The 144179-nt window shown below is 43.7% G+C and overlaps 4 protein-coding genes across 4 annotated transcripts in view; 3 read left to right on the top strand and 1 right to left on the bottom strand.

Annotated features, from left to right (window-relative positions):
• The window catches only part of LOC109896303 (metallophosphoesterase domain-containing protein 1), a 38656-nt gene extending 10151 nt beyond the window's left edge, over window positions 1–28505 (top strand). Inside the window, exons 4-7 of the mRNA XM_031831851.1 lie at window positions 8426–8651; window positions 22829–22944; window positions 24138–24251; window positions 24982–28505. Of these exons, the coding sequence (XP_031687711.1) occupies window positions 8426–8651; window positions 22829–22944; window positions 24138–24251; window positions 24982–25103 (578 nt within the window). The 3' untranslated portion in view covers window positions 25104–28505. The remainder of the gene's footprint in view (window positions 1–8425; window positions 8652–22828; window positions 22945–24137; window positions 24252–24981) is intronic.
• Window positions 28506–63422: 34917 nt separating this feature from the next.
• On the bottom strand, window positions 63423–88253 carry LOC109896731 (sulfotransferase 4A1). Its single transcript, XM_031831850.1, has 7 exons — window positions 87621–88253; window positions 77419–77549; window positions 76038–76118; window positions 75835–75961; window positions 75526–75620; window positions 69958–70096; window positions 63423–64856 (listed from the first exon to the last, which is right to left on the bottom strand). Exons 1-7 carry the CDS (start codon window positions 87787–87789, stop codon window positions 64744–64746), a joined length of 855 nt encoding a protein of 284 aa, XP_031687710.1. The 5' UTR covers window positions 87790–88253; the 3' UTR covers window positions 63423–64743.
• A 6597-nt stretch (window positions 88254–94850) lies between these two features.
• LOC109896728 (patatin-like phospholipase domain-containing protein 2) lies at window positions 94851–116824 on the top strand. The gene is made up of 9 exons (XM_031831849.1): window positions 94851–95268; window positions 100210–100442; window positions 100752–100817; window positions 103869–104078; window positions 111567–111627; window positions 112251–112433; window positions 114205–114337; window positions 116034–116153; window positions 116284–116824. The coding sequence occupies exons 1-9, from the start codon at window positions 95082–95084 to the stop codon at window positions 116510–116512; spliced, it is 1422 nt and encodes a 473-aa protein (XP_031687709.1). The 5' UTR covers window positions 94851–95081; the 3' UTR covers window positions 116513–116824.
• A 14842-nt stretch (window positions 116825–131666) lies between these two features.
• Window positions 131667–143713, top strand: LOC109896730 (patatin-like phospholipase domain-containing protein 2). The gene is made up of 9 exons (XM_020491049.2): window positions 131667–132084; window positions 135288–135520; window positions 135818–135883; window positions 139047–139256; window positions 140599–140659; window positions 141237–141425; window positions 141624–141756; window positions 142206–142325; window positions 142448–143713. Exons 1-9 carry the CDS (start codon window positions 131898–131900, stop codon window positions 142677–142679), a joined length of 1431 nt encoding a protein of 476 aa, XP_020346638.2. The 5' UTR covers window positions 131667–131897; the 3' UTR covers window positions 142680–143713.
• Window positions 143714–144179: the final 466 nt, after the last annotated feature.

Genomic DNA, 144179 nt, shown 5'->3' with positions numbered 1-144179 from the left:
CCCCTCCAGAAGGCATATTTTTTTTCTGTTGAAGCCATTCTGTTGTTGATTTACTTCTGTGTTTTGGGTCGTTGTCATGTTGCATCAACCAACGTTTGTTGAGCTTCAATTGGTGGACAGATAGCCTTCTCCTGCAAAAGTCTTGATAAACTTGGGTATTAATTTTTCCGGCCATGATAGCAAGCTGTCCAGGCCGTGAGGCAGCAAAGCAAAGCATGATGCTTCCTCCACCATACTTTACAGTTGTGATGAGGTTTTGATGTTGGTGTGCTGAACCTTTTTTTCTCCAAACACACATAGTCTTGTGTGTTCCTTCCAAACAACTCAACTGTAGTTTCATCTGTCCACAGAATATTTTGCCAGTAGCGCTGTGGAACTTCCAGGTGCTCTTTTGCGAACTTCAGATGTGCAGCAATGTTTTTTTTAGACAGCAGTGGCTTCTTCCGTGGTGTCCTCCAATGAACACCATTCTTGTTTAGTGTTTTATGTATCGTAGACTCGTCAACGGAGATAGCATGTTCCAGAGATTCCTGTAAGTCTTTAGCTAACACTCTAGGATTATTCTTAAACTCATTGAGCATTCAGTGCTGTGCTCTTGCAGTCATCTTTGCAGGGCGGCCACTTCTAGGGAGAGTATCAACAGTGCTGAACTTTCTCCATTTATAGACTATTTGTCTTACCATGGACTGATGAACATCAAGGCTTTTAGAGATACTTTTGTAACCCTTTCCAGCTTAATCTTAGGTCTTCTGAGATCTCTTTTGTTCGAGGCATGGTTCACATCTGGTAATGCTTCGTGTGAATAGCAAACTCTAATTTTGTGAGTGACAAGAAATAGACAAGAAAAATACAATAATTTGTGTGTTATTACCATCATATCGGTGCATCACTGGTGCCAACTGTAAAGTTTGGTGGGGGAAGGATAATGGTCTGGGGCTGTTTTTCATGGTTCATGCTAGGCCCCTTAGTTCCAGTGAAGGGAAATCTTGATGCTACAGCATACACTGACATTCTAGACAATTCTTTGCTTCCAACTTTGTGGCAACAGTTTGGGGAAGGACCTTTTCTGTTTCAGCATGACAATGCCCTCGTGCACAAAGCCAGGTCCATACAGAAATGGTTTGTCGAGAGCGGTGTGTAAGAACTTGACTGACCTGCACAGAGCCCTGACCTCAACCACATCGAGCACATTTGGGATTAATTGGAACACCGACTGCGAGCCAGGCCTAATCGCCAAATATCAGTGCCCGACCTCACTAATGTTCTTGTGGCTGAACGGAAGCAAGTCCCCGCAGCAATGTTCCAACATCGAGTGCAAAGCCTTCCCAGAAGAGTGGAGGCTGTTATAGCAGCAAAGGATGACCAACTCCATATTAATGCCCATGATTTTGGAATGAGATGTTCAATGAGCAGGTGTCCACATACTTTTGGTCATGTAGTGTAGCTAGTTGGGGTAACCACATATCAAAGTCATAGTAAGTTTTCTATGGGGTTGAGATCTGGAGACTGGCTAGGTCACTCCAGGACCTTGAAATGCTTCTTATGAAGCCACTCCTTCGTTGCCCGGGCGGTGTGTTTGGGATCATTGTCATGCTGAAAGACCCAGCCACGTTTCATCTTCAATGCCCTTGCTGATGGAAGGAGGTTTTCACTCAAAATCTCACGATACATGGCCCCATTCATTCTTTCCTTTACACTGATCAGTTGTCCTGGTCCCTTTGCAGAAAAACAGCCCCAAAGCATGATGTTTCCACCCCCATGCTTTACAGTAGGTATGGCGTTCTTTGGATGCAACTCAGCATTCTTTGTCCTCCAAACACGACGAGTTGAGTTTTTACCAAAAAGTTATATTTTGGTTTCATCTGACCATATGACATTCTCCCAATCTTCTTCTGGATCACGGACATGTACTGGCTTAAGCAGGGGGACACGTCTGGCACTGCAGGATTTGAGTCCCTGGCGGCGTAGTGTGTTACTGATGGTAGGCTTTGTTACTTTGGTCCCAACTCTCTGCAGGTCATTCACTAGGTCCCCCCGTGTGGTTCTGGGATTTTTGCTCACCGTTCTTGTGATCATTTTGACCCCAAAATGAGTGAGATCTTGCGTGGAGCCCCAGATTGAGGGAGATTATCAGTGGTCTTGTATGTCTTCCATTTCCTAATAATTGCTCCCGCAGTTGATTTCAGGTCTCTCTCATCTTTTTAAGTGGGAGAACTTGCACAATTGGTGGCTGACTAAATACTTTTTTGCCCCACTGTACATAATGTCCCACTGGTCACAGACGTCATTACAACGTCTATTCCACGTTGGTTCAACGTAATGCATGTCCAGTAACTCTGTCTCTGGCGGTATTCTGACTCATCAACCTTTTCAGTGGTTGACTATTGATGTGACATTGTGACGAGGAACAGTACAGGCTGCTCTTTTGATGCTTTGTCTTCTGTATGTGCTAGGCTTGATATGGAAGTGGAACAGCAAGAGAGAAAGGGACTGAAACGAGAGATAGATAAAGAGAGAGAGTGAAACGAGAGATAGACAAAGAGAGAGAGTGAAACGAGAGATAGATAAAGAGAGAGAGTGAAACGAGAGATAGATAAAGTGAGAGAGTGAGAGGAAAGGCAGAGACCTCCTACTAGGCCGGAGATGGTGCGGTATTACCGTCTGTTGGATTTGCGTTTAGGTTGTGAGTGCAAAGGAAATGTGTGTGTGTGATTACAGGAATGTACTGTGTGAGGGCAGAGTGTGTGTTTTGGATGCGTTGCTTGCTTAGTCGCTTGTGTTTTTGTGTGCGTGTTTTTGTCGATTGTGTATGTGACACGGGTGTGTGGGTGGTGTTTAAACAGGAAATTAGGAGCGTGTGTCTGCTTCATGGCTTCATGTTCAGGTGGGAGGGATTAGACACACACACACACACACACACACACACACTGAATGGGCATTGTAATGCTAATCCAAGTTTAGTCTCAACATGTCTTTTTTCTTATCAACAGAAGTTATTGCTTCTGTAGACAGACCAATGTTACTAGGCTGTTATGGCATAGAATGACTTGATTGAATGTATAGGAGACATTATAGTAAGTACTGGTAGATACACACTCTGTTATGTCCATGGGCAGCTAGAACAAGTTGGGCTTGCAGACAAACACATGTACACACACACAGACACACAGAGACACACACACAAAGGGCAGTAATCCCCCTCGACATGCCATGGATTTGGGCAAAACAGGGATTTTCTTCTTCAAAGGGCAAGGACCACCCATCGGAACACCGGAACAATGGTGGCGGGAGCGCCGGAAGCTTCACACACAGACACACAGACTAACCGCCCTCCTCGGCTTCTAGGATATTGAGGATTTGGGGGTTATTGTAAAGGCCAGTATAGAGCACATTCCACTGTATCTAGTCAAGCACAGGTCCCTTCAGACAGCAGATCACTCCCCTTAACTAACCCTGTTAGCACTGGGTCTGTAAAAACCACACACACACACACACTGGACAGTGAGGGAGGAAATGAGAGGGATAAAGGGAGGCTGAGGGATGGAGAGGGAGGGAGGGAGGGATGGAGAGGGAGGGATGGAGAGAGCCTCTGCAGTGTCTTTTGGGAGGAGAATGTAGTGCAGGGCTGCTTAGACAAGCTTTAGACTTATAAGTGTTGTGCATGTTTTCGGGTGTGTTTTACTGTGTGTGTGTGTACATGTGTTTTTATTTGATTACTTCTTTTGAACTGAAACACAGAGAAGGCTTGCTGCTTTGTGCGGGTGATTCACAGGGAAATTTAAACTATTTGTTGCTTGAAAGCGGCTTTTGAAATCTAAGACAAAAGCTGGGAAGAGATGGTTGCTAACAACAGCAGACAGTGCTCCGCTGCCTGCATATTTGGATTAGTCTCTCTGCCTCTTTCTTTCTCTCTCTCACTCTCTCTCGTCTCTCTCTCACCTTCCTTTCTCTTTTCCAAAAGCATCGCGTTCGTCTTTCTCCATCTACTTTTGTGTTTGAGTGAATTATTGTGTCCAACGTGTGTGCTTTGGGTATGTGGGAGAAAGACTGTATTGTGGAATGGTGATTTGAGCGTTGCTACGTTGATCCACTGTGCCTTTATGTAGATTATGTTTGATAAAGAGAGACACGCACGGCCTGCTTTGACTCATTGGAAGAACACAATGTTTTGATCACTGGTGGTGTTCATAAAGTACATAGGACCAGGAGCTTTTCCTGGTAAGGTCATGTAGTCAGGAAACGCTCCTGGCCATAATCCTAGTCATACAATATGCAGATTCAGTCTTTCACAGAACATGATTTAAAATGTCACCCATAAAACTTGAATTAATGGAGGTGGATGCGGGAGCGTGTTTATTGAACGAGGTATGTTTCAGTCCAGTCAACCTAACTCCACTCCTAACTGAGAGCCAGTGAACGTATTTGATGGATTTTATCCAGTCACATCCTATCTAGGGTAACAGGGGTGCAATTAAATGGTTTGGCCACTGCAGTGAATCGCCAACGTCTTTAACTTAGGCTTTTTGACAGCCTCTATCTGATCATCTGCAAATGGGACATCAGGCTTGTAGTGTTCTGTGAGTTCCAACTTCTGCTGTTGTCCTTTCTCCAGGGGTATCTGCAGGCTTATCGTCTTTAAAAGGACATTTCAAAATTGTTCATCTTCATATTCATTATCTCCAGCACCACGCCAACATCAACATATGTGAAAATTGCACGTTTTCTGGTAAAAGGGGAAGATAAGTGTTTCCAATGACAACATCAACAAATTAGTAGGCAATTAGTAGGCAATGCCTACTCATAATTGGTTAAAATCACACGATGCAGACCGAAGAGGTAATTGGAAATCTTCCTCTTATCTTTTTTTCCACAAAACATAGAAACACGCCATTTTCACATATGTTGATGTTGGGGTGGTGCTGCTGATGATGAAAATTAATTATCCTTTTAAGTCATCAGATGAACTGAAGCTCCTAACATTGTCCACTGGCTGCAGGTCTTGGCGTCTCAAAGCAACCAGAAGTTCTTCTTTAAAGGAAAGTCATTGAGTACACTTCCTTCTGATCTCTTCCCTCACTACTTTTACAAAACTGAGCCGGCGTTCCGTGCCAAACTACCATGTTGGAATCTGAACAAGAAGACCCTGCTCCTCTGATAGGCATCTACATCATTCCTTAATGGAGCTGACGATTTGTCTATATCTGTGAGATGGAGCCAACCATGCCGTCGTGTAGATCTGTGAGATGGTTCATCCCCGCTGCAAAATGCCACATGTCCCTGAACACCTTTTTCAGGGTCAGCTGGATGATGCAGAGGGTTGATTTCTCAGGCTGGACTTCAATCTTTTTGAAGGATGCCACTTCTCTCTTGAGTGGAACTGTGAATACCGGCCAATCCACGTTGGTGTTTGGGAACCCCATGTTGGTGTTTGGGAACTCTGGGGCCTTGGTTGGCTTCTGAAATTTGCTCTGTTATGAAGAGTTCAGGATTTTGTTTTTATTGGCTAGAAATAGCACTTGGGTTGTCTGTCAGTAAAGGATGAAGATAGATACAGTGGCTTGCAAAAGTATTCACCCCCTTGCCATTTTTTCTATTTTGTTGCCTTACAACCTGGAATTAAAATTAATTTTTTGGGGGGGGTTGTATCATTTCATTTACACAACATGCCTACCACTTTGAAGATGCTAAATATTTTGTCTTGTGAAACAAACAAGAAATAAGACCAAAAGAAACTTGAGCGTGCATAACTATTCAACCACCCAAAGTCAATACTTTGTAGAGGCACCTTTTGCAGCAATTACAGCTGCAAGTCTTTTGGGGTATGTCTCTATAAGCTTGGCACATCTAGGCACTGGGATTTGTGCCCATTCTTCAAGGCAAAATTGCTCCAGCTCCTTCAAGTTGGATGGGTTCTGCTGGTGTACAGCAATATTTAAGTCATACCACAGGTTCTCAATTGGATTGAGGTCTGGGCTTTGACTAGGCCATTCTAAAACATTTAAATGTTTCCTCTTATACCACTCGAGTGTTGTTTTAGCAGTATGCTTAGGGTCATTGTCCTGCTGGAAGGTGAACCTCTGTCCCAGTCTCAAATCTCTGGAAGACTGAGACAGGTTTCCCTCAAGAATTTCCCTGTATTTAACGCCATCTATCATTCCCTCAATTCTGACCAGTTTCCCTGTCCCTGCCGATGAAAAACATGGTGTTCTCGGGGTGATGAGTGGTGTTGGGTTTGCGCCAGACATAGTGTTTTCCTTGACGGTCAAAAAGCTAAATATTAGTCTTATCTGACAAGAGTATCTTCTTCCATATGTTTCGGGAGTCTCCCACATGCCTTTTGGCAAACACCAAAAACAATTCTTGAACAATGGCTTTTTTCTGGCCACGCTATGTGGAGTGTACGGCTTAAAGTGGTCCTATGGACAGATACTCCAATCTTTGCTGTGGAGCTTTGCAGCTCCTTAATGGGTATCTTTGGTCTATTTGTTGCCTCTCTGATTAGTTTTGGTGGGCGGCCCTCTCTTGGCAGGTTTGTTGTGGTGCCATATTCTTTCCATGTTTTAATAATGGATTTAATGGTACTCCGTGGGATGTTCAAAGTTTCAGATATTTTTTTACAACCCAACCCTGATCTGTACTTCTCCACAACTTTGTCCCTGACCTGTTTGGAGAGCTCCTTGGTCTTCATGGTGCCCCTTGCTTGGTGGTGTTGGAGACTCTGGGGCCATTCAGAACAGGTGTATATATACTGAGATCATGTGACAGATCTTGTGACACTTAGACTGCACACAGATGGACTTTATTTAACTCATTATGTGACTTCTGAAGGTAATTGGTTGCACCAGATCTTATTTAGGGGCTTAATAGCAAAGGGGGTGAAAACATATGCACACACCACTATTCCGTTGTTTGTTTGTTTCATTTCACTTCACTTCACCAATTTGGACTGTTTTGTTTATGTCCATTACATGAAATCCAAATAAAAATCCATTTAAATGACAGGTTGTAATGCAACAAAATAGGAAAAACGTCAAGGGGCATGAACACCTTTGCAGGCACTGTACTAAAGGCATTGCTCTATTGATCTGTTCCTGAACACATTCCACTATTTCTATGGCTACACATTGTGAACATTTATTGTAACCATAGAACAATTGTAATTGTAATTATATGATTGTTACAAGTGGGTTATGACCCTTCTTTGTGAGGTGTACATTAGGCCACACATTTCTTTGCTGTTAAATCATGCCAGTATGTAAACTTGCCTTTGTTTTCAGGTGCAAAAATCGTTGTAAGATCATTCTTATGGTTTAGGTTATTTTGATGTTTCCATAAGTAAGAAAAACTCAAATCAAGGTCCATAAAGTTTATTTCCATTGTGTCTATCTGTACAATAACCCTATAAAAAAGTGTTACATCCAGCCTAGCTAGTTCTTCCTCTTTTCCACTCAAGGATTTTCGGGTTCCTCCATTTCTCCTACCCCCTTCCCCCCGGCCCCTTCTGTCTTTCTGGATGCTGTCACTGTTCTCTGACTGGCTGTTGTGACAGAGCCGTCTCTTGATTTGTCAGCCTCTGCTAAAGCTGAGTTTAATTACTCCTTTTCAGCAGCACGACACACACACACACACACACACACACACACACAGCATGCCACATCGTTCTCGCAGTAATTGTCAAAAAATGCACAGTGATTGAAGTCTCCATCAACCGTGCTACCTGACAAACGGCGAAGCATCTCACGTCTCGTAGACAAAGAAGGCCCCCAGATTTGTCATGGTTTTTCACAAGTTTTTTTTCATCAACCCTTTGAAAACATTAGGGGATATGTAGATGTGTGTGTTGGCTTGCCAGTGTTTGACAGGCAGCACGGATCGAATAGCCAATTAAAGAGGAGGAGTTACAGTACACGATTATTGACTGAGTTTGGATGAAGGGTCCATTCTATGACAAAGATGCTCAAGCAATGGCTCATGTAGAAAATAGTTATTCAGATAGAATATGTTTGTTATTTACTATAGACCTAAAATCATTTTATTTATAATATTCCTAAAATCAAAACAATTACTATATTCCTAAAATGCTAAATAAGGAAATAACTCTATTGAAAGTTGCGATAAATATTTCCTTTCCTATTCCTTTGTTACCTGTGATTAATGGAACTGTGACTGTCAGATAAGAGATGTCTTTGTGAGAACGAACAAAGCAAATTTGATTGTTGACACTATTGCAACTAAGATGGATCGGAGCTAGTAAGACCTATGACCTATGACAGATGAGACACAAAGAAAGAAATTCCGTTTCAATTCAATTCTCTTTTTCCATTGGAGTTTGGTACTCTGTTGCACCTGTAGAAGTTTGTTGAATGGGTATGGACTACTTTTGAACTGATGGTCCATTTTCTCCTTTCTCTCCTCTCCCTCCCAGGCACCTTGCCCTATGACATAAAGATAGTGATTGCGGGGAACCATGAGTTGACCTTTGACCAGGAGTTCATGGCTGACCTGATCAAGCAGGACTTCTACTACTTCCCGTCGGCCTCCAAGCTGAAACCAGAGAACTACGAGAACGTCCAGTCCCTGCTCACCAACTGTATCTACCTGCAGGACTCAGAGGTCACTGTACGAGGCTTCCGTATCTACGGCTCCCCCTGGTGGGTGACTCTGTAACTGCAGTATACCTGATAGTTGACAACACTCCTACTACTTGATCTATATCTATCTATCAATCTTCTCTCACAACCATTTTGTCCTTCCTCTCCACTTACTTTCCTGTCAGTCATTCACTCACCCTCCCCTCCACACACTTCCTCTCATGCTCTTTTTTTCATTGGCTACCTCTCTAGCTATGGTTCCTTCTTCTCTTTCTCAATGCCTCCCTCCCTCTCTCCTCTCCTCTCTCTCCCTGGTCAGCGCCTGTGTGTGTGGTGCTGGTTTACCAATGCCCCATAATGCAGTATGTGTGTTTGGTGAGGGGCCCCAGAGGCAGTGTGTAGGCACTGGGATGGTTGTGGGGACCCCTGTGCTAGGTAATTGGTTTGCTGAGATAGTGGGGTCCCTTGAGTTAGAGGAATAGCCACTATGGAGAGATGCCTCAGGTGTGTTGAGAAGGCGGAGAGAGAGGAAGGAGGGATGGGGGGAGAGAGGGAGAGAACTGAAGACAGAGGGGGTGAGAGGAAGAATGGTGCACACAGCTTCAATTCAGTAACATCGGCCGGGCTTGGCTGGTGCAGTAGGCTTGCTACAGAAGGTAGATTAAATAATGTGTGTGTGTGTGTGTGTGTGTGTGTGTGTGTGTTGCAGCAGCCCGAGGCTCTGTTCCTCCAGCACAGAGGGACTCCAGCTGGAGGCGCCGTGTGTTTCCCTCTCCACACTGTCTGCTCCCTCTATCTCTCTACCTCTCCTCATCCCTCTCTCTCTCCCTCAATCCACCTGTCTGTCTGTGCGCTCCACATGTCGCTGGCTCGGCAGTGGGAGCACGGGGAACACGGGGGAACGAGGATGTCTCTGTCTCTCTCTAATCTCTGTCAGGAGCAGTGGGACAGCGCCTGCTTTACCCGCTCCAGTCCCGTCTCCATGGCGATGCCAGACTGGGACTGATTTATGGCCCGTGACCGGCCTGTACTGTAGCCTTGGGGTGGTGAGGGGAAAGAAGCCTCTCTGCCTGTCTGTCTGTGTCTCCTGCCCTGATGAGTCATCTGCCCTGAATGAACTGTAACCGCACAGTCGTTCTCCCCTCTGCTCCAGTCATTCTCCCCTCTGCTCCAGTCGTTCTCCCCTCTGCTCCAGTCGTTCTCCCCTCTGCTCCAGCCATTCTCCCCTCTGCTCCTGTCGTTCTCCCCTCTGCTCCTGTCGTTCTCTGCTTCTGTCGTTCTCCCCTCTGCTCCTGTCGTTCTACCCTCTGCTCCTGTCTGATTGCATGTGGCTCGCAGCATGGTGCTTTCTTGTCCGTCCCATGTCTCTGTCACAGACACACACACACACACACAGCTCCACAATCCCTATCCCTACGCCCCAGTCTCCAGCCAAAATTAGATCCAAACATAGCATGCTGCATCCTACCCAAATCCTAACAATTTGCCATTCTCTGAAATGTGGAATCAAAAGGACAGCATGGGGGAGCAGTTGTGTGTGTGTGTGTGTGTGTGTGTGTGTGTGTGTGTGTGTGTGTGTGTGTGTGTGTGTGTGTGTGTGTGTGTGTGTGTGTGCCTCTGTTCCTGTTCTGACGGTAATGCAAGTTTATAAGTCATTTGTCATGGGCGTATCGCAAAGCCACCCCGCGTCTCGGAGCTAAAGGGACATGGAGGCAGAATGGAAGGTGTGTGTGTGTGTGTGTGTGTCTGTGATGGAGGTAGAACAGAAGAGCCCGAACCATAGTCTAACAGTAGTGTGGGAGGCATGGGAATTAGCCACAGTGGTCGTCTTTTCAAAGCCCAAACGAGGCAGAGCCGCTACACACAACACAAGCACAGAAACACAGCGGAACGATGGAGAAGGAGGAGAAACTGGAACGAGTGAGGGGAGTTTTAATGTAGACCTGCTCAACTGTGTTTGGGATTTTATTCATTTCTTTTTTTGAGTGTGTCTGAGAGGGCAGAGGTGGCAGCATTAGTGTAGTCTACAGCTGTGTGTGCGTGTGTGTGTCAGAATGTATGAGGTCTCGGGAACACATGTTTTGCTTTACACGGGGGAGAGAGAGCTCCTCGCTTCACTGCAGACTTCCAATGTAGCTAATCACATGGCTAATTAAGGAGATCACAACACTGTGGTGCGTGTGTGAATGTGTGTGTGTGCGTGTGTGTGTGCCCTGCTGGTATAGCCAAGAAGTGAACTATAAATGATGTAGCCTATTTAAATGATTAGCATAGACTGCGTGGGCCTGATTAATTTCATCGTAAACCAGTCCCTTAAACGATGAATTGAATTGTGATTCAGTGGTAATCTCCACACCGATGATTCAATTCATCGTAAACCAGTCCCTTAAATGATGAATTGAATTGTGATTCAGTGGTAATCTCCACGCCGATGATTCAATTCATCGTAAACCAGTCCCTTAAACGATGAATTGAATTGTGATTCAGTGGTAATCTCCACACCGATGATTCAATTCAACACAACTGTGTCGCCCTCACCTTGATCATGGACTGACCAATGAATGACCGGCCTTGTAGTTAAACATGTCATTTTAAACATGTTCTTTCTACAGCTTTAGTTCCACGTAGATCCTCCAAGTATTTCACTCTCTCTTCACTGGTTTTCTCAAAGAAGCTTTGCGCTTCTTTTGGACTCGGCAGGGAGGTTGGAACACCAATGAGAGAGAGATATAGCAGGGAGATAGGAATGTTATTATAGAGAGGAGATAGTAAACGGGAGAGGGTGTAGAAAGAAGGTAAGAGAATGGTGTAAAGAAAGAGATGTAGAGATTTAGAGGTAGGAATGGTGAAAGGAGCGCGGGAAAGGGGGAGAGGTGGAGAAGAGGGGGGTGGAGAGAGTAACAGAGGCCTTATAGCGGCCCTCTCTGTGGAGTTAACTCTAAGTGTTCATAATGACCGTCTCTGAGGACGACAGACACACACACACACATCTGAAGAGCGACGGGAGAGAGAGAGGGGGAGGACAGAGGAGAGAAATCAGGAGCTGTTTCTTGATGGGGGAGTGGTGGGATGAGGAGAGGAGAGACTTAAAAAAAGAAAAATATTAAACGGGAGAAATGTATCGCTCCCCACTGCTCTCTGAACGGAATAATTAAGCATGGAGATGCAAAAGACTCCTTAATTAGATTTTTTAATTATTTAGGAATTCACTTTTTTCTATAGTGGCCCAATTAAGAAAGCTCATCAGAAAAACTAAAGAGATGAAGAGAGTCTTCTCCTCTTCCTCCCCCTCTGCTTTCTTTGATTCATGGTGAGGGACAGAATACATGCTCCCCCTGTTTTGAAAACTTCTCTGATGAAGGAGGGATGGCAAGAAGGAGAGATCTCTTTGCGCTCTGTTTTTAATGAACAGGTGTTGTGATGTAGACTGAGAGGAGGGGTGGAGAGTGGCGGGGCGAGAAAGAGGGAGAGAGGGACAGAATACTCAGAGGGGTTGTTAATAGCAGGACTCTAATGATCATGTAGAAATGATGAAGGTAATTTGACCTCTTTGGAAATAGTATATGAGTTCTAGCTGTTACTGCTGAACAGCTCTTACAGGATATAACGAGAGAGAGCGGGGGAGAGAGAGCAGGGGAGACTTGTCGTCCTTCCCTGTGGGAACCAGCTATCTAGCTACAGTAGTGTCTCGTGGTGGGTGTTAATTTTCTAGGACTGCTCACCAGAGGCCTTGCTAAATTAACATCTGATGTGCTCAGAGACTGTCCCAAAAACCCTGGAGCCCTGTGCTCTACCCATCCTTCTCTCTCCCCTCCTCTTTTCTTCTTTCTCTCTTGTTCGTCCACATCGCCTGTTTCCAGTGGTTGAGGTGTATTCCCCAATTGGGACAGTGAGGTAGCCTATGATGAACACTGAGTAGTAATAAACGGCCACTTAAGGTTTGGAGGGGAAAAGCGAGAGAAAAACTACCTTCTTCAGCACTTGTAGATTCTCTTTGTTATTTAATCTCTTTCGTCTATTCTCGTTCGCTTTCTCTAAGTGCTGTCAGTCTCTGTCCCTGCCGGTGAGTAAACACACTTATGGTGAGGCGTTAAGAAGGGAGGGAGAGAGAGAATGAACGAGGGAGGAGAGGAGGAGAAGGCGTTTAGTGTGTCTTTTTCCTGTAGGGATTTCTCTTCAAATTACCTGTTAAAAGGCCTCAAGAGGAAGGCATGTGTTTGTGTGTGTGTCTGTCTGTGTGTGTCTGTGTGTGTGGTGCTGTAGGCCATCCTCTTTGGTTACACACAAATGCTTCCCCTCCAAGGCATGCGAGCTTCATAATAAATTTGAATTAAAGTGATTCTGTCTGTATGTTCTCCCTCTTCTCCTCTCTGTTTCTTGCACACACACACAGATATAGTGTTGTTCTCAGCGTATAGTTTCTCCCTTGCGGTCTCAGTCGGGTCAGGCAGTGAGCAGTCACTGGTCAGTGTCCTTGTTGACCACAATTAGACCACATAGTCAGAACCAGTCTAGAGGACCAGGAATGCTTGTCCAAAAAGGCATCAGGGGTGTGAGTGGGCTTGTATGATGCTGTGAGTGTTTGTGTGTGTGGGGTGATTTCTTCCCCCTTAGGGTGTCTCTGTCCTCTATATCAGACCCTTCTGCTGTGCTGGCACGCGTGCTGCCATGATGCCCAGCACTGGTTCAGAACAGGGGTCCCTCTTCACCCCCACCTGCCATATTTTCACCCCACCCTCCACCATTCCATCAACCTCCATCTTTGGCAAATCAGTGTGTTTTCTTATGCACAGGAGACTGGTGGATGGGAGGGAGGGAGCAACAGTAGAAGGCTCTCCTTTTTCTTTTCCTTTCTTTCCTGTTCTTCTCTCTCCCTCTGTCCAACGGAGAACTTTGAAATAATTTGTGTCTCGTGGGTTTTTACACATTCTAATTTCCAACTAAATGGGACATCTGTTTGAGAAAGGGAAGATTTGCCACGGTTGCCAAGGCAACTATCACTCTGAAGGAGTTGGAAAAAAGAAGTCCAACAGCTTTTCTGGACAGAATTAGACTGTAGTGGATGTAGCTAACGCACATTATCCCTCCAAGACAAACACAGCTTAGACACATGCTAGTTCCTCTGTCTTTCGCTCTCTGTCACTCGCCCTCTTTCTCTCTCGCTCTTTACCTCCTCCTCTCACTTTTTGCCTCATTTTTCTCTCCCTATCTCTTCTCCCCGCTCCCTCCCTATCCCCCCCCCTGCAGAATCATAAGAATAAAAAGATACGCGTCACATTGAGATCTGCCACCAATTAAAAAGGAAAGCCCCTCCCCCATCTCTCCACTCTTTCCCCCGTCTCCCCCACTGCCGTCTCAACTGTCTCTCCTCCTCTGTGAAGCCACCTCTTCCTCCATGGTAATTGGTCATTATTTAGAACAGGAAGGGACAAATGTGCTTCCCTAGCACTTCTAAATGCTATTTAAATGGGAATTCATTATGTTCTACGCTAACAGGGTTAGCGCCTAGCGCCACGGCTGTTATTAGGGAAATGTGGAAATGAGACAAGCAGGCAGGCGGCAGTGTAGGCTCAACCATGGGAATCAAAATACGACAAAGACCTGTTGTGACACTCTACAGAGGTGTGTTTGGAATGGAGTCAGACTAAACCGTGGATGATGGGTGTATGGGCAGGTATGGACACAGGAGAACGTCTAGGAGGGCTAGTGTCAGGTATAAGAGGCTAGAGATGTCCGATCTTTTACTCAACCTGCAGCTTACTTCAAAGTGGTTAGTGTGCATTGGACCTTATGACCATGTTGACCCATATCAGTGTTAACCAAATGGGAGGTCAACTCATGGCTTTAACATCATGAGTGCCGGCTTGAAACAAGATCCCTACTTTAAGCATTAGGTGGGTCAACGCACAGACAAATCTTTAAGGGGAACCTTGCTGGCATATTTGGGTGTATTCTGTTCCTCACTCTCCCCCCTCCCCTCTTTCTTTCTTGGCCCTCCTCTGTCCTCCCCCCCATCCCCCCAAAGCCTGCAGGGTTTGGACCCCTCTCTCCATTGCCGCTCCAGGCACCTCCATATGACACAGCTCTCACCCACCTGCTCTCATCACACACACACACACACACACACACACACACACACACACACACACACACACACACACACACTGGGCTGCTGCAGCTTTCCTCCACCTGCTGCAACAAGGGAGGTTTACACGATGTTGGAAGCAGGCGCTGCCTACACCCCTACCTCTCCACACACACATGCTGCTGACATACACACACACATTGAACACACACACACACACATGTACTTCCACAGAGAGACTCACTTCCTCATCCCCTTAGTCTTTCTTTGTCTTCCAATCTTCCTGTCTCTCTGTTTGTCCGTTGGCCTCTCATTTCTCCCCCCATGCTTCTCTTCTTCTCTCATTCTCTCCTTCCTTTCTCTCTTTCACACTTTTCTGTCAAGTGTATCCACTTTGCGAGAAGACGTAGGTGGCGGCATGTGGACATCCACATGAATCCCCCCCCACCCTAGCTGCAACGTTAGTGCAACGTTAGTGTAACGTGTCTCTGTGCATCCTGTGAGATCAGCATCCGACGGGAGCTCATTATCGCTGGGCATGAAGTCGTCTGTCAGGACCCAGCAGATTTGTCATCTCTCAGTACCTCGCACTACCCATCCAGGGATAGGGGGAGGAGAGGGAGAGGGAGAGGGGAGGGGGGTCTTTGTTCAGGGTAGTTGGCTACAGAATCTGGACAAACTCACAGAGCATTTCATGACCGTCGCAGGGTAACTATTCCTGACAGTGCATGTCATAGGGATCCATGACAGATGTGTCATAGTGTGACTACGCGTCTGAATATTGGAACCTTGTGAGGACAAGGTGACATAATTGTGTTTACAGCATATTGCTTGAGATTGTATCGGCAACTGTGTTGTAACTTATAAATTCATGGTAAAAATACTTATTTGAAAAAGGGCAGTAAATTGCTGAAACATTGTCAATAGAAGCGTTCTTTCCTCCTCGTTCTCTCGGGTTAATACGGTAAGAAATGCTTTTAGCCTGATTTAGTTTCAGAGCTTCACTTTCTGTTTTATGGTGCGATGTAAAACACCAGAAATATTGGTGATAATACGATAGTGAACGACCCAGATGTCATATTCTGCCGTGTAGCCCGAAGTTCCTGCAAAGTCCTGTGTCTGTTTAACTACAAGTAGTCTTTCCTAAGTCCCACTTTATTGCATGTCACTGATGTAGATTTGATGTGTGGGTAGATGTACAATTATGAAGCGTAAGCTATAGCACAGGTATAGGAGAGACGTGTGTGAGAGGCTCAGTCCCTGATCAAACACGGTTTCCTCTGAGATTCGGAGATTCTGACTGGGCTAGTTTCTGCTGATCTGTACTTTTCTGTTTAAAAAAAAAAAAAAAAAAAATCGAAAGGGAGAGGGAGAGGGGGGAGAGGCACGGAGGAGAGGGGGGAGAGGCACGGAGGAGAGGGAGAGAGGCACGGCGGAGAGGGGGGGAGAGGCACGGAGGAGAGGCACGGCAGAGAGGGGGGGAGAGGCACGGAGGAGGGGGGGGAGAGGCACGGAGGAGAGGGAAGCGAGGATGGACAGGGATGCGTTTGTCTTTTCTGACATCCAACTTGATTACAGAGGAAGAGCAGCAAGCAGGAGGGAGAGGAAGAGTGACAGAGGAAGAGAGGAGAGCAGGAACAAGAGACACATCTATTCATCTGTCACTAACCTTACGCATCAGTCCCTCTGTTGCCCTCTCTCTCTCTCTCTCTCTCTCTCTCTCTCTCTCTCTCTCTCTGTGTCTGTCTCTCATTTCTCTTTCTTTAGCTATCTGGTGGTATGTCTGTATCACTCTTTTTTTCCCATTTCTAATTCTTCCTTCTCTTTTTTGTCTTTGTCTATCCGTCTCTCCTTCTCCCTACAGTATATCATATATTTATTTTCCCCCTATTTTCTCCTCTCCTAATTCCCTCCACCCCTCATCGTTCCCCTTTAGAGGAAGTCTGCCTGCGTTTTATTAAATGTGGGAATCATCAGTCTATAGGGAGACTGAGACCTGCCAGGTGTGTGTGTGTGTGTGTGTGTGTGTGTGTGTGTGTGTGTGTGTGTGTGTGTGTGTGTGTGTGTGTGTGTGTGTGTGTGTGTGTGTGTGTGTGTGTGTGTGTGTGTGTGTGTGTGTGTGTGCATGCGTGCATGTGAGTGGGCGAGAGTGTTTGTGCATGCGAGTGTGTGAAAGCGTGTTTGTGCATGCTAGTGTGTGAGATTGTGTGTGCATGTGAGTATGTGATCGACACGGGGCAGTGGGAACAATGTTTCAGCATTTCACCAAACAAGCAGAATTAATGACACAGTGGAGGAGTAGATATGAGAGAGAGAGAGGTGGGAGCTCTGGGATTTATGGGGGGGGGGGGGTAGTGGTTGGTTTAGACAGCAGCTGCGCTTCATTGATGGGGCTCGCTGTGGGAATGGATGAAACCAGCTTGATTTGACAAAGAAATGTAGATTTTCGAGAGGAAATGTACAGGCAGCTTCACATCTGTATAATATTGTTGTGTGCTGCTGCTAGTTTAATAAAGATGAGTTTTTTATTGACAGAATATATGCTCTCCTTTGAGAAAACCCTATAAGAACACACGTCTGGCTTTAAACCTAACATTGAAGCTGGTGGGGGTTCTTGGGTTGTGTGCTGCTGCTGCTGATGAGTGTGAAGCTGTAAATGAGCACAGCTGTGAGGCTGACTGCTACTGGTCCAGAGCACCAGGCCTTTCAGACTTCACACAAGACAAGTGTCTCTGTACCCATCACTGTTTTGTTGATGAGGCTTGGTGTGTGTGTGTGTGTGTGGGGGGGGGTCTCCCTGCACTCTGTCACAGATGGGCTCTGCGACGCCACGTACGTCTGCTCCAGTTTCACCAGAATGGTTGGACACTCTGAGACTACTGCTGTACAGGGGTGTGTCTGTGTATAACAAAATGTGTATATCAGCTCAGAGGGGGTTGTGCAGGTGTGTGTCAGTGTGTGTGTGTGTGTGTGTGTCAGCCCCGGGGCTAGACATTCACTGGTGTAGCTCAGTGACTGTACTGTGTTTAGTGGATGAGAGCTCTGTGGTAGTCCGTCACCTAATCCTCCACCCACCCAGTGCTGGACCCCCTACTGCGCTCACCGCTCGCCTGCAATTAAGCCATTACAGAGACACACACAACAGGCACTGAGAGGGGGAAAGATGGGAGGAGAGACTGACTACAAAACAGCATTGCTTGATTTCCCGTGTGTCAACATTTACTGATAAAGTTTCCCTGTTTCGGTGTCTTGTGTGTGTGTTCATATTTCTTTCTAAATGTTTTGCGTGTGTGTGTCAGCGTGTCAGCCCGCTTCCTCCTGACCCTGCTGGGTGTTACATAAGTCATGCTGAGGGCCAATATGTCCCCAATCTGCCTCCACAGAGAGAGGGGAAGTGGGGATGGGGGCAGGTAGAGGTAAAGAGGTGGAGAGGTGAGATTAGACAGGAAGAGAGGGAGGGAGAGAGTGGGTGCTCACTAGAAGACAGAAATATAGAAGGAGGAATAGATGGATTGAGTTATGGTACACGGATAGATACAATGAAGATGGAGAATGACAGATTAAGTAAGGACATGGGGAAATGAAGAAAGATGGTGACGGGAAGAACAGGAGGGTACGGTGGTGTTGAAGTAAGGACTGTTCTGTAGCTCACACAGGGAAAGGGTGGATACCTAGTCAGTTGTACAACCGAATGCATTCAACCGAAATGTGTCTTCCGCATTTAACCCAACCCCTCTGAATCAGAGAGGTGCGGGAGTCTGCCTTAATCGACATCATCGGTGCCCGGGGAGCAGTTGTTGGGGGTTAACTGCCTTGCTCAAGGCCAGAACGGCTGATTCGAACCAGCGACCTTTCGGTTACTGCAGGCTGGGCCCTGTCACATTTCTTATCCTCCTGACTGTCAGAGTCAGATATACAGTACTCTGCCTTTCAGCCTTCTCTCTCTCTCCTTCCCCATCTCTTATTTTCCCTCTATCCCACTCCCTTTCTTTCCCTCTCTCTCTGCATCAGTGTCGGTGTCCGTCCCTTTCCCCATCCCTCTCCTTCCCCTTTTCTCTCCCTCCGTCTCAGTAGTCCTGCTGTGAGGATCAATCTTGCCGGGTGGACTGGCTTGTGTGTGTGTGTGTGTGGTAGTCGTGATTAAACATCAAAGTCTGTACATTAACCATTGTGTGTGGGAGGGAGAATAGTGTGTGCTGAGAAAGGTTTAGTGTTGGGATTAATAATGGAAAAGAGAAAGAAACATATTTCTCTGTAACATGAAATAGCGTCTTCTTGGAGTCAAACTCTCGCCTGCTTCTCCCATGTACCAGCGCGGGCTATGTGTCTGTAAATTAACTTAGAACTGTCCTATTGAAAGATTTGAATCATATTGTGTGTGATAGAGAGAATGGGACAGAAGCAGTGTTGATGCTACTTCTTCAACTGACTCATTTTAAAATGGCTCCTCATTGGCTCATGGAGTAGACTTAAACAAAGAGGACAATGGGAGATATCAGACAGTCAGTGGACATAGAGTACCTAGCAGTATTTACTAGTATCTAATACTGACAGAGAGAAGTTCCCTCAGAGTAGAATGTATTGTTTGTGTGTAATTACCCAGTAATAGGAAGCAGTGTTAACAGTCAGTAGCCTGTGTTTGAACTAGCCCACCTAGCCTCCGGGCTAGTGAATGAGTAAATGAGAACAGGAAGGCTGCTAAAAGCATCTCTAAGCAGCTCTGTTGACCTCTATCTGAGCAGTGGCGTCCCAACGGACCTCTCCCACCCCGGAACACTTTTAATTGAAACAGGCTCTTAACGAGGTTAGGATGGGGGGGGTACGGAGACACACGTCAAGTGGTGCGGGGAGGCAGGGGGTTTAATAAGAAAAACTCAGCTCTTAGGAGTGACAAGTGACAGCAACCCCCTTTAGTATTACCCAGATGTGAGCATACACACATGCACACACATACAGTACACGCAGATACACACAGTCTAATAAGAGCACACAAGCAGAGAGTGTGTGTGTGTGTGCGTGTGTTTTCCTCCCCTTCCTTCCAGGCTGTTATTAGGGTCGTTAAGTCGACAGTAGCTCTTAATTAACTCAAGCTGAGGTGATGATGGTGGGGTGTGACTGCATGCACTCTGATTCTCTGAGAAATAACAAACTTGAAATGAACACACACACACTCCTATAGCATACACACATTCATTAGCTGTCTCTCTGGTTGCGCCTCCCTCATCTATTCCATCTTCCTATTCTGCTTCTCTTCATACTGTCTATCAAAAGATATATAGAGAGAACCCAGACTTGTTCTATACTGTATAGATAACACTCTCTTCTGTGTTTTCTCTCTGTTTTTCTTCACCTCCCTTTCTCTATCTCTTTTCCCATCTCACAACATCACTAAAGCAAGCTCCCTCATTCTCTCTTTCGTCTTTTGTCTCTCTTTCTCTATTTCTCACCAAGCCTGTTCCTCTCTAGACCTCAGGATAAGTCTGGAATTGATTTAGATTTAAAATTCCTCTTCTGGCGTGCTGTTTTTCTTCCTAACGACTGTGAAGTTAACCAAAGTGTGTGTGTGTGGTTAACGCCTCGCGCCCCTCAGCACTGCCTGATTCGTTAATCATTCATGGGCTTTCTCCAATGATATCATTAAGCTTCTGAATGGAGAAACACACACACACACACATACACACACTGAAATAGTTACACGCACACATTACTGAGAGCTAGACTGATCTCTTATTTGTTTTCAAACCTTCTATAATATTACCCTGTTAAGTAAAGTGGTGTTTTGGGTTAACCTGACTCAACCTCTCTCTCTCTCTCTCTCTCTCTCTCTCTCTCTGCCAGTCTCTCTCTCTCTCTCTCTCTCTCTCTCTGTCAGTCTCTCTCGCTCTCTCTCTCGCTCTCTCTCTCTCTCTGTCAGTCTCTCTCGCTCTCTCTCTCTCTCTCGCTTTAGAAAAGGGGGAAAAGAATCACATCAAATGAAAGTGATTTTTACGCCGTTGTTTTTTCCCAGCGTGCTTTGCTTTGCCCCTAGACGACGCCTAGGGATCCAGCGCTCTAACTCAAACATCTGTTTCCTTCTTTTTCATATCCGTAACAAATAACAAACCTATCTTTAATATGCTGAGCACGTCCCCAATTCTCCTCCCTAACTGCACCAAAAAACGCTAGTTTATTTCTAATCCCTTTCCTGGTCAAATCCTATTCATATCGTGGAGATGTTATCCATAGCATTATGTTCTTTTAGTTTTCGTGTTTAGACTGCAATCAGAAGAATCAGGGTTTTTCCTGGAGTGAAGTTGCACTCTCACAGTTAAATCAGTGTATCTTCCTTTTGCTACTGGGATAAGGATGTGACATGTAACACGGTTGAGATGTGACATTTTATATGGTCCATGTGCTTATAAAATAATACAGTCAGGTGCACCTTCAGAGTCAGATGAACTCGTGGATACCATTTTTATGTCTCTGCATCCAGTATGAAGGAAGTTGGTGGTAGTATCATGATCCAATGCTAACTAGCGTTAGCGCAACGCCTGGAAGTCTATAGGTATCTGCTAGCCGGCTAGATACTTTATAGCATGTGATTTTGACCCTAGTGGTAGAAAATCCCAGACTTTTAACTTGAGATGAGCTGGAAGTGGGAACAGAAAGAAGAAATGCAAGTATTTACATAATGTACAAACTCACTATTTTCTCTCTCATTCCCTTCATCTCTATCTCATTCCATCTCCATGTCTCTCTCAATAGCCCCTTAATTCTTTCTCATCTCCCCTTTTCCTTTTCTACCCCCCTTCTCTATCTCTCTGTCTCTCTCTCTTTCTCTTTTTATCGAACCCTCTTAGGGAAATTACAGTCCAATTGCGATTACCAGAGAAAAGTGTTTTTCCTCTTCATCTCTCCATTCAGATATGAAGAGGGGATGGATGGGTTGTGTCTCAAATGCCACTCTATTCTCAATATAGCTCTGGTCAAAAGTAGTGCACTAGGGAATATGGTGCCATTTGGAACGCAGATGAGACTGGCAGCTCATCTCATTTTAATTGAGACATCCATGTTAAGACGGACATGAATATTTAACCGGCCCAATTAATATGCTCAGGCCAATTTAAACCTTTTAAAATTCACTGTGTAAATGATTGAAATTGCGTTCACTGGGAACTTCAGATGTTTCATAAAGTGTTTAGGCTCTGATGTCCCGAAGTGATGGAATTTTAATGGAGTAGATTCAAGCTGAAATGGGACACCGTTTCCCATGATGCATCTCTCACTCTGTCTCCTTAACCTCTCAGGCAGTGACCCCAGGGTTGGGACCATCACCAAATGTATCCTGCTGTATTATACCACTAGGTCTCTTTAATCAAGTGTGTGTGTACATGTGTGTGTGTGTGCCCCCCCACACACACACTCTCGCTTGCATACGGACACAAACGGCAGGAAATGAGAAAACAGCCTCCATCTGACGTTCCACTGAAGCGCCAAGCGACGGACGGCGTGGCGCCGATAAAAGTTGGCTTTTCCAGTGACTGCTCTCTGCAAATTAACAAAAGCCGGTGGTAAGAGAGCTAACGGCGGCGTCATCGTGGTTACACACGCGTGGCTCGCCTTACGGTACAGAGGAAGATGGATCTGAGGACTCATTGTTAGTGACATGTTAATTTCTCCACCGTCACTCACCCACCAGAGGCGTCCTCTATCAAAGTGAAGGGACACGGACCCAGCCGCCAAGTCCCTCTTTTCCTCTCTCCTCTTTTCCTCTCTTCTCTTTTCCCCTCCCGTCCTGGAAGGCTCCAATGCCGAGTGTTGAATCAAGTGGACGTTAATGTTTAATGTTGGGGTTTTATATCCTAGCGCTTTCTGCCTGCTCATCTACGGTTCTGTCTAATTTACACTATTGCACTTTGTACGTGGCAGCAGTGGTGTTTGATTAAAGTTTGGAGGGAGTTGATTTGATTTGTCAGAGCAGATGATTGAGGTTCAGAGATTAAGTGCCATTTTGGCTATCACACTTAATCGGTCCCCCCGCAGGGTTCTCCCCCCGCAGGGCTCTCCCTTATTAGAGATGATGATCTGATGGGGGATTTTGTTGACAGTGATATGATATACTGTATTAATCTCTCTCTCGTTCTCTCTCTTTCTCTCTCTTTCTCTGAGCCAGGCAGCCATGGTACTATGGCTGGGGTTTCAACCTGCCAAGAGGTCAGGCTCTGCTGGACAAGTGGAACCAGATCCCCGACTCCACCGACATACTGGTCACACACTGCCCCCCACTGGGTGAGGGAGACATTACACCTGGGGGACACAATCATGAGACATCATCGCACACACGTTACAAACACACGCACATTCACACACGCACATGTGCGCACACTCAGTGCTTTGATAGACTGTCAAATCAGTAATACTTTATGAATAATCTGTCATTTATTCCTGTTATCATCCTCGAGTAAATATCTACCCACACTTACATACCCATTTGCATAACACACGCACACTTTCACAGCTCATCTCCTGCTGCAGCTGGGAGATGCTCAGACGAGTGTGTGTGATTGATTTCTGTGGCTGCTGCATGGCGTCTCGCCTCTAAACACAGGGAGTTATTTTCCGTTCAGTTTAGCCAAGTGTCTCCAGCTCCCCTCTCCTCATAAGCCACCGGCATATGGAGCAGCTACAGCGGGCCACTAATGCCTATTAGAGGGAGAGACAAAGAGAGGGATAGAGAGGAGGGGGAGAGAGAGGGAGAAAGAGGTGGGGAAGAAGGAGAGACAGGTGGAGAGACATGAGGCTGGGGAGGAGAAGGAGAGAGAGGGAGGTGGGGAAGAGAAAGATAGAGAGACAGAGGGAAAGAATGGACAGAGAACTACAGAGAGACCGTTGGTCTAGAGAAAGTGGAAGAGAAGGATACAACAGAAAGCGAGGGGCTAGACGTAAAGTGACCGAGTAAAAAGAGTGAGAGGCGCGGTTCGTTCGCACTGCGGCAAAACCCGTCGTCTTTTATGGGGCGCGATAAAGCGATGGAACGGAGATGGAGGAAACGAGGAATATGGCCTTTTTTTATCTAACGATGAGGAGGAAGATACATAGGAGGAACAAATCTGTATGAAAGCTGTTTACTCACCAGCTGCCTTAAAACAAGCAGAGAATTAGTCGAGTGTCCAGAAATGGAGACAGAGCCATTACTCTTCACATCACAAAAGTCTCCACGGACTTGTAAAGTAGCCCAAAGTGATTTGAGTTTTTTTTGTTGCTGAATTACATTTACTTATTTCGAGCTTTTCACTAGATTTTAAGCACTTTGTGTCACCCCACCCACCACCAATGTGTGCATGGCACGAGAAAGACTAGTCCTGATAGTGTTTCTATAGACTCAGCGGTATGCTTCCTATAGAAGTGACACTAAATCAGTCTCTCTCTCTTTCTCTCTCTCCCTCTCTCTCTCTCTCTCACCCGTGTCACACTGTGTGTAGGGTTCCTTGACTGGGTTCCTAAGAAGATGCAGCGGGTGGGCTGTATGGAGCTGCTCAACACTGTCCAGAGGAGAGTACAGCCCAAGCTGCACGTGTTCGGACACATCCACGAAGGTACACACACACACACACACACACACACACACACACATACACACTTTCATTCTGTATGAATGAGGTTTCTCATACTGCTACACAAGCCTACATATTTAAATCAGATTATCGATCTTGTAGCACAAGGTCTTTGGAGTGCGTCATTATGACTCGTTTATGGATTCTTGCCACGAGGCTGTATTTGATTCTATTAAAGGCATACATTATGCCTGGAAGTGGTACTGCAGCGTCTCATCCAGGCCAGGGGGGACTGGGAGGCCTTCTCTCCAGGCTGAGTGATTATTTTTTGGGGGTTAGCAGGTCAGCGTGGGTCCCCCGGAGCACCATGGCCCCTTCGGAGAGGACCAGATTAGTAACTAGATCAGATTCACACAGGGAGGAACAGGCCGTATTTAGCCCTGCGTGTGGATCTGTGCGACTGAGATAGATTGGGAGCAAGGAAGAAGGGAGAGAAAAGGAATTGTAGCTTTTGTCATTTGCCACACGTTCTTTATATCAGACCGGTTCATTTGAGTGATTGAAAAAGGCCAAAAAATATCTCACCTGTAAATCATTTCCTACATGTCAGATGAGATGCAGTTGTCAGTGTTAGATGTGGATAGTTCTGTCAATAAAGGGAAATGTAGAGAGTGTAAAGAAGTCAATGAACAAATGAGTGTTACTGTCACAGTCTGTCTTTCTCTCCCTCTCTAACAGTCGTCTCCCTTCCTCTCTCCTCTACCTCCTCCAGGTTATGGTATGATGACAGACGGCACCACCACGTTCGTCAACGCCTCGGCCTGCACCGTCAACTTCCAGCCCATGAACCCGCCCATCGTCTTCGACCTGCCCAATCCCACCAGGACCACATGACTAGAGAAGCCCCGCTCTGCTGAGCCCCCCTCCAATCAGGAGACAAGTGGTGGGAAGGCAGATAGGTGAGGGTGGTGGGCAGGTGTGGTGGAGTACTGTATATAGTCAAGGCTCTAACGGATGCTGTGTGTGTGCGTGTGGGTGTGTGTGGGGCACAACACACACAAGCCCAAGTCTCTTACAGACGATGTGTGTATCTAAAGAGACAGGCGCTGTTGCCAATCCTCACTTGGCAAATCCATCGATGTTCTTTAATATACTGTCATTCCTTTATTTCAACAAAAGCTCTTACAAACTCGAAAGTAAGGCAAAAGACAGACCCCAGATGCCTAATTTCTCATATGGACATGTCAGCATTAGTCTGTGAATCTTCTGTTGCACTTCTACTGCACTGACAAACTGACCTGGCTGTCAGATAGAGAAGAGGACAGGGGGAACAGTGTCTCCTGTGTCACTGTTTGAACTCACAGTCTTTCTCTCAGAAGAAGACACTGGATAACTCTCATTCTCTCTTGTTCCTCATAGAGGACTCTGTTAAGCCACCAGTGGAAGTTGCTCAGTGGCGACATTTTGACATTGTGACAGTGTGGTCCACCCTTCATTTGAGACCTTCCCTGAGGAGTGATTGAACACTTACCAGTAGGGTTTCAGAACATGAACCCAATGTCCATGTTCGACTTTGTGGAGCTGTTTGCCAGCACAGAAAGGATACCCCTGCCAGTACTCTGATATCACATTTCCTGCACTGCAGATTAAAACACTGCTTTCCCCTCATCCCTTTTTCTCTTGATCCCTCTTTTCCTCTACCCCTCTAGTTTCACTCTCTTTCTTTCTCTCTCTCTTTCTCTCTCTCTCTCTCTCTCTCTCTCTCTCAGGCCTTGGGCATGGTGGTTTGTGCGTGTGTATGTGTCTGTGTGTGAGAGAGATCAAAGTGTGTGTGTGAGGGCAGTGGGAGGTCTCTGCCATGGGCTGTGTGTGAGTATAAGTGTCAAACGTGTTGACACCACTCCCCTGGGTCTCATTACAACTCTCAGTAAGCCTCTTAACCAGGGGAGAGGGATCTCTTCTCTTCCTCTTTTCCCTTGTTTTTCCCCCTCTCTCCTTCTCCCCCCTCCCTCCCTCGTTGCATGTGTAATCAGCTCACCATCTCATCCCTGGCTCATGTGCCGTGATCCTGACAAGTTTATTCCGAGGTCACCGGCTGGGAAGTCTGCACGATTTTGATTCCTGGTACGGATGACTGGAAATACGTAATAGCCAACGGAGCGGATTGGCAAATGTGTTTGCTCCCGACCCTGTACAGAAGCAGCGGTGTCTGGAATGTTCTCGCTGCTCCATGGTGCCCTTTCTGGGAGAGATGTATCATGGGAATGAACTTTGAACTCTTAGTGGACCAATGGATGACGATGAGGTGTAGGCCTAATGTACCGTAACTGGTCAAGAAGTCAGGAACTGTACATCTACATCACCTGTCATTGTAAAAACATGTTAGCAATCAAGGATTACTTCAAATGTTGTTAAATATGTGTGTGTGTTGTTTAAAAAAAGAGCCAGTGCAGAAACAATGTTTACATTTTATTCTAAGTTCAGTTCTTTCTTGAATAGGCTAATAAATGCTTGTTAATGTATAATAATAGCTGCACTATGTTACACTCAAAAAAATGCTGGGTTGTTTGGTTGACTCAACTCACGAGTTGTTTTCTTTAAAAACTTCAGGGTTATTGATGCTGGGTTATTGAGTTATGTCCCAGCGGGTCAGATCAGAAGACAGGAGGCGTAGTTTAGTAGGGGCGTGGTTTTCACATAGTTATTTTTAACCACCCATGAAAGTAAATGTCATTCCTATTCATCTGTTCGGTTGCATAGTTATCACATATTATGGTCGAACATTTAACATTTTGTAGCTTCAATGACGCTTACAGAAGTGTATATGTAAATCCCATTGTTGGGATACAATAAGGTGGTATACCTTATTAGGCAATAAGATGGTATACCTTATAATAAGTAATAAGAATGTTAATATTACAGACGAATGTGTGAAAAGCGTGTTATTGACATTTTAATTTGCAGTATGTACATTTAAGATGATGAACAGGAGTGACATTTAGTCTCACGGGTGGCCAATAAGATCTTGCTTAAAGCCACTCCCCTAATAAACCACGCCTCCTGAAAATAACCTAAGGATTACGTTAAATAAGACCCAGCTTCTAGGTCAACCCAGCATGAGAGTAAAAAATACCCAACTGATGGTTACATTAACCCATGTTTGGGTAATCCCAACTACCCAACATGTTGGGTCATTCATGCAACCCAACAGGCTGGGTCAAAATAACCCAGCATGCGTTCTGTCCACTATTTAACCAACACTAAATTGGGTTGTTTTTAGCCTATCATGTTTTAGAGTGCACGGGGTTACCCACACCTTGTGTAGCTATTATTAACGCGTTCATGTTGTCAAGCAGTTGTCTGCGTAAAAAAGGGTAAAAAATTTCTTTCGAAAGCACTTGTGAATGAGCGTCCTTCCTCTGCTCGTCTGGAAGCCTTTGGTTGGCTAGCTGAGCTCAAAGTGTGGTTAGCATAACATGACAACATCCCTGTTTGTTCTGTCTCTGCTCTCATTAGACATTATATATCAACATCCCCTCTGGCTACATTTTATTCCCAGGGTCACTGGGCTTTTACTGCTGTTCTGCACACTGTGCTAGCTGGGCTATGTCTTAATGGGGCAGATTAGTGGGCTGTTGTAGGAATAAGTTAGAGTGTTTACAGATAAGTGTGTGTGAATACTGTATGTGGGTGTATACCTGTGTGCGATTGTGTGCATGTGGATAGAGCCAGGGGGTAAGCATCCTGGGAACATGCTTAACCGGGACGGGGGGACGGGGACGGGGGGGGGGGGGATCAATGTCTGTATCATCGTACTTTCTTTTAAAGATTTCTGAGGGGGAAATGTCTGTTTGTTTTTCGCCATTTCTTACTATTCTCTTTCAACCATAACTTTGAAATGTCTCACTTTTTATGCACTGTGCCTCAATAGCTGTATTCTGTATTTCCTGTTTTCTTTGAAAACTCAACATGTTTGCCGTTGTATTTCTCATTCGTTCCTTGGGGCATGCTGTTCTGAATCTAATAACTTTTGATGACAATCTGCTTGTATTGTATATCATTGTTACCATTGTTTGGGATATACTAACTATTGTTTTTTAAAATTGCTTTAATGATGTACAATATTTTTTCATGTGAAAAGAGAAAAAAGTCCAACCATTTTAGAATGGTATTGTATAATGTGTTGCCCCTGGAGACAACTCTGTAAATGTAAAATACCTTTCTTAAAACTACCTGCTTCTGGTTTTCTGAGAGATTATCTACACAAATTTAATTAAACCTTATCTGTGACCAATGGATCATCTGTCCTTTTCTTCCCCAAACTCTTTCTTTATGTAAGTTTTCCTTTTTCCTGGTGATTATTATATATTTTTTTCAACTTGGCTCTTTTGCACCAATCAAACGTATCTTTGTCTCATATCAATTATGTGAGCCGGGACCAGAGGTAATTTCCAGTGTCTCAACCTGGGTTCTTCATGTCTCATTTGATAGCTTGGTTCTTACACACCTCTGCACATTCTAATGAGAACCCTTGTTCAAATAATTACAGCAGTAATCCCGGAGGAGATGGGGTAATTTATTTGCGGATGGTTTTTCACTTTACACCATTAATACAGTACCTTTCATATGGACTCCCATCTCCTCTCTCTCTTTATTTTCCTTCTATCCATCCCTCCCTCTCTCTCTTTGTCTATCTTTCCATGGTCTTACACTCCATCTCCATTGCCCCCTTCCGTTTCTCGCTCTCTCCATCTTTCTGTAGATTTTTTTAATAATGATATCTCTCTCTCTCTCTCTCTCTCTCTCTCTCTCTCTCTCTCTCTCTCTGGGTTCTGTCTTGCAACGGTGATGCCGTCGATCTCATGAATGACAAATGCCCTCTCCTTCTCCTTGTCATCCATTTCGTTTCCCGTTAGATGAGAACAAAGACAGTCCCCTGCGTGTAGCAGCATCCGTACATCATCCAAAAGCACTTTATTTGGTTGGGTTTGGTTTGGAAAGCAATCAGTATCATAAAGTCATACAGCAGAGATAAATCTGTATGCTAGAGGGAGAAAAAGCTGTAGATATGCCAGGGGAAGATTTTGGGAGAAAACCCTCAACAATATATATTTTTGATAATACATCACTTTATATGTTTTAATTTATATGACATGATTTTGTAATAATTCTGTGTATCCCTCCTTCACTCAGTGGTGCAGTAACATTATAGCGATCAATATGGACGGATTTATCAGTGATCACTAGCTAAACCTTCACAGGAGCCTACAGTAGGGCCATAGTTAGATGGCAGAGGTTAGAGGTCAGTGTAGGAAGCCCCGTAGGAAGTCATTGTAGGAGAACTTCCCGGTAGTGTTTTTGTCAAAGAAAGAGGTGAGGTGGAAGAATTCCTCCTCGGATAGGTTCACTCTGAACTGCCTTAGCACCTGTAGAAATACACAATCAGGATTATCTGCTGTGTGTGTGTCTGTGATTGTGTGACATGTTATTAGTCAACAGCTTTTTAAATAACAGTAGATTGTTGGACTATACCTTTCTGAATTCCCTCATGGAGATTTTGCCACTGCGGGTGTGCTCGAAGGTAACAAAGTTTTGCCAGAACTGCTGGACCGGGTCATAGAGCCTCAGCATGTCCTCCAAACACTGTCTACAGAAAACACCCACACTCATCTGGACCGCAAGGGAAACACAACCAGACCGCATCAGGACCACACAGGAGCAGAGTTAACAAACACCCAAAGACCATTGCATGGATGTAATCATTCCAATCATATCGCTATTTTGTACACATTAGATTATGAGTTTAACTCAGCAAAGTAGCAGTCTTTATGAACTTGTTCTGAAGGACCGTTCCAGCATTAAGTACACAAGGGGTCTCTGGTTGCCTGGCTACCCAGACTCCTTGCTCTGGCCAAACACTACGCCACGCCCACGGACGTTAGTTTCCTCCAAATCTGAGTCTGGATCTGAGTCCCTCCCCGACTCTTCACCGAATGCAAACACATTCTGGGCTCTCTGATTGGAACAAACGTGGGTACAGTTTGATTGGTTAGAGAAGATCCTCGTCGCCACAAACGACTTGAATGATGGCAGTCTCAGACTAAAGTATGTGGCGGACGACAGAGCAGCAGCAGAATCATTTAGTGTGAGTCGTCAGGCTAGGTCTCTGATTTATCACACAGATGGTTGGTTTGGTTAGTAGATAATGAGGGTTATAATTGTGAACCAAAGCCAGTACGAGAGGGGGTTTGGATGGTTTGCAGCTCGCAGGTTGCCAGACAAGCTCTCACCCACTCACTCTGGTGAGGCTTGGGGCCCTGCTTAATGCTAATGTTTAGTAGCCCATTGGGCGGGGATCTTCTCCAACCTGGCCACCCGCGTGTCATTTTTATAAGCTTTTATTAACATACCTCATTGTGCCAAAAGCACACAAATCACCAAACTTGACAAATATGGTTGTCAAGGAGACAGCAGAGAGCCCGAGGGTGGGAGAGGTCCCCACTGAGCGTACACAATCTGGAAACCCACCACCACCGCCCCCTCGTTTTACTTTACATAGCCACTCCCCGGACACCGTCCCCAGAAAAAGTGACAGTTAATGAGCCAACAACGGACCAGAGAGAGAGAAAAGAGTAGTAAGACAAAAGAGGTATATAAAATATCTGTTTTCTCTCTCTCCCCAAATACTAATTTACCACAGTTCCTGCAGTAAAAACATTTATGTTCATACAGCACTCTGTCCCATATTGACAGTAAGTTAAACAGGGGTAAACAATACCGGTGTAGTAGGGATAGGTAGTTAAACTGGGGTGTACAATATCGGTGTAGTAGGGATAGGTAGTTAAACTGGGGTGTACAATATCGGTGTAGTGGGGAGAGGTAGTTAAACAGGGGTAAACAATACAGGTGTAGTAGGGAGAGGTAGTTAAACAGGGGTAAACAATACCGGTGTAGTAGGGAGAGGTAGCTAAACAGGGATAAACAGTACCGGTGTAGTAGGGAGAGGTAGTTAAACAGGGGTGTACAGTACCTGTGTAGTAGGGAGAGGTAGTTAAACAGGGGTAAACAATACCGGTGTAGTAGGATTAGGTAGTTAAACAGGGATAAACAGTATCGGTGTAGTAGGGAGAGGTAGTTAAACTGGGGTGTACAGTACCGGTGTAGTGGGGAGAGGTAGTTAAACAGGGGTGTACAGTACCGGTGTAGTGGGGAGAGGTAGTTAAACAGGGGTAAACAATACCGGTGTAGTAGGGATAGGTAGTTAAACTGGGGTGTACAATATCGGTGTAGTAGGGATAGGTAGTTAAACAGGGGTAAACAATACCGGTGTAGTAGGGATAGGTAGTTAAACAGGGGTAAACAATACCGGTGTAGTGGGGAGAGGTAGTTAAACAGGGGTGTACAGTACCGGTGTAGTGGGGAGAGGTAGTTAAACAGGGGTGTACAGTACCGGTGTAGTAGGGAGAGGTAGTTAAACAGGGGTGTACAGTACCGGTGTAGTAGGGAGAGGTAGTTAAACAGGGGTAAACAGTACTGGTGTAGTAGGGAGAGGTAGTTAAACAGGGGTGTACAGTACCGGTGTAGTGGGGAGAGGTAGTTAAACAGGGGTGTACAGTACCGGTGTAGTAGGGAGAGGTAGTTAAACAGGCATAAACAGTACCGGTGTAGTAGGGAGAGGTAGTTAAACAGGGGTAAACAGTACTGGTGTAGGGAGAGGTAGTTAAACAGGGGTGTACAATACCGGTGTAGTAGGGAGAGGTAGTTAAACAGGGGTGGACAGCACCGGTGTAGTGGGGAGAGGTAGTTAAACGGATAAACAGTACCGGTGTAGTAGGGAGAGGTAGTTAAACAGGGGTAAACAGTACCGGTGTAGTGGGGAGAGGTAGTTAAACAGGGGTAAACAGTACCGGTGTAGTAGGGAGAGGTAGTTAAACAGGGGTAAACAGTACCGGTGTAGTAGGGAGAGGTAGTTAAACAGGGGTGTACAGTACCGGTGTAGTAGGGAGAGGTAGTTAAACAGGGGTGTACAGTACCGGTGTAGTAGGGAGAGGTAGTTAAACAGGGGTGTACAGTACCGGTGTAGTAGGGAGAGGTAGTTAAACAGGGGTGTACAGTACCGGTGTAGTGGGGAGAGGTAGTTAAACAGGGGTGTACAGTACCGGTGTAGTGGGGAGAGGTAGTTAAACAGGGGTGTACAGTACCGGTGTAGTAGGGAGAGGTAGTTAAACAGGGATAAACAGTACCGGTGTAGTAGGGAGAGGTAGTTAAACAGGGGTGTACAGTACCGGTGTAGTGGGGAGAGGTAGTTAAACAGGGGTGTACAGTACCGGTGTAGTAGGGAGAGGTAGTTAAACAGGGGTGTACAGTACCGGTGTATTAGGGAGAGGTAGTTAAACAGGGGTGTACAGTACCGGTTTAGTAGCGAGAGGTAGTTAAACAGGGGTGTACAGTACCGGTTTAGTAGGGAGAGGTAGTTAAACAGGGTAAACAGTACTGGTGTAGTAGGGAGAGGTAGTTAAACAGGGATGTGCAGTACCGGTATAGTATGGAGAGGTAGTTAAACAGGGATAAACAGTACCGGTATAGTAGGGAGAGGTAGTTAAACAGGGGTAAACAGTACTGGTGTAGGGAGAGGTAGTTAAACAGGGGTGTACAATACCGGTGTAGTAGGGAGAGGTAGTTAAACAGGGGTGTACAGTACCGGTGTAGTAGGGAGAGGTAGTTAAACAGGGGTGTACAGTACCGGTGTAGTAGGGAGAGGTAGTTAAACGGGTGTATTGTACCGGTGTAGTGGGGAGAGGTAGTTAAACAGGGGTGTACAGTACCGGTGTAGTGGGGAGAGGTAGTTAAACAGGGGTGTACAGTACCGGTGTAGTAGGGAGAGGTAGTTAAACAGGGATAAACAGTACCGGTGTAGTAGGGAGAGGTAGTTAAACAGGGGTGTACAGTACCGGTGTAGTAGGGAGAGGTAGTTAAACAGGGGTGTACAGTACCGGTGTAGTGGGGATTGGTAGTTAAACAGGGGTGTACAGTACCGGTGTAGTGGGGAGAGGTAGTTAAACAGGGGTGTACAGTACCGGTGTAGTAGGGAGAGGTAGTTAAACGGGGGTGTACAGTACCGGTGTAGTAGGGAGAGGTTGTTAAACAGGGATAAACAGTACCGGTGTAGTAGGGAGAGGTAGTTAAACAGGGGTAAACAGTACCAGTGTAGTAGGGATTGGTAGTTTGGGCCGCTCAAAAGGCTGTCTGACCGCTGGCGGTTCGAGGTTGAGGAGGAAGTGACGTAGGAAGTCAGGATATGACATGCGCCTACTGTCCCTCATGTCGAACTTTATGGCCAGCCGATCTAGCTCCTTCTGGGTCACACTGACGTTGAGGCCTTGGAGGATATATGTGACACGCACACATACACACACTCAGCCAGGTACAGTCCAACAATCATATTGTTTTGAGGTGGATTGTGAATTGAAGTTACATAAAATAATTATTGACTGGGGATAGCGAATCAGGCACTGGGCTGTACGTATATCACTCTGTGATTGGTTGTTTACCCAGGAAGCAGTTTGTGCTGATCTCTCTGTCTCTGTCTTCTTCCCTGCACCTCTGGATGTCCCTCCAGCAGTGCTGTACCTCCCCCTTCACCCTCCTCTCCACCTCCCCACAGTCCACCAGGGGCTTTCCCTCTCTTACCCCGCCGTGGACAGACGCCTGGCCCTGCTGGACACACCCACCTCCGACTGGGGAGAGGGGGACAAGGATAGGGGGATTGGTAATGTGTGTGTCACTTTTAGTCCTAGATTAGAAGAGATAAGGTATGTGTATTATGATTTGGATGCCATCCTAGGTTTGAGTATCACTTCTGGTCATTCCCAGAAGCATACAGAACTAACCCTAACTAGGATGGCTTCTATAAAGCACCTTTTTTAATTGTTTTATTTAACCTTTATTTAACAAGGCAAGTCAGTTAAGAACAAATTTACAATGATGGCCGAGGAACATTGTGTTAACTGCCTCGTTCAGGGGCAGAACGAGAGATTTTGACCTTGTCAGCTCAGGCATTTGATCTAGCAACCTTTCGGTTACTGGCCCAACGCTCTAACCACTAGGCTACCTGCCTAGTGGACTATCAAATACAAAGATGGAGATCGATATGTAAACTGATAAGCATCATGTATAGAGAGATACCTTTGAGCGTTGGAGGTTGAGGCCTGTAGTCTTTGGCCTCTGTAGAGCTGGTGGGGAAGATGACATATCTATGGGGCCAGGGGATGGTGGTGATGGTGACATCATATCTATGAGCCCAGGGGATGATGGTGATGCGGATTTCAGGGGACAGATGTCCTCTGGGTCTGTGGTCTTGTCCCTTATCGCAACAGTTCCCCTGGCTTGCTTCAGGAACTCCCTGTACTCCAGATCCCCCAGCACATTCACTGGCAGCTTCTCCCACACCCTCTCGAACTGAGGAGAGAGAGGAATTACACGTTTAGTACACACACACATCATAGCCCACATTTTCAAACTGATATTCACACATACACACACCCTGTCATTTACACACAAGCTTAATGAACTTCACGGATGGCTAACGTTCTCAATAAGTAGTCAATAATTATCAACACATACAAATTTGTTTTGGATTGCAATAATTAAAAACTAAGGAGAACTTGGCAAATGCATCAAAAGTGTAAAAAGCTAATTTACACACGCACGTATGCCTATTCCTGTTGTTTCTGCATGACAACCCATTGATAGAGTAGAATTTAATTGTGCCAAGTAATTTTTTTGTAAGAGCTTAAATAAATAAAAAATGTAAGAAGCTATACTGTATGAGCCTACTGAGACCGAACCCTGTCAGTTTACCTGGTCACAGGTGAGCCTCATGAAATGGCGGTCACACATCATTCTGAAGTCCTCTTTGGAGATGGTGTCGTGACCAGCTCCTTGGTGATGGTGCACAGGCGGGCGGAGACAACTTTCTCACTGACCCACTCTGTCTAACCAATCCTCAGGGGTCTGCACACACACACACACACACACACACACACACACACACACACACACACACACACACACACACACACACACACACACACACATAAAAACAGATGCATAATGCACATGCTAAGGCCTACGTATAAACAGAGTACGGACCCCCCTCACACACATACGCAGACCCAAACACACACGTTCAGGTTGCATAGGTTGAACTGGTTGAGGAAGTCTCTCCAGTACACCGTGTGGTTCTCCCAGTTCAGCTTCATTCTGTCGAGCAGGAATCTGAACTGGGGGTCCGAGAGGCGGGTACAGAAATGGCCCAGCACCCGACAGAACCCCAAAGGGGTGACCGCCCCGTTCCCACTCCTGTCTAAGGCAGAGAAGGCCTGAGAGACCAGACGGAGAGACAAGTAAGTAGGAGTAGGTGTGGCTGACCAGACGAGAGCATGTCTGAGCTTACGCAAGTAGAAAGGACCTTCCTCAGTCTTAATACATATTAAAAAGCACAGTTAATTTGTTACAATTGAAATAGTTTATTACTATAAGTAGCTAAAACAAATTGACGTTAACTGTGTATGTTGTTGATGTTTTACAGTGTAAGAGGCCTTCACAATGAGAGCCAGGGAAGAAGAGGGATAGAGTGTCGGGAGAGGCCTAACCTTGTGGAGTATATCCATCGTATCCTGTATCCCGCATCCTACCAGCAGCTCTCCCAGGACAGAGCCACTCCAGACTCTCGGCTGGATCAGGGGATCCACAGGGCCTAGGGGGGTGCTCACACCCTTTCCCTGTCCCGTGGTCAAATGCCTTCAGGAAGTTCACATAATGCAACTTCCTGTCCTCACTGTCCATTGGAACCTCGAATCTAAAATATAGAGGAGGCAGAAGTGTCTAAGTATTCAGCAGATACTAATATCAGTTCAGCATCATTTCAACAGTACTCAACATCAGTTCAACAGTACTCAACATCAGTTGAACAATACTCAACATCAGTTCAACATCAGTTCAACAGTACTCAACATCAATTCAACATCAGTTCAACAGATCTCAACATCAGTTCAAAAGTTCTCAACATCAGTTGAACAGTACTCAATATTAATTCAACATCAGTTCAACAGTACTCAACACAAGTTCAACATCAATTCAACATCAGCTCAACATCAGTTCAACAGTACTCAACCAGTTCAACTCCAGTTCAACAGTACTCAACATCGGTTCAACATCAGTTCAACAGTACTCAACTCCAGTTCAACATTAAGTCAACATCAGTTCAACATCAGTTCAACAGTACTCAACATCAGTTCAACTCCAGTTCAACAGTACTCAACACAAGTTCAACATCAATTCAACATCAGCTCAACATCAGTTCAACAGTACTCAACCAGTTCAACTCCAGTTCAACAGTACTCAACATCGGTTCAACATCAGTTCAACAGTACTCAACTCCAGTTCAACATTAAGTCAACATCAGTTCAACATCAGTTCAACAGTACTCAACATCAGTTCAACTCCAGTTCAACAGTACTCAACATCAGTTCAACATCAGTTCAACAGTACTCAACATCAGTTCAACATCAGTTCAACAGTACTCAACATCAGTTCAACATCAGTTCAACAGTACTCAACATCAGTTCAACATCAGTTCAACAGTACTCAACATCAGTTCAACATCAGTTCAACAGTACTCAACTCCAGTTCAACATTAATTCAACATCAGTTCAACAGTACTCAACATCAGTTCAACAGTTCTCAACATCAGTTCAACATCAGTTCAACAGTACTCAACTCCAGTTCAACATTAATTCAACATCAGTTCAACAGTACTCAACATCAGTTCAACAGTTCTCAACATCAGTTCAACATCCGTTCAACAGTACTCAACATCAGTTGAACAATACTCAACATCAGTTCAACATCAGTTCAACAGTACTCAACATCAATTCAACATCAGTTCAACAGATCTCAACATCAGTTCAAAAGTTCTCAACATCAGTTGAACAGTACTCAATATTAATTCAACATCAGTTCAACAGTACTCAACACAAGTTCAACATCAATTCAACATCAGCTCAACAGTACTCAACATCAGTTGAACAATACTCAACATCAGTTCAACATCAGTTCAACAGTACTCAACATCAATTCAACATCAGTTCAACAGATCTCAACATCAGTTCAAAAGTTCTCAACATCAGTTGAACAGTACTCAATATTAATTCAACATCAGTTCAACAGTACTCAACACAAGTTCAACATCAATTCAACATCAGCTCAACATCAGTTCAACAGTACTCAACCAGTTCAACTCCAGTTCAACAGTACTCAACATCGGTTCAACATCAGTTCAACAGTACTCAACTCCAGTTCAACATTAAGTCAACATCAGTTCAACATCAGTTCAACAGTACTCAACATCAGTTCAACTCCAGTTCAACAGTACTCAACACAAGTTCAACATCAATTCAACATCAGCTCAACATCAGTTCAACAGTACTCAACCAGTTCAACTCCAGTTCAACAGTACTCAACATCGGTTCAACATCAGTTCAACAGTACTCAACTCCAGTTCAACATTAAGTCAACATCAGTTCAACATCAGTTCAACAGTACTCAACATCAGTTCAACTCCAGTTCAACAGTACTCAACATCAGTTCAACATCAGTTCAACAGTACTCAACATCAGTTCAACATCAGTTCAACAGTACTCAACATCAGTTCAACATCAGTTCAACAGTACTCAACATCAGTTCAACATCAGTTCAACAGTACTCAACATCAGTTCAACATCAGTTCAACAGTACTCAACTCCAGTTCAACATTAATTCAACATCAGTTCAACAGTACTCAACATCAGTTCAACAGTTCTCAACATCAGTTCAACATCAGTTCAACAGTACTCAACTCCAGTTCAACATTAATTCAACATCAGTTCAACAGTACTCAACATCAGTTCAACAGTTCTCAACATCAGTTCAACATCCGTTCAACAGTACTCAACATCAGTTTAGCAGTACTTAACCTCAGTTCAACAGTACACAACATCAGTTCAACATCAGTCCAACAATACTCAAAATAAGTTCAACATCTCTTCAACAGTATTCAACATCAATAAATGTGTCTGCTTCCTGGAAAAAACTAAACTTTTCAGGGAATGAAAAAGGGTTTATTTTCAGATCTACAGTGGCAAGAAAAAGTATGTGAACCCTCTGGTTACCTGGATTTCTGCATAAATTGGTCATAACATTTGATCCGATCTTCATCTAAGTCACAACAATAGACAGACACAGTCTGCTTATACTAATAACACACAAACAGTTATATGTTTTCATGTCTTTATTGAACACACCGCTTAAACATTCACACTGTAGGGTGGGACAAGTATGTGAACCCTTTTTAATAACAGGTTGACACTCCTTTGGCAGCAATAACCTCAACCAAATGTTTTCTGTAGTTGCAGATCAGACCTGCACAACGGTCAGGAGGAATTTTCGACCATTCATCTTTACAAAACTGTTTCAGTTCAACAATATTCTTAAGATGTCTGGTGTGAACCGCTCTCAAGGTCATGCCACAGCATTTTAAATCGGTTTGAGGACTCTGACTGGGCCCCTCCAGAAGGCGTATTTTCTTCTTTTGAAGCCATTCTGTTGTTGATTTACTTCTGTGTTTTGGGTCGTTGTCATGTTGCATCACCCATCTTCTGTTGAGCTTCAATTGGCGGACAGATAGCCTTACATTCTCCTGCAAAATGTCTTGATGAACTTGGGAATTCATTTTCCTGTCAATGATAGCAAGCTGTCCAGGCTGTGAGGCAGCAAAGCAGCCCCAAACCACGATGCTCCTCCACCATACTTTACAGTTGGGATGAGGCTTTGATGTTGGTGTGCTGTGCCATTTTTTCTCCACACATAGTGTTTTGTGTTCCTTCCAAATAACTCAACTTTAGTTTAATCTGTCCGCAGAATTTTTGCCAGAAGCGCTGTGGAACATCCAGGTGCTCTTTTGCGAACTTCAGATGTGCAGCAATGTTTTATTTGGACAGCAGTGGCTTCTTCCGTGACGTCCTCCCATGAACACCATTCTTGTTTAGTGTTTAAAGTTTTGTAGACTCGCCAACATGTTCCAGAGATTTCTGTAAGTCATTAGCTGACACTCTAGGATTCTTCTTAGCCACATTGAGCATTCTGCACTGTGCTCTTACAGTCATCTTTGCAGGACGGCCACTCCTAGGGAGTCCTGAACTTTCTCCATTTATAGACAATTTGTCTTACTGTGTACTGATGAACATCAAGGTTTTTAGATATACTTTTGTAACCCTTTCCAGCTTTATGCAAGTCAACAATCTTAATCTTAGGTCTTCTGAGATCTCTTTTGTTCGAGGCATGGTTCACATCAGGCAATGCTTCTTGTGAATAATTAACTAAAATTTTGTGAGTGTTTTTAAATGGGCAAGGCAGCTCTATCCAACATCTCCAATCTTGTCTCATTGATTGGACTCCAGGTTAGCTGACTCCTGACTCCAATTAGCTTTTGGAAAAGTCATTAGCCTTGGGGTTCACATACTTTTTTCCAACTTACACTGGGAATGTTTAAATTATGTATTCAATATAGACAAGAAAAATACAATAATTTGTGTGTTATTAGTTTAAGCACTAAGAGGAAGATCAGACTAAGATGAAGATCAGATCAAATTTTCTGACAAATTTATGCAGAAATCCAGGTAATTCCAAAGGGTTCACATACTTTTTCTTGCCACTGTAGTTCACAAGTGTCACGTCCTGACCTTAGTTATTTTTTATGTCTCTATTTTGGTTTGGTCAGGGCGTGAGTTGGGGTGGGCATTCTATGTTTTTCATTCTATGTTTTGTTCTGTGTGTGTATTTCTATGTGTTTGGCCTGGTATGCTTCCCAATCAGAGGCAGCTGTTAATCGTTGTCTCTGATTGAGAACCATACTTAGGTAGCCTGTTCCCACCTGTGTTTGTGGGTAGTTGTTTTCTGTCTTTGTATTCTGTACCAGACATAACTGTTTCGTTCATGCTCTTTTGTTGTTTTTTTTGTCATTCAGTGTTCAGTTTATTTAATTAAGATGAACACGTACCACGCTGCACCTTGGTCCTCACCTTCTTCCACCAATGGCCGTTACAGAACTACCCACCACCAAAGGACCAAGCAGCGTGGAGAAGAGGACTGGACATGGGAACAGGCAGAGGCAGCAGGAGAAGGGAACCGGAGATACACGGGAACCGGAGATACGGAACACGGCTGGCAAGGAAGCCCGAGAGGCAGCCCCAAAAAATTGTTGGGGGGGCACAGAGTCATGGCAGAGTCAGGTTGGAGACCTGAGTCCATTCCCCCTGCTTACGGTGGCGATCATGGGACTGGTCAGGCCCCGGGCTATGGGGTGAAATTGGAGGTGAGTGAAGGAAGCGAAGCCGAGACTGTGAAGGTGTTGATGGGGAGATTGGAGGAGAGAGCAATGAGAGAGCTGCTGTGTTGGTACATGAGGCACGACATCCGCTCGACGGAGCGTGTCGGCAATTTTACGTCACCTGGGTCAACTCTCCATACTCGTCCTGAGGTGCGTGCTAGCCGTCTGGTGAAGACTGTGCCAGCCCCACGCACCAGGCCTCCTGTGCACCTCCCTAGCCCTGCACGTCCTGTGCCAGCTCGGCGCTACAGCTCTCCAATACATGATCTGAGCCCGGTGCGCTACATTCCAGCTCCCCGTATCGGCCGGGCTAGAGTGGGCATCGAGCCAGGAAGGATGATGCCGGCTCAGTGCATCTGGTCTCCAGTGCGTCTCCTCAGCCCGGGTTATACGGCACGTTACGCACGGTGTCCCCGGTTCGCCAGCACAGCCCAGCATTCTATGTTTTTCATTCTGTTTTGTTCCGTGTGTTGTATTTCTATGTGTTTGGCCTGGTATGGTTCCCAATCAGAGGCAGCTGTCAATCGTTGATTGAGAACCATACTTAGGTAGCCTGTTCCCACCTGTGTTTGTGGGTGGTTGTTTTCTGTCTTTGTATTCTGTACCAGACAGAACTGTTTCGGTTTCATTCATTCTCTTTTGTTGTTTTTTTGTCGTTCAGTTTATTTAATTAAGATGAACACGTACCACGCTGCACCTTGGTCATCACCTTCTTCAACCCACGACAGCCGTTACAACAAGACATTACTTTTATTAGTCCTAGAGTCATGAAACATTCACATAACAAATTGTGTGCTATTATTTTGTTAAAATAACATTGGCAAAAAAATAGATTCAAGATTTTTCCAGGACGACGACGAAGATAGATTTATTATAACCCAGTCTGATCATTGTTAAGGTGTGTTAGCTATATGAAGGAAGGTCTTTACAATGAGTGAGTTATGTATGTAGGTGGTGGGTGAGCTGGTGTCTGTGTAGGGCACAGTTGTATCTCTGGAGCAGACTCTGTAGGTCCTCCACCCTGACTAGGCCCTCTCTCTTCTTATCCAGATGGTTCAGAGCACTGCTCAACCCCTCACAGTTACCCTGCCCCACATGCCTGGATGGTCAAATAAACAGCACACACATAGAGTTATTATTGATCAGTTCTTTGGCCAAAGCTCAGACGGATGCTTAACTCTAGAACCGTATTCCATTGAATTAAATTTGTATTTGCACTAATAAATTTAGTTAATCACTCTCCACTCACTCAACGTAGCCCCTGCAGGGAGACCATGTATGGGGGTGGTGTCTGCATCCTTCCTCACATGTCACACCTCCTTTGGATCCACGCCCAGCTCTCTAGGAACGCAGCACAGGCGAGGTAGCCACGCCCTTTTCCATCATACCTGTCAGTGGAACAGTGTTTGGACAAATCACAGCTCCGCATTGATATTGTTGAATGATTTACTGGCCCACAGTTCCTCTAACTCATCAGGACTGATGGGGAGGTCGTAGGTAAAGAAGAGACTCCTGAGGTCCTTCTTGAAGACCAGACCCTGACCATCTTCATCAAAGCGACAAATCACCCGGAGGAGGTAAGATCATCTATAATGGGGTTCCTCTCACATGTTGACATACACATTATCCTCTTTGAGACTTGAGCTTCAGGGTAGAGGTACGAGTTAAACCAGACTGACCTTTGACATAGCAGTCCATCTGTGGTGCGCGTTGGACACCAGGTGGTCATGCAGTTGGTCTGGCCTGTTTGAACCGCATCAAGAACACACAGGAACATCTCCGCTACATTTACATATGAATCCCGACTAACCTCACACACACACTTCCCACAAGACCCTACTCACCCATTGGCTGGCTTGAAATTCTGCCTGCGGATCTTGCCGTTGGATTAAACGAGGGTGAAGAACTCTGGGTAGTTGAGGTTGGCTCCAGGCTGCAGGCCCAGCAGCTGCAGCAGGCGCTGGTACTCCTCGGTGACCAGGCCCAGACTGTCATACAGCTCTCTGAAGTCATGCCTGTCCACCACGCTGTCACAGTTCTGATCCATCACACGGAACGCTGACAGGATGTCCTAATTGGACAGAGAAGATGATGATGGCATGGTGATTGGTTGTGTATATTGAGTACACTTAAAACTCACTTTTCAACCGCTCCACAAATTTCTTGTTAACAAACTATAGTTTTGGCAAGTCGGTAAATCTACTTTGTGCATGACACAAGTAATTTTTCCAACAATTGTTTACAGACAGATTATTTCACGTATAATTCACTGCATCACAATTCCAGGGGGTCAGAAGTTTACATACACTAAGATGACTATGCTTTTAAACAGCTTGGGAAATTCCAGGAAATTATGTCATGGCTTTAGAAGCTTCTGATAGGCTAATTGACATGATCTGAGTCAAATGTAGGTGTACCTGTGGATGTATTTCAAGGCCTACCTTCAAACTCAGTGCCTCTTTGCTTGACATCATGGGAAAATCTAAATAAATAATCCAAGACCTCCGAAAAACAATTGTAGACCTCCACAAATCTGGTTCATCCTTGGGAGCAATTTCCAAAGGCCTGAAGGTATCACGTTCATCTGTACAAACAATAGTACGCAAGTATAAACACCATGGGACCACGCAACCGTCATACTGCTCAGGAAGGAGATGCATTCTGTCTCCTAGAGAAGAACGTACTTTGGTGCGAAAGGTGCAAATCAATCCCGGAACAACAGCAAAGGACCTTGTGAAGATGCTGGAGGAAACAGGTACAAAAGTATCTATATCCACAGTAAAACGAGTCCTATATCGACATCACCTGAAAGGCCGCTCAGCAAGGAAGAAGCCACTGCTCAAAAACTGCCATAAAAAGGCCAGACTACGGTTTGCAACTGCACATGGGGACAAAGATCTTACTTTTTGGAGAAATGTCCTCTAGTCTGATGAAACAAAAATAGAACTGTTTGGCCATAATGACCATCGTTATGTTTGGAGGAAAAAGTGGGAAGAACACCATCCAAACCGTGAAGCACGGGGGTGGCAGCATCATGTTTTGGGGGTGCTTTGCTGCAGGAGGGACTGGTGCAAGTCACAAAATAGATGGCTTCATGAGGTAGGAAAATTATCTGGATATATTGAAGCAACATCTCAAGATATCTGTCAGGAAGTTAAAGCTTGGACGCAAATGGGTCTTCCAAATGGACAATGACCCCAAGCATACTTCCAAAGTTGTGGCAAAAATAGCTTAAGGACAACAAAGTCAAGGTATTGGAGTGGCCATCACAAAGCCCTAACCTCAATCCTATAGAAAATTTGTGGGCAGAACTGAAAAAGCGTGTGCTAGCAAGGCCTACAAACCTGACTCAGTTACACCAGCTCTGTCAGGAGGAATGGGCCAAAATTCACCCAACTTATTGTGGGAAGCTTGTGGAAGGCTGAAAAGTTTGACCCAAGTTAAACAATTTAAAGGCAATGCTACCAAATACTAATTGAGGGTATGTAAACTTCTGACCCACTAGGAATGTGATGAAAGAAAATAAAAGCTGAAAGAAATAATTCTCTCTACTATTATTCTGACATTTCACATTCTTAAAATAAGTTGGTGATCCTAACTGACCTAAGAGAGGGAATTTTTACTAGGTTTAAATGTCAGGAATTGTGAAAAACTGAGCTAAAATGTATTTGGCTGAGGTGTATGTAAACTTCTGACTTCAAATGTAGGTATGGAACATGTATATTATTTTGCTAAACATTTTCTTCTTTGGCATTGTATTATGCATTCTTCTTCAACTGACTTTGCAGCGCTGCAGATATAACATAGAAAGGAAAATCATCTGTGAGGGTTAGTAGCCCAACCCCTCGTCATCTTATCCTGTCAGTACTAGGTGTTTGTGTGTGCAGTATAGAATGTGTATATTGATCAAAACAATTGATCCCAGAGGTAATGGAGTGTGGAGTTGTGTAGTGGGCGTGGACGGTTCCTCTCTCTCACCCCGTGGATGTTCTCGATCCTCTTTTTGATCACACTGAGGCAGTCCTGCGCTGTCAGGAGGCGTGGCTTAGCCTGCAGGTTACCACGATTACCCCCCCCCCCCCACACACATTTTTTTTTTTTATAAACAGTGTAAGGGCCTGTTTTGGTAAGATGGAGTTTTGGCCAGCCTAGTAAATTAGTTAATAGGCCAATTAGAAAGATAGTTTTCAGGTTTCCCCTCCCCACTCCCAGACAAATCATAGCAAAGTTTTTGCTTGAGAAATTGCTATTTGCTAAGAAACTGCACTGAAAAAAGTATAAAGGCAGCATGCAACAATTTCAAAGGTTTTACTGAGTTACAGTTTAATACAAGGAAATCTGTCAATTTAAATCAATTCATTAGTGTCACGTGTGCTCACTCTCCGGCCTCGAGTTCACCAGGCTGCTCGTTATAACGCACACCTGTCACCATCGTTACGTGCACCTGAGCGTCGTCAGACTCACCTGGACTCCATCACTTCCCTGATTACCTTCCCTATATATGTCACTCCCTTTGGTTCTTTCCCCAGGTGTCATTGTTTCTGTTTCATGTCTGTGCATTGTTCGAGGTTCTTGTTTTGTATTATGGTCTGTTTATTTGATTAAAACACTCACTCCAGGCACTTGCTTCCCGACTCTCAGCGCACATTGTTACATTTAGGCCCTAATCTATGGATTTCAGACACCTTTAAAAAATAAAAAGTAGCAGTGTGGATCAGAAAACCAGTCAGTATCTGGTGTGACCACCATGTGTTTCATGCAGCGCGACACATCTCCTTTGCATAGAGTTGATTAGGCTGTTGATTGTGGCCTGTGGAATGCTGTCCCACTCCTCTTCAATGGCTGTGCAACGTTGCTGGATTTTGGCGGGTCCTGGAACATGCTGTCGCGTCGATCCAGAGCATCCCAAACATGATCAATCATTGATATGTTTGGTGAGCATGCTGGCCAATCCATTTTCAGCTTCCAGGAATTGTGTACAGATCCTTGCGACATGGGGCATTATCATGCGGCGGATGAATGGCACGACAATGGGCCTCATGATCTCCTCACGGTATCTCTGTGCATTCAAATTGCCATTGATAAAATGCATTTCAGTTTGTTGTCTGTAACTTATGCCTGTCCATACCATAACCCCACCGCCATCATGGGGCACTCTGTTCACAATGTTGACATTAGCAAACCTCTCGCCCGCATGATGCCATCTGCCCGGTACAGTTTAAACTCTTCATCCTTGAAGAGTACACTTCTCCAGCGTGTCAGTGGCCATCAAAGGTGAGCAATTTGCCCACTGAATTTGGTTACTGCAGTCAGGTCAAGACCCTGGTGAGGATGACAAGCATGCAGATGAGCTTCCCTGACATGGTTTGTGTAGTTTGTGCATAAATCCTTCGGTTGTGAAAACCCACAGTTTCATCAGCTGTCCGGGTGGCTGGTCTCAGATTATCCTGCAGGTGAAGAAGCCGAATGTGGAGGTCCTGGGCTGGCATGGTCACACGTGGTCTGCGGTTGTGAGGCCAGTTGAATATACTGCCAGATTCTCTCAAATCTACACAATATATTTTATGAAATATTAAGTTTGGCCTTTACTACTATACCCCATTAAAAACACAATAAATAACATATTCATAAATGGAAGAAAAAAAACTGTCAAATAAGAAATAATAAGAAATAAGGTTTTGAAGTGTCGGTCATATATCTTCGAGATATAAGAAAGCTCAGGACATTTTTGGACACATATTTAACCTCTTATTTTTGTTGGCACAAAACGACTTCCATACTTCTAAGCGTTTGTATGGGTTACCTTCAGACAAGTCAAAACGGAGAACTCCTTCGTGTTCGTGAGAGTCTTCCCTTTCTGTAAAGTTGTCATAATAGATTTTTGGGATGTCTCATGGTCTGACAAACACCTCTGGAGCTTGGCCACCTTCCACCGTAGATGCGGAAGGCTGACATAGGAGGCTGCGGTGGATCGAGATCCAGCCCATGCAAAGAACCTGATATCTCTAGCTTAAATTTACGGATATTGATTGGGATTTTTTTTTTTAAATATTGTGTTACTTATATTAACGCACCCTTGAGTGTAATAAGTAAAATTCTTCAAGAATCAAGGGGTACATATCATTCATTTATAGGTCGGAAAAATGGATGCATCAACAGTAGGTTGCCCCTTTAATGTCGTCCCTATCGTTATTTTATTGACTTCCAAGAATTCAACTTGGCATGTCAAATGTTAATGTTCCCAGTTGCAAAAGGAAAACAGGAAGAATGTCAGGCACAAAATTAATAACGGAGGCTATCCTCATATTTTTATTGATAAGGTTAAAGGATTAATTTCAGTTTTGTTGGTTTTTTGTGTAAAATATGCAATTGCATGTTATTTACTGGTTGTTGTAATGCAATCTCAGTGTCTGAAATTACATCAACAAATTAGAATTTTGTTATAGTTTCCACTCAGATAAGGCATTTGTGTTTTTTTCACACAGAAAAAGAACCCCTCACAACTGCCGACGTTGGTAGTCCTTTAACTGCCTGACCCATTTTACATCTAAATAGGATCTGGGTACTTTTTTCTCTCCAAATCCTTTAAAACACAAATGTTGCACTTTGTAAACATGGCTAAGTTTAGGTCCTGATTCTGTTTAATGTAAAAAAAATATATATATATATATATATTAAATCAAATTAGAGTGGTGCCCTGCTGCTTCCATTCTGCTTCCAAAGCTCATAATTACCCCAAACAGTCAGCAATAAGAGGGATTCTGCTTCTCTCTCCTCTCCTCTGTACTACTGAGAGATGGAGAGCTTCTCTAAAACTCTATTTATAATCCCAATGAGCTCTCCAATGATTCATGTGCTAACAGAGGCATCATTCTACAGGAGGCAGGGGGGGTAGCCTTTGATCGCCGTGGGTGGGGTGCTGGTTGGGGAGGGGCTGAGGATTTCTGAGGGGTTTTCAAGTGGAATGACCCTCTCTTTAAATCCCCTTGCTAGGACACTAATTTAGAGAACAGTCTGAGTCTCTTGACCATGGCAGGTTAAGAGTCACACTCGACTCGTACCACCATACTTAGCCAGGAAAGCCGAACAGGACATTTTTCCATCTTTGAAACCAAGCGATAGGTTGAGCTTGCTTACTGTCACGACTTCCGTCGAAGTCGGTTCCTCTCCTTGTTCGGGCGGCGTTCGGCCGTCGACGTCACCGGTCGTCTAGCCATCGCCGATCCACCTTTCATTTTCCATTTGTTTTGTCTTGTTTTCCCACACACCTGGTTTACATTCCCTCATTACCTGATATGTATATAACCCTCTGTTCCCCCCATGTCTGTGTGTGGAATTGTTTGTTGTAAAGTGTATGTGCACTTCAGACTGGTTTGCGACGGGTTATTTCAACCCGTATGTTGTTGTTCTGGGTGCAGTTGGTTTTGCCTCATTAAACTGCTCCGGTTATTACCCAGTTCTGCTCTCCTGCGCCTGACTTCCCTGCAAACAGTTACACACCTCTTACAACTACATTTGGTCAAGGTGCATGTCTTGTACAAAGGTGTCGGAAAATATACTGTACAATGACTGTATGGTGATATAATCTTCATAAAAATAAACTGTGGCTCACATAAAGGACCACTAAGGTCAAGGCCCTGAGAGCTTGACAGTTTTCTACTTCTTATTTAGTTCCAAGCAGAGCTCAAGTACAGCAGGGTTCAAGTAGAGGTCCAGTATACACGACTGTCTTGACCTTCTGACCTTCTTTTGATCTCTCAACGACAGCATTCCGTCTGAGCTACTGGCCGTTGCCCGGATATGGTCGTCGAGGGTAACGTGTCTGTGGTCCAGCCTCTCTGAGCGTCCTGAACATAATGTTCTCCACCGTGCGAACCCTTGGACCCCCCCACAGTGGTGCTGGGGGAACGCACTGGCCTGTTGTTCACCAAGGCATTCTGGGATTGGGAGTTCAGTCTGTTGGTGGCAGAAATGTAGTACATTTTGCGTTGGAACAAAAAACACTTCCTCTCTAACGCCTCTATTACTTAACTTTACCATTTGTTATTATGGACCCCCTGTTTCTGTCTGATCACCTTTCTCCCCCTCTCTTTCTCTCCATCTGTCACTTTCTCCCTTCTATATCTCTCTGCCTCTGTTCTCCGTACCTGTCAGAGCCCTTGCGGGGGTAGTGTATAGTGCCTGTCTGTGTCTCTCCTGTGGGCAGGCCCAGGGCCCTGAGGAACTGTCTGTACTTGACCCTGCATGACCCTGGGTCTAAACCGGCCTCACACAGCCAGGAGTACACAGAACACCAACACAACATATCACCTCTAGAGCCGGCTCTGAAAGAATAACAAGGTCATGAATTGTGTTAACATTTTTAAAGGGATGTTTAGATTTTTAATGTCATCTTCAAAATGTATGGAATTTCAATTTTATATATATATTTTTAAATAAACCGATAGAGTTGTCGATCCATCAGTTCAAATTGTAATCAGTAGTTTTGATGTTTTTATCATTTTTGGAGGACGTAAAGTCCTGTTGAAGTGTGTGTGTGTGTGTGTGTGTGTGTGTGTGTGTGTGTGTGTGTGTGTGTGTGTGAGAGGGGCAGGCCATAACATTGTATGATCCTTCTCAGGTCTTCATGGCGAACAGAGCCTGTCGAGGGTCACAGTCCCCTAAAACCTCCAGCATGGATCACTCAGCTTATCAGGCAGCAAGCCCTTCACCTGCAGACACACACACCTCAATACACACCCCAATACATGCCCCAATACACACCTCAACACCCCCCCCCCCCAATATACACCATAATACACACCACACAACACACCTCAACACACACCCCAATACACACCATAATACACACCTCAACACACACCCCAATACACCCCACAATATACACCTCAATACACACAACACAACAGAGAGGAACTGTATATGTCTATGTTTCATTACTCAATATACTAAAATGTGTGAAAACAGAAGAAAAACAATTCTGTGCTATGTTGTGTTTTGCAGTTTTTTTTTACAGTAGTCCATGTGTCTGCTGCCGTGGAAGCATTTTCAATCCACTGTGGATACTGAGTCTCATTCAACTCCCTCTGCTCCTCCTTAGTCAACAGACACACACATGAACATGTGCCAACACATCAACACACACACACACACACACACTGAACGTCCTGTACCTGAGCCACATCCTCCATGATCTCCTCCTTCCATCCTCCAGTAGGGGTGTGTAGTGTCTCCCTCCCCGGGGCAGAGTGCACCTTCCTGGGGTTGAGCAGCTTCAGGCTGGGCTGGGTAATGACCCCAGTGTGCTCTGGGTCCAGCAGGATCAGGAGCTCTCTGACCTGGGCTGGGCTCAGACGGGGCCTGGGGGCCCCTCAGGTTATACTGGGGGACTTCCAAAGCCTGACCAAGGTCTGCCGTGGTGATCCTCCCTATCCTACACGGTAGAGACATGAGCCCTCTTTGAGCTCTCTTCCTCATTTAGGATATAGGTGTAGGAGTTGCCTTTACATTTGTGCTTGAAGCCACAGTTTTGAATAGTGAAGTGTTTTTGTGTAAAATAGTTAGGTAACATTAGTTGCTATTCGTTGGTGTTGAAAAGTGATCTTCATACATTAGCAGCCAGAGGCTTGTGTAAAAGTGTTATTTTTACCATTAGCCAGCCGTCTGTTGCCCTTGTGTCATTTTAAACAGTTAGCAGCTTTATATTGGTTGGTGAATCACACAGACACACTGTGCATCAGCGTACGTCCTCCCAGCCTAACACAACTTCTCCCTAGAGTCTGTCTAAAACACATGCAGGCTGGCTTCCAACCTGCCTGTCTGGAAAAGCAAATTATTTGCGGGCGGTGTGTGTTTGATCTAGTACCCACAGAATTGATTATTAAAACAGTTGATGTGGGGGGGGGGGGGGATTTTGTTCTTTCTTTAGTGCCATAAAAGGAGTCGTTTCTGACGGATATGTTTTGATTTCATATCTGGGATAGGCTTCACACACGCTCAAACTTGGACACCAATGATTGTTTCCTGTATAGCTGTAGCCCATCAACATCAAACATCGCTGTGAATTAATCTAAGATATATTCTCCACTAAAGTTTAGTGTCACTATCACGTTTCATATGGCTGATGTGGACTGATTTGAACATCTCGAGATGGAACTTGAGGCATGATGATGTTGATGTCAGACATGGTTGTCAAGGGAACATATGGTGACTGAGTGAGTAACTAGTGGCCATATGTAACTCCGTTTCTGGACATCAATAGCGGCTGCTAATGGTCTGCCTATCTGTAATCTGCTGAAGTAATGTGTTTATCCAAATATTTTACGCTGTGCTCCTGTCCCTTGTTTCCACTCCTTAGTGAGGACTTGTCTCTTACCCTGTCCAACTGTTTTGATGGCTCTCTTCAGTATAGGGTAGAACTATACTGAAAGCAGTGAAGGATTGGAACAAAGGAAGTGGAAGTGCGTCCCTGCTAGACTCAGGCACCTCTCCTGGGGGATGGGGAGTGGAGTGGGAATTTCAAATACTCTCTCGTGGACAGACGACGTAAACACAATCGAGCATCTGACCAAATAATGTTCTGGGTTAACCGAGATTCAAATGTGAAAGTCACCAGCAGGGAATTGGTAACAGGCTCTGGAAGGTGCTGAGGCTCATGGGAAACAGGAAGGTGCTGAGCATGGCCCTCGGGTCTTCCTGTGACACCAGTCCAGAGTGGGTGACATCAAACGCTTGCAGTGCTCGTCACACTACAGTACAGCTCACACACAACTGACACACACACACACACACACACTTTACATTGGGGAGTAAACACACAACACTAATGACAGGAAGTGACTCAACGCTGTGGTTGCCGTGGGGATCACCCCCATATGATGTGCAGTACTACACTGCTGCTGCCTTCCCACAAATTAGTCATGATTAACACACTAACTCAGGAGCAGATTTTTCTGGGCAAACATTTTAATGAGAAGTGTTCCCTCTGTCGCGACGCATACTAGCGCGCCACTTAGAGCCAATTTCCCCTCTCTGTCTCATCTAAGAGGATAACGCACGGAACAGGGCCAGATGGTGACATACAAACAGAATCAATAAAACACACACAACTGCGCACACATACACAAGCAGGAGCGTACAAACACATGCATGCACACACACACACTGTCTTAGCTTAAACCAATCGGGATAGATGGTATCCTCCCAATCATATCATGTGATGCTTTCACTTTTCAACAGTGACCTTGATAAGATCTTTTAGCAGTTGGCCAAATGTTTAGCTAGTGGATAATCTCTGTTTGTTGGACAATTGTCTCCACTGAGTTGGCCACAATACATTATCATGGCGCCATCAAAGTTGACTATTCTACCTTTTTTTCAGGAAGAGCGTCTGCAGCTTGTCTTGGGTCAGGCCTTGGATCTCCTGTGTATCTCCTGTTGCATTCTGGGACGCTGCTCTGTTCCTTTGTTTTGTCATGTCTGGAGGACTAATTCCTTGCCAGCTGTAAAACACACAATGTTGTCAGTCATGTCCAAGACATATTGAAGTGCTCGACTGTAGCTTAATGGTTGAAACTCTGTGTATATTTGTCTGCGGGTCTGTGTGTCTTAACAGCTATTTAAGTGCCTTATGAACTGATTGTAGTCATTTGAGTTATTATGCCCTCTTATCATACAATAAGACTCCTACGTTACCTAGCTTTGGAGGCTCCGGGACAAACTTCCTGTACTTGATAGATTCCAGGCCCAGCTTCTCCAGGAACACTTTGTAGGACATTGTTGCCATGTCGTTAGGGCTTTAGTGGGTCCACAGTCTGCAGTGGAGAGGAGATGAAATCATAGTCCGTTTTATTGGGAAAGTAAACCGAAGATCAGAATAGGAAATGAGAGATAGAGGGGCAACACTCACGTGAGATATGTGCTGAAAATAAACAGAGCGAGAGAGAGAGAGAGAGAGAGAGGGTGAGGAAAAGACGGAGATAGAGAGAGTGTGAGCGAGCGAGTGAGAGGGACAGAGAGAAAGCTGGAGGAAGATAAAAAAACATTTAAGGAGAGAGTGTGAGACAAAGTGAGAGAGCACTTCCTGAGTACTGAAACCAATTAAAGCCATGTTAAATGAACCTGTCACACAGAATCCTCCTGAGCCACATCACTAAAAGCTGGGTGACGTTTCTGGAGTGGATTTGACTGCAGGGCCCAAAGTTTTAAAAGTCAATTATCTCTCTCTCAATGAGAAGACAAAGGACTGACCACAAAGTTAGCATTAGTTATCATGTCCATTCCAAAAGATTACTCCTGACCGTAGGGAGTACTGGAAATAGTTGGATCCATCATCCATGATGGGTGTGTGTGCATGCTTGTATGTATTGGAACCTCTCTCCCACCTCTGGTAGTCTCTCTGTGATAAGGGGAAGCAGTAGTTCTCCAGTATCCTGCGCAGCTCGTGTTGCTGGACATGTCCGTCTCGGGTTGTAGTCGAAAAGACGAAAGGCCCGGATTACATTCTTCAGGTTGCTCCCAATCTGCAGAGTTTCAAAACCAAGAAAACAACTCAGAAGTGTTTGTGTGAACTCCTAAACTCTGTCAGCGGCTCTCTGACTTTCATCAGCACAAGCAGTGGTATTGACCCCTCTTATTCGGAAGCCTTGATCTGCTGATGCAGAGCGGAGCAGAGTGTGCTCTGTTCCCCAAAGCACTGTGTTGGGCAGGGTGTAAACACAAGTACTGCAGACTTCTGAGAGACAGTGAGGGAGCAGAGGGGAAGGGGAGGGATGTTAGAGGGATGAGGGCTGAGTCAGAGAGATTACAGAAGGTTTGGGTTTGGAGGCTAGATACAAACTGACAGTCAGACTTATTTTGTGAGGGGGTAGTTGGAGTGCTATTTTTGGGTAAATGGTTTCATGAGGGGTTATGGCAGATAGCTGGGTTTGAGTTTGGGCTAATTGAGGGGGTACATTTCTGTTTGTAGGTAGCTGTAGGTTACAGGTGGTAAGTGGTAACATTTGTGGGTTATATGCAGGTGATATATACATTTCTTTTTTCTTCTTTAAATTTAACCTTAACTAGGCAAGACAGTTAGGAACAAATTATTATTTACAATGACGGCCTAGGAACAGTCGGTTAACTGCCTTGGTCAGGGGCAGAACGACAGATTTGTAATAAGTACAGTATGCTGTACATACATATATAGGATGACTAGCCATAAAGTATATGGTGTCGGGTTAGCTATGGGGGGTGTTCTTTAGAGCCACTCCTTCCTCCATCTTTCCTCGTTCTCCTCCACACCTCAGCTCGTAGCTCGGGGGCACCACGGCAACCATGGAGGAACAGGAACAGATAGATCCTAAATATACCCCCTTGACTCTTGGGTAATCAGAGTTTTTTTCTGTCGCCCAAAGAGTTCTCTGTCTAATTGCACTCTGATTAGCAGCACTGCCAAACGTGTCCCTGAAAGACAAGCAGGGGAGCCTCCCTCTCCCCACTGGGCTATCACACTGACATTGTCTATACGGCAGTGTGTCGCACATAATACTGTCCCTCCAAATGGAGAAGGTTAGACTGACAGAAAACAAGCTGATAGGACACCCTCAGGGTCGTATTCATTAGGCACCAAATGGAAGAAAATGGACTGAAATAAGGAGGGACTACGTGAGCTTGTCCAATAAAAAAACGCTTATTCGGTTTTCGTTATGAAACGTTTTTAAATGTTTTCTGTTGGATTCCCTAACAAACCCCAACCACCTTAACTGACCTATAATGATAGAATCATACAGTACTTTAGTGTCTCATCATTTTGTGGATCATAATGAACAATACTGATTCAAGACTCGATTCCAAAGTCGTTTGAGTCCGCCTTTTGATTCTCTATCCTCTGTTGTTAACTTCCGAAACAATCTCCCACTGTTAGTAGAATCTAATAACTTCAACAACTATGAAAGCTTTCAGACAAGCATACCAATTACCCCTTGCATTAGGACCAGCTTTCATTCTCTTCTGCTGGAGTCAGGGGAAAGGAAACGCTAGCTATACCGTCGTGTCGTGTTTAAAAAAGATCAAATGAAACGGAATTGAATAAAGACAGATATATATATATATGGTTCCCCCCTCCATCTCTCCATCCCTTCCCCCAAACAAAGTGGATTCTGTGCTAATTAGAAATGTGTTAAAATCACAAAGGAGAAAGAGAGAGGAGAGCTCACACTATTAATGAGCAGGGACACGGGGATATCATCATCCAATCTCCAGCGCTATCTCTCTATCGCTATCTCTCTATCTCCTCTCTCTGCACACTACGGGCTACGGCTACTCCCCCTCTCCTCTCTCCTTTTATCTGTCTTTGTTTCTTCCGTTTCTATTCCCTCTCTCGCTTGCCCGCTCTCGCTAACTTTTTGCTTTCTCTTTCTCTGCTTTTCTCGGTCTCTCCTTCTCTTGCTCCGCCTCTGTGTCCCTTCCTCTCTCTTGTCTTTCTCGCCTCCCTCGCTTCCATCCCTTTCTTGCCCTCTCTCTCCCATCCCTCTACCTCCATATCTCTCCTCTGTCTAACTCTCCCTTCACCCTCTTCCATCCAAACCTCTCCTTCTCTCCCATCCCTTCCTCCCTCTCTCCCTTGTCTCCCATCGCTGTCCCAGCCAGTGCCAGTTCTCCATTAGGCAGCTGTGTTCAGGTTGGCATGGCTCGGGGCCTGGCATGGTGCCACAGCGAGAGTGTCTTAGCGCCCCTCGCCACCCGCCCGCCCGGCCGGCCCTGAGCTCGTTAATTAATGAAAGCTCTGTTGTTTTTGTTTACCGGCCTGTTATATGTTAATCCACCAGGATATCTGTGTGTGTGTGTGTGTCCTTGTGAGCTGGTTAGAATGAGATGGATAACACAGCCACAGATCTAGTCACTGAAAGGGGCGTTTTGGGATGGGCTACTGATTGTGACTGGCTACATATCGTCTCTCTCTCTTTCCTTGTCTCTGTTTCTCCCTCTCTTTCTCATTTTCTCACTCTTTTTTTCTCAATTCCCCGTTTCTTACTTTGCCTCACCTCTGGTTATAGTCTATATTTTATACATAAAGAGTGTGAACAAATATTCACACACTACTACTGTGAGTCACTCTGGATAAGAGCGTCTGCTAAATGACTAAAGTAGATGTATATTTCTCTATCTCAAACTGACAAAGCCAGTGGAGCCACTGTAACTTGTCAATATTTACAGTGTCATAGGGTCAATTGTGTGGAGATGTGTGAGTCGAGGTCGGACTCTGAAGATGTCTTGTAAACAGTGTGTAGTGACAGGCCTAAATAGTGTTCCCTCTCCTCTTTCTGTCAACCAGAACTCCTCCACACGCAATCTAACCTTTCCTGTCACTATGAATTATGGGTAGGAGACAAGCAGAGGGATGCGGGTGGCTCTCTGAAGAGAGGGATGAAAGAGGAGACGGAGGGAGAGAGTCAGAAAGAAATGAAGGGAGATGGATCACAAATAGAAGTTAAGAGGAGACATCACAGTGACACAGAGGGGGGAAGAGGGAGAGAGTGAGAGAGAGAGAGAGAGAGGGGGGAATAAATAGAAGAAAAGAGAGAGAGTAGATCAGAGAGAAGAGTGCTGCTACCTTTACGTGTGTCTGTCAGTTAAGGGGGTAATTCTTCTCTGGTTAGAGCATGTCAGTAGAGGTGGGGGATAGAGGGGGATTTGGGAAGGTAGAGAAACTAAGACTCAAAGCATACACCTCTGCTCAAGGTGACATAGCTAAACCTCTTTTCGATGCATCTGAAGTTAAGCACGAGGAAAGTTGAACGTACAAAAGTATTATTGATTGAATTAGAGGAAGGGAATGTGTGAGAAGTTCTGGAACAGCGAAGGACAGAGAGCCCACTCAGATCGACAGCGAGGCAAGCACAGCGAGAGAACCCGATGACGCCCGAAAGAGAGAGAGTGTTCCTCATTCAAAGGTCCTTGGATGGTTACTCCAGAGGTGAGCTAATGCACTTCTCCAAGGAGGTGGAGGTGGGAGATATCAGAGGAGGGAGGTAAGAGGGTGACTGCGGTCTACATGGAATATTGATAAGTTAGGCGCGTGTGCAGGGTAAACAGCTGTGAATGGTACTTCATCATATGTGTGTGTGTATCACTCATTACCAGCCACAGCTGTTCCTCTGAGACTCACCACGCTCTGCAGAGACGACTCATCAGAGAGTGACCAGAGACACACACACGTGTGACTGACCTGAGCTGTGATGCACACTCTTAAAAACCTAAAAGGGTTCTTCGGCTGTCCCTTGACAAACCCTTGTTGGTTCCAGGTAGAACCCTTTTGATTCAGGTCTCTCCATAAATCTTCGATAGGGTTCAAATCCGGGCTCTGGCTGGGCAACTCAAGGACGTTCAGAGACTTATCCCGAAGCCACTCCTGCGTTGTCTTGGCTGTGTGCTTAGGGTCATTGTCCTGTTGGAAGGTGAACCTTCGCCCCAGTCTGAGGTCCTGAGTGCTCTAGAGCAGGTTTTCATCAAGAATCTGTCTGTACTTTGCTCCGTTCATCTTTACCTCGATCCTGACTAGTCTCCCTGTCCCTGCCGCTGAAAAACATCCACACCACCATGATTCACCAAATTGATAGTGCCAGGTCTCCTCCAGAAGTGACGCCTGGCAATCAGGCCAAAGAGTTCAATCTTGGTTTCATCAGACCAGAGAATCTTGTTTCTCATGGTCTGAGAGTCTTTAGATGCCTTTTGGCAAACTCCAAGCGGGCTGTCATGTGCCTTTTACTGAGGAGTGGCTTTCGTCTGGCCACTCTACCATAAAGGCCTTATTGGTGAAGTGTTGCAGAGATGGTTTTCCTTCTGGAAGGTTCTACCATCTCCACAGAAGAACTTTAGAGCTCTGTCAGAGTGACCATCGGGTTCTTGGTCACCTCCCTGACCAAGGCCCTTCTCCCCCGATTGCTCGGTTTGGCTGGGCGGTCAGCTCTAGGAAGAGTCTTGGTGGTTCCAAACTTCTGTCATTTAATTGTGATGGAGGCCACTGTGTTCTTGGGGATCTTCAATGCTGCAGAAATGTTCTGGTACCCTTCCCCAGATCTGTGAATGGCACGACAATGGGCCTCAGGATCTCATCACGGTGCATTAAAATTGCCATCGATAAATGTGTTTGTTCTTTGTAGCTTATGCCTGCTCATACCATAACCCCACCGCCATCATGGGACACTCTGTTCACAACATTGACATCAGCATGATGCCACGACACGATGCCATACACGTGGTCTGCGGTTGTGAGGCCGGTTGGACGTACTGTCAAAATTGCTAAAACGACGTCACCCTGACATTCAATTTTCTGGCAACAGCTCTGATGGACATTCCTGCAGTCAGCATGCCAATTGCACGCTCACTCAACAGTTGTTGCATTGTATTGTGTGACAAGACTGCACGTTTTAGAGTGGCCTTTTATTGTCCCCAGCACAAGGTTCACCTGTGTAATGATCATGCTGTTTAATCAGGAACATTTCGGGGATCTTTTATTTCATCTCATGAAACATGGGACCAACACTTTACATGTTGCATTTATATTTTTGTTCAGTGTAGTATGGCTCCTACATGTGCTGAACATTCTTCTGGATGCATTATTATATTGACATGACTGCCCCACACTTCACAGATGAATCACTTCACCGCCCACATAGACATGTCATTTGGTCATGTTTGTCACCTCCCTTTTATATAGAACGGTGTCTCTCTCTCTCTCTCTCTCTCTCTCTCATTGTTTCAACACAAGCCTGGAGGAGAGAGAGAGAGAGAGAGAGAGAGAGAGAGAGAGGAGAGAGAGAGAGAGAGAGAGAGAGAGAGAGAGAGAGAGAGAGAGAGAGAGAGAGAGAGAGAGAGAGAGAGAGAGAGAGAGAGAGAGAGAGAGAGAGATATATGCAGGTGACATTTAAATACGTACAGAAAGAAAAAAAGTATATATTTTTCTCTAAAACTTCGGAGCAATTCCAGACTTTAGTCCACAACAACCCAAGTGAAGAGTAATCAAGTCTCCATGGCATCAGACGGTAAGAGCAGGGTTCTGCCTGTGTAGCGTCAGGTGGGTTGAGCTGTAATTCTGGGGCTGGGTGGTCGGGGAATAGGTGGTGTTCAGAACAGGTCACACCTGGGGAATCAGCACACTGCGTTTATCCTGACCCCAACAGTGGAACAGTATCTCTCTTAAGTAAGCCATAATGCAGCACACACACACACACACACATGGATAGGTAGAGATATATACACACACACACACCTATTTTGGTGGCTCATAATCAAAGTCTAGTCTCTGACGCCCTGCCCTACATCCTACCACAGTGTAATCCAGTGCTTCTGCTCCCTACAGAGCTCTATGGCATTGAGTCTTATTATAGATGCCACACTGTCTAATTATCACTGCTATCAGCAGGCACCGAGCGGAACGCCTAGCTAGAACCACAGGAGTACTGCACCGCTCTGCATGCTCTATATACCTTGGAATGGGGCTGGAAAGACTGCTGTGTAGGTAAAGTGTTCCAGTGTGAAGGTCAGACCCAGGTCGTTACGTTGTAGTGAATGTGCGGAGGAGTAGAGATAGGGAGTATAGAGTACAGGGTGGCACTTTCACCTTTCAGACATGACAGACTCACTCTGTTTCTTTCTTTTCTCTCTCTGTCCACCATCCGCCTCTTATCTTCCCCTCCACTCCCCCTCTGTCCATCTCTTGTTTGTCTTTCTGCCAGTCTGTCTTATTTCTCTTTCTCTCCCTCTCTAAATTCTCTCTAGGACTTCCCTGTAGTTATTGGAGTAAGTGTTCTCTAACATGTGAGGCAACCACCGCCTGCTAAATAATTGATCACGATAAAAAAAATAAAAAAAAGAGAGAAGGAAAACGCACCAAGCTCTCAATCTCTTCTCTGAAAGTGTTTGGGAAACACATGAATGAGACAAAAAGGAAAGAGAAAGAGGAGGGAGAAAAAAAAGCCGCTTGTGGCATCTCCCTCAAGCACAAAGCGACTTCCACATCAAAATGTCACCAGCACAACAGCTGCTGCTGCTGCAATAGTCCTTTAAAGTAAACTTTCAACAACTCCCCTCGAAAAACACCGTCTTTTTAATGAATAAGGAACGGAAAGACTGAGAGAAGGGGAGGGAGGGAGGGAGGTAGGGACACAAAGTGCTGATATTATGGGTGGAAATCTGTGTGGGAAAGACAGGCAGTCAAACTGTCAGGCGTGAGCGCTGAGACGGAACAAAGAGGAACAGTGGAGACAATTACATTGGCGCTGTGCAGTGACGAGAGGCATCGCACAGCAACACACCACGGATGGAGGGAGAAGGGATACACCGTATACATGATAAACAACTCTGCTGTAGGTGTATACACTTCCCATAACACCACCCCGGTACTGATCAATGATAAACAGGTGTGAATGAAGAACAAACAGTGGGAGGTATAGGAACACAAAACGTAAACGCGCGAACAGCTACACTACGTCACTAAATATTGATCAATGTCCCCACTGCTTTCATAAACAATGCAAGGGAATGATCAATTAGATCAATGAGCAATGTGACCATTGCCATTACTACTCTCAGTGATGCATCAAGAGAGCCACATTTCCCTAAGTGGTCCTCATGTACTGGACAAAAATATAAACGCAACATGCAACAATTTCATTGATTTTACTGAGTTACAGTTTATATGAGGAAATCAGTCAATTCAAATTAATTCATTATGGATTTCACATAACTGGGAATACAGATATGCATCTGCTGGTCACAGATACCTTTAAAAAATGGGCCTCACAATGGGCCTCGGGATCTTGTCACTGTGTTTTTGGGTATTCAAATTGACATCGATAAAATGCAGTTGTGTTCGTTGTCCATAGCTTATGCCTGCCCATACCATAACCCCACCGTCACCATGGGGCAATCTGTTCACAACGTTGACATTATCAAATCGCTCGCCCACACAATCCCATACATGTTTGCGGTTCTGAGGCCGGTTGGACGTACTGCCAAATTCTCAAAAATTAAGTTAAAGGCATGGTAGAGAAATGTACTTTACATTCTCTGGAAACAGCTCTGGTGGACATTCCTGCATTGTGTTGTGTGACAAAACTGCACATTTTAGAGTGGCCTTTTATTGTCCCCAGCACAAGGTTCACCTGTGTAATGATCATGCTGTTTAATCAACTTCTTGATATGCCACACCTGTCAGGAGGATGGATTATCTTGGCAAAGTAGAAATGCTTACTAACAGGGATTTAAACAAATTTGTGCACAACATTTGAGAGAAATATTATTTTTATGCGTATGGAACATTTATGGGATCTTTTATTTCAGCTCATGAAACATGGGAAACACTCTTTTTTCAGTGTAGTTCTGAAAACAGAAAAAGGCAGTGACACCCACACCAAACATCTCTGCACAGCACTTGTCATAAAAAGTTATAAAGTAAGGCTTAGTAGGAAAAGTTTAAATAATTTCAGATACAGGAACGTGTCCCCTCTCCATGAGCCATAAAACCCTTTTTTAACAGTACATGATACGGGAGCACATCACCTGTCATTATCAAGACAAACCTCATGTCTTATACTGCCATCTAGTGACCAATATAGTCAATGACAAGGCAGCGGTGGCGACATGGAGCCCGGAGCTAGACAATCAGCATTACTTTGGCAGACTATGCAAGAGCAGAACATAGGACACCTGTTGGGTGTACTACAAAGCAGGTTCAATGAGTTAGCCTGCTAACTTTGATAAACAACCAGAAATAATTATGGATTTTCTGGTTCTTTAAAAAAGCTAAACTTAGATATGTGTTTTTGGTTGTTGAGTCAATTAGACCATGCCAATTTCAAGCATATATATATTTTTTAATTACAAGAGTCTATTCTACCTTTATCCAGGCTCCTGACTCTATAGTCTACTAATCTACCTTTTCCCAGAATATTTAGGCAAGTTAGCTGGCTAACTCATTGAACCTGTTTTGTAGTATACCCCACAGGTCACAGATCTGTTTGTGCTGTCTTGCCAAATCCTATTGTCATTGATGCGGGGCGATGACCAGTCTTCGGGGCATGAGGGTCAGGTCCCCCAGACTGAGGTCGAGGGGCACCACAGGGGCTGTCTGTCTCATACCTTCTGCCTCCGGTGGAGCTGTGGGGACATGGGAGAGAGAAGGGTGGTAAATCAAAGGTGTGATGCATACATTACTCGCTGGAGAGTTTCTGATGTGTGTGTGTGTGTGTGTGTGTGTGTGTGTGTGTGTGTGTGTGTGTGTGTGTGTGTGTGTGTGTGTGTGTGTGTGTGTGTGTGTGTGTGTGTGTGTGTGTGTGTGTGTGTGTGTGTGTGTGTGTGTGTGTGTGTGTGTGTGTGTGTGTGTGTGTGAGACAGGTGAAACCCAGGTGAAATAGTTCATGAGAGCAGGGTGTTCTGTTCCTGCATCACATGAGGATTGTTTACAGTGTCTTGCTCTTCCCAACTCAAACATATCATAAATCAAGTCTATTATTCTACTATTCTATTTGAATTGTGTATTTAGATATCAGACACGCACCATGTAGAGGAGATGGTTGCCAACTTGTCTCAGTCAATCAAAGCAACAGCAATAGGAAACATTTTTCGTGGGGATGAGAGCAGAATTTAAACATAAAAGGCTATTATTATTTTACTTCAAATTAACCTTTTCATAATTAGCATAAACTTTGAAGACGCCCCAAGGTTAATCACAACATTTACATATTTGCCTCCTGCTTAGATTATTAAAAGGGTAAATGTTTACTAAAATGTTTGTGTTGTTTTATGCAAATTATGTCACAAATGAATTTATGAATTTTCACTTGAATGGAAAGTACCGTTTGTAATTTAGACATATCTAAATTAGTTTCTGTGATCTCTCCAATTTAAATGCTTGTTTCTTCTAAATGTTTTATTTGACTTTGCTTGATTAATTTAAAGCTGCAATTAAAAAAGCACCGATGAAAAGGGGCAGGAAGAAATGTAGCCTGCTACAATTAAATTAAAACTATTCCTCTGAAGCTAGTGCTCAAGTTTAGATGATTGAGAATTGTTGCAATATTATTTGTCCTTTTCATTCTATCATGTAGCATTAGGACAACTAATGTGGTTGCTGATTGAATGTTATAGTTACCCTCTTTCTTTATGTCATGTAGCTCTGGGTCGATTGAAATTGTTGCTCTCTGAGTCTGACCTGAGTTTTCCCTCGGTTTCTTTGGAGCGCTTCGTAGAAGCGCAGGAGAACGCGTTGTGGTTGTCATAGAGATATATCGGCAACGTTCAATAGTTCCAGACTCCTCCCGCTATTGTTTATGATTGGATAGAAGTTATGTCAGGAATTCCCATCATGCCTTTGCCTCTACTTCAAGCTAAATATTCTTCATCCAGATTAGTAGACCCTCATTCAACAGTAAACACCCCCCATCGAGTTGTTAGTGATAAGGACTATGGTGATACTGTCGATGTCTAGGGTTGTTAGACCTAGTGTTAACTTATAGCTTACTGAAGTAAAAACACAAATAATAATAATATATTCAACTTCTATAGCGCTTTTCATTCAAAAAAGAATCTCAAATAATCAAATATAACAGCTACACAGCATATGATAATAGTAGGTGTGGACTACGAGCTTCAACCAGAGGTGAGCGTTTTGAGTGCAACAGTTGAGAGGGAACCACGTGGCTTGAGCAGAGAGAGGTTGTCAACGGAAGTACCAACATTTATACCTTGACTCAAAATTGCTAGCTAGTAATGCTAGTGCTTTGAAGACATCACACACAACACAATTGTCCTGAAGACATAACTTTATTAATAAACCAGCAAGCAAGCATGTAAAGTACGATGCATTATGCCCAGGTCAGGACAACCCTACAGGCATATAAAAACCAAACAAAAGTACACACCATTACCCTTGTAGAGATGGGCTGCAGCAGGGTTGCCAACGGTCGTAAACAGAGAGAATGAGAGAAAAAGCTGACAAGAGAGTTTATTTCCCTTTTGGTTTATTGTCTATTCCACTTGCTTTGGCAATGTAAACACATGTATCTAAAGCCAATTGAATTGAATCGATGGAGAGATACAGACAGAGTGAGAGAAACAGAGAGAGAGAGAGAGAGAGAGAGATACAGAGTGTGAGAAACAGAGAGAGAGAGAGAGAGAGAGAGAGAGAGAGAGAATAAAAGAGGGATGTCCTAAGCACAGAACTGAGCCTGTGGGAGGGGTTGAGGTTGTTACATCCACATCAATGAAGACATTCACAAGTGTCCAGCAGAGCAGAGGGGATGGGGGTTGGGGGGGGGGGGGGGTCTACTGGTCTCTCTGGGGGCATTTACAGCAGGGAGGAGGGGGAGGAGGAGGAGAGAAAGAGATGCAAGCAATGGAAGAGAAAAAGGGCTACATGTACTTGGGGGAGAGCACACAGAGAATGGTGGTAACATGGAGGGATACTCTGTTGTCTCAGTGTGGTACAGTAACTCTATAGGTGGCTATGGGTCTGAGGACAGAGAAAGGCATCACTTTAGCAGCATAAACAAACAGAACTGATATAAAAGGCAGTTGTGATGTGTCATTTTTGTGATTTTGCTCACACACGAGCATGTACACACACACACGCACACACACGCGCACGCACACACACACACACACACACACATTCCCCATTCACCTCGGCAAGAAAGGTTGATACAAAAAGTCTAGTTTTGACTAAGCTAATGCCCATTGAAAGCCTTTTTGTAACAAACAAGCTATGTAATGTACTGAAAGTGAAAAACGTGTGCTAAAATGAAGGGCTAGGTAAAATAGGAACTGACCTGGATACAGCTAAAATGGAACACTTGCTCTGTATCAAAGGGCAGTCATGGGGGGTCTCTATACTTGACTCTGGGCTGGACTTATGATTCCCCAGCATAGCATTCATACAGCGTTATACAGTATATCTAAAACGTGATTGTTTGATTGATTCATTGATTGATTGATTTATTGAGTGATGAAGAGAGGCAGAGGAGTGTACGGTGTTTAGGCAGCAGGAGGAGGAGTGTACGGTGTTTAGGCAGCAGGAGGAGGAGTGTAAGTCCGTGTTCGTGTTGTTGTGGTCAGTCGGTCCGGTCCTCACAGGCCGAAGTCAAAGGTAAGGTCAGACTTGCCCATCTTCTGTCTATACACCGCGTCAAACTTGTCGTTCATAGACACGGTGAAGATGTCCTGCCACAGTCCCACGCGACCTGACAGAAGAAAGAGTCACATGACCATACATCACTTCGGTTTTAGCTATGAATGAGACGAATGACCAAGAGGAGTGGTCAGTAGTCGATATGAATGTTGTCATTTTGAAACCTTCTTTATTGCGTATTGATCAGCTCGTAGGCCATCTATGCTTCCTTATGACTCCCAACCGTGTACAGTGAGGTCCATAAATCACCCTCCATAGAGATGAGCAAAAAAGACTGTATGAAATAAATAATACAGATATGGAACGATATTGTACGCATATTTTTGTGGGGGGAAATGATATCATTTACAATACAATTACTCAGAGAAAGAGATTTTGTTCAACAAGTTATATTGAGCAAAATAGCCCCATAACGTCAAAGATACAACAACATATTTTACTGCAGGTAATCAAATCAAATCAAAAAATATAAAATGTCATTTGTCACACGCTTGGTGAACAACAGGTGTAGAATTGAAGTTAAATGCTTGCGGCCCTTCTCAACAATGCAGAGTGAAAATAGAAACAATAGTAGAAGATAATAACACATGGAATAGATACACAATGAGTCACAATAACTTTGCTATATACACAGGGTACCAGTACCGGGTCGTTGTGCAGGGGTTCGAGGTAATGGAGGTAGATATGTACATACAGTGTATTCAGGAAGTATTCAGACCCCTTCACTTTTACCAGATTTTGTTACGTTACAGCCTTATTCTAAAAAAGAAATTGTCCTCATCAATCCTCACACAATACCCCATAATGACAAAACAAAAGCTTAGAAATTGAGCTCAGCTGCATCCTGTTTCCATTGATCATCCTTGAGATGTTTCTACAACTTGATTGGTGTCCTCCTGTGGTAAATTCAATTGATTGCACATGATTTGTAAAGGCACACACCCGTCTATATAAGGTCACACAGTTGACAGTACATGTCAGAGCAGAAACCAAGCCATGATGTCCGCAGAGCTCAGAGACAGAATTGTGTCGAGGCACAGATCTGGGGCATTGAAGGTCCCCAAGAACACATTGGCCTTCATCATTCTTAAATGGAAGAAGTTTGGAACCACCAACTCTATCTAGAGCAGGCCATCCAGCCAAACTGAGCAATCAGGGGAGACGGGCCTTGGTCAGGGAGGTGAAACAAGAACCCGATGGTCACTCTGACAGAGCTCTAGAGTTCCTCTGTAGAGATGGGAGAACCTTCAAGAAGGACAACCATCTCTGCAGCCCTCCACCAATCAGGCCTTTATGGTAGAGTGGCCAGACGGAAGCCACTTCTCAGTAAAAGGCACAAGACAACACAGGAGTGGCTTCGGGACAAGTCTCTGAATGTCCTTGAGTGGCCCAGCCAGAGCCCGGACTTGAACCCGACCGAACATCTCTGGAGAGACCTGAAAATAGCTGTGCGGCGACGCTCCCCAACCAACCTGACAGGGCTTGAGAGGATCTGCAGAGAAGAATGGGAGAAACTCCCCAAATAGAGGTGTGCCAAGCTTGTAGCGTCATACCCAAGAAGACTCGAGTCTGTAATCGCTGCCAAAGGTGCTTCAACAAAGGACTGAGTAAAGGGTCTGAATACTTATGTAATTGTGATATTTCAGTTTTTGCTTTGTAATTATGGGGTATTGTGTGTAGACTGATGAGGGGGAAAAAACGATTTAATACAGTTTAGAATAAGGCTGTAACGTAAGAAAATGTAGGAAAAGTCAAGGGGTCTGAATACTTTCTGAATGCTCTGTACGTAAGGGTCACTGAAGGGGGGCGACGTCATCAATGTACTTATTAATGAAGCCACTGATGTGATAAACTCCTCAATGTTATCGGATGAGTCCTGAAACATATTCCAGTCTGTGCTAGCGAAACAGTCCTGTAACTTAGCACCAGACCACTTCCGTCTTGAGCATGTCACTGGTACTTCCTGTTGGGAGTTTCTGTTTGTAAGCAGGAATCAGGAAGATAAGAGATTTGGTCAGATTTGCCAAAGGGAGGGCCTTGTATGTATTTCTGCGTGTGGAGTAAAGGTGATCAAGGGTTTTGTCGCCTCTAGTTGCACAGGTGACATGCAGGTAATAATGAGGTAAAACGGATTTCAGTTTCCCTGCATTCAAATCACAGGCCAGGAGAAGTGCGTCCCTCTGGAAGTTGTCATAGAGCTTGCATCGGTTTGTGGTGGTAAACAAACAGCGTCGAAAAAATATAGATGAAAACTCTCTTGGTAAATAGCACGGTCTGCGGCTTATGAGGTCTTCCAACTCAGGCGAGCAAAAACTTGAGACTAACATTAGAGAACGCGCACCAGCAGCTGTTTAACTAAGAGACACACCCTCCCCCCTACTCTTAACCTAGGGTGCAGAATATCTAGAGCTGCCGACTCGCTGAAGCAGAAACCTTCATCCAAATCGAGGTCAGTGATCGCTGTTCTGAACACGTTTTCGGCCATAGCAAATGATGGGGGAGACATTATGCACAATAAAAGTTACGATCAGCATAAGAAAACCTTGAAAACCTCGCTATCTAACGCGGCGTCATCTCATACATCCAAGTATGGAGTTCTTTTCTGCTTTGGATCCTTATTTAGGCGCCAAACCCACCACTGGTGTGCTTAGTAGTCAAAGAGCTCTATTTTCAAGTTATCCAACGAATGTAAATTCCGGGAGTTTGCTAAAATGGCATTGGTACTTGGATTGGAGCCGGTGCTATGGTCAGATTACATGAAAATAAAGCTCTTTGGCCACGCATACCAGTTTGGGGTCGAAATAAGGGTGTATAAGCAGAAAAGAACCCCATCCCTACTGTAAAATATGGTGGTGGAACTTTGACGTTATGGGGCTATTTTGCTTTCACTGCTCCGAGGTCCTTTGTTAAGATCAACGGCATCATGAACTTTGCCAAGTACCAGGACATTTTAGCCAAAAACCTGGCTGCCTCTGCCAGGAGGCTGAAACTTGGATGCGAGTGGATCTTCTAGCAAAACAATAACACCAACGACACATCAAAATCCAATAAGAAATGGTTCATTGACAGCAAAAATAAACATTTTTCAATGGCCATCTCAGTCTACGGATTTGAACCCCATTCAAAACCTGTGGTTTGAATTGAAGTGGGCCGTCCATAAGCACAGATGAAGGATATCAAGGATCTGGAAAGATTCTGTATGGAGGAATGGTCTAAGATCACTCCAAATGTGTCCTCCAATCTCATAAAACATTTTAGAAAAAGGCTCAGGGCCAATAACCGCACAAGGTGAAGTATTGAAAGGTGTTGAAATCAGGGGTGCCAATCAATTTGACCCCTATCTTTTTGAGAGAGAAAAATATTACTTGTAAAACAAAATCTCTTTCTCTGAAAAATGCTATTACCATAAAATAATTTCCCCAATTCTTGGAGTATACCATATAAGTATTTGTATTATTTATTTGATACAGTCTTTTTTGCTCATCTGTCAAGAGTGCCAATCATTTTGGGCCTATGTACGTATGCCTATGTCTACAGACATGGACTCACCTGTCCTCCAGTAGTGTGTATAGGAATGTGTGTTTATGGCCCTATTAGCTCAGAGCTGTGTGTTAGACCAGCACCAGGTCAGAGGCTAGGGTCCATGCACTACAAGAAACAGAATATGGAGAAAACAAGACAAATCTGACAACAAATCATAAGAAAAAACAACATAACAAAAATCTACAATAATCAACATGAAAAATGGAATCATAATTATATTAAAATGACATTCACAAATCATAATGCAAGAAAAAGTACAACAAATGTGAATGGATTTCCAAACTGATCAGTAAGGTTCAACTCCTTGTGCCAGAAATCACTGAGCTGTAATTACTATGTTTAACCACAGGGTGGCGTTGCAGAGCAAAAATAGGAGTGAATGGAAATGCCCTTAATGAATGGTACGATATTCCCTATTCCTTTGAAAGTGTATGTTACTGCTGGGGTATGTACATCTGATTCATGATCTGTGGTTTGCTACAATAAAGCTCTAGTTACTCTCTGCCCCTAACAGACCCAGAATCAGCCTTCCGCAAACCAGTGCTAACCTTCACCATTATGAGCCAAACAACTAAACTGGCCCTGGATCATTGCTTAAAGATATAGACTACATACAAACGCATATTATGTAACTGTTCTACATAGCCTACATACAAATCTGGTCTAGGTTGACTCATCCTCAGCCAGCCGAGACATACACTCCCCCAGGGTTAGCACAGCTATAAAGCCATATGAACAAATTCGATATGCTTTGAAGAGTGTGCATCCGTATGCATACAGCAGTGGACACATAGCAGGTTTCTGTATTTTGATGTACGGGTGAGGCTCACACACTCCGTTCTGATATCCTCTTTCTTTGTCTCTCTCTCCCTGTCATTCCCTCTCTCCCTCTCTGTTCCCCCTCTTATATCTGAGTAACACCATGTCATGCACTGCAATCATGCTTGTGTCTAGGCTTGTGAGTGTCTAATAGTAGCCTAAACAATGTATATGATACGAGCAGCAAAGCCATGAATGGGGCTAGAGGGAGTCTGGTCACATCCGTTTAGCAAATACAGTACACAAAGTACAGTGTGTGTGTGTGTGTGTGTGTGTGTGTGTGTGTGTGAGTGTGTGTGTGTGTGTGTGTGTGTGTGTGTGTGTGTGTGTGTGTGTGTGTGTGTGTGTGTGTGTGTGTGTGTGTGTGTGTGTGTGTGTGTGTGTGTAAAGGTTGGAGTTGACATACAGTACACATGTTAGGTTACTGTCCCTCTTGGCACACAGCCTTCACACCTTCCATTCACTTTACGGCACAAAGCACGCAATGCTTCAGTAACCTTACAGATCTCTTTACTTATTCAACTCTGTCGTCGGGAGATATTCGGAAATCTCTTCTTTAGTGACTGACTAACCCTCACTTCCGTTTTCTTTCCTCCTTATCCTCCTACCCTCTATCCCTCTCTTTCTCTTCCTCACTCTCTACCTCTGTCCTTCCCTATCTCTCTCCCACTCCCCCATATCTCTTGCTCCCTCCCTCCCTTCCTTCTCTCCCTACCCCCTCTATTTCTCTACCTCCCTCTCTCCCCCATCCCTCCCCCCTCGCTCCCTCCTGCAGATGGAGAGGGTCTCACCCCTGCAGATGGAGAGGGCCTCTGAGTTGCAGCACTGCTCTATGAGCTGGTTGCAGCTCTCTACCATTGTCTCCAGCTGGGCCTTGTCACACGAGACACCCAGGAACCTCGCCAGCTGCCCCACCAACGTCCCCAGGTCCTGGAGAGAGAGAGGGGAGAGAGCAGAAGAGGAGAGAGGAGACGAGAGAGAGAGAGAGCGAGAGAGAGAAATTCAAATAAAATAGTAACTATATTCAGTCTCCTCCAGAATTATTGGCATTTTACATGCATGTTACCTCATTTTTACACCCCAGTGAAACAGGAAGCCATGGAATGCCACAATACAGTTCCTTAAAGTGGTAATCAGCAGTTGCTACATCCATTCTTGGACTTCTGAATTCATTATACAGTGGGGCAAAAAAGTATTTAGTCAGCCACCAATTGTGCAAGTTCTCCCACTTAAAAAGATGAGAGAGGCCTGTAATTTTCATCATAGGTACACTTCAACTCTGACAGACAAAATGAAAGAAAATCCAGAAAATCACATTGTAGGATTTTTAATGTTTTTATTTGCACATTATGGTGGAAAATAAGTATTTGGTCAATAACAAAAGTTTATCTCAATACTTTGTTATATACCCTTTGTTGGAAATGATAGAGGTCAAATGTTTTCTGAAAGTCTTCACAAGGTTTTCACACACTGTTGCTGGTATTTTGGCCCATTCCTCCATGCAGATCTCCTCAAGAGCAGGGGTGTTTTGGGGCTGTTGCTGGGCAACACAGACTTTCAACTCCCTCCAAAGATTTTCTATGGGGTTGAGATCTGGAGACTGGCTAGGCCACTCCAGGACTTTGGAATGCTTCTTACGAAGCCACTCCTTCGTTGCCCGGGCGGTGTGTTTGGGATCATTGTCATGCTGAAATACCCAGCCATGTTTCATCTTCAATGCCCCATTCATTCTTTCCTTTACACGGATCAGTCGTCCTGGTCCCTTTGCAGAAAAACAGCCCCAAAGCATGATGTTTCCACCCCCCAAAAAGTTATATTTTGGTTTCATCTGACCATATGACATTCTCCCAATCTTCTTCTGGATCATCCAAATGCTCTCTAGCAAACTTCAGATGGGCCTGGACATGTACTGGCTTAATCAGGGGGACACGTCTGGCACTGCAGGATTTGAGTCCCTGGCGGCGTAGTGTGTTACTGATGGTAGGCTTTGTTACTTTGGTCCCAGCTCTCTGCAGGTCATTCACTAGGTCCCCCCGTGTGGTTCTGGGATTTTTGCTCACCGTTCTTGTGATCATTTTGACCCCACGGGGTGAGATCTTGCGTGGAGCCCCAGATCGTGGGAGATTATCAGTGGTCTCGTATGTCTTCTATTTCCTAATAATTGCTCCCACAGTTGATTTATTCAAACCAAGCTGCTTACCTATTGCTGATTCAGTCTTCCCAGCCTGGTGCAGGTCTACAATTTTGTTTCTGGTGTCCTTTGACAGCTCTTTGGTCTTGGCCATAGTGGAGTTTGTAGTGTGACTGTTTGAGGTTGTGGACAGGTCTCTTTTATACTAATAACAAGTACAAACAGGTGCCATTAATACAGGTAACGAGTGGAGGACAGAGGAGCCTCTTAAAGAGAAGTTACAGATCTGTGAGAGCCATAAATCTTGCTTGTTTGTAGGTGACCAAATACATATTTTCCACCATAATTTGCAAATAAATTCATAAAAAATCCTACAATGTGATTTTCTGGATTTTCTTTCTAATTTTGTCTGTCATAGTTGAAGTGTACCTATGATGAAAATTACAGGCCTCTCTCATCTTTTTAAGTGGGAGAACTTGCACAATTGGTGGCTGACTAAATACTTTTTTGCCCCACTGTATGTACCCATTGATTATTGAAGAATATAACTTAGAAATGCCTCATGGGCTTAGTTCAACTGCCGTATTCCATCAGACACCAATATATAAACTTGTTTAACTTTTTTTGTAAACAAATACATCTTTAACAAACACTATATTGCTCCAAAACATGATTAAAAATATAATTTTGATACCATGGACCGTCAGTCCTTGCATCCATAGCTTTGTCTATGAATTTGAGAGTGGTGACATTTCTCCAGCCCCATCCCTCAGCTTTTTACCAAAACCAGGGGTGGGGAGACGGCTTTGTTATTGTTTCTACTGCTGATTGCGCTTTAAGCTGAGACTAAATTTAAAAAGTTGAATTTTAATGAAGATTAATAAATATATATATATATATTTAGGGGTGCCAATAATTTTGACAACTACGTATTTATTTTAGAAATTACTTGTTAAACAAAATCTATTTCTCTGAGCAATATAAAATAATACTTTTTTTTTTTGTATTATTTATTTTATACAGTATTTTTTGCTCATCTTTATCAAGAGTGCCAATCATTTATGAGGTGACTGTACCAAATTATCTCTTCTTATCACTCCGAAATGACCTATGAGCTAGAATTTGATAATGTCTTCTTAATAGGCGGGTTGCAGTGCATTCTATTCCACACACAACGCAGTCACACCACTGTCACACCACTGTGACAAGGGCTGTATTTATAGGGGGAGTGGGGTAAGTTGAGCCAAAGGGGTATGGTTTTCTTGTTTCTAGGAAACCATACGCAACATGTATCATTTGACAAAATATACTGAACAAAAATATAAGGCATTATCGCTGGGATATGAGTTAACAGTGGTAAGAAGTACAACATGTTTGTTAGGTGTTAAGTCTGTGTTAAAATATGCTTCAAATGATTAAAAGACAAAAAGTTATTATGTTGAATTTTGTTTGGAAAATAAATATAGACATGGTTATAAAACGATAGTGGTAATATTTAATTCAGTACAGACATTTGTAGGCGTCTTAACATACCCTGTTCCGCTTGTCCAAAATAAGAGGTCTCTGTTGGCACAACTTACCTGGGGTATGAGGTAAATTGAGCACTTTTTCGACCCCTTTTTTTGGACAAGCTATGTTTTCAAAACTGTAATGTTTACAACTATTCTGATTATTTCCAGGGATACACAACATCCTGAAATCTATGTAGAAATCTTTTGTTTGAAAGAATACTATATTTCTCCCTTGACGGAGTGATGCTGAATGTAAAAAGCGTCTCAACTCACTCCACTCTCCCCTACATCTCAGACAGAGCGGGGGTTGAACTCTGACTCCGAACATCTGGTTATGTCATCTAGACACGTGTACAGATCCTTCTATGCGTTATCTAGCGGTTATACATTGGAGTTTCATTGCCTTGCTATAAAGAGGCTGAATTTCTGTCTGCCTATGTGGACGGTTATAAACTTTGACCGCAGTTCCCTTTTTTCTTTCTATAGAAACAGAAGTTTTCTTATCCTTATATAACACACTTGCTCAGCAAATACCCTTGACACACATGTTACTGTTCATCTCAGTTGCGCACAAGCCATTTTTGGATCTGTGTTGAAACGTGCCTACAGCAGAACAGCACTGGTCAAACGCTCAAATACCTTTACAGAACGTCTGATCATGTTCTTGCCTTAGTTACTGACTTGCATTTCTGAGACCAACTTTTGTCATCAGTGAACACAAAAGCCACTGTTAAGTTTTGTTCCTGGAATATAACGCATTGTTTTCGTCAGAAGAGAAACGTGTGCAATTGTTTTTCAATGTTTCTGGCAATCAGTAAATACTACTGCACAAAACGCTTCCGGCTGGTGTACCCCGGGTTTTGTTGTGTACCCGTGCTTTGTGGCAGCCGGTACTTTGTACTTGGTTGTGTGTACTTTGTGCTGCCTCACTTGTTCTTTGGGCATTTGTTTTTGTGATGCGGTTGCGTCCTGTTTTAATAATTGCCTGAGTAAAGTGCTTTGTCCACTCATCTCTGCTCTCCTGCGCCTGACTTCCATGCACCGGCTACACCCACCCATTGACAAAATGAGCCCATCAGTGTCATACCATGTACAATATAATAACAGTGTATGGAAAGATCAAGGAAATGGGGACTGTCTAATTGTTACAATATTGTTGACATGCAGGGATGCAGAGCATGAAGTTGGGTTAACCATAAGTCATCATCTTACACATTGTGAACTTTGAAAGAGCTTTGCTATGGTGATGATTGAGGCCTATACATTCATAGTTGTGTTCCTCCATTGTAATTCACCTTTCGTATTTGCATTTATTAATTACATTTTTTTACCCTTTTTTTCTCCCCAATTTTGTGATATCCAATTGGTAGTTACAGTCTTGTCTCATCCTACGGACTCGGGAGAGGCGAAGGTCGAGAGCCGCACGTCCTCCGAAACACGACCCTGCCAAGCTGCACTGCTCGCATAAAATGGAAGCCAGCCACACCAATGTGTCAGAGGAAACTTGCGAATAGTGTTTCTGCGCACCAATGGAAAGTCTATATAGCAATGAGCAAACTATCCTTTGTATTGAATACATGGAACTGCATTGTGATAATACCAATCAATGTGCTTAATTCTTCTATTTTTTTATCAGGAATAATATTTGTGTATGAAATTGTTTGGTGTAATATGCATAAAAGGAGAGTAATAGCCCATAATTCTGCACCTTTGGATAGTTGTACTTCCTTTTTAGTGACTGCAAAGAAAATGTATTGATCTACTTTTCTTAGACAGACTAACTTTCTGTTTTGTCTGCTGGGACTCAATAGATAAGTATGGTAGCGTTTCTCTTTTTGCAGGCAGTCGTGTTCTTTTTCAATCAATCTGGAATGTTGACGGTATAATGTCATTTTGATGGATGTATTTATGTTTTGAGGAGGCAACTACATTTCCTAAAACGCATTCACTCTTTTGCAAAAGGCCACAGAGTTCTCTCTCTTTTGAACTCTATTTGGGAAGTCGACAACAATGTTAAAAAGAAAATGCTTGTATGCGATTGAGAGAAACTGTAACCTGTTTGCTTTCTAAGAAAGGTAGGCTACATGAGCTACTTGCCCCCCAACAGTGTCAATGCTGTAACTATGTTGGAACACTGATAGTCACTTTGAGTGATAGTGAATAAGATCACGTCTTGGAAGGCTTGCTAGTGTATATACTGTATAAATGTTTGTGTTTGCAAATTATTCCTAATAAGAACATGCTGTGTTTCTGGGCAGGTGTTGTGTGTGTGTGTGTGTGTGTGGTGTGTGTGTGTGTGTGTTTCTGTGCAATGCAGCCCTGCAGGGACCTTTGGAACAGCAAACACTATTGATTTGCCCCCCTTCTGCCCCAGTGGGAGTACAGTTACAGTTATGTTCCACAGACCGGAACTCTGGTTGCCACGTAGCTCTGAGGGTGGTACGATTATCATAGGGGTTAGGTGGTATGGGTAAAGTTAGAGTGACATTGGTTTGGGATAGGATAGAGCAGGACCACCCAAAGCAGGGCCAAACTTGGCTTGTTAGAGGCTTCCAGAATGATCTTGTGGTGGGTTTTAGCGGCTGACTACTCACTGTACCTCTAGGATAGAGGCTTGGGGTTCTGGTAAGGTTTGGTGTTAGTTAGATATATGGTAGACAGTAGATATAGATGAGTGATGGAGGGAGAGAGCGAGGAGGAAAGCGTTTGTTTTTTACCTTGTACATGTCTTCATATTTCAGGAAGAGGACATTTGAGTCCATGCGATGCTCCCAGAACTCCTGCACGTGCTCAAACCAGGAACCATATCCCACTATGAGACAGAGAGAAAAAAGAAGGGGAGAGAGAGAGATATATAGGTGGAGAGAGTTTAGTGAGTTTCCCCAGGTGACTAGGCTTTCTCTTCCCTCTTCACACAACCTGGCCTGATCAGTTACTTATTGCCTAAATAATCATTAAGAAAAGTAGTCCAGTGTAGACACCCCCTGCACACCTGGGCGGGGTGAACCCTGAACTCTGACACTCACGCTTGTCATTCATGAAGCGTCTGCAGAACTCCTGGAAGGTTCCGCGGTAGCTCATGGTTCTGAGGGAGCGGTGGAACTGGTAGTAAGACACCACAAGATCTTTAGGGTTCCTCGCCATGTAGATCACCTACAGGAGAACCACATAGACAATTAGGATTGAATACATGGAAACATTATACAAACCAATTGAAGTGTACTCTAACCTTGGACTCTCCATTGTGCATGGCTGTAGGCAGGAAGCGGTAGGGCAGGTGGCTTTTGATCAGACGAGGAGACGTCAATTCCTGGGAAAACATAGAGGAAACGTCATCATAACATTGGGAACAGAGACGGTATAAAACAAGGAGCAGAAAAACACCTAATCCATTTCTTGCTTTGCATCACCACATGGTGCTACATGTGGTGTGCTGAGTGTTTTGGTTAACTGTACCTGTCTGTTTTACAAGGAAGTGATTCAGGATCAGGAAGTAATAATACTCAGTACTGTAGGCCTACCTGTATGATGTCTAGGCCAGGCTGAGGGTACTCCGGGACAGTAATAATACTCAGTGCTGTAGGCCTACCTGTATGATGTCTAGGCCAGGCTGAGGGTACTCCAGGACAGTAGTAATACTCAGTGCTGTAGGACCTACCTGTATAATGTCTAGGCCAGGCTGAGGGTACTCCGGGACAGTAATAATACTCAGTGCTGTAGGCCTACCTGTATGATGTCTAGGCCAGGCTGAGGGTACTCCAGGACAGTAGTAATACTCAGTGCTGTAGGCCTACCTGTATGATGTCTAGGCCAGGCTGAGGGTACTACAGAACAGCAGTAATACTCAGTACTGTAGACCTACCTGTATGATGTCTAGGCCAGGCTGAGGGTACTCCAGGACAGTAGTAATACTCAGTACTGTAGACCTACCTGTATGATGTCTAGGCCAGGCTGAGGGTACTCCAGAACAGTAGTAATACTCAGTACTGTAGGCCTACCTGTATGATGTCTAGGCCAGGCTGAGGGTACTACAGAACAGTAGTAATACTCAGTGCTGTAGACCTACCTGTATGATGTCTAGGCCAGGCTGAGGGTACTCCAGGACAGTAGTAATACTCAGTGCTGTAGACCTACCTGTATGATGTCTAGGCCAGGCTGAGGGTACTACAGAACAGTAGTAATACTCAGTGCTGTAGACCTACCTGTATGATGTCTAGGCCAGGCTGAGGGTACTCCAGAACAGTAGTAATACTCAGTGCTGTAGGCCTACCTGTATGATGTCTAGGTCAGGCTGAGGGTACTCCAGGACAGTAGTAATACTCAGTGCTGTAGGCCTACCTGTATGATGTCTAGGCCAGGCTGAGGGTACTCCGGGACAGTAATAATACTCAGTGCTGTAGGTCTACCTGTATGATGTCTAGGCCAGGCTGAGGGTACTCCAGAACAGTAGTAATACTCAGTGCTGTAGGCCTACCTGTATGATGTCTAGGTCAGGCTGAGGGTACTCCAGGACAGTAGTAATACTCAGTGCTGTAGGCCTACCTGTATGATGTCTAGGCCAGGCTGAGGGTACTCCAGGACAGTAGTAATACTCAGTGCTGTAGACCTACCTGTATAATGTCTAGGCCAGGCTGAGGGTACTCCAGAACAGGAAGCTGCTCATCGATGTTCATTAGACCAATCTCATCTGGTTCCGCTCCCTGACTCACCAGATACACAACTTCCTGAAGGAGACTGGTACCTGAGAGAGCGAGAGAGAGAGAGAGAGAGAGAGAGAGGGAGAGAGGGGGGGGGGGGGGGGTGTTAGGAGAGAATAAAAGAATCAAGAGGAATAAGTAAATGGGTAGTCGTTTGTCTAAACGTAAAAAGGAGACTGGTACCTGAGAGAGCGAGAGAGAGAGAGAGAGAGAGAGGGAGAGAGAGGGGGGGGGTGTTAGGAGAGAACAAGAGAATCAAGAGGAATAAGTAAATGGGTAGTCGTTTGTCTAAACGTAAAATTACACCAATGAGGGGAAAATTCACAGCCCAAAATACACCATTATAGTGCTATGTTTAGCAAACATTTACCAACCTCACACCCCAAAGGATCTTCACGGAACAAAAATATAAATGCAACATGCAACAATTTCAACGATTTTACTGAGCTATAGTTCTTATAAGGAAATGTGTTAATTGAAATAAAGGCCATAATCTATTTACTTCACATGACTGGGAATACAGGTGAGTACTTGGAATTTGTGTTATAAGGCAGTCTGGTAAAGCACTTTGACCAGCAATTTACATTGCACACAGATTGGAACTATCAGTTCAACTCCTCATCTTTGCTGACTAAGTCCGAGTGCTAAAACAAAACAGTTGTTGCCTAGATTCTGATTTCATATTGTTATCATGGCAGGGGACAGAGACAGTCAGTGGAGAGAGCGAGAGAGAGAGAGAGCATTGCCCATGTTGAGGCAGGGAGAGGACGAATAGGTCATCAGGTGAGAATTTGGAGTGTAGTGGTGAAGAAACAATGGTGAACACACAAATTAAATATTTAAATGTAGTCCTATAAGACATGCTTTGTAGATGTATTATTGTTTAAGTTTATTCATATTTCGGCAATAGAAAGGCCCAACTATTTTGGCAATAGAAAGTAAGACACTGTCTGTCATGTTTGTTGAAAGGGACTGAGCCACAATTCAGGGACCAGTTGAGCACAGATGACAGGGGCAGAGCCACCAAACAAATAGAAGTTATCGACATCAGCACCAGCACAAAGTCATACCAACCACATCCCAAGTTTATTGTAATCCAGAAGTGAGCTGACATAGTTTTGTCATTTCAAGCTAAGTGGTTTCAAGATTCCCCCTGGCTGCATTACAATGCCTCTTTAAAGTTGTTTTTTTAATAAGAGGTCATGCTTTGGCAAAAACTCAGACCCTGCCTTTTATTGTCCCCAGCACAAGGTGCACCTGTGTAATGATCATGCTGTTAAAATCAGCTTCTTGATATGCCACACATGTCAGGTGGATGGATTACCTTGGCAAAGAAGAAATGCTCGCTAACAGGGATGTAAACTAATTGGAGCAAGAAATTTGATAGAAATATGCTTTTTGTGTGTATGGAACTTTTCTGGGATATTTTATTTCACCTCATGAAACATGGGACCAACACTTAACATGTTGTGTCTATATTTTTGTGCAGTATAGTTTTACACTGAATGCTGCAATGCTAGTTTGGCAATTTTAGCTAACCTTAGCTAGCACCAGGCTTTAGAAATTGGAAGAAGACTATTGAGAAGATTTCAGCTCATGCTAAAAGAGTTCACAAAAATCAAACCCCGTGGACTCACAGTTATCTACTGCTTTAGCCAGACAAGAAGGGGAAGCAGGACATTGTCTACTGAAAATTGTAGGTTCAGTGATGTTCTACGTAAGACAGGGTGAGGCCTTAACCTTTTGTGACTAGGGGGCAGTATTTTCATTTTTGGAAAAATAACGTTCCCGTAGTAAACGGAATAAAAATTGTAGGTTCAGTGACGTTCTTCACAAGACAGGGTGAGGCCTTAAGAGGTCATGAGGAAGAACATGAAAATCTTTTGGAACTTTTAAAAGGCAGAAGACGACAAAGTCCTTCAGAGCTGGTTAAAGAGGCACAACCATGATTACACTAGCCCTAAGATACAGAATGATATTCTTAACTTAATGAGAAATTACATAATTTAAATAGTCAAAATCATCTGATCTCTCCCCTTCCCCCCAACAACACAAAGTTAAGCCCTTGGCTGTTGGACAGGTGAACAGTGAGTATTGACTGTCCACTTGGGTAGTGCAATAAGCATTTTTCTATGGCTGGCCATGCTTTCCACCTGGCTACCCCTGCCCCGGTCAACTGCCCGGCACCCCCCATAGCAACTCGCCCAAGCATCCCCCATTTCTCCTTCACCCAAATTCAGATAACTGATGTTCTGAAAGAGCTGCAAAATCTGGACCTCTACAAATTAGCCGGGCTAGACAATCTCGACCCCTCTTTCTAAAAATATCTGCCGAAATCGTTGCAACACCTATTACTAGCCTGTTCAACCTCTCTTTCGTATCGTCTGAGATTCCCAAAGATTAGAAAGCTGTCGTGATCATCCCCCTCTTCGAAGGGGGAGACACTCTAGACCCAAACTGCTACAGACCTATATCTATCCTACCCTGCCTTTCTAAGGTCTTCGAAAGCCAAGTTAACAAACAGATTAGCGACCATTTCGAATCCCACTGCACCTTCTCCGCTAAGCAATCTGGTTTCAGAGCTGGTCATGGGTGCACCTCAGCCACACTCAAGGTCCTAAACAATATCATAACTGCCATCGATAAGAGACATTACTGTGCAGCCGTATTCATCGACTTACTACTTCTCTGATAGAGTTCAGTGTGTCAAATCGGAGGGTCTGTTGTCTGGACCTCTGGCAGTCTCTATTGGGGATGCCACAGGGTTCAATTCTCGGGCCGACTCTCTTCTCTGTATACATCAATGATGTTGCTCTTGCTGCTGGTGATTCTCTGATCCACCTCTACGCAGACGACACCATTCTGTATACTTTTGGCCCTTCTTTGGACACTGTGTTAACTAACCTCCAGACGAGCTTCAATGCCATTACAACTCTCCTTCCGTTGCCTCCAACTGCTCTTTAATTCAAGCAAAACTAAATGCATGCTCTTCAACTGATCGCTGCCCGCACCTGCCCGCCCGTCCAGCATCACTACTCTGGACAGTTCTGACTTACAATATTTGGACAACTACAAATACCTAGGTGTCTGGTTAGACTGTAATCTCTCCTTCCAGACTCATTAAGCATCTCCAATCCAAAATTAAATCTAGAATTGGCTTCCTATTTTGCACAAAGCCTCCTTCACTCATGCTGCCAAACATACCCTCGTAAAACTGACTATCCTACTGATACTCGACTTCGGCGATGTCATTTACAAAATAGCCTCCAACACTACTCAACAAATGGATGCAGTCTATCACAGTGCCATCCGTTTTGTCACCAAAGCCTCATATACTACACACCATTGCGACCTGTACGCTCTCGTTGGCTGGCCTTCGCTTGGCCCTCGCACTGGTCACCATAGCAGCACCGACCCGTAGCACTCGCTCCAGCAGGTATATTTCACTAGTCACCCCCAAAGCCAATTCCTGCTTTGGTTGCCTTTCCTTCCAGTTCTCTGCTGCCAATGACTGGAACGAACGGCAAAAATCACTGAAGCTGGAGACTCATATCTCCCTCACTAGCTTTAAGCACCAGCTGTCAGAGCAGCTCACAGATCACTGCACCTGTACATAGCCCACCTGTAAATAGCCCATCCAACTACCTCATCCACATACTGTATTTATTTATTTATCTTTCTCCTTTACACCCCGGTATCTCGACTTGCGCATTCATCTTCTGCACATCATTCACTCCAATGTTTAATTGGTATATTGTAATTACTTCACCACTATGGCCTATACCTCCCTTATCTTACCTTATTTGCATACACGGTATATCAACTTTTTTCTACTGTATTGACTTTATGTTTGTTTATTCCATGTGTAAGTCTGTGTTGTTGTATGTGTCGAACTGCTTTGCTTTATTCTTGGCCAGTCCGCAATTGTAAATGAGAACTTGTTCTCAACTAGCCTACCTGGTTAAAAAAAGGTTGAATAAATAAACAAAGTGCGGTTCACAGATTTTTCATATCATCAAACCGTCCTTCTCTCATTCCATGATTTATGGTATAACCGGTTAGTACACAAGGGGGGCGGCAAAAACGTAAAAACATACCATTGGGCATCTGCTACCAGAATTCTAACAGAATTTGCGAATTTCCAGGGAGGCTGCTAGCTAAATATGCAACGAGCACAATTTTTTTTTTTAATCGCAATGTCAGGCAATCCAGCTCATAAAGGTATACAGTTGAAGTCGGAAGTGTACATACACTTAGGTTGGAGTCTTTAAAAATCGTTTTTCAACCACACTAATTTCTTGTTAACAAACTCTCGTTTTGGGAAGTCGGTTAGGACATCTATTTTGTGCATGACACAAGTCATTTTGACTGTGCCTTTTAACAGCTTGGAAAATTCCAGAAAATGATGTCATGGCTTTAGAAGATTCTGATAGGCTAATTGACATCATTTGAGTCAATTGGAGGTGTTCCTGTAGATGTATTTCTAGGCCTACCTTCAAACTCAGTGCCTCTTTGCTTGACATCATGGGAAAATCAAAAGAAATCAGCCAAGACTTCAGAAAAACATTGTTGACCTCCACAAGTCTGGTTCATTCTTGGGAGCAATTTCCAAACGCCTGAAGGTATCATGTTCATCTGTAAAGACAATAGTACGCAAGTATAAACACCATGGGACCACGTAGCTGTCAGGAAGGAGACGTGTTCTGTCTCCTAAAGATGAATGTACTTTGGTGCGAAAAGTGCAAATCAATCCCAGAACAATAGCAAAGGACCTTGTGAAGATGCTGGAGGAAACAGGTACAAAAATATCTATATCCACAGTAAAACGAGTCCTATATCGACATAACCTGAAAGGCCACTCATCAAGGAAGAAGCCACTGCTCCAAAACCGCCATAAAAAAGCCAGACTACGGTTTGCAACTGCACATGGGGACAAAGATCATGCTTTTTGGAGAAATGTCCTCTGGTCTGATGAAACAAAAATAGAACTGTTTGGCCATAATGACCATCATTATGTTTGGAGGAAAAAGGGGGAGGCTTGCAAGCCGAAGAGCACCATCCCAACCGGGAAGCACGGGGGTGGCAGCATCATGTTGTGGGGGTGCTTTGCTGCAGGAGGGACTGGTGCACTTCACAAAATAGATGGCATCATGAGGTAGGAAAATGATATGGATATATTGAAGCAACATCTCAAGACATCAGTCAGGAACTTCTTTGGGCTGATATCCCGCTGACGGGATCGATATGACAACAGCCAGTGAAAGTGCAGGGCGCCAAATTCAAAACAACAGAAATCCAATAATTAAAATTCCTCAAACATTCAAGTAATTTACACCATTTTAAAGATACACTTCTTGTTAAACCAACATAGTGTCCGATTTCAAAAAGGCTTTACAGCGAAAGCAAACCAAATTATTTTGTTAGGTCAGAGCCAAGTCACAGAAAAACACAGCCATTTTTCCAGCCAAAGAGAGGAGTCACAAAAAGCAGAAATATAGATAAAATTAATCACTAACCTTTGATGATCTTCATCAGATGACACTCATAGGACTTCATTTTACACAATACATGTATGTTTTGTTCGATAAAGTTCATATTTATATTTAAAAAATCTCAGTTTACATTGGCGTGTAACGTTCTGTAGTTCCAAAACATCCAGTGATTTTGCAGAGATCCACGTCAATTTACAGAAATACTCATAATAAACATTGATAAAAGATACAACTACTATGCACGGAATTACAGATACACTTCTCCTTAATGCAACCGCTGTCAGATTTTTAAAAAACTTACGGAAAAAGCACACCATGCTATAATCTGAGTACGGTGCTCAGAGACCAAAACAACCTAAACAATAACCGCCATGTTGTGTAGTCAAGAGAAGTCAGAAATAGCATTATAAATATTCACTTACCTTTGATGATCTTCATCAGAATGCACTCCCAGGAATCCCAGTTCCACAATAAATGTTTGTTTGACCCAAGTTAAACAATTTAAAGGCAATGCTACCAAATACTAATTGAATGTATGTAAACTGAGAATGTGATGAAAGAAATGAAAGCTAAAATAAATAATTCTCTCTACTATTATTCTGACATTTCACATTCTTAAAATAAAGTGGTGATCCTAAATTACCTAAAACAGGGATTTTTACTAGGATTAAATGTCAGGAATTGGGGAAAAAATGAGTTTAAATGTATTTGGCTAAGGTGTATGTAAACTTCCAACTTCAACTGTATCGGTAGGAGATACTCAATGTTATTTTTGGTGCATTTGAACATTTACAAGCGAATGTGAACGAGAGACATTGTACAAATGAACAAAGTTTTGATGCATGTTTGTCTGATCTGAAGCAGCATGTATACAAGCTGTGTCTGTCTGAGGTCGCCTGCTCTACTCAGAAGGGGGGGAAGCAGACAGCAAAAGACAGCAGTGGCAGCTGTCCAGATAACTCACCCAAAGGGATTTAACTTCTCAAATACGGCAGAAGGCTTACACAGTATGATGCCCTATCACCTTATTAATTCATTAACTTAATTAGATAACTAGCCAGGTAAACTTAAGAGGTCGCTTTAACACAGAATTCTTACTTTTTCACAGCAGGAAGAAAAGATAAAGAACGTAAGATATCTCTTGCTGTGTTTTATATATTCACAAATCTAAAATGCTTCTCTTTGTAATTTCTGCTCGGAGTCAGACAAATGTTGTGCTTCAGTTACACTTCTCCGCGAGGATGAGAATTCATAAATGGGCATTCTATCACTTGACAGCGCTCTGACTGAAATGTAGCTTTTTTCTCAGGTACTTTTCTCTGCACCTTTCTCAGGTAAAACTCAAGATTAACTTTAATCAAAACATTAGGAAGTGTAGATGGCTACAATATATCTATGATAAACATGAGAAATGATGGCCATGCATCGTTTTTGCAAAAAATATCTTGCTTTTTCATTGTAAACTCATTTACTTGTATGGCTGCCAGCCAAATAGTGGCACACTTCTGCAGTCATCTGATGAATATTAAGCTATTGTCTGTTGAATGTACTGCGCTAATGTATTTTCTGTGAAGGAAAACCATAGTTGCACGTCCCTGGTCCCTGATCACTCTGTTGAAGCAAAAAAAAACACTGTTGACTTTGAATATAAAACGCGACCCCTGTCAATTCACAGCTGGACTCACCTGCTCCTGCTTTCTCCCATTGTGCTATTTACAAACACACACATGACTGGCTCAACCATTCTGGGGAACTATGAGAAGCTTCATAATGTAAAATAATGTGACAGGTGAAATGAAGAACGTGATCTGCTTTATCTCCTAATGCATTGCAGAAGTTAGGTAGCAGGTATTTACTTAAAAAGTTGCTACAAATGGTATTGACTATATTGAAAAGCAACCCAGTTTCTATTTCCAAATACTCCGGTATATAGTATATACGGTATACTGCCTCAAGCCTACTGTCCACCTGTGTACAATGTCTTTACCAACTACATATTTTACCAGGACTTGAAAAATGATCATTTATTTTCACCAAAAGCATTGTGGACAATTGTGCATCTCCCGCCCTTCTCTTTGATGGGCCTGAGCCTATTGCAACATGGACATGATTGAGGAAGATTCGTGGCTAGGTGCGCTTGCACGTGGAAGGACTGTGCTCTCCCTCAATAGCTCCTGTATGCTGCCTCTATCTAGTCTTAACTTTCCAATAGTTCACGTTCCACTCTCCAAACCCTATAAATGGCATGTTATTTATTTATCTATATTTTTATTGAACCTTTATTTCACTAGGAAAGTTAGATAAGAACAAATTCCTATTTACAATGATGGCCTACCCAGGACAAACCAGGACAACTCTGGGCCAGTTGTGCGCCACCTATGGGACTCCCAATCATGGACGGAAATGATACAGCCTGGAATTGAACCAGGGAATGTAGTGACGCCTCTTGCACTGAGATGCAGTGCCTTAGACTAATGCGTCACTCGGGATCTAAATTTACAGAATGGTTACCTGGAGGAAAATGGGGTAGGGTCATGCTTTTTTAATTTCAGTCAAAGGGAGGGTTTAGTATTTTTTTTTAAATCTAGTCCAGGGGTGGGTCATGTAATTTGTAACTGATGAAATTTCAATATTTCTGTGTTTTAGAATTAGTTGCATGTTGGGCTATGTATCGATGTGTGCCCAATGCTGCCCTTCATCTCTGATTCTCCACTGGGCAGGCAACATCATAGGCTATTTAGTGTGGTCTCAATAAAATGATCCATAGCCTATAGGCTATGAAGTGCATGCTCTGAGAAGCACAGAGCATAGTTATATTTCTAAGATACACTATATATTCAAAAGTATGTGGACACCCCTTCAAATTAGTGGATTCAGCTATTTCAGCCACAAGCGTTGCTGACAGGTGTATAAAACTGAGCAAACCGCCATGCAATCTCCATAGACAAACATTGGCAGTAGAATGGCCTTACTGAATAGTGAAGAGCTCAGGGACTTTCAAAGTGGCACCATAGGATGCCACCTTTCCAACTAGTCAGTTCAGCAAATTTCTGCCCTGCCAGACCTGCCCTGGTCAACTGTGAGTGCTGCTATTGTGAAGTAGAAAAGTAGAAAGGCACAACAACGGCTCAGCCGTGAAGTGGTAGGCCACACAAGTTCACAGAACAGGACCGCTGAGTGCTGAAGCGTGTAAAACTCGTCTGTCCTCGGTTGCTACACTCACTATCGAGTTCCAAACCGCCTCCTTCCCAGAAGAATGGAGACTGTTGTAGCAGCAAAGGGGGGACCAACTCCATATTAATGCCCATGATAATGGAATGAGATGGTCGATTAGCAGGTGTTCACATACTTTCGGGCCTACAATATATGTAAAATGGCGTAGAATTGCATGAAATGTTTATAAAATGTTATTTTTATGCGATGAAAGATTCATGCAATGCTTTTACTATAAAAGAGATCTTTCCGTCCCTAGTCTTGTCCACGGTGGTCTGCGAACCCAAAACATTCTGGCCTGCAGCCCTGTGCGCTATCAAAATTCCTGTGTTGACATGTTATGCTTACAAGACGAAGGACAGTTTCTAAAACTGCATATCTAAGATCCTGGTCTGTCCAAGAAGTGAGGGTAAACGGTAGACATGTTCTCTGCTATCCACTTTGTTTTGATTCTTATTTTGGGTACAGGGGAGGGTCCGTTTTTTCCCCCCCAAGCATTCAGGGAGGGTTTAGGTCATATATTTAGCTGGAGGGAGGGCCAGACATTTGCGTTTCAGAGGATTGATTCTATCCATGTAACCCTTATTATAAATAACATTCACTGCCTTACAGTGCTACTATTGTACGGAACAACATCACTGAGGGAGCATAGCAACCCAGACTGCTCCCACCTCTCTTCTTCTCTCCTTCTCTCTCCTGCAATTATAATTTACTCGTGAGGATGCAGATATAGGCACTGCTGGAATCCTGTGTGGACAGATTAGAGACATTAAAGGAACAGTTGCTCTATATGTCTCTGAAAGATTTTACTCCCACAATGAACTCGAGGGAATACGGATATTTACGTCCACCTAGTCACGTGACCTGGAGTACCCACCCGCGCTGCGATTTCTGCTCCAGCACAGGTTGTCAACACACAAGTGCGTCACACTCAAGCACCACGTAGCCCGGTCCGCACCAACACAGCAATGCGCAAAGCAAGCTGGTTGAGACAGGAAGAGACGGATGTAAACAGTAACCCGAGGCCTAAAAATTCAATACATTGTCTGTGTATCCTCGGATAACAGACAACAGCGTATTGATGCGAAGTGCGCAGGCGTTAAACGTAACTCGAAGGTACCCATGATAAGTTATTTAGCCTGCTGCAGGCTATGTTTGGAGAGAGGTAAACATTTACGACCTTCCCTAATAGGCCAGTGAAACTCAGCACACAATGAAATAATAAACTCACATGGACTCAACTGGAGACATTTGAGTTTATTACACACGACACAATAAGACGAAAGAAATGTTAAGCAACTATAGACCTACACCTAAGACCCTGCATTTTCAAGCCTACAGCATGCTGCATCCAGTGAGGGTATTGCACTAACGTATTGCATAGCATCAACACATGCCAATATTGTTTACCTGACTTGGGATACGTGACAATCCATATGTCGCTACTTCTGAGGGAGAAGTTGGCGATCTCCTCCATCTTTCCTCTGCAGAAGGGTGGAAGTCGCACTCCATCAAACTCGAAGTATTTGCTCTCAAACTCAATCGGGGTGCTTGGCGTGTCTGCCTCGCTCTCGGCCATCCTCAAAACGAGCACTAAACGAAAATATATTTGCAATCAATTTTGAGAGCTATAATATTTCGAGTGCGAGTCGAGATATATGGTTGTGATAGTCGGCGAGCGAAGTACGCATTGACCTCCAGCCAATCACGTCGTAGCAAAGTGATGTAATGCGATGCGCTCATGTGAGGCGCGCGCCTCCTCTTCAGCATCAGCACCAGTTCGCTCTTGCGGAGCACGCGCGTGCTCACTGGTCTCTGTAGCCGGAAGAGGAATGCTTTCAAGCATAGGTTACATGAAGCATTGAAGATGATGCCAATAGGCCTGCTGTTGTTCTTGGAATTAAAAATCAACAGATTAGGTTTTCCAATTATAGGTGAATTACATTCTTTATTCGCCTATGGAATGGTCCATGTTTAATCCGAGTAGACTGCTGTCAAGTGAGCCGACGCCCGCAAAACGCTGCCAAGCCATCCCCGCATCAGTCTCCTGAATTCTTTTGCGTGAATACACAACACTTTACGGTATCGCGAGTTTTCGGGTAGAAAAACTGAGTGGGATGCACAGATAGAGACAATAGCTACAAATCATACCAAGCAAACAGTTTGAAGCACACTTATTCAAACATGCCTTTGATATCACGAGTAGATTGAGGCTGCATAGGCTGCAGTAGCCTACCGGGGATGCTGTTTACCAAATGGTAAATTGTGAAAGCAAGATGGCTTTGAAGTCAACGGTCGGCCATATTGGAACTCCTCAAAAGGAGCAGTCCTCCACTGGTACTATATACTAAACAAAAATATAAACCCAACATGTAAAGTGTTGGTCCCATGTTTCATGAGCTGAAATAAAATATCCCATAAATGTTACATCCATTACATGTTACAACTAATTTCAGTAATTTTAATTTTTTTTGTGTTTCAATAACTGTTGGTGAGCATTTATCCTTTGCCAAGATATTCCATCCACCTGACAAGTGTTGCATATCAAGAAGCTGATTAAACAGCATGCTCGTTACACAGGTGCACCTTGTGCTGGTGACAATAAAAGGCCACACTAAAATGTGAAGATTTGTCAAACAACATAATGCCACAGATATCTCAAGTGTTGAGGAAGTGTGCAATGCACACTGCAGGAATGTCCACCAGAGCTGTTGCCATATAATGAATGTTCATCTCTCTACCATAAGCCACCTCCAACATGGTTTTCAAGAATTTGGCAGTAGGTTGCAACCAGCCTCACAACTGCAAACCATGTAACCATGCCAACCCAGGACCTCCACAACTGGCTTCTTCACTTGCTGGATCGTCTGAGACCAGCCACCTGATCAGCTGATGAAATTGAAAACTATTACTGTCTGTAATAAAGCCCTTTGTGTGGAAAATCTCATTCTGATTGGCTAGGCCTGGCTCCCCAGTGGGTGGACCTATGCTTTCCCAGGCCCACCCATGGCTGTGGGCCTAATTTATTTATTTCAATTGACGGATTTCCTTATATGAAATGTAACTCAGTAAAATCATTGAAATTGTTGCATGTTGCGTCTATATTTTTGTTCAGTAAATATTTTTGTATGTTTAGCTGACATAATATAATTTAAAAGTATGCATTAAGGTGTCTGTAATAAAAGAAATGTGGCAAAAACATATGTAAATGTATATATTTCTTTCAGATACAAACATACACATACGAACAACAACTTACAGATGCACGCAAACAACGACTACATCTCCTCTGCCCAGCCCCGAAATGCTCACACCCCCCATCCCTAGTGTCTGTATTATTGTTTGCGACATGGCCTTTGTACCAATTTGTTTTTCTCTGTTGCCCATGCTATTCTAATATTTCCATAATAAATCATTCGATTTTTCCATTGTGTTAATGGTCGCGGATTGATCGATTTCCATGTTTTTAGTATACTTTTTCTCAAGATGAGTGATGAAGAAGAGAATCGTCCAGCAGATTGGGTATCTCACTACACCCCATATGCCATGACTTGAAATATGCAGACAGATGGATTGAAAGTAAATGAACATTGTAATACGTCTGACAGCCAACTTTCTAGCTCCGCCCATAACTTTTGGACTTTACAGCATACAGCAGAAAACTATTGATATACTAGTGGCACACATCTGATAAAATGTTTACCATCCACCTCTACCAATACAACAAGACAATAGCATAGGACAGGCTATAACGTTCTCCCACTTCACACCTTCACTGCCACTGAGCTAAACAGGGAAGGGGAGTTCATTTAGTGAAAAGAAGTATGAATGTTGGTAATGAAGGATTTCCTGCTTTTGAAATGTGGCCTTATTTTTACACTGTTGCCACATTAAATCTATTTTTCTTTTAGTCAAGAAGATAAGATGAGCCAGACCAACCAAACACCCCGTTTGAGGTGGATCAGAGGTGGCAATCTCTTCTTTACCAGGTGGATGTTCCACAAGACTAAGAGATGATACAGGACTGTTTTTCAATTTCATTGACATTGCTGTGACCAACTGCTACATCATGTAGGAGGAACTCTGCCTATAAACAATATATTAGTTGGGGCTTTCCCTGTGCAATATACATGAATGTCAGTAGATGGAACCTAGTCCCACTAATGAGGGTGGGGTGGGATCACTGGGGTGACCCTGAGTGACATTAGGAAGGGCTTTCACCTGTGGCATAACGTTTGAGGGACAAACATGAGAATTCTGTGTGATTGGGCTTTTTGTTCGGTTGAAAAATGGATGTGGACAGTAGTCCAAAAAAAGTACACAGAACAAAAAAATGAATGCATCATGCAACAATTTCAAATATTTTACAGTTCATATAAGGAAATCAGTCAAAACATGTTTTAAGCCCTAATCTGTGGATTTCACATGACTCGGAATACAGATATGCATCTGTTGGTCACAGATACCTTCAAATGAAAGGTAGGGGCGTGGATCAGAAAACCAGTCAGTATCTTGTGTGACCACCATCTGCCTCATGCAACGTGACACATCTCCTTTGAGTAGTGTTGATTGTGGTCTGTCGAATGTTGTCCCACTCCTCTTCAACGGCTGTGCAAAGTTGCTGGATAATGGGTGACATGCCTGGTGAGTATGCAGACCATGGAAGAACGGGGACATTTTCAGCTTCCAGGAATTGCGTACAGATCCTTGCGAAGTGGGGCCGTGCATTATCATGCTGAAACATGAGGTGATGGTGGCGGATGAATGACACGACAATGGGCCTCAGGATCTCGTCACGGTATCTCTGTGCATTCACAATTCCCATTGATAAAATGCAATTGTGTTTGTTGTGATGGGGGTCACCTTGGGGTCATGATAGGGGCTGCACCAAATGATTGATGTATTATAATTATTGATTATGTTTATGTTGTATTAATAGAAGGGGAGGGGCTATAAGACCCCTCCTCCGCTACATTTATAGGGTCCTGGACCACAGATTAGCAATATTTGCATTATAAGGTTTAATACAGTTCCACAGTATTTTCTAGTCTCTGCCTTTTATAAGAAACAGTCTGAGAGATGTGTGAGCCATTGCAGTCAAAACAGGGTATCTGTGGCTAAAATAGATACATAGACACAGACCCCTGCAGGGGAGTAAATAGATAAGAGACAAGCCAGACACACCACTGTAAGCCACACAGGAATGGAAAATTACTGCTGAGCCCTTAGAAAACAGGGGACTATTGTTCTCTCCTACAAGTTGGGTCAGCAGGGTAGCCTAGTGGTTAGAGCGTTGGACTAGTACTTAAACGCTTGCAAGTTCAAATCCCCAAGGTACAAATCTGTCATACTGCCCCTGAACACTGTTCCTAGGCTGTCATTGAAAATAAGAATTTGTTCTTAACTCACTTGCCTAGTAAAAAAAAAATGGTATAACTGTTTATGCGTGGGCTTGGTCTCATGGGTAGAACGTGTAGGCAGTTACATCACTAGGGGTTGACTGCAAGCATATTTTTCAGAACTTACTCTGAAACATTAATGCTGTGTTTCTGTTGTCAACTTCTGTCTGCACTTGCATTAATAAAGGTTTACTTGATTTACTTACTTTACTGGTCACTTTTACCCCTACTTACATGTACACATTACCTCTTACCTGAACTACCTCGTAGTCTTTTTACATGTTTTGTTCAGTGCGTGTGACAAATAACATTTGATTTGATAACTAGGCATGGAGGTCAATGAGAGCGTTGAATTTGGTCAACAACCAAAAATTACAGATCATTTTCTGTGTGAGGCTTATTTGTGGAAAACAGAGGCTTTCTTACGCTTCGAACACACCGACAGAGTTTTTGCGCAAGATTGCACGCAACATCATCTGGATATGTGTGCAACAAAAGTTCAACATTCTCCTTCTGCTACCATTTCTGTCAAACCGTCTACGCATACACACCAAATGCACTGCAACTGCCTCTGCAACGATATGCACACATATCCAGATATCCATAAGATGCTGTGTACCATTTCGTATTTTGCACAAGGACGCTGTAGGTGTTTTGTAAACACTGAGTCACTGAGCTCTTCAGTAAGACCAATCTACTTCCAATGTCTGTCTATTGCATGGATGTGTGCTCGATTTTATACACCTGTCAGCCACAGGTGTGGCTGAAATAGCCAAAACCACACATTTGAAGGTGTGTCCACATACATATACAGTGGGGAGAACAAGTATTTGATACACTGCCGATTTTGCAGGTTTTCCCTACTTACAAAGCATGTAGAGGTCTGTAATTTTTTTTATCATAGGTACACTTCAACTGTGAGAGACAAAAATGCAGAAAATCACATTGTATGATTTTTAAGTAATTAATTTGTATTTTATTGCATGACATAAGTATTTGATCACCTACCAACCAGTAAGAATTCTGGCTCTCACAGACCTGTTAGTTTTTCTTTAAGAAGCCCTCCTGTTCTCCACTCATTACCTGTATTAACTGCACCTATTTGAACTCATTACCTGTATAAAATACACCTGTTCACACACTCAATCAAACAACCTCTCCACAATGGCCAAGATCAGAGAGCTGTGTAAGGACATCAGGAATAAAATTGTAGACCTGCACAAGGCTGGGATGGGCTACAGGACAATAGGCAAGCAGCTTGGTGAGAAGGCAACAACTGCTGGCGCAATTATTAGAAATGGAAGAAGTTCAAGATGACGGTCAATCACCCTCGGTCTGGGGCTCCATGCAAGATCTCACCTCGTGGGGCATCACTGATCATGAGGAAGGTGAGGGATCAGCCCAGAACTACACGGCAGTACTTGGTCAATGACCTGAAGAGAGCTGGGACCACAGTCTCAAAGAAAACCATTAGTAACACACTATGCCGTCATGGATTAAAATACTGCAGCGCATGCAAGATCCCCCTGCTCAAGCCAGCGCATGTCCAGGCCCTTCTGAAGTTTGCCAATGACCATCTGGATGATCCAGAGGAGGAATGGGAGAAGGCCATGTGGTCTGATGAGACAAAAATAGAGCTTTTTGGTCTAAACTCCACTCGCCGTGTTTGGAGGAAGAAAAAGGATGAGTACAGCCCCAAGAACACCATCCCAACCGTGAAGCATGGAGGTGGAAACATCATTCTTTGGGGATGCTTTTCTGCAAAGGGGACAGGACAACTGCACCGTATTGAGGGGAGGATGGATGGGGCCATGTATCGCGAGATCTTGGCCAACAACCTCCTTCCCTCAGTAAGAGCATTGAAGATGGGTCATGGCTGGGTCTTCCAGCATGACAACGACCCGAAACACACAGCCAGGGCCAACTAAGGAGTGGCTCCGTAAGAAGCATCTCAAGGTCCTGGAGTGGCCTAGCCAGTCTCCAGACCTGAACCCAATTGAAAATATTTGGAGGGAGCTGAAAGTCCGTGTTGCCCAGCGACAGCCCCGAAACCTGAAGGATCTGGAGAAGGTCTGTATGGAGGAGTGGGCCAAAATCCCTGCTGCAGTGTGTGCAAACCTGGTCAAGAACTACAGGAAACATACGATCTCTGTAATTGCAAACAAAGGTTTCTGTACCAAATATTAAGTTCTGCTTTTCTGATGTATCAAATACTTATGTCATGCAATAAAATGCAAATTAATTACTTAAAAATCATACAATATGATTTTCTGGATTTTTGTTTTAGATTCCGTCTCTCACAGTACCTATGATTAAAAATTACAGACCTCTACCTGCTTAGAAGTAGAAAAACCTGCAAAATCGGCAAAATCGGCAGTGCATCAAATACTTGATCTCCCCACTGTATGTGTGTATATGTATATATATAGATGCACATTCATTTCCAATGGAAGATGTGTTTGCCTTGCAGCATTGCGTTACAGCGTACTGTGACGCGCATATGTTGGATTTATCGAATGCATGCATCAAAAGGTATGTGTAAATGGCTTGACAGAAATAGTAGCAGAAGGTGAATGTTGAACTTTTGTTGCACACATATCCATATGATTCTGTGTACCATTTTGAGCCTGGTACTGTAGTTGTGATTGAGGTGTTAGATGCTTAACGATTTCGAGGCATGCCTTGGGGCTCCTGTATCAAAGGTAACATCACTACTTGTTTGATCGAATGTGAGTTTCGTAATGATTAGGTTGTTACGAGTATACTGATATAAATAGGCTTACGTAACATCCCGGCAACTTTGCGAAAAAATACTTTATATCGGAGTTGTGCCTTTTGCTCACACGCTTATCTGCTCTCTCATTAGCAAGAATGGTCCGACCTGTTCTTGCCCAGCTTAATTGCCCTACCTGAAAACACGCGATACCGTAAAGTGTTGTGTATTCACGCACAAAATTCAGGAGGAACCTGAAGCGCGGGTGGCTTGACTTGGTTTTGCGCGTCTCGGCTCAATTGACCGCATAGGATGATATGGCTATTCAAATCGGTTAATAAGGTTCGACATGTCATAGTAATAGCAGGCAGGTTAAACAAATATACAGATTCGAATATAATATACATTAATTGACTGCATCTCTATGCATTGACTGCATATTTCCAATTTAGAGTGTGAGGCGTGGCTCCTCCTAAAATAAGACTCTGCCTCTTTATAAAGATTGGCCAGACCTGCCCTGTTCTAGAACCGGGTAGTTCAGCGCTCCGGCGATTCTCAATAGACGCATGTCCGTCTCTTCGTACATTGCACAAGAAGAGTAGACTGGCTAGTGTGCGCTAGTTTGAGCCGTCCTCTATTCCAATATCTTTCGGAACTGTTGTTGACATTAAACAGTGAAAAAAGTTAACATTTTGGAGTGATCATAAGGAGCTTATTTACCCAAACTTGTAGGTCCTCGTTAAAGACTGTCCACCAGGGATGTTCGACCTAACGAAGGAATGGAATCTGTCGTTTGCCGGCTGCGGGTTCCTGGGGATTTATCACATCGGAGTGGCCAGCTGCCTGTCGGAACAAGCGCCTTACCTTATCAAAGGTGCCGCCAAGATCTACGGAGCTTCAGCCGGTTCCCTCTCTGCCTCGATGCTCGCCAGCCAGGCATCCATAGGTAGGCTACAGTACGCTGGCCCTTGATTTGACCAGTTCCTGTCATCAGTTGATTGCCTGGAGGGGGACTTTTACGCACAAGGAGTAGTCCTCCCTTTCATGTGTTTAGGGCAACTTCAGATTAGCAGTCAAATTCATTTTCAAGAACAATAATTTATGGTTTTAACACATGGGGTGAAATGACTAACAATGCTGGAAGCTTTGCTCCTATGTAATAGATAGGTGATTATACTCGTGTTATAGGTTGAATTTAGAATTTTAAACTAGGCTACATTTTTCTCATGTTATAAACTGCAAATTATTTATAATTGAGCCAAAATACCTGCCTGTGTAGAAATATGGTAGTCTACCACTCATTGATCATATCACCACTGATAAATGGTCAGTTAAAGGACTATTAACCTATTGGTCCTCTGGATCAGAGGCCTTCCAATGGTAGTGATGGATCTCGCTGACTAGGGGCACACACACAATCGCAATTAAGAGTAAATATAACCTTGCATCACATAGAACTGACTTAGAGAGTAGTTCTTATCCGAGTGTCTGTGCGATACCTGGCCTTTTCCACTTTCTCTTTATTTTGAACCCAATAACCTTGTAGTCAAGAGACAAAGGTAGTAGCCTGCCAGGTTTCTTGGAATCAGTCCATACCTGTCCCAGTTGTATCATGTTTAAATGAGAGAGAGTGTTAAAAGAGGGTGAGAGATTGAAAGAAAGTGTGAAAGAGTAATAGAGGGAGACATTTCGCTACACCTGCAATAACATCTGCTAAACACGTGTAAGCAATGAAATGAATGACCAATGAAAAAATAAATATGTATTTGACTTATAGAGTGAACAGTCAATATAGGAGTCATGAACCTTTTACCGCGGAGTGCTTCAACAGGGGTCCGCACAGAGCATTTCTTGGTAGTCTTAAACAAATCTACTTTGAGACAAGAGTATACACCTCACACACAGTTATGGGCTTAAATTGAAGAATAGACCTGTACCATGTATGACATAGAGATGAAATGTATTCCATTTTGAGCTTGCATTGAGTTTATATACAGCATATCAGAGAAGACTGAAATATAACAAAACGCCTGGTTTGTTCATTGAGCTGTATACTGAGGTGACTATTCAAAGATGCTCAGCTGGTCAATATCCCTTTCCAGTGATTCTACAACATCTTGTCAACATGCGTCGGGAAACATTATACAGATATCTTAAACCAATCTGACTGTATGTGCTTTTGTCCATACCAAAGCGTCAAAAACCTCTCCAAAATGTAAAATTGTGTCAAATATTTCTGCAGCAATTTTATGGAGAAAAATGACATTCTTTGATGTCGACAATACTTTTTTTCATGTGTTCATGAATGTTTGTGTTTAGGCCCGGTGGCCAAAAAACTCTCCAAATACATTTACGGTTTTAGATAAAATATCTTACAGATATCTTCCAGGCCCTTTCTCACTCTCTCTCATCATGTTAAAAGCTGACAGCCACAGACCATAAAAGCCTCAAGCTCACTCAACTACACCTCCCCTTTTCCAGTTATGACCAGATAAGGATGTGGCTCCACTGAACTGACCAATCAGAGGTGAGGAGACTTGACAGGCAATGCACTATTGTGACCCCATCAACACCAACTTTTATATCATCGACAACAAGTACATCACCCCATGTAGTAGGGAGCGGTTAATTGCACAGGTCATGACAGTTGAGCTGTGTTGAACATGTAGCTTTACCGAACACAGGCCCACAGCCCATTTGAATTGTTTCAGCTTTACTCGATGCCGATGTTATACAGGCACTACAAATATAGAGCAAAGGACAGGCAAGGGAAATACAGGTAGCCTGCCTTCATCTCACAGTAAAGGAGATGTACAGATGCCAAAATATGTTTTTATGTGCATGCAAAGGGGAGCTCTGGTCAGGGACTCAGCTGCGGTGACTAGTAGTATTTATTTTTGTGTAATCCGGGGAGAGGTTGAATCACAGAGATTTCTGAAAGGTGAAATACAATTGTGTACATGTCTAGTATTTTTGGTCTTGGATTTAAAAAAAGCCCTGGATAGCCTAAAGACACTATAAACAGGGGCCCTTGTTGGGATCACAATTGCTTGGCAGCATGTTCAGGATTTATTCATAAAGTGAGTCAGTAGGTTATAACAATTGAATAAATTATATATTCAAAATAGTGCTTGCATAGACTATAAAACGCTGACTCAGCCAGCCAACAGTAACTGTGGTAGGTGAGAATGGAGGAGAGTGACTGGTGTGGATCAATTCATTCATCCAGGCGAGAGGTTTCATATGAGCAGGGGTTTGAACATCATTCCTGAAGTAAAATAGATGGCGCCGACAGCTCTGCTTCTAGCTCCTAAGCAACTTTGCATGTTATTTCTTACATTTTTAGCCCAGAACACTATTTTGTGTTATTACAATACATACAGCCAAAAATAACTTTTGGATATCAGAGAGGTGATTACGACCAGAAATAAAATGAAATGTTATTTGTCACATGTGACGAATACAACCTTACCGTCAAATGCTTACTTACAAGCCCTTAACCAACAATGCACTTCAAGAAATAGAGTTAAGAAAATATTTACTAAATAAACTAAAGTAAAAAATAAAATAATAAGTAACACAATAAAATAACAATTCCGAGGCTATATACAGGGGGTACCGGTACAGAGTCAATGTGCGTTGGTACAGCAATGTGCGGGGGTACAGGTTAGTCGAGGTAATTTGTACATGTAGGTAGGGGTACGACTTTCCCAAAATACGACTTTCCCAAAATACGACTTTCCTAAATTGTATCAGGACAATTGAACTTATCCCAGAGGCTGTTCCAAGACTCTGCCAGCGGAGAAGAGGAGTGTATTTCTAGTCTGACTCAGGAGGCATGCACGCCATCTACTGCCTCCGAGTATATTACTCGTTAATGTTCAGTCCCTGGACAATAAAGTAGATGAGCTCAGGGCGAGGATCTCCTTCAAGAGAGACATTAGGGACTGCAACATACTCTGTTTCACGGAATCATGGCTCTCTCTGGATATACTGTCCCCGTCCATACAGCCAGCTAGGTTCTCAGTACATCGCGCAGACAGGAATAAAGAACTCTCTGGGAGAAAGATAGTCGGTGGTGTATGTTTCATGATTAACTACTGATGTTGTGATTGTGATAACGTACAGGAACTCAAGTCCTTTTGTTCACCCGACCTAGAATACCTCACAATCAAATGTAGACCGTATTACCTCCAAAGATATTTTTTTTCTGTTATAGTCATAGCCGTGTATATTTCCCCTCAAGCCGATACCACGAAGGCCCTCAAGGAACTACACTGGACTTTGTGCAAAATGGAAACCACATATACTGAGGCCACATTTATTGTAGCTGGGGATTTTAACAATGCAACTTTGAGGAAAACGCAACCGAAGTTCCAACACATCGCGTGTAGTAAGTGCGCTTCAAAAACTCTCAACCATTGTTACTCTCCCTCCCTCCATTCGGTAAATCAGATCCATTCTGCTCCTCCCTTCCTATAGGCAGACACTCAAACAGGAAGTACCCGTGCTAAGGTCTATTCAATGCTGGTCTGACCAATCGGAAACCATGCTTCAAGATTGTTTTGATCACGAGAACTGGGATATGTTCCGGGTTGCCTCTGAGAATTACATTGACTTATCAATGGTCACAGTGACTGAGTTCATCAGGAAGTGTATAGGAGATGTTGTTCCCACTTATTAAAACCTACCCAAACCAAAAACCGTGGATAGATGGCAGCATTTGCGCAAAACTGGATTGGCCATCACAAAGCAACAGAAGATTTGTGGGCAGAACTGAAAAGCATGTGCGAGCAAGGAGGCCTACAACCCTGAATCAGTTACACCTGCTCTGGAGGAATGGACCAAAATTCACCCAACTTATTGTGGGAAGCTTGTGGAAGGCTACCCAAAACATTTGACCCAAGTTAAACAATTTAAAGGCAATGCTACCAAATACTAATTGAGTGTATGTAAACTTCACTGGGATTGTGATGAAAGAGAATCAGAAAGAAATCATTCTCTCTACTACTTTTCTGACATTTCACATTCTTAAAATAAAGTGGTGATCTTAACTAACCTAAGACAGGGAAGGTTTACTAGGATTAAAGGTCAGGAATTGTGAAATACTGAGTTTAAATGTACTTGGCTAAGGTGTATGTAAACTTCTGCCTTCAACTGTAAAAGGAGTACCGGTACCGAATCAATGTGCTGGGGTACGAGGTAGTTGAGGTGATATAGGTAATATGTACATGTAGGTAGGGGTAAAAGTGACTAGGCAATCAGAATAGATAATAAACAGTGGAGCAGCGTGTGAAAGTGTGTCTATGTGTGAGTGTTAGAGCATATGTAGTGTGATTGTGTGTGTGTGTGTGTGTGTGTGTGTGTGTGTGTGTGTGTGTGTGTGTGTGTGTGTGTGTGTGTGTGTGTGTGTGTGTGTGTGTGTGTGTGTGTGTGTGTGTGTGTGTGTGTTTGTGTGTGTGTCACTGTAGTATGTGTGAGTGTGTGGGTGAGTCCAGTGAGTGTGCATAGAGCCACTGCAAGAGAGTCAGTGCAAAGAAGGGGGCCACTGCAAATAGGCAGCCATTTGATGAACTATTACACTACTTCATTAGTTTCTTATCACTAATAGATTTTCTTTACTAGAACTCTGTCTGTGAGCATAAAAGTAGTTAGATACATTCCAACCAAGTGTAGATAAGACGAACACACATAACTAGCTCAGGACAGGTGCAGGGCAGTAAATAAGTGAAACTGGTGGAGAAATGTTTTTTTTTGTGAGCTACAGATCACTGTCTAGTGCCCTTGAGAATCAATTCTCCTTTGAATAAAATAATTATCCAATTCCTCCCAATGGAAGGCCCTAACACAACTAACAGACTGTCTCTCCGTCCCTCCCCTCCTCTAGCTAAGTGCTGTGAGGATGTGATCGAAACGGTCATGGATGCCCGGAAGCGTAACCTGGGTCCCCTCCACCCCTCCTTCAACCCGCTCAAGATCATCAGGTCGGGCCTGGAGCGCGACCTGCCCGCTAACGCTCACACACTTGCCTCCGGGAGGCTGTGTGTGTCACTCACTCGCGTGTCTGATGGACAAAACGTCATCGTGTCCGAGTTCAAGTCCAAGGAGGAGCTCATCCAGGTCAGTGTCCTCACTCAACCCACCTGGGCTGCTATTCACAAAACATATCTGAGTAGGAGTACTGATCTAGGATTGGTTTTGCCACTTAAATCATAATGGATTGGAGTTGGGACCTGATCGTAGATCAGCACTCCTACTATCAAACGTTGTGAATATGGGCCCTGAACACCCCTGAGCACTTGAGAGTTTTTCCATATCCCATACATATCCCAGAAATATTTGTCCTTTCAGCTACTGGCTTTGCCATTGACTGTTTACATTAGTTGTATGGGTTGGACTGTGTAACATCTCTCTCTGGTGTGTCTACAGGCGCTGCTGTGTAGCTGTTTCATCCCCATATACTGTGGCCTGATCCCCCCATCCTTCCAAGGAGTGGTAAGTGCCCAAGGCCCTAATGCCTCAACTGCTTTCTTACATTTCCTTGAACACGGTTTCCTTATTTTCTAAGAAAAATCAGCAAATGTTGGACTGAGTTTATTATGGTCTTTAAGATGCCTTTATTGCTCAGGTCATAGTCATAAGGAGGCTATAGGTTAAAGTGTTGCACAATGTTTCTGTTCGTGTGTATTTCTGTCTGTCTGTCGGTCTGTGTATACACTCTGGTACTTGTCCATTTGTCAATCTACCTTACCCTAGTAGCTAATCAGCCCGTGGACCATTTTCCTTGGCAGGTCAGTGGTGTATTTAAAAAAGTGGAGGCTGTTATAGCAGCAGGGGGGGGGGGGGGGGGCATGCCAAGCAGGTGTCCACGTACTTTTGGTCATGTAGTGTGTATATATATATATATACACACACTACATGACCAAAAGTACGTATATATACACACTACATGACCAAAAGTACGTGGACACCTGCTCGTCATGGGCTTTAATTTGGAGTTGCCCCCCCCTGCTGCTATAACAGCTTCCACTTTTCTGGGAAGGCTTTCAACCGATGTTGGAACATTGCTGAGCGGACTTGCTTCCGCTGATGTTGGGCGGTTAGGCCTGGCTCGCAGTCGGCGTTCCAATTCATCCCAAAGGTGTTTGATAGAGTTGAGGTCAGGGCTCTGTGCAGGCAAGTCAAGTTCTTCCACACCGATCTCGACAAACCATTTCCCTATGGACCTCACTTTGTAAACGGGGGCATTGTCATGCTGAAACAGGAATTAAGATTTCCCTTCACTAGAACTAAGGTGCCTAGCCCAAACCATAAAAAACAGCCTCAGACCATTATTCATCCTCCACCAAACTTTACAGTTTGCACGATATATTGAGGCAGGTAGTGTTCTCCTGGCATCTGCCAAAGACAGATTCGTCCTTCGGACTGCCAGATGGTGAAGCGTGATTAATCACTCCATAGAAAGTGTTTCCACTGCTCCAGAATCCAATGGCGGTGAGCTTTACAACACTCCAGCCAACGCTTGGCGTTGCACATGGTGAACTTAGGCTTGTGTGCGGATGCTCGGCCATGGAAACCTATTTTCATGAAGCTCCAAATGAACCGTTTTTGTGCCGGCTTTGCTTCCAAGGACAGACCATTTCTATGCACTACGTGCTTCAGCACTCGGCGGTCCCGTTCTGTGAGCTTGTGTGGCCTACCACTTCGCGGCTGAGCCGTTGGCTGCTCCTAGAATTTTCCACTTCCCAATAACAGCACATATTGTGTATTTCCGTTTGAGGATTTTTTAGATGAAGCCTGGAATAAACGAAAAAGGGCTACCTATAATTAACTTGTAAAAATATGTTGCTTCTATGTGGTAAATGGCATGTGTGTTTATAGATTGTGTATAGGCTTGTCTCATTGTGTATAGGCTTGTCTCAGGTCAACTAACAACCCAATGTTTTTGCCAACCTCACTGCCAAATTGAGTCTTAATCTGGCTTTGGAACTGATATCCTTTTTTCCCTCAGATGTTCTAAGCGTTTTACACTAGAAACATTTCAATTAATTCACAAATCTGTACTTGAAATGGAGCTGCAGCGTGCAATTACATAAGACTGGCAAAGTTGATTCATTCTCCAAATAGTACTGTCGGTCTGTTTGGTCATGATTTGATAGTGAGGAGAAGCTGGTTTAGGGGAAATCTTCTACTGACACGCCACACCTAATATGCCCTCAAGGAAAATGTCTCCTTGAATATGTCGTATCGTATACATTCGATTTCAGCGACAACCGAGTTGGGTTAAGTGACATGTTTTTTTAGCAGAAGATAGGCGGAGGCAGTCAACCAATATTTATAATAGATTTTCCAAATACTATTATTTACTTACTCTCTCCTCAAAATACCTAGGGGTATCTGTCAGTGCTTTAATGGCCTATGAGCTTGATCCATTTCTGTATCGAGCACAGGGCAATTGAAAGAGAGTGACCCGGCTCTACGTATTTTACTGGTTTGTGACTCACTAACACACCGCCCCCGGTTAGAGGGAATAAAACAGCCCAGAGTTAACACACACACAGGAACTTTAATCATACACAAGAGAAGATGTACATGTGTATGGTTATACATATACTATACAGGAGAAATATACTGTCCTGAATAGATATTTTCAGAGTACGATATAATGGGGTATGGGATTAAACAACAAGGACTGTACCTAACAATGACCTAATAACCATGTATTACATAGTAACACCAGATGAATGACTAGCGTGGCAATAGCACAGTAAAACTAATGACAAGGACTGTATATTATACAAATACTTTGTAATGCACAGCAACACACAAGAGCAAGGACTCATCATTGCATACAATATCAGTAGTAACATAATAATAACAGGAATGAGAACTACATGGAATACTGCTACTCTAGCACATACTACAATGATAACAGCGACATCAACTTACTTTGTAGTCACAAATCGTATGCACATATGTTCACCCACACTCACAGACTGGAATAACACAGTTTAGGTACGGGCAATATTTACTCCCTTGGAGAGCGTGAGTAAGGCTGGCTAGCCAATCAGGGCCTGGAGAGACTGCAGGGCTAGAGCGTGCAAAGATTTGAGACACATGGCTATTGTCTGATTGGCTGAAGCCATGAACTGGAGGAGATATTGATATCTCAGGTGAGGGGGACGAAGGGTGAGGATGGGTGAAATTCAGACAGCGCGGCTCCAGAAAGCAAATAAACAAATGCTTACACAAAACAGTGATATAGCGCCCTTGGCAGGGGGATTCTTTAACAGCTATATTGATGTGTCTAGCCTCTTAGAGAAGATTTATCTGACATTCATTCTGAGTTGGTAGCCTTTATACTGTACAAGAGATGTAGAACAGTCAGATCTGTCAGCCCTGAGACATCCTGACCACAGTATGCCCGGGGTCTTGTTCTGTGGAGAGGCTGTGGTCCTGATGTAAGTTGTGCATGGTTCCAAAAACACCCAAGTATTCTCACCTTCGCTCTCCCTCCTCCCTCTCTCCCCCCTCTTCTCTCTCCAGCGTTATGTGGATGGGGGGATCAGTGACAACCTTCCTCAGTCAGAGCTGAAGAACACCATCACCATCTCTCCGTTCTCAGGCGAAAGCGACATCTGTCCCCGGGACACCTCCTTCAACTTCCACGAGCTTCGTTTCACCAACACCTCCATCCGGTTGAACCTGAGCAACATGTACCGCCTCAGCAAGGCCTTGTTCCCCCCAGAACCCAAGGTACACACTTAGCACCTTTTCTTCTATGTAGAACCTAAACGGGTTCTTCGGCTGTCCACATAGGACTCTTTGAAGACACCTATTTAGTTCCAAGTAGAACCATTTTGGGTTCCATGTAGAACCCTTTCCACAGAGGGTTCGACCTGGAACCAAAAAGGGTTCTCCTATGAGGACAGCCGAAAAACTATTTTGCAACCCATTTTTCTAAGAGTGTAGGACGCCCGGTATGACTGCTTACCAATGTGTTATTTATGTGTTATGAATGTGTTATGAAGTCCTTTATGTAGGCCCTGTTGCCAAAGGTAGGATGGAGGATCAGGATGCTCCTTAGTCCCATTCATTAGATGGGTTGTTTATGACTGCTTGTAAAATGCCTTATGTATGGGTTATGAATGTGTTATGAAATGTTTGGGTTACGGTGTGTAACTGAAGGAGTCAAGGGAGGCATCTCACTATGGGACACGCCCTCTTCTGCGGGTCATTGGTTGAAGTCTTATTCAATCACGCCTAACAGGCCAATCAGAGCTTTGTGGGTGTATGCATTGCATGTCTATATAATACCCTGCACTGCTCTGGTTTCCTCATTCTCAGAACTACCTCTTAGACAAGTGCAATCTGGTGAGATGTCTCCCTCATCTCCTACACTGAACTGGGGTTACATACTGTAATCCAACCTTTTCTTTCACTCGACTCGGTTCGACATCTCACTATGGGATACTTGCAAAACGCACCGATTGCCAATAGTCAGTATCCTGAGAAGCCCGTTTTGGTACATGGTAATGTACCTGATATATCCTACTGAGCTCCAGCACCAAGGATTTTGTGCACCAGGGAAGGCGCTGTATGTGAGGGGAAGCTGTGAGGGGAAGCTCAACTATCCGCCACACAAATCACCAAGACGGAGATGCCTCTGAACAGTGGCAATTCCTATAGTGGAATGTGCCCGAACACCCAGGGGAGACTGCAATCCCTGACAACTGTATGCCTTGGTGATAGCCTCCACTACCCACTGGGAGAGGCGTTGTTTGGGCAAAGCCCTTCCCAGAGCAGGGTTGCTGAAGCAAACAAAAAGTTAGTCACAACTCAGGAATGGCCTAGTACTGTCTATGTAGATGCGCAATGTGCGCACCGGACTCAACTTGTTAAGGCACTGCTGCTCTGGAAAAGAGAACAGCGGAGGGTGGAGGGGACAGAGGTCAGTGGCTTGATTATAATAAGTCATGGGAATGACCTTAGGAATGAATGCAGCGTGAGGCTGTATCATAACCTTGGAGTAGTCAGGGACAAACTGAGTGCATAAATGATGAACCGAGAGCGGATGAAGGTCGCTAACGCCTTGCCCTTGTCGAAAAATTCCTGTAGGAAGGCGAGAACAGCAGGGAAGGAACACTGAAAGGACACCAACTCTTGTCTCTAACACATCCTCTCAAATACCCTCCACCTCTTGTAGAAGGAGCTGTGGTGCTCTGAATTGTGGCAACCACGCTCAGAGGCAAGCCCGCCGAGTCTAAGTTGGACCTCTCACAGGTCAGGCTCAGAGATCCATCAGCTCGGGATGAGGGTGGAATATTTCGCCTTGCTCTTTGGATAGCAGATCCCTGAGCTGTGGGAGGCGCCATGGTTGCGCGTACAGGAGAGGTACAATCTCTGTCAGCCATGGATTCCCGGGCAATGCGGAGCTATCAGGATGAGGGATAGACTGTTTGCTCTCACTCTGTTCAGAGTAGGGGGGGGTCAGGCCCACTGGAGGGAAGGCGTACAGAAGCACGTCTGGCCACTTGTGGGCCAGCGCGTTCACGCCTAGAAGAGCATTGCGTGATCTCTCATCACGAAGAACATGCGACAGGGCACATTGTCCAATGTGAACAGATCGATGGCAACCCTGCCTTAACACCCCACGACACCTCCTTGATGACTTCAGGATGATGTCACCACTCCCCTGGTAGGGGGTTCCCCCACGACAGTAAATCTGCACTTCAGTTTAGTCTACCTGGCATGTGTTGCAGCCCCGCGTCACATGCCAGGTAGGGCAGCCCCACGTCAAGAGGGATGGATCTTTCCAGTATTGAAGTGCCGATATACACTTTGCAGAGAGAAGCACGCACCTGCGCTGGTGGAGAGACGGGTCCAAGTGGAGTGAGGTCACCCATTGCTTGAAGTCTCATGAGGAGGAGACCAAGCGGAACTGCCACAATCATGGAGGCCATGAGCCCAAGAAGCTTCAGACACATCCATTACGTGACTAATGTTGCTGGGCAAAACACAGTGGCGAAAAGCCGTCGCTGTCTCCACGGTGAGGGCTGCTCAACAGGCTACAGAGTCCAGAGACAATCCCTAAAATATTTTCTGCTCGGTCAATAAGGCATAAGCTTTTGGCACGATTTATCCTGAAGCCTAGAAGCGAGCAGGTATGTCAACAGCTGGACTATGTGCTCCGTTGCCTGCACCCGACTGTCCACGCAGATCAACACGTCAGATCAACCAGTCAATCGAAATCTGTAGACTTTCAGATACTTGTTGAGGTGCTGCAAATCCAGGATCCCCTTTTTTGGGGGGGGGGACCAAGAAATATTGTCTGAATAAGCCCCGGTGAGCTTCCTCCCTCAGCACCACGTGTGTGGCTCCTTTGGCCAACAGAGACTGTTTCTCATCTTCGGGCCGCTGTACTATTCCCATGAAAAGCGGGGGGGCCCCTGCGAATTGTAGTCTGTACCCCTGGTCTACAGTACATGGGACCCAAGGGTAGACTGCACTCGTGCCCCACTGCTCTCTGTGAGATGTAAGGGAACCCGCCTGTCTCTTGGTGGGGATGAGGAGCCCTGTGGCAGTCACCCCACTTGGGGCAACTCCACATGTGGGCAACTCTTGTGGAAGAGACAGGGGCCCTGCCAGGCCTGATGGCTGGACAATGACACCCTCAAGAAGTTGATTGTTTTGCATGGGAACATGCTGAACCATCACCCTCAGCCCGTGGGCCTGGATGTGATGGGAGCTCTTTATTTGAGAACTATACTTGGGGAAGAGTAGTGTTGACCCGCCCCAATGAGGGCTTATGGATCTTGATGGGAGCTCCTGTGCAACACCTATACCATGTGTAAATGAGCTTGTGTGACCTCACACAGGAGTCCGAGGAGACTCTGGTCGCCAAGGTCAAAGGAACTCTGCTGGATCTTCGAGCCCCGCACCTAGCACTAGGTGTGCCACTTCTTCCCCTTCCCTCCAGGTGAAGCCGACGGTGTCTCCGCTGCTCGTTGCTTGGAGTGACGTCTGTGCTCTGAGGCACCGCGTTGCTGGTGAGCGTGCTGCTGGTGAGTGGACTGTGTCTGTCTGAAGAAACAGCACCGCTCGTGCTAGTCAAACAAACCAGAATTGCGGTTTAGCCCAGAGGTTGCTAGTGTCGTGGAGAATCGTTTCAAAATATAACACTTACAACAACTTGTGAATTCAATATAGGCTTTTAATACAAACATATCAGAAGCCTAGATGGTCCGCGGAACACACACTTTCCCAGAGCACTGACTCTATATTCATACACACACAGCATGAGTCCATTCCATATGTTTATGAAGTTACTTCCCTCAGGTCATCTGCCACCATTATCTTTCAGTTCAGGCTTCCTGCTTGTTCATACCCAATAACACCTGTATCCGCTCTTGATTAGACTATGATTAGATTATAATGGTGGCAGGACCCTTTCGTGTCCTATGAATGATATATGTACTATGTCTATAGTCCATCTGTTGGTCATTTGGCTGACACCCTCCTTTGTGTGTCCCTCTGACCTCGGTATGTCCAGCTGTCCTATGCACTCGTGGCCTTGCTTTGATTTCCTGTCCTCTACAATAGACGATGCACTTTACCCTAAACATTTATGCATTTTATGGCTTTGGCCATTATGTCTGTTATTTCTTGGTTTCCTGTTTTTACCAGAATGGCAAATGCACTCTAAGTGTGTCCTCTTCCTCTTGTGGTCTAATGTGCACCTTTGCTCTACAGTATTATGTTTGTCCCTATATGTACCGTTTGCGCTAGCTAAAACACCAGTGGTGCCGTTAGCACACTAACAAGCCAAGACACTCGAAAATTCAGCTAGCTAACCCCGAACAGTGGGAACTGATGGAGAGCTAGAAGTAGAAACATTAGTGGGAACCTGCTATTAGCGGGATGTTAAAGCAGTACAGCTAGCTAGCTAACAACGCCAATTGTTTGTTAGCCAGGCAACATATGTACTGTAGCCAGCGGATGACAAAAAGCTCTGCTGACAAGCTAACTGAGGTAACTTCAATCGGTAAAGTGAAGCTGAAGTTAGCAGAATTTCTGAAAATAGAAAATAAGGAACTCGATGCTCCGTGGTGGGGTGGTAACCCACACCGAAAAGAACAGTTAAGTTAAGAGCTAGTTTTCGGAAGAAATCTGCTTAACGGGCTAGAAACCAGATAGTAACCAAATAGAAGAATAAGGAAACCAGAGCAGTGCAGGGTTTTATATAGACACGCGGGGGTGTACACCCACATAGCTCTGATTGGCCTGTAGGTGTGATTGAATAAGGTTTCAACCAAATAAGGGCATGTTCCATAGTGAGATGTTGAACCAAGTTGACTGAAAGAAAACCTTATTTAGGTACCCTTGAAATAGTAGTTTTCCATGGTTCTAAACATTCTATTTACTTTTCTATAGGAGAGTCTAGTGGTCTGGTATGGGTGACTGGACACCTTATAACTTGACCCCTGACCTCCCACTATCCTATTTCCTAGTTATATAACCCCAACTTCCCCCTACCCTGTCTCCTCTTTGGACTCTGCCTCCTACCCTCACTCCCCATACAGTACTTCCTATCTAAACATTAACCTGCCCTGTCCCTCCCTAACTCCACAGTGATCAGTACTGGCAGGACATTATTGGCTTCTGTTATTGTTGATACATTCCCTGTGTTCCTCATTCTCCTTCACTGTCTGGAAAATGACATGGGAGTCAACTTTTCGCGCGAGGCGAACTTATCCCTCTTTGAGGTTGATCTGTATCTCTAAGTTACATTTTCGCTGTGTTATTATTGTTGCTGCAATCCAAGATCTGCCACCATCTTTTGCCTTCATGGAATGTTGTGTTTTCTGGAATGTTAGGATTATGTAATCCCTGTGGCCACAAATCCCACTGACAGAGTCATGTGCAGAGGTCCTACTTAGAACAAGGAACTGTGTTTTTTTTTTACTCAGGCATCTTTACATTTCACATGACCTTTACATGACATGCACACACATTCACACAAACTAAACCCTTCATTTCCCTCACATGTACTAGTGTTTAACCAACTCTGGCTAACTTCACACATACACAGGCTGTGTACGAATGCCCATACTTTAATCAAATCAAATGTAATTTGTCACATACACATGGTTAGCAGATGTTAATGCGAGTGTAGCGAAGTGCTTGTGCTTCTAGTTCCGAAAGTGCAGTAATATCGAACAAGTAATCTAACAATTCCCCAACAACTACCTAATATCCAGGGATCTAAAGGGATGGAATAAGATATATGGATGAGCGATGGCCGAGCGGCATAGGCAAGATGCAATAGATGGTATAAGATACAGTATATACTTATGAGATGAGTAATGTAAGATATGTAAACATTACTAAAGTGGCATTGTTTAAAGTGACTAGTGATCCCATTTATTAAAGTGGTCAATGATTTGAGTCTCTATTCAGGCAGCAGCCTCACTGAGTTAGTCCTAGTTATGATGCACATGTACTGACCTCACCTTCTGGATGGTAGTGAGGTGAACAGGCAGTGGCTCGGGTGGTTGTTGTCCTTAATGATCTTTTTGGCCTTCCTGTGACATCGGGTGCTGTAGATGTCCTGGAGGGCAGGCAGTTTGCCCCCGGTGATGCGCTGTGCAGACTGCACCACCCTCTGGAGAGCCTTGCAGTTGAGGGCGGTGCAGTTGCCTTTCCGGGCAGTGATACAGCCTGACAGGATGCTCTCAATTGTGCATCTGTAAAAGTTTGTCCGAGTTTTAACCTCCTGAGGTTGAAGAGGCTCTGTTGCTCCTTCTTCACCACACTGTCTGTGTGGGTGGACCATTTCAGTTTGTCTGTGATGTGTACGCTGAGGAACTTAAAACTTTCCAGCTTCTCTACTACTGTCCCTATGATGTGGATAGGAGGGTGCTCCCTCTGCTGTTTCCTGAAGTCCATGATCATCTCCTTTGTTTTGTTGATGTTGAGTGAGAGGTTATTTTCCTGACACCACACTCCGAGTGCCCTCCGAGTGTCGTCTGCAAACTTGATGATTGAGTTGGAGGTGTGAATGGCCATGCAGTCATGGGTGAAAAGGGAATACAGGAAGGGGCTGAGCAGGCACCCTTGTGGGGCCCCAGTGTGAGGGTCAGTGAAGTGGAGATGTTGTTTCCTACCTTCACCACCTGGCATCGTCTGTGGACCTGCTGGGGCGGTATGCAAACTGAAGTGGGTCTAGGGTGGCAGGTAAGGTGGAGGTGATATGATCCTTGACTAGTCTCTCAAAGCACTTCATGATGACAGAAGTGAGTGCTATGGGGTGGTAGTCATCTAGTTCAGTTATCTTGGGTACAGGAACAATCGCGGCCATCTTGAAGCATGTGGGAACTGCAGACTGAGATAGGGAGTGATTGAATATGTCCGTAAACACACCAGCCAGCTGGTCTGCGCATGCTCTGAGGAAGCGGCTATGGATGCCGTGCGGGCCAGCAGCCTTGCGAGGGTTAACATGAATTTTGGCCCATTCCTCTTGACAGAGCTGGTGTAATTGAGTAAGGTTTGTAGGCCTCCTTGCTCACACATGCCTTTTCAGTTCTGCCCACAAATTGTCTATAGATGAGGTCAGGGCTTTGTGATGGCCACTCCAATACCTTGACTTTGTTGTCCTTAAGCCATTTTGCCACAACTTTGTAAGTATGCTTGGGGTCATTGTCCATTTGGAAGACCCATTTGCGACCAAACTTTATGTTCCTGATTGATGTCTTGAGATGTTGCTTCAATATATCCACAGAATTTGCTACCTCATGAGGCCATCTATTTTGTGAATTACGCCAGTCCCTTCTGCAGCAAAGCACCCCCACAACATGATGCTGCCAACCTCGTGCTTCACGGTTGGGATAGTGTTCTTCGGCTTGCAAGCCTCCCCCTTTTTCCTCCAAACATAACAATGGTCATTATTGCCAAACAGTTCTATTTTTGTTTCATCAGACCAGAGGACATTTCTCCAAAAAGTATCAGCAATAACATGATTGCTAATCAGTAAGTGAAAAAGTAATAGTTATAAGACATGATGAATGTGTCTGAGGCGTTGCCCTGTATTTTGTTTGGTTATATATCGGTTGTTATATGATTAACAACATTTTGGCCTTATGGGTATCCTCTGTCTCTTTTATATGAGCAGTATATTTATTCAATTTACCTCTTGCTTATGATCCCCTACCTCAATAGGTACAATCTATGTGTTTTCTTTGACAGGTCATGGCAGAGATATGTCAGAGTGGCTACAAGGACGCCCTTCGCTTTCTTGAGGAGAACCGTGAGTATTACCATGTTGCCTTTGACAGTAATAGTGGGCTGTGCTAAGATCATAAGCTACTGTGAAATATACGCAGTGAGCATCAATGATGTCAATTGTACAGGGTTCAAAATGAAGTGTAAAGTAAACCAGCACTAATTTCCATTTCCATTATGGTAAACCAACACTTATTTATGGTGTAATATTTGTACAGGCGGATTGGCTGACAACATCAGTAAAATGTGCGCGCATCGTTGGTGCGAGAAGCCGTGTTTTGTTATGATTCTGAACAGTCAGATAGCTAGCAACAATGACAAGAAGCTGTCGTGTGGGGACTCGTAGGTGGCTTGTTTCATCTAGTTTAATCTTGATTACCATGTCTTGTTATGAGGTGTTTTAACTCATTTCATGTCAATGCTAATATGGCTAGCTAGCTAACCAACAACTGTAACAATGTATTTGAGAGACAACAGATGCTCATTGTGCAAATGTATTTATGGTTTCAATAAACATTGAGACAAAAACAATCTAAGCCAACCCTGTCTGTTTTGCCCCATAGTTGCCACGCACCGTTTTTTGTGCTAAACAAACAACTAGTCTATGTTGTATTACAAAGATTATTAATGTATCGTTTATGATGTCAGATCTGCTAAAGCTGGAGTGTCCGACTGCCGGCCCCAACCTATCAGAAGCCACCTGCTGCTGCAAGCCCATCGCCATGGAAACCACTAAGAACGGGATGTTCTGGCGGCTCCGCTTCCTGAGGAAGCAACACTGGTGTTTGGATGAGCATATTGTTGACAACCTGCCAACCCAAATCAAGAAAGGTAGATCATCCTAGACCAGGGATGGGCAACTTGCGTCCCGCGCCATTTTGTAGGCTTACGTATCAATTTGCACTTTTTTTGTATATATATACCGTTCAAAAGTTTGGGGTCACTTAGAAATGTCCTTGTTTTTGAAAGAAAAGAAACGGATGATGTTTTTAATGGAATATCTTCATAGGTGTACAGAGGCCCATTATCAGCAACCATCACTCCTGTGTTCCAATGGCACGTTGTGTTAGCTAATCCAAGTTTATCATTTTGAAAGGCAAATTGATCATTAGAAAACCTTTTGCAATTATGTTAGCACAGCTGAAAACTGTTGTCTCGATTATAGAAGCATTAAAACCGGACTTCTTGAGACTAGTTCAGTATCTGGAGCTTCAGCATTTGTTGGTTCAATTACAGGCTCAAAATGTCCAGAAACAAAGAACCTTCTTCTGTAACTCTTTAGTCTATTATTGTTCTGAGAAATGAAGGCTTTTCCATGTGAGAAATTGCCAAGAAACAGAAGATCTCGTACAACGCTGTGTACTACTCCCTTCACAGAACAGCGCAAACTGGCTCTAACCAGAATAGAAAGAGGAGTGGGAGCTTCATTAAATAGTACCCGCAAAACACCAGTCTCAACGTCAACAGTGATGGGACGACTCCGAGATGCTGGCCTTCTAGGCAGAGTTCCTCTGTCCAATGTCTGTGTTCTTTTGCCCATCTTAATCTTTTCTTTTTATTGGCCAGTCTGAGATATGGCTTTTTCTTTGCAACTCTGCCTAGAAGGCCAGCATCCCAGAGTCGTCTCTTCACTGTTGACATTGAGACTGGTGTTTTGCAGGTACTATTTAATTCAGGCGGATGAATTACCTGACGCATGACAAAAAGTCACCACCAGGCTGATGGAAACATGAAATGGCGGTACAATTTAATAAATGCAGACATGGTGTGCGCTACGTCATCATGACCAGTCTTTTAGCCGCAAAAAGTCAGTTTGATGGAAACACATCTCTGGTGGGAAAATGTGCATATTGTTTTATGCAGAGTTTAGAATATTCACATGAAAATCTGTCACAGATTGGATGGAAACTTAGCTACTGACAGTCAGTCAATTAGCCCATGTCAGCAATTCTTGGGGGGATTGATAAATTCCAGTTTAGCCAGCTATCTAAACTTGCAGTAATCATGATCATCGTCGAATTACCGATCAGGGAGCCCCCATTGATTTTGTTAGTCACTCAGATATAAAAACTTTAAAAACTGCAAAATCTTTTCTCCGCCCCATGGAAAAATGTGTAGAATTGTAGCAAACGTGGTTTAAAACTGCAACATTTTCTCTACGCCCCATGGCAGAATGTGTATAATTGCAGGAACTTAGCTCTTAAAATACTATTTTTCCCCTCCTCTGTCAAAAGGGGGGATGCTTAAATGTTTCACTTGCAAGGTGGGAGCCCCCACCCAATTAATTTTTTTTTAACGGCCACCTAAAGGCTAGGGCTGGCTCTGACTGCATGTGTGGGCATGGATGTATGTATGCAGACCTGCGAGTTCAGATTTTTTTGTGGGCACCACGGTCCCACCCCCATCAAAGTTGCCCATCCCTGACCTAGACTTTCCAATCTTTTCTGCTCAAAGCTGTTAAAAGCTGTTGTTACCTAGTTATAACATTGTGTTGTCACTATGCTATTGTCAGTGACGTGTGATTGATTATGTGTCACTGAAAGTAATCTGAGGCTGTGCCCGTATCAGCGAAGTGTGACATATTGTGTCTCTATAACTGTAGTGTTCTGTGAGGCGTGCCAGCAGAAGCCTGGTCTGTATGCTCAGGTGTCTGAGATGCTGCTGGTCAGAGTGGCCTCCTACATGCTCCTGCCCTGCACACTACCTGTGGTATCAGCCTACTCAGTGGGCAAGAGGTAAGACGACATTGTATACCACTACTAGTGCTACCTACCACAAACTTACAAGCCCTCAATGACAACAGTAACGCAAACAAATCATCTTCTAAAAACCCCAGTAATAGCCTTTAGCATAACTAGCCTTTAGCATAACTAGCCTTTAGCATAACTAGCCTTTAGCATAACTAGCCTTTAGCATAACTATCCTTTTGCATAACTAGCCTTTAGCATAACTATCCTTTTGCATAACTAGCCTTTAGCATACAGCAGCCTCATTAGCCCACCACAACAACCAAATAACTACCCTCTGTTCTGTAAGCTGTAGACCATACTATCGATGCGACACTAAGACTGCACTCAACGAGCTGTATAGGGCCATAAGCAAACAAGAAAATGCTCACCCAGAGGTAACTCTCCTAATGGTCGGTGACTTTAATGCAGGAAAACTGAAATCCGTTTCACCTCATTTCTACCAGCATGTCACCGGTGCAACTATAGACAAAAAACTCTAGATCACCTTTACTCCACACACAGAGACGCGCACAAAGTTCTCCCTCGCCCTCCATTTGGCAATTCTCACCATAACTCTATCCTCCTGTTTCGTGCTTACAAGCAAAAACTCAAACAGGAAGTACCAGTGAAGCGGAAAATATGGAAGTGGTCCAATGAAGCGGATGCTACGCTGCAGCACTGTTTCGCTAGCACAGACTGGAATATGTTCCAGGACTGTGTAGCAGGTCGAGAGCTTCAAGTGCCTCAGTGTCCACATCACTAAGGAATTATCATGGTCCACATCACACCAACAGAGTCGCGAAGAGGACACGACAATGCCTCTTCCCCCTCAGGAGGCTGAAAAGATTTGTCATGGGCACTCAGATCCTCTAAAAATGATAAAGCTGCACCTATGAGAGCATCTTGACTGGTTGCATCACTGCTTGGTGTGGCAGCTGCTTAACATCCGACCGCAAGGTGTTACAGAGGGTAGTGTGTAAGTCCCAGTACACCACTGGGGCCAAGCATCCTGCCATCCAGGACATCTATACCAGGCAGTGTCAGAAGAAGGCCCTAAAAATTGTGGTACCGATGCACCATGTCTGGAACCAACAGGACCCTGGACAGCTTCCACCCCTAAGCTATAAGACTGCTAAATAGTTAGTTTAATAATTAATCAATAGCTACCTGGAATACCTTCCTTGACCCTTTTCATACTAATCCCTTTTGATTTATCACATATGCTGCTGTTACCATTTATTATCTATCCCGTTGTCTAGTAATTTTATCCCTACCTATATGTACATATCTACCTCAATTACCTCATACCCCTGCACATCAACGTGGTACTGGTTCCCTGTGTATATAGTGTATATAGCCAAGTTGTCGTTTCTCATTGTGTATTTGAAATCGATTTTCTGAGGGGGGTCGCATACACATGGTTTGCAGATGTTAATGTGATTGTAGCGAAATGTTGTTGTTATTTTTATATTATTTGTCTTTTTTATCTCTGCATTGTTGGAAGCATGTGACAAATACAATTTAATAGGTTGAGGTTTCTTACTAAACCCAATCAATTTGAACGCACTGCACAGGGCCGCCACCTAGTGGACATTGTCACAAAATAGGCAAGTCAATCCACCACGGGAATTGTTGAGAACTGCACCCCCTACTGCTACATAACAGTACTTTGACTCTCTGTTGTCCCTCTCCTGTACTCCAGGATTGTGGAGTGGATCCCAGAGGTGCCTGCAGACATGCGTTGGCTAGCTGGGGTGGCTGGGGATGTGGCTGGGAGCTTGTACAGACAGGCCTGGAGAGGAGCGCCAGTAGACATAACCAGGTGAGAGACATGGAGTTACTACTACTGGGTTATATGATGTATGGATGGATGGAGTCTACCTGTAGATTTGCATGTCTGTCATAAAGTATGAATAAAGTCTAATGGCCTTGTGTGTTTTTATTTTTTGCAGTGATGGTTCCCTGAGGAATTGCATGAGCCTGCCCCCACCCATGGAAAGTGACGGACAAAGGGAGAGAGAATGTCACCTGTCTGGGTTCGCTCGCTCTGCTCTCAACTTCCAAAGCCAATACTGGAACATCCCCGCAGCCTCCTCTTCCCACTGTTCCACCAGCCCCCACACGCCAAGCCCCTCCCCACGACAGATCTGCTTCAGTGTTCATTTTGGCACTCTTTTTTAGATTCATTCTAGTCTGTCATTTTGACTAAAATATCATAAAATCTTAGTCACATTTTTGTGATTTTAATAATGATTTAGTCATTGTTAAAATGACGAAAAGAGAGACGTTTTAGTCAACTAAATGCCCTTTCATTTGAGTTATATTTTAGTCCACATCACATTTGTATTGCCTCATTAGCCACAAACCACGTTTCCATCCAGAGTTTTTATGGGAGTAGTCATATCAAAGATTTTTATAACTAACCCAAGATGGACCATAACTACTGAGATGTTGGGCTATTCAATAAATAAATGTTCAATCCGACATCTACAAGCAGGACTGCATGATTCCAGATACAGTATTTTGATGTGCAACCGAATCCAGCGATTGTCATGAATTGTGAGTTGACGATAGGGTATTGTTGTTATATTTTACTGTTAAAATAGGGCTCCAGAATGTTCTTTTTTGTTTGTTCAATAGGGATGAATTTGCCTGAATCTTTATGTGCACTAATATCATAGGCTAAATTATTTGGGGATTTATACACCGCATGATACAGTGAAAACTCAAACACATTAGCTAGATCACTAATACTAAATATAATACCCACTGCTAGTAGTCATGTATTAATCTAAAAGTAACGTTTTGTTTTTTTACAGTTGTAGCACTGCTAACCTACAGACATACAATGCGTCAATGCGCAATTGCGCATTTCGTGGACTTCGTATCTGAAAGCCATGTCTAATATTTTGATTGTATCTTTATGTGCTATTGAGCCAATATTAAGAGATGACAAATATAAAGTATACCCACAGAAAGCTGAGGACAACATTTGCTTCTAAATCTATGAATTTCCCGCAATTGGATTTTGAAATGTTATAGTGAAATGTTATTACAATCAAGAAGCTTTTTTTCACACTCCCGGAGTGCACATCGTGGCTTGCTCATCACAGCAGCAGGCTTCAGCAGAACAGGTCAAGTGGCTGGGCAGACACTTTAATTACAGAAATCATGAGGATAATGCACTTTACTGTTTGACCAAATCATGGTTTTAGCCACTCAAAAAATAGGACGTTTTAAAAACGTTTGAGTGAGGTGACCATGTAATGAATGTTCAGCTCGCACGCCACCAATGACAGATTTAAGTCGCACAGCCAAGTCAAAGAGTTGCAAAACGCCATTTTTTATTTTTTATTTTATTTTATTTCACCTTTATTTAACCAGGTAGGCTAGTTGAGAACAAGTTCTCATTTGCAACTGCGACCTGGCCAAGATAAAGCATAGCAGTGTGAGCATACAACAAAGAGTTACACATGGAGTAAACAATTAACAAGTCAATAACACAGTAGAAAACGAAGGGGGGGTCTATACAATGTGTGCAAAAGGCATGAGGAGGTAGGCAAATAATTACAATTTTGCAGATTAACACTGGAGTGATAAAAGATCAGATGGTCATGTACAGGTAGAGATATTGGTGTGCAGAAGAGCAGAAAAGTAAATAAATAAAAACAGTACGGGGATGAGGTAGGTGAAAAGGGTGGGCTATTTACCAATAGACTATGTACAGCTGCAGCGATCGGTTAGCTGCTCAGATAGCAACCATTAAATGGTTGCAATCGAGAGCCTTGACCCTTGAAATACTGTAGCTATATTGTAATCAAAGTTGTGTCATAAGTAGTGGTCTGACACTGTAGGTTGCAAGAAAACTACAAGGTAGAATTATCAATCGGTTATTAGCCTATCTGAGCGTCAGAGGTGACTGGTGGCGGGAGGAGGAGCTATAGGAGGACGAGCCTTTTTGTCATGGCTGGAATGGAGTTAATGGAACATATCAAACATATGGAGACCACATGTGCCAGCTCAAGTTCCCTCCCACTGGGCCTGTCTATAGTGTATAGGAACTGAAAAGTGGTTTAGGATTGGCAAGATGGTAATGTGATCGAATATCTTTGGAATCCAGAACTGTTGCTATAGACACACTAATGACTCAATCATGTCTTTTGATCACTCCACCATCCATATTTCATTCTATTGTACCACATTGGAAAACAATTTACCAGCTCACCACCAAAGACCTCTGCAAATTAATTATTTTTTGGGATATAGTCTAGTTTTACCAGATAACGTGTTGTCACTACCCAAGTACAGTACCTACCTACCTGTGTTCAGTCAAATATAGCATGCATTCCTCATTCCAGGCGGACTGTTGATATGACTTGACGTTGACTTCTTAAATATGAGCTGTGCTGTGTTATTTATTTTGTATTAGACATGACCCTTGCACTAAACAGTGAACTACTGTGATGAGATGTGATGTCAAGACATTTGAAATCACAATATTCTTGAAAGTTCCCTTCAGAACTTCTCTTAATGTTGACATTTGCTTTTGCACAATAACTTTAGGTGCATAGGATTCACAATGTTAATGGCATAATCAAATGTCATATTTAAGTTATCACACTGCCCAATTTATTGTAGGGTACATACTGTACTTATATTTGTAATGTGTGTAACACTGTGAAAACCTCTGCCTACTTGTGCCTAGGATGGTAGGTAGCCTAGTGGTTAGAGCATTGGGCCAATAAAGGAAAGGTTGCTGGTTCAAATACTTGAGCAAACAAAGTGAAAAACCTGTTGATGTACCCATGAGCAAGGCACTTAAGCCTAATTTACTCCAGGAGGTGCCATACTACTATGGCTAACCCTGTAAAACTGCACCTGTATGTGACAATAAATCATTTAAAAATATATACTTTATTGTTGTTATTTCATTAAGGCCCTTATCTTAATAACATAAAACAAAACATATTTTTTATGATGTGACCTTCTGTGTTTAAATATACTGTAACTGTTCAAATCCTATTGTGGTGCCTCATCATTATGGAAACTGTATAATAAGTAGGGGGGAGTGGGATAAGTTCATTTTAAGGTTGTTTTATACATCAGTTGGGGTCTCAATAATCTTCAATATGAGATCCTAAACCTAGCATGAAAGTGCATCCTTGTAGCTGTGTGGGCAAATATAGTGAAGATGTTTGCCTTGGGGTAAGGTGAGCCAATGACCATGGGGTAAGTTGAGACAATGACCATGGGGTAAGTTGAGACAATGACCATGGGGTAAGTTGAGACAATGACCATGGGGTAAGTTGAGACAATGACCATGGGGTAAGTTGAGACAATGACCATGGCGTAAGTTGAGACAATGACCATGGGGTAAGTTGAGACAATGACCATGGGGTAAGTTGAGACAATGACCATGGGGTAAGTTGAGACAATGACCATGGGGTAAGTTGGGACAATGACCATGGGGTAAGTTGAGACAATGACCATGGGGTAAGTTGGGACAATGACCATGGGGTAAGTTGAGACAATGACCATGGGGTAAGTTGGGACAATGACCATGGGGTAAGTTGAGACAATGACCATGGGGTAAGTTGAGACAATGACCATGGGGTAAGTTGAGACAATGACCATGGGGTAAGTTGAGACAATGACCATGGGGTAAGTTGAGACAATGACCATGGGGTAAGTTGAGACAATGACCATGGGGTAAGTTGAGACAATGACCATGGGGTAAGTTGAGACAATGGTTGAGGAAATGGCAAGTTGAGCAAATGTAAGTGTTTTCTTCCCAGGCTTAAATGCTAGGCATTATTGCTGGGATATGAGGTAACAACAGGGCCTGGCCTATGTTAAAAGTGTTTAACAAAGTACAACGTGTTTGTAACACGGACCCAAACCGGCTGCGCTCGTGCGCCATCGTGCTTTATCGTGCATACATTTACGTTGCCCCCCCCACACCAAACGCGATCATGACATGCAGGTTAAAATATCAAAATAAACTCTGAACAAATGACATTAATTTGGGGACAGGTCGAAAAGCATTAAACATGTATGGCAATTTAGCTAGCTAGCTTGCACTTGCTAGCTAACGTTAATTTGTCCTATTTAGCTAGCTTGCTGTTGCTAGCTAATTTGTCCTGGGATAAAAAAATGTTTTTGTTATTTTACCTGAAATGCACAAGGACCTCTACTCCGACAATTAATCCACACATAAAACAGCCAACCGAATCGTTTCTAGTCATCTCTCCTCCTTCCAGGCTTTTTCATTTTTTAACTTATATGGTGATCGCATATAAACTTTTATTGTATTACCACGACAACCGGCAACAAAGTTTGTCTTTCAATCACCCACGTGGGTATAACCAATGAGGAGATGGGTCGCGCGATCTGCGTCAGAAGTAGGAACGACTTCTATTTTAGCCCTTGGCGTCGCAGACGCTCGTTGGCGCGCACGAGCAGTGTGGGTGCAATAATTGAATAACATGGATTTCTAAATTTATTTTGCGATGCTCGCGCACCCGATGTGTCCGGTCTGGTCAGCATGTTAGGCGTTAAGTCTGTGTTAAAAGATGTTTAAATTATTAAAAAATATGTTGTGATTGTACTGAATTGTGTTTGGGAAATAAAGATAGACATGGTTTTAAAAAGGTAGTGGTAATATTTAATTCAGTACAGACATTTGTAGGTGGCTTAACTTACCCCATACCCAGGGTAAGTTGTGCAAAGAGACAACTCAATATTAGGAAGGTGTTCCTGTTTTGTACACAATGTGTATAGTATTGCTGTGCACAGGCCCTGTCTTTCTGCCGCCTTAGGCAAGATATATTCTGCTATACACCCCATCGAAAGTAGAATAGTCCCAGTAAGCAAAACGTCTAAAATATGTATTTTCCCAGATGTTGAACTTAGGTTCATTTTCAGTTCTGAATTAGTTGAAAAGTTGAAAAGATGTCTTGAGTAGAGTACATTAGAGTAAAGTAGGGTACAATACAGTACATTATACTTGCACTGTTGTACTCTACTGTACTTGTGAAACATAGATGTCTATGATTGGTTCAGATTTGGTCCTGTCTGTAGATGTTAAAATCAAGGCCGGTCCGGACCGTACAAAAAAAAGACAGACAGTCAGTCTGGACAGGACCAAAACAAAGCATCTGTGTCGGTCTGTGCTTACTGGGGTGTAGCCTACAGTGTGGACCTGCCATGGAATTTTATGAATGCTCATCCATGTGGTAGGCCCACCGTTTGTACTCGAGGCAGTTGCATTGACTTTATTAGTCTTGATTCCTGTAACTAATAATTTTGGCCATTTAAGCTCTGAATATAATCTATTCCGAGCCTATTTGAAATAAGAATCAATGCGTTTACACAGCTGGAAATGAAATGGAGAAGTATTAACTTTTTTGCTATGATCATCGTCAAAAAATGTACGGATACAAACTTGAAACCACTGATTATCATGACAATTGAGCCCAAGGGGTAAAACCCCTGGACAGCAGTTATGAGTATCCTAATTTTCCATTCCATATTGTCCATTTTACTTTGATCTGTCCTGTATTTAGGATACTATGTTTGTTAACATGCCATATTTATATCAAAGTGCATTTTTATTTGATTGGGCCCCATTTAGGTTAAACTATTTGATCTGAGAAACATGCATGATGTAAAAAGTGTCTGCCTCATGATGTTGACATACATCTCATCTCCAGCCTGTAGGCCACAGAAAAGGCCAAATACGCTTTCCACCATAGACTTATAGACCCTCTTCCAGTACACAACACACTGACGTCAATCAAAGATGCATGCAATTCTTGGCAGCAGTAAGAAAGCCATGCCATCTGCGACCATTCATCAAAGCCTAGATTAACGTTTTTATTATTTCTAAACAAAATAACTTTTTTGCTGTCTCTTACGCTTACTATGATGTTTTGATTCTTGCTTGAACAGTCACTAAGATTATATTTTTGGTTGTGATCTTTGCAAAATAACTATTTTGGATGCAGCAGTCGTTAGCTATAATGCTAATGCTCATTGATATAGGCTGTCGCAAAAGCTAGCCAAAGAGCCATTTTAATTGTTGAAGTTGAAGTGGTTTTTTAAAAGTATACTGCAGTTGATATGCGATGATGACACAAACATTATATTTAGCAGGGCCTTCATAAAGAGCCTTAGTCAAATTCTAATCCAAAAGTAGTGTGAAATGCACTCATAAGCAACATGCAAATGCAGGCTTTTTTTTGCGGCAATGTGCAAACACAGAAAGGTGTCTATAGGCTACATGGTTTATGTTATGCCTCGTTTACATCGTGACGTTTTTCACATGGACAAGTGTAGTGTCTGTTACGCAAGATAGAGGAGAGCCTGTCTTTCATCAGATATCACATTTATTTTGGAAGATTGAAAAATATTACATTTTCATTCAAGAAAGGATAAATACATTGTTTCAGGTGATAATAAAACATGTTTCTTACTTTATCCTCAACTTGTTTCTGTAACTTTACAGCAAGTCAAACTAGCTTGCACTGCAGAGTAGCTTGCTAGCTAGCTAAAAGCTAGGCTAGGCTGAAGATAACAATGATGTAGCTAGTGACCACCTAGTAATTATGATCAGAAATCAAACGTCATTACCATCCCAATAAACGGGAGGCGACAGTCATATAATATAAATGGCTTAACAGCCAACGTGTATTATTTAAAATTACTATTAAAATAGTACTCACTCATAGGAATGGGTAGTTGTTTACAAGTTGCTATCTATCAGTGCATAATTCATGGTTACTTCTATTAAGGCAAGTCGTGAAGGTCCTCAGGCAGCAAAGCATCCTCAAACCATCACACTACTACCACCATGCTTGACTGTTGGTATGATGTTCTTACTGTGGAATGCAGTGTTTGGTTTTTGCCAGACGACATGGGTCCCATTATGCCTGGCGAAAACCAAACACTGCATTCTACCTTCCTCCTGGCTATAAATTGACTAACTATCCCTCCTGCCCTACTGGACTATATTACTGTCCCATGTGTCTTAACCCTATGTATTAAGCCTTTACTATCTCTTGCCTCCTCCACCACCCTCCAGCTCTCATGTTCGCTTCATGTTGGTTTTGTTTTTGTGTGTACTGTCTGTATGCTGTGGATTCTGTTTCTCTGTTCTTGATTTGTCTGTTGTTGCTTGTTTATAATAATTATTGTAGATTTTTTTTTTCTGTAATGATTTTCTTTTTACATTGTTTGAAAACGGATATGTGATAAGTATTAATGCCAAAATAACATGCAAAACAGTCAAAAGATTGGACACACCTACTCATTCAAGGGTTTTTCTTTATTTTTACTATTTTCTACATTGTAGAATAATAGTGAAGATGTCATAACTATGAAATAAGACATGGAATCATGTAGTAACCAAAAAAGTGTTAAACAAATAAAAATTGATTTTAGATTCTTCAAAGTAGCCACCGTTTCCTTGATGACAGCTTTGCACACTCTTGGCATTCTCTCAACCAGCTTCATGAGGTAGTCACCTGGAATTCATTTCAATTAACAGGTGTGCCTTGTTAAAAGTTAATTTGTGGATTTTCTTTCCTTCTTAATGCGTTTGAGCTAATCAGTTGTGTTATGACAAGGTAGGGGTGGTAAACAGAAGATATCCTTATTTGGTAAAATACCAAGTCCTTATTATGACAAGAACAGCTCAAAAAGCAAAGAGAAATGACAGTCCATCATTACTTTTAAAACATGAAGTACAGTCAATCCGGAAAATTTCAAGAACTTTGAAAGTGCAATCGCAAAAAGCATACTCAGTGCTGTAGGCCTACCTGTATGATGTCTAGGCCAGGCTGAGGGTACTCCAGAACAGTAGTAATACTCAGTGCTGTAGGCCTACCTGTATGATGTCTAGGCCAGGCTGAGGGTACTCCAGAACAGTAGTAATACTCAGTGCTGTAGACCTACCTGTATGATGTCTAGGCCAGGCTGAGGGTACTCCAGAACAGTAGTAATACTCAGTGCTGTAGACCTACCTGTATGATGTCTAGGCCAGGCTGAGGGTACTCCAGAACAGTAGTAATACTCAGTGCTGTAGACCTACCTGTATGATGTCTAGGCCAGGCTGAGGGTACTCCAGGACAGTAGTAATACTCAGTGCTGTAGACCTACCTGTATGATGTCTAGGCCAGGCTGAGGGTACTCCAGAACAGTAGTAATACTCAGTGCTGTAGACCTACCTGTATGATGTCTAGGCCAGGCTGAGGGTACTCCAGAACAGTAGTAATACTCAGTGCTGTAGACCTACCTGTATGATGTCTAGGACAGGCTGAGGGTACTCCAGAACAGTAGTAATACTCAGTGCTGTAGACCTACCTGTATAATGTCTAGGCCAGGCTGAGGGTACTCCAGGACTGTAGTAATACTCAGTGCTATAGGCCTAACAGTATAATGTCTAGGCCAGGCTGAGGGTACTCCAGAACAGTAGTAATACTCAGTGCTGTAGACCTACCTGTATGATGTCTAGGCCAGGCTGAGGGTACTCCAGAACAGTAGTAATACTCAGTGCTGTAGGCCTACCTGTATGATGTCTAGGCCAGGCTGAGGGTACTCCAGGACTGTAGTAATACTCAGTGCTATAGGCCTAACAGTATAATGTCTAGGCCAGGCTGAGGGTACTCCAGAACAGTAGTAATACTCAGTGCTGTAGACCTACCTGTATGATGTCTAGGCCAGGCTGAGGGTACTCCAGAACAGTAGTAATACTCAGTGCTGTAGACCTACCTGTATAATGTCTAGGCCAGGCTGAGGGTACTCCAGGACTGTAGTAATACTCAGTGCTATAGGCCTAACAGTATAATGTCTAGGCCAGGCTGAGGGTACTCCAGAACAGTAGTAATACTCAGTGCTGTAGACCTACCTGTATGATGTCTAGGCCAGGCTGAGGGTACTCCAGAACAGTAGTAATACTCAGTGCTGTAGGCCTACCTGTATGATGTCTAGGCCAGGCTGAGGGTACTCCAGGACTGTAGTAATACTCAGTGCTATAGGCCTAACAGTATAATGTCTAGGCCAGGCTGAGGGTACTCCAGAACAGTAGTAATACTCAGTGCTGTAGACCTACCTGTATGATGTCTAGGCCAGGCTGAGGGTACTCCAGAACAGTAGTAATACTCAGTGCTGTAGACCTACCTGTATGATGTCTAGGCCAGGCTGAGGGTACTCCAGAACAGTAGTAATACTCAGTGCTGTAGACCTACCTGTATGATGTCTAGGCCAGGCTGAGGGTACTCCAGAACAGTAGTAATACTCAGTGCTGTAGACCTACCTGTATGATGTCTAGGCCAGGCTGAGGGTACTCCAGGACAGTAGTAATACTCAGTGCTGTAGACCTACCTGTATGATGTCTAGGCCAGGCTGAGGGTACTCCAGAACAGTAGTAATACTCAGTGCTGTAGACCTACCTGTATGATGTCTAGGCCAGGCTGAGGGTACTCCAGAACAGTAGTAATACTCAGTGCTGTAGACCTACCTGTATGATGTCTAGGCCAGGCTGAGGGTACTCCAGAACAGTAGTAATACTCAGTGCTGTAGACCTACCTGTATAATGTCTAGGCCAGGCTGAGGGTACTCCAGAACAGTAGTAATACTCAGTGCTGTAGACCTACCTGTATAATGTCTAGGCCAGGCTGAGGGTACTCCAGGACTGTAGTAATACTCAGTGCTATAGGCCTAACAGTATAATGTCTAGGCCAGGCTGAGGGTACTCCAGAACAGTAGTAATACTCAGTGCTGTAGACCTACCTGTATGATGTCTAGGCCAGGCTGAGGGTACTCCAGAACAGTAGTAATACTCAGTGCTGTAGACCTACCTGTATAATGTCTAGGCCAGGCTGAGGGTACTCCAGAACAGTAGTAATACTCAGTGCTGTAGACCTACCTGTATAATGTCTAGGCCAGGCTGAGGGTACTCCAGAACAGTAGTAATACTCAGTGCTGTAGACCTACCTGTATGATGTCTAGGCCAGGCTGAGGGTACTCCAGAACAGTAGTAATACTCAGTGCTATAGGCCTAGCAGTATAATGTCTAGGCCAGGCTGTGTCATTGATATTCACAGCCCAAACTAAACCAGTATAGTGCGATATTTATCAAACATTTATCAAACTGTATATCTCTTTCCAAATCTTGTCTTCCTCAATGTATTCATTTAAGTGTCTCCTACTGTCTGTGACAGAGACTTGCCCTACAGTAGCGTAGGACAAGAGATAACCTCACACCCCAAATGATCTAGTTGGTTTCCATGAACACTCTCTTACAGGGAAACTAACACTCTTTCCGTGAAGTAGAGATCAGATACTAGGCAGCCTGGTTACCCGTCATTGTGCGTATAAGCTCCAGAGGAAATGACACACCACATTAAAATCCCACAGAATCAGCAAGTCCCACAGAATCCATGCATCCAACACATGATGTCTTACTGGAAACCAACTCTCAGAACAGAGCACAGTGGCACTGACCACATTCAAATAAAATAGAAATCTCAAGGTATTCCAGAAGCTTGCTTCACTGGTATTGGCTTCATGTGAGGCTTGTGAAGTAATGACAGGCCACATCATGTCCCACAAAATGAATGCCTGTTTGCATATTTTGAGCTTTGACTGGGGACAAGATGTACAAAACTTACAATTTAGAGTCTAATAAGATCACATTTGGGTCCATGAAAAAAGCTATATAAAACCAGAGTGTTATTATTATTATAAGAGAGATGAGTTGTGTGTACGGTGATAGCGTCAAAATGTCATATCACAATATTTTTCAAATGTTATGTTTCTAGCGTTAGCCTAGCAGTTAAGAGTTTTGGGACATTAACTGAAAGGTCACTGGTTTGTATAACTGTGTGAAACAGATGGACGGCAGAAAATTGTTGTAACGGAGAAGATCCGTTGGCTGCAACTATGTTTAAAGGGAAATAAATAAAACAATATCCACTTTGTATTCGTCATCTCCAGCACCACCCCCAACAATCTCAATTGTGATAAGGGTCTAAAATCATAAAGCCTTCTACTTTCATATCACATCAAAAAATATATTTACCTTACACCGTTTTAAAGAGATGATTATTGATTTTTGTACATTTACTGTACTTTATGCCGCATGTCTTGTTGATGAACTGTTACGCTCCGTATACATTCCGTGGCATGATAAGAATATTCCTGGAAAATGTGGTGTAGGTGCAACATAAGACAAAAACATGACAAGGGTTTGAGAGAGAAGACTGGTGTATCCAAGTAACCACGCACCCCTCCAAAGTGTGCACATTTCCTAAGTCATTTCAATGCGCCTTCATGACTCAAAGAGTCTTCAACTATAAGGTGCTTTTCTTTAACCTCCTAGCCGTGCCGTCGAGGAACTACGACAAGCACACCTGTAGTTGTTTTGTTTGGAACACAACCCTGCATCCCCCGCCACCAGACAATTACTGTTGTTGTTTACGCAATCCAAAAACGCTCCATTATAAATCGCAATCTGGGTCAGGTGGACATCATTTGAACGCCTGTTCTATTGCCAATACGACATTACAGTGTTAGGCTTTCCCAATGCAATTCAGGGAAACAGTCATTCTGGTGCGCATGGATAGGAGTCATGAGTGCATTAAGAGGCGTGTGCCACGGCAAATTTTCTTCACAGTAGGCAAACACAGGCTCATTCTGTTCAGAATAACACAGAGTATAATGCCATGTCATCTTGTAACTGTACATCAAACACAGTGATCATAAACATTGGCCTTGTTGGCATGTTTTATGATATAGAATTGTGAAGTGCACAATTTTGACTTACAGGTGTTCGTCTTGCTTGTATGACAATTAAATGAGTATTTATGACAATCCTCAACATCTCATCTTTCAAAATACAGTGAGTCCTCTTAATTTACAGCATTTCTCTCACTCAGGCAACAAAATATTTGCAAAAGTTTTCCAATTAGCAGGAGGGATGGGGGAAACTTCTTGTCGCGCGCTGTGCTCAAGTTCAGAATGGCTGTCTGTCAAAACCCATACAGCGCTGTGACGCGCAGAGACTGAGGTCTGACATCCTGTACAGCATGTTACTATACAGCCACAATGCTCCAATTTAGGAATTTATCAGTGCCCAAATCAGCCATTTTCAACCCGTATACAGGTATGAGTGTAAAGGGCTACATGCAACAACAAAACATTATTATTAAAAGCAATCTATTAATATGGTTTTTGAACACTATCATTTCCTTACAAGCATGATTGCTGTATTTGTAGGCTTTAGCCAATCAGCATTTTTCAACGAGTACAAAGCACTTGAATAAATCCAACTGGTATTTACGATTTCATAACTGGTAAATTCCAACCTCCCACTTGGTTACGAACACAGTATTACAAGACCCAACTCCTAAACCTGAACCAATCTCAATTCCAAACCCTCCCCCCGTGTGCCTGTCAGTTGGCATTGCCAGCAGTGTTGAGGAGAGCCTTCTTCTCCAACCTATCTGAAATGGGTCAGGTCATACAAAAACTCCAGAGTGCACCTTTAAGGCACACTTACAGAGAAAAGAGTCAGGCTTGGCAGTTCAACTCTGCCATTGTGTCAGCATTTTTGTAGTCTTCACATAACAAACCTCACTGAACAGTTACAATGTATTTTTTAAAATGTTTGGGCAAAGATCGCTGGGAAATATGCAAATACTGTCCAATGGCAGGCTAGTCCTTTTTGGCCATTCACTGGCCATTCTGAAGCCTTTCTATTAGTTGTCTTCAGGTAAAGATCAAAATAACATCAACCCGAGCAGCTGCCATGGGACATTGTCTTTCTAAAGCAACTATAGACCTACACCAGTGGCGGTCGGTGCTGTTTAAGATTAGGGAGGACAGTCATTCATATTCAATTCAACCAGCTCAATGTAACATCGATAGGTTTAGGCTACAACTCTAATTTCCCCTATACGCATCATGAGGTTCCTACAACCTAGCCTAAGAATGAAAGTTTATAGCGTAAGTACACACGTCGAGAGAAAAATTTGAGTTATCAAGGTGACAGACACATTGAATAGAGCCTTGCAAACTCTTTCCTGCATCTACTGTAGCTGATCTAGGGTGTAATCATTAGGCCAAACAGTTGCCAGCGAGAGTTTCTATTGGACAAATTCATGTAGATTCATTACCGTTTCATTCCATTTGCTTCCATTTAAGAAACCTTTTTCAACAGAATCGGCCGAGTGAATACACCCCTGATCACCCGCACACACATAGTCGCCACATACGAACAGCATCATCACTTTGCTCGTTGTATAATTCCTTCTCGCATCTATGCACTCTCCTCTTCTCACCTTTTCCCTTCACTCGTAGAGTTCAGTGCACAACACAATAGCTGTCTGTGACCAAGTGAAAAAACCTTTCCAAGCCAAACCTTCATACCATAACCGCTAACCGTTACACACAGCCTACATCATTGTCACCATATTAGCTAACGTCATAGTTAATATAGCTACTAGAACTAACACGTTTGTAAACCCACTATAATCACGTAGTACAGTGTACAGCAAGAAGTTAAGCAGTTACACCAGCAGGACCCGATGGCAATAAATTAATAAAACCGAAAGCTTACCTTTACTTGGAAGAGTTCCGGTGTTGGATAGCCTTAGCCAGCTACTTAGCATAAATAGCATTCCTCTCTGTTTGAGCCGGGTATTTGAGTAGGCTAAATCAGCTAGCTGCATTAGCTAAGTAAGCTAAGTAAGGGAAAGTGAAAAATATACAACAAAATATAGCTACAGTGCCTTCAGAAAGTATTCAGACCCCTTGAATTTTTCCACATTTTGTTACTTTACAGCCTTACTCTAAAATGGATTTTAAAAATTAAAAATCCTCATCAATCTACACATAATGACAAATAATGACAAAGCAATGCACTGTAGCTCTCTCTCTCTGCTGCTTCTGTTCAAAACTCTTCAACTATTGTCTTTCTCTCTCTTTAAGTCAACTACTCACCACATTTTATGTACTGCAGTGCTAGCTAGCTTGATTAAGCTTTCAATACTAGATTCATTCTCTGATCCTTTGATTGAGTGGACAACATGTCAATTCATGCTGCAAGAGCTCTGATAGGTTGGAGGACGTCCTCCGGAAGTTGTCGAAATTACGGTGTAAGTTTATGGAAGGGGATGAGAACCATGAGTCTCCTAGGTTTTGCATGGAAGTCAATGTACCCAGAGGAGGATGAAAAATAGCTGTTCTCTGGCTACACCATGGTGCTACCCCAGATAGTGCTGTTGAGGCTACTGACCATTGCAAAACAGTGTGTTTTAATCAGTTATTTGGTGACTTCAATATTTTTAGTATAGTTTCATCTAAAAAGGATAACTTTTTAATTGTTAACTATTTTTATTTTTATGAAATTTACTGAGTAGGATGGTCCTATCCTCCCTCCTCTGAGGATCCTCCACTGATACGCCTAAGACCCTGCATTCTCAAGTCTACAGCATGCTGCATCTCAGGGTAGTGAGGGTACTGCACTAATATATTACATAGCATCAACACAGGCCAATATTGTTAACCTGACTTGGGATATGTGACAATCCCTATGTCGCTACATCTGAGGGAGAAGTTGGTGATCTGCTCCATCTTTCCTCTGCAGAAGCGTGGGAGCCGCACTCCAACAAACACGAAGTAGGCCTATTTGGTCAAAAACTCTATCGGGGTGCTTTGCATGTCTGCCTCGCTCTCGGCCATCCTCAAAACGGGCACCAAACGAAAATGTCTTTGTAATCAATTCAAAGGCAATAATTAGATTTGATTTGTGAGCGATAGTATGGCTTGGCTAGGACGTGATAGTGCACGAGCGAAGAACGCCTTGACCTTCAGGCTTCAGCCAATCACATCGTTGCAAATTGAGCAGCATCAGCACCAGTTCGCTGTGGCGGGGTATGCGCGTGCTCACTAGTCTCTGTAGCCGGAAGAGGAATGCCTTCAAGCATACATGAAGCATTCAAGATGATACAGGTAGGCCTGTTGTTCTTGGAAGATCAAATCAACAGATTAGGTTTTTCAATATACGTGAATGGTATCATGAGCCAATGGAATGCTCCGGTTGTTAGCCTGAATGACTCAAATCTGTTAATAATGAAGTTCGACTTGTCACACAAATAGCAGGCAGGAGAAATAAATATAGATTTGAACAGAATATATTGGAATAGAATAGACACCAATAGAATGCATCACTCTCATGTGTTACCGATGCATAATGTGGGGGCGTGGCTCCACCTAAACAAGACTCAGCCTCCTTATTCCGATTGGCCAGACCAGCCATGTTCTAGAACCGGGAAGTTATGGAAAGTCAGCGCTCCGGCGATTCTCAATACATCTCTTTGTACGTTACACAAGAGAAGTAGACAGAGTAGTGTGTACTAGTTTGAGCCGTCCTCTTTCGGAACTGTTGTTGACATTCAGTAATGAAGGGAACTTGTCAATGACTCCAAGGGTAAACATTTTGGAGTGATTATTACAAGCGCATTACCAAAACTTCTAGGTCCTCGCCAAGGACTGTCCACCCGGTATGTTCGACCTAACGAAGGAATGGAATCTGTCGTTCGCCGGCTGCGGGTTCCTGGGGATTTATCACATCGGAGTGGCCAGCTGCCTGTTGGAACAAGCGCCCTACCTTATCAAAGGTGCCACCAAGATTTACGGGGCTTCGGCCGGTGCCCTAACCGCCTCGGTGCTCGCCAGCCAGGCATCCATAGGTAGGCATACTATACCCTGTATACACCCTGTCATCAGTAGAATGCCTGGATGGGGACTTTCACGCAAAAGAGGCAGACTGGTAGCCTAGGCCTCTCTTTCATGTGTTTAGGCAACTTTAGATTAGCAACTAAATTACCTTTAAATAACAATCACTTGTGGCCTTGATACATGGGGTGAAAATATTTAAACAATGCTTAAAACTTATGTAATAGATAGGTGGTTATACTGGGGCTCCTTTGTAGCTCAGTATAGAGCATGGTGCTTGTAATGCCAGGGTAGTGGGTTCAATTCCCGGGTCAACACAGACATAAAATGTATTCACACATGACTGTAAGTCTCTTTGGATAAAAGCATCTGCTAAATGGCATGTATTATGTAATAAACTACAAATTATGCATAATTACATAATTACATGGTCAGAGACAAATGCCTGCCTGTGTATAAGTATGGTAGCCTACCATTGATAAATGCCATCTGAGTCAGTTATAGGACCTTTGGCCTTTTGGTCCTCTGGATCAGAGGCCTCCCAATGGTACTGATTGATCTCGCTGACTAAGGGAAAACCCAATCACGATTAAGAGCAAATATGCCCCAGTGTGACATAGAACGTGACATGGAAAGCACTTAGGTGAGTCTCTGTGTGATACCATGCCTCTTTCACTTTCTTTTATACCTGATAACCTTATGGTGAAGAGACAAAGGACTGGGGGACTGTAAGTGTTCCAATTGTGTCTTGTCTAAATGAGAGAGAGAGAGACAGACAGAGAGACAGAGAGAGAGAGAGAGAGAATGCTATTTGGCCCTAAACAGAGAGTACACAGTGGCAGAATACCTGACCACTGTGACTGACCCAAACTTAAGGAAAGCTTTGACTATGTACAGACTCATTGAGCATTACCTTGCTATTGAGAAAGGCCACCATAGGCAGACATGGCTCTCAAGAGAAGACAGGCTATGTGCACACTGCCCACAAAATGAGGTGGAAACGGAGCTGCACTTCCTAACCTCCTGCCCAATGTATGACCATATTAGAGACACATATTTCCCTCAGATTACACAGATCCACAAATAATTCGAAAACAAACCCAATTTTGATAAACTCCCATATCTACTGGGTGAAATCCCACAGTGTGCCATCACAGCAGTACGATTTGTGACCTGTTGCCACAAGAAAAGGGTAACCAGTGAAGAACAAACACCATTGTAAATACAACCCATATTTATGCTTATTTATTTTCCCTTATGTACTTTAACCATTTGTACATTGTTACAAAACTGTATATATACATAATATGACATTTGTAATGTCTTTGTTGTTTTGAAACTGCTGTATGTGTAATGTTTACTGTTCCTTTTTATTGTTTATTTAACTTTTATATATTATCTACCTCACTTACTTTAGCAATGTTAACACATGTTTCCCATGTCAATAAAGCCCCTTGAATTGAATTGAATTGAGAGAGAGAGAGACTTACTGAGTGAACAGTCAACAAAGGGGTCATTAAGAGTCAAAGGAACGTACTGGATTGTTGTGAAAATTGCCAGGAGAAAGATATAGGTTACCGTTCATGACCTCAGTTTTTATAGGGTTACATTTTTCACTGTCACTCAGTGACTCCCAGGTATTCCACTGATAAGACTACCTCTGTATGTTTTTAATCACCTGATCTTCTTTACTAGAACTCTGTCTGTGAGCATAAATCACTTTAGATCCATTCCAATTCAATTCAAGGGCTTTATTGGCATGGGAAACATGTGTTAACATTGCCAAAGCAAGTGAGGTAGATAATATATAAAGTGAATATATAAAGTGAAATAAACAATAAAAATTAACAGTAAACATCACACATACAGAAGTTTCAAAACAATAAAGACATTACAAATGTCATATTATATATATATACAGGTAAAGGACACAAGATAAAATAAATAAGCATAGATATGGGTTGTATTTACAATGGTGTGTGTTCTTCACTGGTTGCCCTTTTCTCGTGGCATTCCATCCAAGTGTAGATCAGATGAACACACATAACTAGCTCAGTACAGTTGCAGGGCAGTAAATAAGGGAAACCAGTGGATATATTTTTTTTTGTGAGCTTCGGGTCACTGTTTAAATCAAATCAAATGTATTTATGTAGCCCTTCGTACATCAGCTGATATCTCAAAGTGCTGTACAGAAACCCAGCCTAAAACCCCAAACAGCAAACAATGCAGGTGTAGAAGCACGGTGGCTAGGAAAAACTCCCTAGAAAGGCCAAAACCTTTAAAGAAACCTAGAGAGGAACAGGCTATGTGGGGTGGCCAGTCCTCTTCTGGCTGTGCCGGGTGGAGATTATAACAGAACATGGCCAAGATGTTCAAATGTTCATAAATGACCAGCATGGTCCAATAATAATAAGGCAGAACAGTTGAAACTGGAGCAGCAGCACAGCCAGGTGGACTGGGGACAGCAAGGAGTCATCATGTCAGGTAGTCCTGAGGCATGGTCCTAGGGCTCAGGTCCTCCGAGAGAGAGAAAGAAAGAGAGAATTAGAGAGAGCACACTTAAATTCACACAGGACACCGAATAGGACAGGAGAAGTACTCCAGATATAACAAACTGACCCTAGCCCCCCGACACATAAACTACTGCAGCATAAATACTGGAGGCTGAGACAGGAGGGGTCAGGAGACACTGTGGCCCCATCCGAGGACACCCCCGGACAGGGCCAAACAGGAAGGATATAAGCTCAGGTGATGCACCCCTCCCAGGGACGGTATGAAAGAGCCCCAGTAAGCCAGTGACTCAGCACCTGTAATAGGGTTAGAGGCAGAGAATCCCAGTGGAAAGAGGGGAACTGGCCTGGCAGAGACAGCAAGGGCAGTTCGTTGCTCCAGAGCCTTTCCGTTCACCTTCCCACTCCTGGGCCAGACTACACTCAATCATATGACCCACTGAAGCGATGAGTCTTCAGTAAAGACTTACTCTCTTACACGGGTAGGCAGACCGTTCCATAAAAATTGAGCTCTATAGGAGAAAGCCCTGCCTCCAGCTGTTTGCTTAGAAATTCTAGGGACAATTAGGAGGCCTGCATCTTGTGACCGTAGCGTTAGTTCCGTTGAGAATCAATCTTCCTTTGAATAGAAAACATTGTCCAATTCCTCCCAATGGATGGCCCTAACACAACTGACAGACTGTCCCTCCTTGCCTCCCTTCCTCTAGCTAAGTGCTGTGAGGATGTGATCGAGACTGCCAAGGAGGCCCGGAAACATAACCTGGGTCCCCTCCACCCCTCCTTCAACCTGGTCAAGGTCATCAGGTCGGGCCTGGAGCGCGACCTGCCCGCCGATGCACACACACTCGCCTCCGGGAGGCTGTGTGTGTCACTCACTCGCGTGTCTGATGGACAAAACGTCATTGTGTCCGAGTTCAAGTCCAAGGAGGAGCTCATCCAGGTCAGTGTCCTCACTCAACCCACCTGGGCTGCTATTCACAAAACATATCCGAGTAGGAGTACTGATCTAGGATCGGTTTTGCCACTTGAGACCTGATCGTAGATCAGTACTCCTACAATGAAACACATTGTGAATATGGGCCTGATGGGAGTTTTTCCATATCCCACATTTATCCCATATATATCCCAGACATATTTGTCCTTTCAGCTCCTGGCCTTGCCATTGACTGTCTACATTAGTTGTATGAAGTGTAAACTGGGTTGGACTGTGTAACATCTCTCTCTGGTGTGTCTACAGGCGCTGCTGTGTAGCTGTTTCATCCCCATATACTGTGGCCTGATCCCCCCATCCTTCCAAGGAGTGGTAAGTGCCCAAGGCCCTAATGCCTCAACTGCTTTCTTACATTTCCTTGAACACGGTTTCCTTATTTTCTAAGAAAAATCAGCAAATGTTGGACTGAGTTTATTATGGTCTTTAAGATGCCTTTATTGCTCAGGTCATAGTCATAAGGAGTATGTCTGTCTGTCTGTCTGTCTGTCTGTCTGTCTGTCTGTCTGTCTGTCTGTCTGTCTGTCTGTCTGTCTGTCTGTCTGTCTGTCTGTCTGTCTGTCTGTCTGTCTGTCTGTCTGTCTGTCTGTCTGTCTGTCTGTCTGTCTGTCTGTCTGTCTGTCTGTCTGTCTGTCTGTCTGTCTGTCTGTCTGTCTGTCTGTCTGTCTGTCTGTCTGTCTGTCTGTCTGTCTGTCTGTCTGTCTGTCTGTCTGTCTGTCTGTCTGTCTGTCTGTCTGTCTGTCTGTCTGTCTGTCTGTCTGTCTGTCTGTCTGTCTGTCTGTCTGTCTGTCTGTCTGTCTGTCTGTCTGTCTTTGCATACACATACTTGTACATTTTTATTTGTCGATCTACCTCACCCTAGTAGCTAATCAGCCCGAGAACCATTTCCCTTGGTAGGCCAGTGGTGTTTTATATACTTCCAGACAGGCTTCTGGCCTCAGCAGATTGGGACCAGAGTCCAGGGTGGCTCCATTCAGTCACTAGGACATAGGAGCACAGTCCTCCAAAACATCAACTACCATATATCAATGACCTATTTATGCAGCTTTTTCTCTAGTATATTTCACTGCTATCTGCTCTTGTTATTCTTGAGGGCATATAGCTGCTATCTGGGCATGTCCCTGGCTCAGTGCCAACGTATATATCCATAGAACATAGGCAGAACACACTAGTTTGTTGTCCAATAAATATAGGCTATAGTTAGTGTGTCCTATAGTCGGGTGAGTCAGGTTCACAGATAGCTATTTAGATATCCTGTTTAAACTCCTCCACCCCCTGTCCAGTCTCTCTCTCTGGTTGTCTGCTGTACATTGTGTAACATTCTGTCTCTGGGGAAGAACGGGCTCAGAGCCAAGTTTACATTAACACTCATACCTGTCGTATGTCCCATCTCTCTATATAGATGTATGTCCCATCTCTCTATATAGATGTATGCCTTATCTCTCTATATAGATGTATGTCCCATGTCTCTATATAGATGTATGTCCCATCTCTCTATATAGATGTATGTCCTATCTCTCTATATAGATGTATGTCCCATGTCTCTATATAGATGTATGTCCCATCTCTATATAGATGTATGTCCCATCTCTCTATATAGATGTATGTCCCATCTCTCTATATAGATGTATGTCCCATCTCTCTATATAGATATATGTCCCATGTCTCTATAAAGATGTATGTCCCATCTCTCTATATAGATGTATGTCCCATCTCTATATAGATGTATGTCCCATCTCTCTATATAGATGTATGTCCCATCTCTCTATATAGATGTATGTCCCATCTCTCTATATAGATGTATGTCCCATCTCTCTATATAGATATATGTCCCATCTCTCTATATAGATGTATGTCCCATCTCTCTATATAGATGTATGTCCCATCTCTCTATATAGATGTATGTCCCATTTCTCTATATAGATGTATGTCCCATCTCTCTCTATATATATGTCCCATGTCTCTATACAGATGTATGTCCCATCTCTCTATATAGATGTATGCCCCATCTGTCTATATAGATGTATGTCCCATCTCTCTATATAGATGTATGTCCCATCTCTCTATATAGATGTATGTCCCATCTCTCTATATAGATGTATGTCCCATCTCTCTATATAGATGTATGTCCCATCTCTCTATATAGATGTATGTCCCATCTCTCTATATAGATGTATGTCCCATCTCTCTATATAGATGTATGCCCCATCTGTCTATATAGATGTATGTCCTATACTAGGCCTAAGTAGGTCATGAACAGTCATGAATGGGACATTGTCTTTCAGTCATGAATGAATTTTTAAAAGCATATCTGAGTGCATGAGTTTGAACTTTTTGCCAGTTGACTGAGCATGTACTTCTTCAGAATACTGTACATACTATTTATTTAAAAGTTTCTTGTGAAGGTGATGCAGTTTCATTTGAACTAGATTTCATCACTGGACTACATTCTCGTAACAGTTGGTTTTGACACTCTGATAAAGGAAATATAGTACATTCTTTGCTCTCAGCCCTGAACTCATTGCCAACCTCACTGCCAAATTGAGTCTTGATCATGTGTCACGATCGTTTAGAGATGGATTGGACCAAGGTGCAGCGTTGTAAGCGTACATATTACTTTTATTTAAATGACACCGAAAAAACAACAAAATACAAAAACGAACGTAACTCTACATGCAGTGCAGAAAGAAACTACACACAAACAAGATCCCACAATCTAAGGTGGGAAAAAGGGCTGCCTAAGTATGATCCCCAATCAGAGACAATGATAAACAGCTGCCTCTGATTGGGAAGCATACTAGGCCAACAAGGAAATAGAAACATACATTTGCCCACCCAAGTCACACCCTGACCTAATCAAATAGAGAATAAAAAAGGCTCACTAAGGTCAGGGCGTGACATCATGCTTTGGAACTGGCACTGATATCCTTTTTCCCCCTCAGATGTTCTGAGCCTTTTACACTAGAAAATTATGATTTCATTTTGAAATGTTAGAGGGTAGCATCTGAACTTGAAATAGAGCTGCATCGGGTAATTACATAAGACTGGTGTAAAAATGTATTAATTCTCCAAATAGTGATGTCAGATTGTTTGGTCATGAGTTGGCATTGTGGAGAAGCTGGCTAAGGGGAAATCTTGTACTGACATGCCTAATATGCCCTCAAGAGGGGAATGTTTCCTTGAATATGTCGTATCGTATCATATTAGATTTCAGTGATAACCGAGTTGGGTTATGAGTGACATATTTTTTAGCAGAAGATAGGCGGAGGAAGTCAACAACAAATATTTTAAGTATATAAATAGAGATGTAGAACAGTCATCTCTGTCAGCCCTGAGACATCCTGACCACAGTATGCCCGGGGTCTTGTTCTGTGGAGAGGCTGTGGTCCTGATGTAAGTTGTGCATGGTTCCAAAAACACCCAAGTATTCTCACTTTCGCTCTCCCTCCTCCCTCTCTCCCCCCTCTTCTCTCTCCAGCGTTATGTGGATGGGGGGATCAGTGACAACCTTCCTCAGTCAGAGCTGAAGAACACCATCACCATCTCTCCGTTCTCAGGCGAAAGCGACATATGTCCCCGGGACACCTCCTTCAACATCCACGAGCTTCGTTTCACCAACACCTCCATCCAGATTAACCTGGGCAATATGTACCGCCTCAGCAAAGCCCTGTTTCCCCCAGAACCCAAGGTAGGGCGACCGCTATGACTGCTTACCGATGCGTTATGCATAGCCCCGGGAAGACGTTTGAAGTCCTTATGGAGGCCCTGTCCCCGAAGGTAGGATGGAGGATCAGGATGCCCTTTAGTCCCATTCATCAGATGGGTTGTTTATGACTACTTGTAAATAAATGCCTTATGTATTGGTTATGTGTTATGAAATCCTTATTTAGGTACCCTTGAAACATTCTATACATTTCTGTAGGAGAGCGTAGTAGTCTGGTATGGGAGACTGGACCCCTGACCTCCCACTGTCCTATTCCCTGATTGTATAACTCCAACTCCCCCATTTCACCCCCTACCCTATCTCCTCTTTGGACTCTGCCTCCTTCCCTTACCCCCCATACTTCCTATCTGAACAATGCCCTCCCCGGTCCCTCCCTAACTCCACAGTGATCAATACTGGCATGACATTATTGGCTTTTGTCCTTGTTGAATTGCATTTCCTGTATTGCACATTCTTCTTCACTGTCTTGATAATAACATGGGAGTCAACTTTTAGCGTAAGGTGAACTTTGCCCTCTTTGAGGTTAATCTGTGTCTCTTGGTTCAGTTTTCGCTGTGTTATCATTGTTGCTGCAATCCAAGATCTGACACTGTCTTTTCCCTCCATGTGTGTCTGGAATGTTGTGTTTTCTGGAATTTGGGGATTATGCCGAATCCCACTGACAGAGCCATGTGCAGAGGCCCTACTTCGAAAAGGAAGTGTGTGTTTCTCTTGACTCTGCCCACCTTTGACATAGTGTTTACACATGACATGCACAGACACACACATAGAACACTCCACCCTACCTTTTCCCTCACGTGTCATAGTGTTTAACCCACCCTGACTAAATTCACACCTACTGTAGGTCGTGACACTGTGACGTTAGCTATCCACATACCTCTCTCCCTGTTGCTTTGTTGTTGTAGGAACACAGAATAAGGAGTAGCTAGAGAACAGGGAGAACTCTGCCACGTTGACCTTTAACCCTTAGTCAAACACTTCCTGGATTGTTGTCCATCCACAAATACAGGAGCCTGTTGCACAGGAGGGTTCTGGCTGATATAAGTCATTCCCCTCTGTTTTATGTGGTTATATACAGCTGTACTTGTGTAATACGGTTGTTAACTGTCAGCAATAACATGATTGCTAATCAGTCAGTGGTAGTGATAGTTATAAGTAATCACATAATGTGAGATCATGCTCTGTATCGTGTGTGGGTGGGTATATCTGAGTCCTGATGATCCTGTGATATGATTATTTATTCAATCTATCTCTTGCATATGATCCCCTACCTCAATAGGTATGATCTATGTGTTTTCTTTGACAGGTCATGGCAGAGATATGTCAGAGTGGCTACAAGGACACCCTTCGCTTTCTTGAGGAGAACCGTGAGTATTACCATGTTGCCTTTGTCAGTAATAGTGGCCTGTGCTATGATCATAAGCTACTGTGATATACAGTACATGCAGTGAGCATCAATGATGTTGTAACGGTTTTCTTCATCTGAAGGAGAGGCGGACCAAAATGCAGCGTGGTTTCTATTCATGGTTCTTTAATGAAGAAAACTATACATGAACAGACTAACAAAAACAAGAACCGTGAAAACCTTAAACAGCCTATCTGGTGCAAACACAGAGACAGGAACAATCACCCACAAAACCCAACACCAAACAGGCTACCTAAATATGGTTCCCAATCAGAGACAATGACTAACACCTGCCTCTGATTGAGAACCATATCAGGCCAAACATAGAAATAGACAAACTAGACATGTAACATAGAATGCCCACTCAGATCACACCCTGACCAAACAAAACATAGAAACATACAAAGCAAACTATGGTCAGGGTGTGACAGATGTACAGGGTTCAACATGAAGTATGGAGTAAACCTGCACTTATTTATGGGGCAATATTTTTTATGTCGTGTCGCAAAGATGATGAATTATATTGTTTATGATGTCAGATCTGCTGAAGCTAGAGTGTCTGACTGCCGGCCCCAACCCATCAGAAGCCATACACACCTGCTGCTGCAAGCCCATCGCCATGGAAACCACTAAGGACTGGATGCTCCGGCGGCTCCGCCTCCTGAGGAAGCGGCACTGGTGGCTGGACGAGCAGATTGTTGACAACCTGCCTACCCAAATCAAAAAAGGTAGATAGGAAGTTAACCTAGACTCGGATCTTTTCTGCTCCAAGCTGTTAGAAACTGTTGTTATCTAGTTATAACACTGACATTAACATTGTGTTGTCACTATGCTATTGTCAGTGACGTGTGATTGATTATGTGAAAGTGATCTGAGGCTGTGCCCGTATCAGCGAAGTGTGACATATTGTGTCTCTATGACTGTAGTTTTCTGTGAGGCGTGCCAGCAGAAGCCTGGTCTGTATGCTCAGGTGTCTGAGATGCTGCCGGTCAGAGTGGCCTCCTACATGCTGCTGCCCTGCACACTACCTGTGGTATCAGCCTACTCAGTGGGCAAGAGGTAAGACGACATCCAACACCACCAGTGCCACCTAACACAAACTAACAAGCCCTCAATGAACTCAATGCGGTCACAGTAGCTCAAACAGCAACCAAGGATGACAACACTAATGCAAACAAATCAGCTACTAAACCCTGAACTAGCCTTTAGCATAACTAGCCTTTAACATACAGCAGGCAATACCTTCACACTAGCCCGGACAGCAACCACTGACAACAAAGTAGTCTTTAAAGCAGTCATTAGCCCACCACATCAACAAAAATAACACTGTGAATGCAAACAAACTAGGAACACAAACAGGTTTCCTACTAAACACAATCAATTTGAATGTGCTGCACATGCCACCTAGTGGGCAAGTCAATCCACCACAGGAATTCTTGTGAACTGGCCCCCACAGTGGTACATGACAGTACATTGACTTGCTGTGTTGTCCCTCTCCTGTGCTCCAGGATTGTGGAGTGGATCCCAGAGGTGCCTGCAGACATGCGTTGGCTAGCTGGGGTGGCTGGGGATGTTGCTGGGAGCTTGTACAGACAGGCCTGGAGAGGAGTGCCAGTAGACATAACCAGGTGAGAGACATGGAGTTACTACTACTGGGCTATATTATGTATGGATGGATAGAGTCTACTTGTAGATTTGGGTGTCTATCATACAGTATGAATAAAGTCTAATGGCCTTTTTATTTTTGCAGTGATGGCTCCCTGAGGAATTGCATGAGCCTGCCCCCACCCCTAGATAGTGACAGACACAGGGAGAGAAACGGTCACCTCGCCGGGTTCGCTCTCTCTGCTCTTGACCTCCAAAGTCAATACTGGAACATCCCCACCGTCCCCTCTCCCCGCCGCCCCACCAGCCCCCTCATGCCCAGCCCCTCCCCACGACAGATCTGCTTCTTTGTTGGCTCGCAGGACGAGACTGACTGACAGTCCCATCCACCAATGAGAGGACACTGTGACTATAAAAAAATATATGATAGGACAGTCCAGCTCAAGATCCCTCCCACAGGGCCTGTATATAGGCTATAGTAACTGTGAAGGGTGGTTTGGGATGGACAAAATATGGTCATGTGATCGAATAGCTTTGGAATCCAGAACTGTTGCTATAGACACACTAATGACTCAATCATGTATTTTGATCACTCCACCATCCATATTACATTCTATTGTACCACATTGGAAAACAATTTACCAGCTCACCACCAAAGACCTCTGCAAATGAATTATTTTTGGGAATTACACATTTTATAACTAACAATGTCTAGTTTTTCCAGATAACTTTTTGTCACTACAACTCTACCTACCTACCTACCTAGAGGAGGCTGGAGGAAGGAGCTATAGGATGACCGGCTCATTGTAATGGCTGGAACGATATCAAACACATCAAACATATGGAAACCATGTTTCACTTCGTTCCATTAATTCCTTTCCAGCCAATATAATGAGCCTGTCGTCATATAGCGCCTCCCACCAGCCTCCTTTGCTACCTACCTACAGACAGTACACAAGAGGTTGGTAGCACCTTAATTGGGGGGACGGGCTCGTGGTAATGTCTGGAGCGGAATTAGTGGAATGGTATGAAATACATCACATGGTTTCCATGTATTTGGTGCCATTCCATTATTATGAGCTGTCCTTCCCTCAGCAGCCTCCTTTGCTACAGTACCCACCTACCTGTGTTCAGTTAAATGTAGAATTCATTCCTAACGGACTGTTGACTTGAGTTGACGTTGACTTCCTTGACTATGAGCTGTGTGTTTTCCTGACTACTATTAGACAGGACCCTTGAACTATTATGAGGATCCTTGAACTAACTATGAACTATTTTGATGAGCTGTTATGTCAAGAAAATTGAGTTGCGGAAAAGAAACCACTACTAAAGGACACCAATAAGAAGAAACTTGCTTGGGCCAAGAAACACGAGCAATGGACATTAGACCGGTGTAAATCTGTCCTTCGATCGGAGTCCAAATTTGAGATTTTTGGTTCCAACTGCTGTGTCTTTGTGAAACGCAGAGTGGCTGAACAGATGATCTCTGCATATGTGGTTCCCACCATGAAGCATGGAGGAGGAGGAGTGATGGTGCTTTGCTGGTGACACTGTCAGTGTTTTATTTAGAATTCAAGGCACACTTAACTAGCAATGCTACCACAGCATTTTGCAGCGATACGCCATCCCATCTGGTTTGCTCTTAGTGGGACTATCATTTGTTTTTCAACAGGACAATGACCCAAAACACACCTCCAGGCTGTGTAAGGGCTATTTGACCAGTAAGGCGAGTGATGGAGTGCTGCATCAGATGAACTGGCCTGCACAATCACACGACCTCAACTCAAATGAGATAGTTTAGGATGAGATGGACTGCAGATTGAAGGAAAAGCAGCCAAGTGCTCAGCATATGTGGGAACTTCTTCAAGACGGTTGGA

Source organism: Oncorhynchus kisutch, linkage group LG9, assembly GCF_002021735.2.
Source record: "Oncorhynchus kisutch isolate 150728-3 linkage group LG9, Okis_V2, whole genome shotgun sequence".
Lineage (NCBI taxonomy): Eukaryota > Metazoa > Chordata > Actinopteri > Salmoniformes > Salmonidae > Oncorhynchus > Oncorhynchus kisutch.
The sequence above is the reverse complement of the archived record's forward strand: the minus strand, read 5'-3'. Positions and strand labels throughout refer to the sequence as shown.

What these genes read in the sequence shown, in the direction of transcription:
- LOC109896731 (XM_031831850.1), bottom strand. Translation starts at nt 87,789, where the DNA reads ATGGCCGAGAGCGAGGCAGACACGCCAAGCACCCCGATTGAGTTTGAG. An exon ending in CTGGCCTAGACATTATACAG is followed by an intron (nt 76,119 to 77,418) that starts GTAGGTCTACAG and finishes ATGTTTTCCCAG; the next exon opens with GAATTGACGTCTCCTCGTCT. An exon ending in TGCACAATGGAGAGTCCAAG is followed by an intron (nt 75,962 to 76,037) that starts GTTAGAGTACAC and finishes GTTCTCCTGTAG; the next exon opens with GTGATCTACATGGCGAGGAA.
- LOC109896728 (XM_031831849.1), top strand. Translation starts at nt 95,082, where the DNA reads ATGTTCGACCTAACGAAGGAATGGAATCTGTCGTTTGCCGGCTGCGGG. An exon ending in CCCCATCCTTCCAAGGAGTG is followed by an intron (nt 100,818 to 103,868) that starts GTAAGTGCCCAA and finishes TTCTCTCTCCAG; the next exon opens with CGTTATGTGGATGGGGGGAT. An exon ending in GCCTACTCAGTGGGCAAGAG is followed by an intron (nt 114,338 to 116,033) that starts GTAAGACGACAT and finishes CCTGTACTCCAG; the next exon opens with GATTGTGGAGTGGATCCCAG.
- LOC109896730 (XM_020491049.2), top strand. Translation starts at nt 131,898, where the DNA reads ATGTTCGACCTAACGAAGGAATGGAATCTGTCGTTCGCCGGCTGCGGG. An exon ending in CCAAGGAGGAGCTCATCCAG is followed by an intron (nt 135,521 to 135,817) that starts GTCAGTGTCCTC and finishes GTGTGTCTACAG; the next exon opens with GCGCTGCTGTGTAGCTGTTT. An exon ending in CCCCATCCTTCCAAGGAGTG is followed by an intron (nt 135,884 to 139,046) that starts GTAAGTGCCCAA and finishes TTCTCTCTCCAG; the next exon opens with CGTTATGTGGATGGGGGGAT.